The 138,301-nt window shown below is 53.9% G+C and overlaps 5 protein-coding genes across 8 annotated transcripts in view; 1 reads left to right on the top strand and 4 right to left on the bottom strand.

Moving 5' to 3' along the window:
* The first annotated feature begins 28,961 nt into the window (after positions 1–28,961).
* SOX13 (SRY-box transcription factor 13) lies at positions 28,962–75,171 on the top strand. Its single transcript, XM_047076644.1, has 14 exons — positions 28,962–29,382; positions 63,343–63,541; positions 64,679–64,790; positions 64,873–64,959; positions 66,423–66,595; positions 66,980–67,048; positions 67,422–67,536; positions 69,753–69,838; positions 70,058–70,217; positions 70,648–70,757; positions 70,899–70,995; positions 71,306–71,449; positions 72,665–72,881; positions 73,612–75,171. The coding sequence occupies exons 2-14, from the start codon at positions 63,344–63,346 to the stop codon at positions 73,886–73,888; spliced, it is 1,845 nt and encodes a 614-aa protein (XP_046932600.1). The 5' UTR covers positions 28,962–29,382; position 63,343; the 3' UTR covers positions 73,889–75,171.
* A 105-nt stretch (positions 75,172–75,276) lies between these two features.
* Positions 75,277–96,479, bottom strand: ETNK2 (ethanolamine kinase 2). 4 transcript variants are annotated; one of them, XR_006961563.1, is made up of 9 exons: positions 96,019–96,476; positions 94,071–94,330; positions 90,982–91,104; positions 86,095–86,237; positions 85,191–85,274; positions 82,456–82,601; positions 80,932–81,005; positions 79,203–79,380; positions 75,277–77,352 (listed from the first exon to the last, which is right to left on the bottom strand). XR_006961563.1 is itself a non-coding variant. In XM_047076645.1 (8 exons), exons 1-8 carry the CDS (start codon positions 96,274–96,276, stop codon positions 79,308–79,310), a joined length of 1,161 nt encoding a protein of 386 aa, XP_046932601.1. In that variant the 5' UTR covers positions 96,277–96,476; the 3' UTR covers positions 79,070–79,307. The 4 variants fall into 4 exon arrangements, 3 of the variants coding, with proteins under 3 accessions (XP_046932601.1, XP_046932602.1, XP_046932603.1); XM_047076645.1 differs by lacking the exon at positions 75,277–77,352 and having other exon boundaries at positions 79,070–79,380; XM_047076646.1 differs by lacking the exons at positions 75,277–77,352; positions 90,982–91,104 and having other exon boundaries at positions 79,070–79,380; positions 96,019–96,479.
* A 2,215-nt stretch (positions 96,480–98,694) lies between these two features.
* REN (renin) lies at positions 98,695–110,003 on the bottom strand. The gene is made up of 10 exons (XM_047077249.1): positions 109,906–110,003; positions 105,539–105,689; positions 104,883–105,006; positions 104,168–104,286; positions 103,098–103,294; positions 101,378–101,386; positions 100,698–100,817; positions 100,177–100,321; positions 99,806–99,904; positions 98,695–99,022 (listed from the first exon to the last, which is right to left on the bottom strand). The coding sequence occupies exons 1-10, from the start codon at positions 110,001–110,003 to the stop codon at positions 98,861–98,863; spliced, it is 1,224 nt and encodes a 407-aa protein (XP_046933205.1). The 3' UTR covers positions 98,695–98,860.
* Positions 110,004–123,949: 13,946 nt separating this feature from the next.
* KISS1 (KiSS-1 metastasis suppressor) lies at positions 123,950–129,518 on the bottom strand. Its single transcript, XM_047076432.1, has 3 exons — positions 129,440–129,518; positions 126,364–126,502; positions 123,950–124,407 (listed from the first exon to the last, which is right to left on the bottom strand). Exons 2-3 carry the CDS (start codon positions 126,464–126,466, stop codon positions 124,061–124,063), a joined length of 450 nt encoding a protein of 149 aa, XP_046932388.1. The 5' UTR covers positions 126,467–126,502; positions 129,440–129,518; the 3' UTR covers positions 123,950–124,060.
* A 1,205-nt stretch (positions 129,519–130,723) lies between these two features.
* GOLT1A (golgi transport 1A) overlaps positions 130,724–138,301 on the bottom strand; it is a 13,095-nt gene continuing 5,517 nt past the window's right edge. The window contains exons 2-5 of the mRNA XM_047076442.1: positions 135,218–135,309; positions 134,093–134,271; positions 131,600–131,663; positions 130,724–130,974 (exon numbers count right to left, since the gene is read on the bottom strand). Of these exons, the coding sequence (XP_046932398.1) occupies positions 130,936–130,974; positions 131,600–131,663; positions 134,093–134,271; positions 135,218–135,309 (374 nt within the window). The 3' untranslated portion in view covers positions 130,724–130,935. The remainder of the gene's footprint in view (positions 130,975–131,599; positions 131,664–134,092; positions 134,272–135,217; positions 135,310–138,301) is intronic.

Raw genomic sequence — 138,301 nt, 5'->3', positions numbered from 1 at the left:
GCGGCCTGTGGTGCCAAGTGCCTGGTCACCTGGGGTCGGCCTGGTGGTGGCGTGTGTGGCATCCCTTATACCCCAGCTGTGCTCAAATGGAACCTAACATCTCCTTTAAGGAGAGACAGCAAGCATCCCGTTAGTTATACAGTGGCTTACCCCCACCCATTCCAAACTTCTTTTCCGTAGCAGTCTCCACTCTAGAGACTGGAAAAACTAAACCACTCTTTGTCTTCTCTAGCCCTAGGTGATTCTTGACAATGTCCTGGCCGGTTAGACATAAGCAAAACCCTGCTTGGCTTTTAGGAAACCCTTGATTTTTTTTGTTTTTGTTTTTGTTTTTTTTTTAATAAATGGAACAGATGCATCTGGCACCATCCCTTCCCCCTGTTGTCTACCTGGAATGAGGATGAGATGCCTGGAGCTATGGCATCCACAGTGTGACTATGAGTGAAAGGCGAAGAAAAACGTAAGATGTTACTCCCAATATTATGGTGCCCTAAACCAATGCCAGCTACTGACAACCTCCAGACTTCCTGTTATGGAAGGAAAATAAATCCCAATTCATGTAAGCCCTTGTCAGTTGGCTTTTCTGTTTCTTGTCATTGAAAAGCCTTCCTAAGTGATAAACATGCTTATGGATGTTTTCGAAGCAAGGAGGCTTCAAGGAGCCCTTTAGCTTTTCCAGTCAAACGGGAGATACGTCGTCAGGGCCCTCCACTTAGGAAAGGAAATATCCAGAAGGACGTCTCTCCTTCTCCAGCACGACCTAGACCTAGTTCTGTGCACGTGGCCCCATGTGGGCCTCATCTGGCCTCCAAAGGAAGCGCCCTGGATTGTTCGCTCCATTCAGGAAAAACTAGGCCCCTGGGTGGAGTAGCAAAAAAGTAAAAAAGACAGCATTGCTCTGATGGTCCCTCTGCCGCTCTGTTCCCTGAAGATCTTGAAGTGTTCTCCTGGGACACGGGCCAGGTCTTGGGTCTCACTCCCAGGATGATGGTAGGGCCACCGCAGAGGCATGCTTTTTCTGCTGCTCCCCCATCCTTCTTCCCTGGGATCCTGGGAGCTACAAGACCCCGTCCCATGAGGTTTTCCAGACCAACTCTCCTGATTCAGACACGCGGAAAATAAAGAGCAGACCCCAGGGAATAAGCAAAAGGAAACTGGAGACTTTGCTGCGTTGTTATCTCTTTACCACCTTGGGAGGGGATGCTAATCTCCTAGTTAATCCTTGCTAAGTGCTCCTTCTCTCCCTCCTTCAAGGGCTCCTCTGCTTTTCCTCCTTGGCCTGCCCTCCAGACATCCTCCATTCTTCACCTCTTCTTGCTCACATCCTTCATTCATTTCTGTGGCTTCCATATCTCCTGAAACCCTGGTCTCTTTGCTCCTGGGCCCCAGCCTCAAATACGCAGCTAGCCCTTACACATCTGCACCCGGGCTCTATAAACTTAACATGTCCCTAACATAAATCTTTTCCCCCAGTCTGTTCCTACCCCTTCCTATCTTCCATGGCACCATTGCCCCCTCTGTTACCTTCCCATTGCTGCTATAACAAATTACCACAAACCAAGTGGCTTATAACATCACACATGTATTATCTTATACTTCTGGAGACCAGAAATCCAAAATGGCTCTTGCTAGGCTACAACCAAGGTGTTGGCAGGGCTGCATGCCTTCTAGAAGCTCTAGGGAAAAGTCCATGCCCTTGTCTTTTCCAGCCTCCCAAGGCCACCTGCATTCCTTGGCTTATGGCCTCTTGTGGCCAACAGTTATGTCCCTCCAGGCTCTGCAGTGTCCTTCCATTTTCTTCTGGAAAGGTCGTGCCTCCTTCTTTCTTTACCTTTTTAAAATTTTTATTTGTGTATTATGTATGTATGTATGCATTTATGTAATCTCTGCATCCAACGTGGGGCTCAAACCCTCAACCCCAAGATCAAGAGTCACACATTCTACCAACTGAGCCACCCTGGTGACCCCTCCTTCTTTCACTTCTAAGAATCATTATGATTATATTATCCACCTGGATAATCCAAGATTATCTCCCCACCTCAAGGTCCTTACTTTAGTCACATCTGCAAAGTCCCTTTTGCCACATAGGTAATTTAGTCATAGTTTCCAGGGATTAGGACTCGAACATCCTTAGGGGCCATTGTTCTACCTTTCACACCTCCTTTTAATAACAATTGCCGCCATGGGGTACCTGGACAGTGCAGTCAGTTGGGCAGTTGGACATCTGGCTCTTGATTTCGACTCAGGTCGTAATCTCACCGTGAGATTGAGCCCCTTGGTGAGATCGAGCCCCATGTCAGGCTCTGCACTGATGCTTGGAAGTCTATCTTTCTCTTTCTGCTCCTCCACTCCTTGTGCTCTGTGTCTCTCAAAATGAATAAATGAACTGTAAAATAATAATAATAATTGCTACCGTTACTAGCAATTTTGTAGTCTGGGCTCTGGGCTGATTTCTTTTTTCCTAAGTATTTTCATGCACAATCGAGATGATACAAAATGAAAAGAGGCCTTTAGTACTCCCAAAAATCTACTGGCAAGAGAAAACCATTCATCTGCAGACACAGGCTAACTTTCATGAAAAGGGAGGGATGACACAGAGGTCAGAACAAGAGTTCAGAGGGGAGAGCCAAAAGCCATGAAGGATTAGTCCATATGGATTTAGCCCATATGAAATCCAACCAAAGCCTGGTTGGATTTCAGAATTGGTATGGACCACTTTTTCCCTTTTGAACAGGAATGTACATAGCAGCTATCTTATGCCCCTCCTACCTTGTATACAGGGTATGGTGGGAGCAGATAACTCATCTCTTTGTTTAACTGGTCAACAGGAAACTTTCATGGGAACCTGTTTAAGAAACTACACCTGAGGAGTCTTATCTGCACCTGGACTTGATGTAGATGATGAGATAGATACAGCTCGTGCTGGAGTGAGGGGAGACTTTGGGTTTTTGTGGGGAGGGGGGCAGAGGAAGAGTATATTTTGCATGCCAGATGGGTGTGAACATTAAGGGCCAGAGGGCAGAGGCGGCCATCTTCCAAGATGGCCCCCATTGTTCACAAGTCCCAACAATCACAATTTTGCAAAGTCCCTTGCACACTGCACCAGTAGCACATGGCAAAAGTGATGCTACACAACTTCTGAGGTAGCTCATCAAAGACTGTGGCCGTTATTTGGGGTATGTTGTCTCTCTGTTTCTGTCTGACTCCATCTTTCTCTCAGATTACTCACTGTGGGGACAAGCTGTTGTGTTGTGAGTAACCCCATAGGGAAGCCCACCTGGTGAGGAAGAGAGACCCTGAGACAGAAACACCCAACCAAGCTGCCTCCAGAATCCTGAGCCTCAGAAACCTCGTGAGATATATTCATTGTTTTGTGTTACTAACTTTTGGGGTAATTTGTTATGTAGTGACATCTGTTTCAAAGGGCTGGAGAGGTATGCTTTAAGAGGTATGATCTCTTGAAGCAATCCCACTGTTCAAATGTCCTTAAGCAGCTCCGTTGAGTGGGGCCTCTTTGGTAGCTGTTTCCTCTGCCTGGGATGCCTGATTTTCATAGAGCCAACTTTCTTATCCAGCTCTCTCCAGAAAGTTTCTCCTGGCTGCCCAACCCAAAGGAGTGCCCCTATGACTCCTGCAGTAATTCTCTGCTTAGCATTTCTCACTCTGTTTGTTTGGTTTTTGTTATCTGTCTCTCCCACTAGAATAGAAGTTCCATGAGAGAGGGAGCTTGTCTCTTGCTCGGCATCTAAAACAGTGCTTGGCATAAATAAATGAGCCCAAAGAGCTCTCATTTCCTGCCGTCACTTCTCTACAGCTCTCCCTCCTGTCTTACCAAACTACTTGAAGTTTCTTTTCAGTCATCCTATTTCACACATTGTTCTTTTTCCTGGATGCCTTTCCCTTCTTCTGCTTTTGGTGAAAACCCACACATCTTTTAAGGATCCAGAGTTTCTCCCGCCATAACATTTGCCATCCATTGGTGTGACTGATCGTCTAAGTGTCTATGCCCCGCCAGATTCTGGACTCTGGGGGGCCCGGACTGTGCTTCTTCACCATTGCATCTCCAAAGATCTAGCAGAGCGCTGGCCCGGTGGCCCTCAGCGAGATGAGTCACAAGAGAGGGAGGCCCTGTGACAGGTGGCTGGGACTGGCCTGTAGCCACACAGTGTCCTTGTCCCTAGGGCCTTGCTCCCTACTAGCTGAGGAAGGGGTGGGATTCATCCTGTACCCCGTATACATTAGTGTTTGCTCCTAAGTAAAACCCAATGTGTGAATTGATCTTTGAGAGAGCCTGGTGAATTGCGGGCACCTGGAAATAGGCTTGGGATGGAAGGAGGGACCTTAGCTGTCAAACACTTGAACCCCAGAACAAATTTCTGTTCGTCTCAAGGTGGGACACTGGAGCAAATGGGTTCTGTGGGGCTTCCAATGTACCGGGACCTCTGCTCCCCCTCGTTAGTCTGTAATGCACACTAGCAAACTGCATTACTGTCTGCCTTGTTCTCCTACCATATAGCAGCTGGAAGGCCAAGTTGTGGCGGGTTTGGGGGGTGGGATCACATTGTCAACAGGAGGGAATATGTGAATTAGGAGGCAGAAACAAAGGGGAGGAGAAGAGAAAGAAGAGGGGGGCCACTGCTGGCTCGAGACTCTCCTTTGAAACTCCCAACACATCCCCCCCGCCCCGGACGCACAACACCCTCCTACCCCCACCGTAAAAAGCTCTTTCTCAGAACAAAAGCCCTGTCACCGAAAGCACTTATTTAACAACAACAACAGCAAGATACACTAGGTACAAAAACATCTTTCTCAAAAATTTTTCTACTTCAATTCAACAAATATTTATTTTCCTGAAAAAGCAGAGATCTATAAAAAAAATAGAAGCATGTGGATTTGTTGTTTGGTTTTGATTGAAAAGCCTATCGGCGCAACCAGGAGAACAGCATTGCCCCAGTGAGCCAAAGCACAATGGGAAAGCGCTTTTAAAATAGAAAAGAACACTAATATATAAATCCACCAAGGTGATTTTAAAACACAGCAGCACCTCCGTGCTAGAGTGGGGGATGGGTCTCATGCTCACAGGCAGCTTGTCTTCTGTCTTCTCTTCCCAGCGGGCTGCTTGGGCACACAACTTAACCCAGGGTGAGCCTCCGTCATGGCGGTGATAGGATGCGGGGACACATGTAAAACCGTCATTAATAAAGGCATACCCGGGGTACCTGGGTGGCTCAGTCGCTCGAGCTTCCGACTCTTGGCTCTCGGCTCAGGTCTTGATCTCAGGGTTGTGAGTTCAAGCCTCACCCTGGGCTCCACGCTGGCATGAAGCCTACTTAAAAACGAAAACAAAAGGTATACGCCCCCCCTCCCCCAAAAAGGTACACCCAACTAGCAAAAAAAAAACAATGTGAAAATTCATTTAGAAAGCACACGGGAGTCCAAAGAGCCACCTCTGGATAGAAAACGAACACTCACATGCCCCATCTGTAAAATGGTGGCTTCCATTGTCTTCTCAGGAGCTGTGATGCCGAAGGGGCTGGTCAAGAATCCAGGGGCCAACACGGTGGAAGAGAGATGCAGATCCCATCGGTGATGCGTATCATGCGGCACGTAGAGCTGGGCACGTTGTGTCAGCTGGTACCAAGCAGGGTACAGCCGTAATGCCAGGTAGAGCTTTGCCAGGCTGGTGTCAGAGAGAGACAGCTGTACCCCAAGGCTGACAAGTCAGGGCGAGTGGGAGACAAGGGCAGGTGCTTTCTTGGACCCCGCGTCTTTGTGTACTGCAGCGGTGAGTGCGACAACCACGCTGGCTTGGTTAGTGTTGTTCTGAGCCGTTTGAGTCCCTTCAAGGATACTGCCAACCATTCCAGCATTTGCAAATGTGCCATGAACACTGGAGGGGACTCCCGGGTGAGAGGGGTCCTCAGAGGGCGGCTTCCCCGTGTTCCTGCCTCACGGGGCGGAGAATGCCTCTCAGGCTCACTCGGGTTTCCTCCCTGACCTCGGAGCTCTCTGCCTCACTGCCTCCCTTCCTCAGCTTCTGTTCTCCGTCCCCACCCCACGCCCGCCCCACACACCTGCACCCAGGGGGGACCTACCATGCCCTCTGCCCGCTGCCCCATGCCCACAGACACTTCTTTGGTGAAGGCCATTCCCTGGCTTAATTATTGCAGATCTTCTTTGGCTTTTGGGTCTCCCAAAGTCCAAAGACTCTTCAGGTAATTAAACCTGGAGGGACAGGCCGAAAGAGACCCACCCCCCCGGGCCTTTGGAACTGGGCTGGGCGATTAGGTCATAATTGATCTTTATTGTTGCAGCTGAAGATTATTTATCCTGTTGTCGAGGAGTCTTGTCACTGCTGCCCCACCCCAGGCTGGCCGGAGCCGAAGCTGACCCGCCTCAGAGCCCCGGAGCCCTGCCTTCAGCCTCAGCCAGGTGGACCTGGGGACAGTGGCTGGGCTGTTTACTCCCCGTCTCTCTGTGGGGGCCCCCAACCCCACCCCACCACTGACCTTACTGCATTTCTCACCCTCCTTGTCACTGCCACACCTTTTGTCTCTCTGAGCCATCTCAGCCCCTGGGCCTCCGGACTGTGATCAGCCCTCCTGGGGACCAAAGCCCAGGGTCAGAGAGGAGAAGCGCTCAGGCACGTCCCTACAGCAGCCTTTACTCCCAAGTTCTGAGAGCTTTCCCAGGCATGCCCTGGAAAGGAAACCAGGGCGGGAGGAATGAGGTTCCCTAGAAATATATTTAGATTTCCCAGTGGAGGGACGAGTGGGAGGGTGGAAGGCAGGACTGTGAACTACACTGGACATTCCGCTCCACTCTGTCCCCAAGGCACGGAGGCTCCTGCTGGAAAACAAAAAATCCTCCCTGGAAAAGAATGGGAAAAAGAAAATTCTTTTACCCACCAGTAAATCTCCCAGGGCTGTCCTGGGCCATGGAGATTAATTATATCACTATTTGTGATAATAATACATCTTAGAGCATACTCTAAAACACTTTTACTGATTTCATTTTGCTCATCCGCATGACCTCATTTGTCCGGAGCGATGAGGAAGGGCAGAGATGAGCTGTGTCATAAACAAGAGGGCTGGGGACAAGTCAAAGAGTGCCCTGCCTCTCCACCTCAGATCAATTATGCATTTCCTTATGACAATGTGGGGGTCTCCTCTGGGAGGTTGTGACTTTCACTTGCTGGGTTGAAATCCCCTGGTAAGACTTCAGGGTGATGCATCGATACCCCGACAGGGGATTCAAGGTCTCCTACCTCTTTTAAGCGGCAGGCCCCTCCTGGGCTTGCCAGTGTCTTGCTCTAGAGAGCAGTACCCGCTCAGTGTGACCACGGCTACCATTATTCCACGCCCACTGTGTGCCAGGGTGTGTGGCCAGAGTTTACGTGAATTACCCTATTGGATTCCCTCAATAAATCCCAGTGGAAGCCTCTGTGATGACTCTTATCTCTCAGATGAGGTGATAGGATCAGAGAAGAATCTGCCCTAAGGTCACACAGCTAGCGAGAGGCCAGAGCCAAGATTTAGACCCAGGACCTCCCAGACTCTGGAGCAAATGCCTGAACTGAAAGACATCCTATGGCACATCCTGTGGCACAAGACTATTCCCCCCGAGCTAATGTGCCACCTGGTTAGAGTGGAGACATTGAGAAGAGAAACCAAAGGTCAGCAAAGATGAACTCAGCGTCAGAGAACGTGCAGCTGGGGTCCCTCCCAGAGGGCCTACTGATGACGACAGAGTACAGACGAGGAAATGAGGGCCCACAGAGACCCGAGTGATTTGCCCTAGACCAAATGGCAGAGCTAGAACGAGAGCCCGGGTATCCTGGCTTGCAGGTTCCGAGCTGTCCCTTCAGCCCCCACGGGAGCCGTGTCAGAGGCCGTCAGCAGGATCTGTGGTCATCACCCCTCTTCAGCCTGGGAAGAAACTTCTTGGATTAAAAATAAGCCCCCCCAAACACAAGCAAAGAAACAAGCAACTCCTCAAGTAATTGATGAGATCTCTGAGTTATGCTCCTATGAGTATCCTCATAAATGCCTGATACATTCAACTCATGTGGTCCCCTAACCACAGCCCTCCATCCCCACCCCTGCTGTGTTGGAACTAGAGCAAAGAAACACCCAGACTGGCAGCGGGCCTCAGCACCCAAACGGAGCTTTGGTTTGCAATCTCAGTCTGGTACGGAAGAGACGACTGTCCTAGCTGTAGCCCTGGAGTCCAGTGACCTCCATCTCACTGGTCACCCCTGCCCCGCTGCTGCCTGCACTTGCACCGGGGCCATTTTCTTAACTACGCAGGTCTCCAGTCCCTGGGGGTCTGTGTCCGGAGAGCAAAGAAGCCACACCCGCTTGGCGAGACCTGGGTGGGGGTTTTAGCGGGGGCGCCGCAATTCTGAGTGAGCCGTCTGCAGACTCTGCTGGAAAACTAGCTCTCAAGAAAAAAAGGTCCTGATGTGTAGAGACTACTAATTTTTATGGTGTAAAAACTGCTACAGTGGCCGATTGCAAGTTACCAATGGATTTGACATTCCTGAACATTCAGCACCTGGCCTTCATGAACGGGCATGAGCTGGCCCCAGCATACCATTGCCCCTTGCTATGCTGCCCACCTTTGGCTCCCAGATGTCCTTGATGCGGGGGCAGATTTTAGTTCCGTCTCAGTCCCTGGCAGGTGTCTGACAAACAGTCTAGGAAAACCAAATCCCAGACAGTACATCTCCCCAAGCTCCCAGGTTCCAGCCACAGGGGAAAGAAGCAAACAGTGTAAAGCCTTGATGTCTGAAAGGGTTTTTCTTCCAAGAAGTTCAAAGCAGTTGCGGTGTCTGATCTTACCTTATCCTCTCAACACCCTGGGAAAGTGGGGAGATGGCAGGAATGATTTTGGTATCCCTTCCTGAAAGATGGGGACACTGAGGCCCAGAAAGCTTTGACAGCTTGGTCAAGGTCACCAGCAGTTTGGAGCAGAGGCTGGAATGGGAAGCTCCATCCTGCCTTTCGTTCTCAACCTCGTGGCCCCTTCCCCCGCTCTGTTGTCTCCTGACCCCGCAGAGCAGGCAGATGCGGATGGAGAGGCATAAGATCTCGCTGTGGTTTTCCCAGACGGATCCCAGGCCGTACTTCCCAGCTCTCCCAGTCTCAGACCACACACCCTTAGCACCTCCAGGGGAGCTGGCCCGACAGGCTTCCCTTGGGGTTGTGCCAGCTCTGTCTCCGCTCATTAGCAGGTCTGTTTCCAGGTGGATCCACCATGGGGTCATTAAGGCAATAAACAAGTTCCCGATTGTCGGTGGGCTGGACCTGGCACACCCCCCTTCACCCCCCCCCCCCCCCGTTCCTTGCATTGTGTGGAGTTCCAGCGGGCCCACACAACCCCCGAAACAATGCCTCACTTCCTCCCAGGAAGCTGCAGACCCGAGCCAGTCTCCTGGGCTCGCCCACGTGCTCTGGCCAAGCCATTGTGTCCAAGACGGCCGGGTCCAGCCATTCCCATGACCAGGGTAATTACATCCTCTCTGCCGTCCAAAAGTAGGAGGGCAAGGGGTCGGGGGCCAAAGAGCCATAGCTCCCCATGGCTCCCAAACCTCCCAGTCCCTGGCCAGCAGGCCTGTGGTCCCCGATGACCATTTGGATTCCATACCTCAGCCTCTCCCCGGATCAGGGGTACAAAGAAGACCCTGGAAACACATGCAGGCTGGAGCCCTAACCAAGCTTCTCGGCCCTCCCGGCACCCCTTTCTCTCTCTGTTTGGCTAGGATTGTTCCCTGTGTCCCCAAAGTGTTCTTGTATGTATCCCCAGGGAGGGGCTGAGTGGTGGCACAGAATAGGGCCCATCAATAATGTGACCAACAAGGCCATCCGGCTTTGCAGACGTTTGTCTGGTGGAGAGGAACGCTGACCAGCCCAGGGTGTTCTTTCTCAAGGGAGTCTAATGGGTCCTCAGTGGGGCCTATGCCACAGTCACGGCCAATTTGGATTTCTTTCTTTTAAACAGCTCTGTTTAGGAATGATGTCTTAGGGAGAGGAAGGGGAGTTATCGAAACTCGCGGTGGGGACAAGACCAAGAAGCCTAGGTCAGGTCTGTGAAACTTCATGGGCAGCCCGGAGAGCCTGCCCCTGGGGGTCCACGGGAGGAGAAGTGTTGAGGTCGGAAGGCAAAGTTGCCAGAAGCTCTGTGTGTAGTCTCTTGGCCTTGCCAAGACCCAGCAAGAGCCGGTGAGGCTGATGTGTTTAGTTGAGAGCCAACTCTGCATCCGCTGAACGCAGTCTGCGCAGGCTGCTGGGCTTTGGCCCAAAGCCCTTACCTGAGGGAGCATCGACAGCTCATCCTCGCAGCCAGCTGGTAGCAGGTACGGAAGGCTCTGGATTGTGGAGGCTGATGAAGAAAGGTCTTGGCTGGGGGTGGCAGGTGGGAAGGACACGCTGGGAGAGCAGCTTTTCAGAGCGCGGAGCCTCTGCTGTAGGATGGCTTTGGGGTATGTTGGAAATATGTTGGAGGGGTGGGAAGATGGAGACGGAGACTGGCTTCTAACGTGGAACACAGCAATGTTGCCTTTTGGTTTTCTTTTCTTTCTTTCTTTCTTCTTTCTTTCTTTCTCTCTTTCTTTCAAGTTTATTTATTTATTTTGAGAGAGAGAGAGAGAGAATGAGAGAGTGTGAGCGAGGGAGGGGTAGGGACAGAGAGAGGGGGACCGAGAACCCCAAGCAGCCCCCACCCTGTCATTGCAGGGCCCGACACGGGGGCTCGAACTCACGAACTGCGAGATCATGACCTGAGCCGAAATCAAGAGTCAGACGCTTAACCGACTGAGCCACCCCAGTGCCCCATCTTTTTAAATTAACTTCATTGGGATATAACTTACTTAAAATGAAATACAACATTCCTAAGGGTACAGTTCAATAAGGTTTGACAAATATTTAAACCTATGTAATCACCACCACAATCAAGGTAAAGAACAGTTTCACCAGCCCCAGCAAGCTCCCCTGTGCCTCTTTGCAGCCAACCTCCCTCCAGCTACTGCTGTGGTTTCTGTCACTATAGAATAGTTTTGCAAGTTCAAGATTTTCATAGAAACAGAACCATAGAGTTTGGACCCTTTTGTATCAGGCTTCACCCAGTTGTTCCGTGTAGAAGTAGTTTGTTTCCTGTCATTGCTGAGTAGTAGTCTACTCAGCTTTAGCACACTTTGTTGACCCATTCACATATTAATAGACATTCGGGTTATATCCAGTTTGGGACTGTTATGAATACAACTTCTGACGACATTAGTGTAAAAGTCTTTGTGGATATAAATTTTCTTTTCTTTAGCTTTATTTATTTATTTTGAGAGAGAGAGAGAGAGAGCACATGCGGGGGGGGGGGGCAGAGAGAGAGAATCCCAAGCAGGCTCCTCACTGTCAGTGCAGAGCTGGAGGTGGGGCTCGAACCCACGATCTGGGAGATAAGGAGTTGGACGCTTAACTGACTCAGCCATCCAGGCACCCCTTGTGGATATATATTTTCATTTCTCTTGGCTGTTCTATTTAGTAGGGGAATTATTAGGTTATATGTAGGTGTATGTTAACTTTATAAGAAATTGCCAAACTATTTTCCAAAGTGGGTGTAGCCTTTTACACACCCACCAACATTACAGGGGAGTTCTGGTTCCTCTGCACCCTTGCTCACACTTGTATTGTCCATCTTTTTTCCTTTTAGCCATTCCAATAGGAGTGTAGTAACATCTCACTGTGTATTTAATTTGCATTTCGTTGATAACTAATGCTCTTGAATGTGCCTGTTGGCCATTGATATGTTTTCTTGGTGAAGGGATTGTTCACAACCTTTGTCCATTTAAAAAATTGAATTCAGGGGCGCCTGGGTAGCACAGTCGGTTAAGCGTCCGACTTCAGCCAGGTCACGATCTCGCGGTCCGTGAGTTCGAGCCCCGCGTCAGGCTCTGGGCTGATGGCTCGGAGCCTGGAGCCTGTTTCGGATTCTGTGTCTCCCTCTCTCTCTGCCCCTCCCCCATTCATGCTCTGTCTCTCTCTGTCCCAAAAATAAATAAAAACGTTGAAAAATAAATAAATAAATAATTGAATTCAGTTGTTTGTCTTCTTATCACCGAATTGTAAGAATATATACATTATACTTTAATTATATATTCTGGGAGCACCTGGCTGGTTTAGTCTAGAGCGTGCGACTCTTGATCTCAGGGTTGTGGGTTCAAGCCCCACACTGGGTGTGGAGATTACTTAAAAATAAAATATTTTTTAAAAATTATATATTCTTACTATATCTTTATATATTCTGAATACAAGTCTTTTGTAAGATGCATGTTTGTAAATACACAGGTTATGACTGGTGACTTCCTTTTTTTTGTTTTCCAAAAGTGTCCTTTGAAGAGCAGAAGTTTCTAATTTCAGTGGAGTCAATTTTATGGTTTCTTTCCTGGTGTCCTTAGACATCTTTCTTATCCCAAGGTCACAAAGATTTTCTCCTGTGTTTTCTTTTAGAATTTTATCATCTTAGCTGTTCTGTTTAGGTCTATGATCCATTTCTAGTTTATTTGGCATGTGTTGTGAGGTTGGGTCAAGGTATATTTTTTTCCATAAGACTCTACAGTTCTTCCAGCATCATTTGTTCAAAAGATATCCTTTCTTCTTTAAGTTACTGTGGCACGCTTGTCGACAATCAATTGACAAAACACGTGTAGGCCTATTTCTGGACTATTTTGTGTCACGCGTGTATATGTCCGTCCTTATACCGATGCCACACTGACTTGACTACTACAGCTTTATAGTAGGCCTTGAAGAAATAAATGTAAATATAAATAAATATAAATATCAATATATACATATATTTATAGGCCTTGAAGAAATAAAGATAAATAAAATAACGCCTACCTTGCTCCTCTTTTTCAAGATTGCTTTGGCTATTCTAGGGCCTTTGAATTTCTACAGAAATTTTATTTTTTAATTAAAAAATATTAATTTATTTTGAGAGAGAGAGACAGAGAGAGGAGGGGTGGGGCAGAGAGAGAGGGAGAGAGACGGAATCCCAAGTGGGCTCTGTGCTGTTAGCACAGAGCCCCGTGCAGGGCTCGATCTCATGAACCATGAGATCATGACCGGAGCTGAAATCAAGAGTTGGATGCTTAACTGACTCAGCCACCCAGGTGCCCCTCGACATAAATTTTAGAGAAAGCTTGTCAATTTCTGCAAATATTACAAAAAGTTGTCTTATTCTGTTGGGGCTGCTGTCACAGAATTCTAGGCTTACCATTGACTTAAACAACGGAAATGTACTTCTCACACTTCTGGATGCCGGGAAGTCCAAGATCAAGGGACTGGCAGATTCGGTGTCTGGTAAGAGCCTGCTTCCTGGTTCATAGCTGACTGTCTTCTCATTGTGTCCTCACAGGGAAGAAGGTGTAAGGAAATCTCTCTGGGGACCTTTTTTTTTTTTTTTATAAGGGTACTAATCCTATTTGTGAGGGCTCTGTCTCCATGACCTAATCACCCTCCAAAGGCCCCATTTCCTAATATTATCACACTGGGAATAGGGTTTCAGCATATGAACTTGGGGGTAGGAGGGGGGACACAATCTTTCAGTCTATAGCAGTTATTATGATTGGGATTACACTGAATCTATAAATCAATTTTAGGAAACTTAACATTTTAACAATATTGAGTCTTCATATCCATGAACATGGCATATCTCTCCATTCATTTAGGATCTTTAAGTGCTCTGATCAATATGTTATAGTTTTCCATGTAAGTGTCTTACATATCTTTTATTAAATTTATCTCTTAAGTATCTCATATTTGTTGATGCTACTATAAATGACACCTTTTCATTTTCCAATAGTTTGTTCTAAGTATATACAAATACGAGTAATTTTTTTTTTTTGGTATAGTGATCTTGTATTCTGCAGCTTTGCCCAACTGATTTATTAGCTATCATTGGTGTTGTTGTTGTTGTAAATTACCTAGAGCTTTCTGCATTCATATCATTTTAGCCATGAATAAAGACCATTTTATTTCTTCCTTTACTGACTGTAGGCCCTGGATTCGTGGATTATCCCACATTGTATATTAGTGGGTTCTACTTGCAAAAAAATTGTTAAGGCATTGTGTCTATTGTTCAGGAGGGTTATTAATCTGTGGGTTTTTTTCCTTGTAATATCCTTGGCTGTGGCATCTGGGTAACGCTGGACTCATAAAATGAGTTGGGAAATATTCCTCCCTCCTCTGTGTTCTGAAACAATTAATGTATAGTTGGTATTATTTCATCTTTATTTTTTTCCTGAGTTTATGACTTTATTTACTTTTTATGAATATCATTTATTGTCAAGTTGGCTTACATACAACACCTAGTGCTCATCTCAACAAGTACCTTCCTCAATGCCCATCACCCATTTTCCCCTCTCCTTCACCCCTATTATTTCATCTTTAAATTATTGATAGAATTTTGCCAATTTTTTTTTAACTTATGAATTCACATCTTTAATAGATAAAGAGCTATTGAAGTTTTCTATTTTTTCTTGGGCCAGTTTTTCTAACAGGTGGTTTTCAAGTAATTTGTCCATTTCAGGTAGTTGCCAAATTTATTGTATACAATTGTTTATAATACCCCTTTCTTATCTTTTTAATGTCTGTAGGATCTGAAGTGATGCTCCCTCCCTTTCATTCTTGATATTGGTAATTTGTATCTTTACTCTTTGGTTGTTAATCAATGTAGCTAGAGGTTTATCAATTTTATTGATCTTTTTGGAGAACCAGTCTTTGCTTTCATTGATTTTCTTCATTGTTGGTCTGTTTCCTATTTCACTGATTTCTAGTCTTATCTTTATTATTTTCTTCCTAACATTGCCTTTTGAAGGTTATAGAAGGGCATAGGTTCCTACACCCACCTTCAATCATAGATCATGGAGGGTCCGAAGGGAAAAGGGTCTTCGAAGTAATTTTGTCCAACCCTTTCATTTTATAGGCAAACAGAAATCCAAGGGGGACAAGTTTTTCCTCAGGCCACTTAGTTTTCTTTCAAGGCCGGCTCATTTATTAATTTACTTATTCTTTCTTCATTAATATGGTCTTATTCATTCATGTAAGGCATAATCGTTGAACTTACACTATGGGCCAGACATGGTGTTCTGTTCTAAGAAGATGAATAAGTCATAGTCTCTGTCTTCAAAAATCTCCCAGCCTAGTGAGGGAGATAGCAAGTAATCAGACAAGTACAGTGTAGGACCGATACATAACAGAGGTGTTCGTAGGGTGCCATGAATGCACCGAGGAAAGAATGACAAAGTCTAATCACTGGTGTGAAGATGAGGGTGGAGGTTGGTCAGGGCAGAATTGAGAAAAGACTTTGAAAATGGATTGAGCAAGCAAAGTAACTCCTCTTCACTCCAGAAAGAGCTCTGTGAATCTACTAAATATTTGTTTCAATGAAGCAAATAGAGGGACACCTGGGTGGCTCAGTCGGTTAAGCGACCAACTTCGGCTCAGGTCGTGATCTCACGGTTCGTGAGTTCGAGCCCCGCGTCGGGCTCTGTGCTGACAGCTCCGAGCCTGGAGCCTGCTTCGGAGTCTGTGTCTCCCTCTCTCTCTCTCTCTGCCCCTTCCCTGCTCACACTCTGTCTCTGTCTCGCTCTCTCTCTCAAAGAAATAAACATTTAAAAACTAAAATAGGGGCGCCTGGGTGGCGCAGTCGGTTAAGCGTCCGACTTCAGCCAGGTCATGATCTCGCGGTCCGTGAGTTCGAGCCCCGCGTCGGGTTCTGGGCTGATGGCTCAGAGCCTGGAGCCTGTTTCCAATTCTGTGTCTCCCTCTCTCTCTGCCCCTCCCCCGTTCATGCTCTGTCTCTCTCTGTCCCAAAAATAAATAAACGTTGAAAAAAAAATTAAAAAAAAAAAACTAAAATAAATAAAGCAAATAGAAAGCAAGGCAAGTTTCGATGAGAAGCCATCAGTTAATCAATTAGCCAATTTTGTGTCCAGCATCATGCTAAGAGGTTTGGGAGAACACAGATTATGCAGATGATTCAATCCTGTAGTGTTCTCTCAGATTCCCACTCACTAATTTTCTTTTTTGCAGATGGCTGATCCCATCCATAGAAGGTAAATATATGTAGAAGGTGTAGAGTGATCTTACTGATACTGACGTCCTTCTCTATGATCTGCTTACCTATTGCTGCATAACAAATGACCCTGAAACTTAGCAACTTAAAACAATAAGCATTTATCGTCTCACACAGTTTCTGAGGGTCAGGAATCCGGCCGTGGCTTAGCTGAGTGTTTCTGGCTCCAGGTCTGATAGCAGGTCTTTCATGAAAGCGGCTGGGGCTACAGTCTCTAAGGGTTTGACGAGGGCTCGAGGCTCCCTTTCCAAGCTTGTTGGCTGCGGGCAGGAGGCCTCACCATGTGGGCCTTTCCATAGACGCCGCTTGACGTGTGGGTGTCTGCCCCAGGAATGAATAATCCAGATGCCACTCTGCCTTTTATGAGCTGGTCTCCAAATCACACACCTTTGCCTTAGTCTGTCCATTAGAAGTGTCATTGAGTCCAGGGGTACCTGGATGGCTCAGCCAGAAGAGCATAAGACTCTTGATCTTAGGGTTGTAAGTTTGAGCCCCACAGTGGGTGTAGAGATTACTAAAAAATAAACTAAAAAAAAAAAAAAGTGTCACTAAGTCTAGCCCACACTCAGTGAGAGGAAATTACATTAGGGCAAAGACATGGCACACCAAAAAGTGGGGACAATTTGGGGCCATTTTAGAGACTTACTACCACAGATACCCTCATACACTGACTAAAATATTAATCTGGGGGCGCCTGAGTGGCTCAGTCGGTTAAGTGGCCGACTTCGGCTCAGGTCATGATCTCGCGGTCCATGAGTTCGAGCCCCGCGTCGGGCCCTGTGCTGACAGCTCAGAGCCTGGAGCCTGGTTCAGATTCTGTGTCTCCCTCTCTCTGACCCTCCCCCATTCATCCTCTGTCTCTCTCTGTCTCAAAAATAAATAAACGTTAAAAAAATTTTTTTTAAATATTAACAATCTGGAAGCTTAGTGACACTAAGATTGAAATGGCCAAGTCACCTTTGCCTCTCTTTCTTTCTTTCTTTCTTTCTTTCTTTCTAGATTTTATTTTTAAGTAATCTCTACTCCCAACGTGGGGCTCAAACTCACAATCCCAAGATCAAGGGTCACATGCACCACCAACTGAGCCAGCCAGCTGCCCTTACACATGGAACTTTAAAGGGCTTACTTCTTTTTTTTTAAACATAATTTATTGACACATTGGTTTCCATACAACACCCAGGGCTCATCCCAACAAGTTAAAGGGCCTACTGCTCAGAAGTTAAAGTATTTTGTAGAATCTAATCCTCTTTATAGATATTATACTATTACATCCTCAAATAAGATGTAATAGTTTTACTGAGAACTGTATCCAGCCCCATACTGGGAGAAATACCTTAGATACAGGAGGCAATTTCAAGGAATCTTCTAGAAGGATATAATCATTATCCTTTGGCAGTTTAGAATTATGCAGAATTATGACTTTATTTATTCTAGGGACTGATGCAGCAGTTAATAAGACAGAAGGGAGTGGGGATGATATTATGGACTGAATGTATTTCCCCCAAATTCATACGCTGAAGCCCAAGCCGCCAATGTGGTGGTGTTTGGAGATGGGGCCATTGGTAGTGAATTAGATTTAGATGAGATCATGAGGGAGGGGCCCCCATGATGGGATTAGTTCTTATAAGAAGAGGAAGAGAAATGAGAGCTGTCTCCTCACCAAGTGAAGAGACAGGCAGAAGGCGGCCATCTGTAAGATAGGAAGAGACTTGTCATCAGGAACCCAAATAGCTGGCACTTTGATCTTGGAATTCCAGCCTCTAGAGCTGTGAAAAATGAATTTCTGTTATTTAAGACACCTACCCTGTGACATCTTGTCATAGTGGCCTGAACAGACTAATTTAATTTTTTTCTTTTAATTTTTATTTATTTTTGACAGAGAAAAAGACAGAGCATGAGTGGGGGAGGGGCAGAGAGAGAGGGAGACAGAATCTGAAGTAGGCTCCAGGCTCTGCACTGTCAGCACAGAGCCCGATGTGGGGCTCAAACCCACAGACCTCCAGATCATGACCTGAGCTGAAGTCAGACGCTAAGCCGACTGAGCCACCCAGGCGCCCCTTGAACACACTCATTTAAAGGGCGACTGCCACCTGACTGAGTAGAAGCAAGACTGAATTCACAGTGTTAGCATTCTACAGGGTGTTCAGTGGTAGGGAAACCTACAGGCTTTCAAGATGGTGTCGGTCTGCAGAGGGGCAGGGCTGATGGAAGGGAACTCCGACAGCTGAAGAAGTTACTGAAAATGTGACTGGGGAATATGGAAGTAAACATCTAGAGGGCCAACTTGGAGTGCTAAGCCAATAGTAGAATATTTGGAAAGAATCACACTGTTGGAGGAGGGGTAGGATCACTCTGGTCATTGGTGTAGATTGCACTGATGAAGGAGTGTTTTTAAGAAAATATTCTCCCGTTTGCATATAGGTTTTCATGAAAAAGATATTTAAAGTGGGAACAAGTACTAAGACCTAGTTTACTTTTCTGAGACTCAAGAGAACAGAACACAGCAAGGAAGGAGGCTTGTATAGAATCAGAGTCCAGCCACAAAATGCAGAGTCCAGCCACAAAGTGATCGTGCCCACCCTTGTGCACTCTGGTGACAAGGAAGGGCTCTCTCTCTCTTGCCTAAAGGAGTAACCCAGCTGGTATATATCTAATTCTTCTCTAAAAGTTCTCGGAAAGATATGATTCCATGCTTGAGTCAAAATCAGAGAAAGTTTTGGGGGAGACCTACATGCTAAAGAGAGCTGATTCAGCTGCCATAACAAAGGTCAATGTCACCGTGGCTTATACCAGATAGCAATTTATTAGTCTCTCCTGTAATTGTCCAAGAATAGGCAGTACAGAACGGTATAGGGGCTCCGTGGTATTAGAGACCCATGCTCCTTTTTCTTTTTTTTTTTTTAAGTTTATTTACTTATTTTGAAAGAGAGAGAGCACGTGTGAGTGGGGAAAGGGCAGAGAGAATCCCAAGGAGGCTCTGCATTGTCAGCATTATGCGAGGTGGGGGACTCAAACCCACCAACAGTGAGATCATGACCTGAGCTGAAATCAAGAGTTGGCCGCTTAATCGACTGAGCCACCCAGGCACCCCCAAACTCCTTTTTCAATGCCCTTCATTCATCTCATGGCCTTCTAGGCTATCCTACAACTGCAAGAACTCCTGTCCCCATACCCACATCCCAGCCGGCAGAAGGGAGAAAGAGAGAATGGAAATACACTTTATTGTTAAGGATATGACCAGGAAGTTGCATATACCATTCTGCTTAGGTCCTATGAGGCAGAACCAGCATGTTGTAGGTTTCACTTCTGCCTAGGTTCTATTGGGCAGAACCCAGGTGCCTGGCTGTATTTCACGGCAAGGGAGCCTGGGAAATGCAGTCTTTTGACTGGTAGTCATTTTCTCAGCCTAAACTTGTATTATTCTAGAAGGGAAAAACACACTGGGGGAACAACTGGCAGTCTTGGCCATAACAACCTCCTATAATCTTGTCTGCAAGGAAGGCAGGTCAGATCGGGCAGAGCCAGGTAAATATCATATCTTTTTACCAGACTATAAACTGTAAGAGAGCAAGGGCCCTAGCTCTCTTTGCTCTTCACTTGATCCTCATTTCTTAGCCTAATTCCTGGCACAGAGTAGCTTCTCAATACAGACATTAAATAAATGAATGAATGAAAGACAGCTAGACGGAAGAATTCAGAGACCCTTCATTGTGCCTTTCCCCCAGGACTTTTGTTGCATGAATCGAGACCACTTGGTTTCTTGTTAAAATGCAACCTGAGGAGGTCTGTTGAGAGATTTTCACAAAGTGAAATTTCCTACCCACCAGATCCACCCTGACAAGTGGTGTGGTTTCTTTAGACGCTTGCTCTGATGTCTACTGATGGTGAACTTTAGGTGACTGAGTCCACAGAGAGCAGTTTGATGGCGTGTGATAGGAGAAAGCTGGGCTCCTCCATAACTCAAATGTGTTATTATTGTAAGCAAACCTGGTATCTTCCCGAGAGAATTTTATCCCAAGGTCTCCCATGTTACACAGATTGATTCTTAGAGATAGGAGGGGCCCACTTTGGAGCAAATGGGGCATCTGTTGGGAGTTGCTGGGCGGGCTCGAGGAGCCAGAACACCTAGCCTCCTCAGCTTGGGGTCCGGGTTAGCCTGGCAGCTGTCCCCTGAGGGCTGTGTTTCCAGCCTCCGCATTTAATAAGCTGAGAGAATTGAAAACAGTAAAATATGGAAGATAATACACCAGTCAATAAAAAGATAAAGTAAACTAAGAAGAAATAAAAAGATGGTAAAAACGGTAAAAAAAAAAAAAAAAAAAAGGCAGCGGGCAAAGTGATAATATGAACTAAAAATAAACCAAACAAACTAAAAAGAAATGAAAAGATAGAACAAAGACACGATAAGGCAAAGGTTAGAAATAAAAGATGGAGAATAAAAAGATAATACAATAACAATAAATCTAGAAGATAAGATGAGATAAAAGCAACTAGTATGAAATGGCTAGAACAAAGACGAAAAAGAGATTAAAAATGACAGAGATAAGTAAAATCATTAAAACCAGAAAAATAAAAGACTAAAGGGATTAAAACAATAAAATGTGTTAAAGCAATACCAAAAGAAATAAAAAATTTAAAAGACTAGGCTATGGGGGAAGAGAGTAATAGATCAATTTTGTTTCAAATTAAAATAATGCAACCATGCTAGTACAAAAGCCTACCCCCCTTTCACAGACAGACACACTCTGTGAGTCCAGGCAGCCTCAAGGTTGTGCAGACCTCCCAACCTTTAAGCATCCATGTTAATTTGCTACCCTTACAAAGCACCATGGACTGGGGGGCTCGCGCAGCAGAAATGTATCTGCTCACAGTTCTGAAGGCTAGCAGTCTGTGAGGGGTGGTTTCTTCGGAGGGCCACGAGGGAAGGATCTGTCCCAGGCCTCTCTCCGTGGCTTGTAGACGGCCATCTTCTCCCTGCGTGTCTGTGTAGAGATGTCTTCTTATAAGGACACCAGTCCTGTGGATTTACAACCCACCCTAATGACCTCATTTTAACTCAGTTACCTCTGCAAAGACCCTGTCTCCAAGTAGAGTCACCTTCTGAGGTACTGGGGGCTTGGAAAGATGAATTTGGAGACACAGTTCAGCCCATAATAGCATCCATGCAAGGAGTGCCTGACAGGATACCCTCCAGGCAGAGAGCAGGACCTTTGACCTCTTGCTTGGTTTAGGGCCTCTGACAGAACGGATTTTTTTTTCTCCTTGATTTTAGTTTCTGATTAATATTCTTCATTTCACTTGGACCCACAGGGCGATAAGGCTGAGTCCTAGAAAGATAAGGTTCTGGAGTCCATAGCCTATTTTCTCTCATGATGTTAGGGTTGCTGGGAGCAAGAAATATCCTGGCAGGCAGTCTCCTATGGCTAATGGAGAGGCCCATCCATGAGGCGGGACTGGTGCGCCTGGCTTCTCCTGCCAAGAAGCTTCTGCTCTGGCTAGAAGCACTCGCGAGATGGAGGGTGATTTCCAATTCCCCCTAAGCCAACAGCATGATCTCTAGTGGGGTTTTGGAGCTTATATTTCATTGTCTTCTGCCTTTTCCAAACAGGGAAGCCTGGGAGAGCTGGACCCCAGAGCACTTGGGGATGAGTTTTCTATACTTGGTTTCTCTCTTGCTCCGAGGTAGAGTTCAGAACCGTGTGCAGTAGAGAGAAGCCTGAAAAATCCTCCTCTTATCCTGGAGAAGAGAAAACACAGACCCGTGGAACAGGCAAGCCAAAGATCACCTAGTTCAATATCCTCGTTAATAGTTGAGGAAACAGAAATCCAGGAAGGAAAGATTTGCCCCAAAGCATTCTCTCTCTCCCTCTTGCACACGCACACATGCACATTCATGCACACTGGGCAGGCGCACAGAGCCCAGGCCCAGCTTCATGGGTATTCACCCTGTGCAGTTGCATAGGGCCCCGTGCTCAGGAGGGCCCTGCGCTTGATTTAATGCTCTGCTACCACTATCCTGAATTCTTAATAACGTTGCAACAGGGGCGCTACCTAACATTTTGCAGTGGGCCCTGCAAGTCTCGGAGGCAGCCCTACCCCCTGACTCTGATCAGGAAGGAAGCCCCAGCCACTCAAGCTCTTTTTGACCACAGGCTGTCCAAAGCAGAGACTCGCTTACAGTTCTTGGCACAAGATAAGCCCTTCAGAAAAGAAGGAAGGGGAGGATGCCTTTGCTTCAGGCCCAGAGGCGCTCTCTCTAGCCAGAGTGAGTTCTTAGCTAGGGCGTGAACCTTACAGTCACCCACCTTGAATCTCCAGCCTGCAGACTGGGCCTGTCCCAGTCCTCTGTTCTTCAAGATCCCCTGTCTCCCTGGCAGAAACCCAAGGGGGCGGGACAGGGGAGGGATGAAAGGAAAGTGAAAGTATCAGCCTCTCTGGATGGCCTCTCCTCCTCCTCCTCCTCCTCCTTCCTCCCTCCCCCCCCTCCGTTGCCATGGTGACCAGAACAAAGCCTCTCTTTCCCCTCTTTTCTGGATTGTTAATTGTCTTTACTCCATGGTGCCTTTGTTAATTGTTGCCAGTCCCTCCCAGGATGGGGATCTAGGTCTCCTCGAGACAGGAAAGAGGGTTAAAAAAAGTTAGGTGATGGGGGTGGGGCACTATAAACCGGTGGGGGGGGCGGGTGGAGGAGAATGAGGAGGCAACCCCAGGATTTCCTAAATTCCCCCCGGGGCCCTGGGAAGGGAATACCCTCTTCATTTCTTTCCCTCTCTCCCTCAATCAGCTGCCGGTTCAGGTGGGGCCCAAGCCCCGGCCCTGTGGGAAGGAACAGGAGTGAACCAGAGGAGGAGCGAAGACAACAGCCATTGTGCGGTGACCAACTGTGTGTGAGCCTGTGTGGACACCCCCTGCGGGCGGTAGCCCTGCCTTTGCACCCATTCCAAATCCATCAGTAAGACATGGGGCCTGATTTTTGCCCCCAGTATTTAGGACTACTAATAGTTAAATTTACTGGGAGAGAATGTTTGCTAGCTCTGCAGGTGAGAAGTGTTACTTCATCCTTCTTCCCCAAGCTCAATTCCTCATGGTAGCTAAACATGGGAAGAATGGAGTGGAGAAGTTTTGGAGGAGAGAGAGAGAGTATATGTGTGTGTGTGTGTATGTGTGTGTAAAAAGGACTCAAGTCACTGGCATTAGGGGAGCATGCACACTGAGTGAGGTCCCTGTGTGTGTGCACACAAGTGTGTTGGTCAGTCCCCCGTCCTTGGAGACAGTCCTCCATTTGGGGGACAGGGAGCCAACTGTCACATAAGAGGAGAGAGCTGTTTCTAGTCCTAGGGCCTGGGCCAAAATCTAGGCTGTTGAATAATATTCCAGTGCTAATTTATATGGTTCAGATTCTAAGGACCACAAAACCCCATAAGAAGCAAAACAGGATGGTATAGCAGACAAAGCCTGGCTTTGAGAGCCAGAAAACCTGGGTTCAAATGTTGGCCCTTCCCAGTCTTCACTGTGCAGTTCTTGGAAACTTTCCTTCCCATCTTGGGGTGTCATTTTCCTCCTCTGTAGAATGGAACAGTCCCCATCTTCACAGAGCTGTTGATAGCTTAAAGGAGATCATGTGTGTTAAGTGCCAGCCTTGGGCAAGATACCTCTTCTTTCTGTGCACAAAGAGGGGAGATGGAGAAGGTGGTTCTGGAAGGCTGATTCCTTCCAGATTTTATATTTTCAGATTCTGCTAGGAAAATGATTCACATTCTGTGAATCCACCTGTTACCACCTTGATTTGCTTCCATATCCACGTGGGACTCTCGGGGGAAATTCAAGTAGAACTGAGTAGAGCCCCACCCAGCTCAGCCTGAAGGGAATGCCTGACTCTGAAAGATGGCTCCTGGAGCACCCACAAAGGCCATCAGATCTCAGAGCTTCTGCCTGACAAGTCTGGCTATAGGTATCTCCAGAAAAGCACTTCCTCAGGGCGCCTGGGAGGGTCAGTCCATTAAGCGTGAACTTGGTTTTGGCTGAGGTCTTGATCTCGCTGTTCAAGGGTTCAAGCCCTGCAACACTCTGAGTGTGGAGCCTGCTTAGGATTCTCCCTCTCTCTCTCTCTCTCTCTCTCTCCTTCTCTCTCTGTCCCTCCCCCACCTCCAAATGAACTTAATGCTTATTTATTTTTGAGAGAGACAGAGACAGAGCACGAGTGGGGGAGGGGCAGAGAGAGAGGGAGACAACAGAATACGAAGCAGGCTCCGGGCGGCTCAGAGCCATCAGCACAGAGCCCAACGTGGACCCATGAGCTGTGAGATCATGAGCTGAACTGAAGTCGGACGCTTAACCGACTGAGCCACCCAGGCGCCCCAAAATAAATAAACTGGGGGAAAAAAAGAAAAGAAAAGAAAAAAGAAAAGCACTTCCTCCGTAGGATGAAGAGTTGGTGCTCAGACAGGCTTCACTAGGCTGGGCCCACCCTGAGCTGACCCAGCTGACAAGCATCCTCCTCTTCACAGAGAAAATGGAAAATGTTAGGTGCCGCGGCCTGGGGAAAAGCAGGAGAGAGACCTTGAGGCAAAGCGAGACAGGGATTTCGCGGCTCTTTCCTTCTTCCAGCTCCTCAGCTCACTTTCTCTCTGGAGCTTTCTCCCCCTCACCTGTTCCTGTAACACTGAGGAAAGCAATTCACACCATTCCGTGAATTTAATCCCCTTAATCTTTCTCCCATGGGCATTTGCATTGGCCCCTTTGTCTCTAACCTTGGAGGTTAAAGGGAGCAGTGGGGAACCCCGGCACCCCTGGGCTCCACAGCCCCCACCGCAGGCGTCTCAGGAGGGCTTGGCAGCCACATGAAGTGGATTGGAGATCACACTGGCTGCAGCCAAAGTCATTCCTTCAGCAAATATTTTTTTGAGCATCTACAAGGGGCTCTGGAAATTAAATGGAAAATAGAGCAGACGAGGTTCTTCCCTCACAGAGCCCACAGTCTAGAAGGGAAACAGGAAAAAAGAAAACCACACGGAAGCAGAAAACAGATAAATTAAGTACCAAGCGTGGTGAGTGCTATGAAGGAGGCAAATGGGCCGTGAGCAGGAGAATAAAGTGTGGAGGATGATCTTGGCGGGGTGGGAGGAGGTGGGGAAGGGAAGATAAAGAGAGGAACATTTGTGTTGAGACCAGAGGATGAAAGGGAGGTTGCTCTGGGAAGAGCAGTGTTTGGGGAAGTGCTTTCCAGGTAAAGAGATATTTATAGGGCTTGAAGTCTGGGTAAAGGCAGATCTTTCAATATAGAGATCTGATTGGGATTGGGCAAAGTTTGTAAGATAACAGTTCAGGATTGGAGGATACGGCGAGGGGAGGGTCTTGCAAAATAAACAATTGTTTGATAAGCTAGTGGTTTGCCAGGTTAAGCAAACTATTGTCCCGAGAAGGGGGCCGTTTGAGCAGTCTATTGTTCAGATAAATTGATTTTCAGGAAGTTCCTGGAGCAAATAATAAAATTATTTACCAGTCTACGGGCTTATCTTCCTGGGCAAGAAATTTCTGGAACAAATATTAAAGTCATGTCGATGTAAGCAGCCTTCGTGAAATTATGTGACTGCAGGTGGTCTCAGTTCTCCGGAGCAGTGAGGCTTTGGTGGTCTAGCTGAGAGATGAGGACGATCTGGGCCAGGGTGGGGACAGGGAAGACAGAGAAGGGGAGGACTGGGACATATTTGTGGAGACAGATCAACAGCACTCACTAATTTGGGTGGATGGAAAGAAAGAATCAAGGATGACTCCCAGATTTTTGGCTCAAACCTCGGGGTGGTACCATTTCCTGAGATGGGAAAAATTTTACAGGGTATATACATAGGCTTGGGGGTGATGGTTAGAGGTCCACTTTGGAACATGTTAGGGTTAGGATGTCTGTGAGATCCTTGGGTAGAAACGTCAAGTGGGTGGTCAGATACAGGAGTTTGAGGTGCACTAAGGCGTCTTGGAGATTTACATAAAAAATTGGGAGACTCATCAGTACATAGCTGGTATTTAAAGCTATGGAAACATGAAATTTCACCTATGGAGAGAAGGTAGAGAGGAAAATGAGATACAGAAGGGAGTCAATGGGAAACACTGATGCGGAGATGAGGAGGAGGAAGGAATATAGATAAGGGAGGGCGAGAAAGGGCAACCAGTAAGGTCAGAAGAAATTTAGGGGGTGTAGAGTCATGAAGTGAGTGTTTCAAGGAGGGAGTGGTCAGCTAGGTCAAATAGTGTCATTTTGATGGGTGTTCCCAGGAAATGAGGTAGTAATATAGAAAGAGCTAGAATCTTCAAACAACTTCCTCCCATCACTGACTGGCCATGACCTTGAGCTTCATTCTTCTTACCTCTAAAATGATGGGGCACCTGAGTGCCTCAGTCAGTTAAGCACGCAACTCTTGGTTTCCGCTCAGGTCATGATCTCACGGTTCATGAGTTTGAGCCCCGAGTTGGGTTCTTTGCTGACAGCACAGAGTCTGCTTAGGATTCTCTCTCTCTCTTTCTCTCTCTCTCTCTCTTTCTCCCTCAAATAAATAAACTTTAAAAAAAAAGGGGGGGGAATAATGATACCAACCTCATAGAACTGGGATAAGGTACAAATAGATACTGTATATGAAAACAGAATTATATATGTATATTATCTTACTGTGTGTAAGATGTAGTAGGCAGATACTTAAAAATATTTCAGGGGCACCTGGCGGGCTCAGTCAGAAGAGCGTGCAACTCTTGATCTTGGGTCATGAGTTCCAACCCCATGTTGGGTGCAGAGATTACCAAAAACAAAAAAAAAAAAAAAGATTTTTTTTTTTTATTTTTAAAACTTTTTTTAAATTAAAAATTTTTTAAAAGAAAAAAGAAAAAATACACTTCTTTGACAAGTGAAAAAAAGATTTATTGATGTACTAAAAATTAACAGAAAGACAAAAACCAAAAAAAAAGAAATTTCAATTTGGCGGCTGTGATGGGGAAGGGTGGTCGCCAGATACAGTGGATGGGGGCTGTTGGAAAGAGGAGAGCCCATAGCCCATCTCTCTGTCTTCCTCTCTCACTCTGCTGTGGCAAAGGACAGGGGAGGGACCCACAATGAAGGTGCCCGTTGACACGGATAAGGGGCCAGAGGAAAACAACCAGGTATATGGAAAACACAAGCATGCTGGCTGGGAAGAGTAAGGACTGGTGGCACTTGGGTGACTCCTGGTTTCCGAAATGGCTTCATCCAGTCATCCATACTTTGACCTGTTCCACCTCCATCCCCCCACTTCCTTCTTTCCATCCTCCCTATCCCTAGCTTACCTCAGGCCTGTGACTTTTTTACTCTGGTCACTGCCACTGTCTGGTCACCGGCCTCCCTGCCTCCAGCTAGACCGATCTCATTAGAGGCCCTCCTCAGAATCCCTCAGTGACTTCCCATTCCCTTCCATCAACCAATTGATCAACAGCTTTTTATCAAGGTCCGGCTCTTTGCCAAGCCCTCACTAGGCACCAGGGATGTAACAGTGAGCCAGCCAGACATCTCCGCTCTTAGGGAGTTGGCAGTCCGATGGGGGGAGCCACACACATGAACAATGACCACACTATCTACAACCTGGGGTGGGGGGTGGGGCTTCTGGAGCCCATACTTAGATGGGGCACCTGACCCAGATTGGGCTGTCAAGACATCCTTCTGGAAGAATTGATATCTGGGCTGAGACCTAAAAGGTGAATAAAGGGAGTTAGGTAAGGAAGGCTGCGGGAAATGATGAGATCCAAAGCCCTCAGAAGGCCTTATGAACCTGGCTGACCAGCACCTGCTGAAAAGCCACTGGCCAGCACGTTCTCTGCGGTTTCGTGATTGCTACTCCTTTCATCTGCTCTACTTTCTGAGCCCCAGTTCAGAGAACACCTCCCCAAGAAGACTCTGGTGCTTGTCCCCCCCACCTGAGTGCCCTTGGTGGTCCCCAGGCCCCCTGTGCTGGTCTGATCTTGGCCCTCTCCCACTTCTCTGTAATTCCACGTTCACTCATCTGTCTCCTTCACAAAATGGGAATCCAGAAAGGGCAGGGCACCCTCTCATTCATCTGGTGTCCCCAGCACCCTTCTGGGCCAGGCATATTGTAGGTATTTAATAAATACTTTGAATTACTCCTTTATAAATATACTCCTTTATACAAAATATATAAATATAAATACTCCTTTATACAAAACAGCTCAAGGGGGGAAAGAGAGAGAGAGAGAGAGAACTTGTGAGAGTGCCAGATGCCAGGACTAGAGAATGGTCTGAGGCATTAGGAAGCAGTGTAGCCGCAGGTGGGATGAGGGTCCCAAGGGAGGTTCAGAAACAGGGTCTGAAACCCTAAATCCTGGCTGGCCGGAGGGTGAGGGCGGCCGGGAGTTGGATGGACAACTTCTTGGGTCTTGCTCTAAGGAGCGAAGATTCTTAGTCAGCGACCCTCATACCTGAGCAGTGGGAGGGGGCGGAACCCACCTCTTTCTTTTCTCACCCACCCCCGCCGCTCTCCCCTTTCCGACAGAGGTTTCCAGCTGCGGATGCCTGGATGGACCTGGCTGCAGGGAGGAGGAGGGAACTCTCTGTCCCTCCCTCCTTCTCCATCTCCCCACCCTTCCTCCTTCCTCCTCCCCCTGCCCGCTCTCTGTCTCCCTCCCTCTTTCTCCTCTGAGGCTGTGGAGTCGCCTCGCAGCAGCGAGCTGCGAGCGCCCAGCTCCCAGTCCCGGCTTGAACTGAACTGTGCAAGTGGCGGGTCCTGGAACCCCGGCCCGGGAGCGGCGAGCCCAGGTCTGAGCCCGGGCCCAGCGGCCAGCCGCCGAGAGGCCCTGGTTCGGGACCGAGCCCGGGCGCAGAGCGGGAGAGCCGGAGAGCCGGGCGGGCGGGCCGGCGCAGCGTCCCGGCGAGTCAGGGAGCAGGACCGCGGAAGGCAGGGAGACGGCCGCGAGCAGAGGGCAGAGGGCAGAGTGCAGAGAGAGGCCTGGCTCGGCGGAGGGCGCCGCCCGGCCGGAACCGAGCTCTCCGCCCGGGACGGCGGCCCGCGGTGGGGCGCGGACCCAGGGTGGCCACGAGTCCGGAGCGACTCCCCGGCCCACGGCGGGGGGCGTGCCTCCTCCCAGCCCGGCCGCCCCAGCCCCGCGCGCCGGTCAGCTGCGTCGCCGGGGCATGTGAGCGGGAAGCCCAGGCTGCCAGCCGCGAGGACCCGTTCGGAGGAGGAGCAGGAGCGCGGAGCCCCGAGCCCGGCGCCTGGCCGAGTAGTAAGTGCGCCCCCTCCGCGCCCGCAGCACGCCGCTGCGCCCCTCTCCCCAGGCCTCCGAAGTTTGACACTCGCGCCCCCGCGTTTCTGGGCACACGCCGGCTCTCGTCTCTGCGAGTTTCCATCTTTTGCAAAGTTTTTCGAGAAGGAACGGACCCCCACCTACCCCCAACAACGCCGGCCAGTGGCGGCTCCTCTCGAGCAGACCCGGGTCCCTGTGCAGGGGGTGGGGGGGGCAGCCTGGTAAGGCCGTGGGGGGGGGGGCTGTGTGGGAGGGGGACCGTGCGCACCACGCTTAGCCAGCCTTGGGGTGCCCGCCCCCCCCCCCCCACCTCGCCGACCGGCCGGGGGCACGGGCACTGGGGCTTTCTCACCAGCCTGTCTAGGCGCCCAGTTCAAGGATTTCCCAGAGGGAAGCTGAGGCGACCTGTGCGCGCCCCGCGTGGGGCTCGGGTGCGGGCGCCCAGAGGCAGATCCACCCCCGCCCTGGTTGGTGCGGTGCGTGGGGCCGGCCACGCAGTCCTTCCCACCCCTCAGGTTCGCACCCCAGCGGACCCGCCGGGCGCTGCATCCTGTTTGTTTTCTGCTCCGGCCGCTCCTGTTTCACCCCTTCCCACCTCCCACCCTAGCCTCCTTCTTCCCACCCCCCACCTCCCGCCTTTGCTGTCGGAGGTGAATCTCCGCATCCTGATTTCCCCGCAAAACGAATCTTGCCTGGGGGGAGGGAGGCGGGGATGTGGGGAGGGGGCCCGTCGCTCTGTTCCCAGCGGCTCGCCATTGTTTTCCCACCCCGCGCGTTCCGTACGTAAACACACACACACACACACACACACACACACACACACACACACACACACACGTGCGCGCCGGCGGCTGTGACACACGCACACACTAGCGGGCGCGCCCACACACACGTGTGTGTGTGTACGCGCGTGTGCGCGCGCGCCGGCTGCTGCGAGTCCCCGGACGCGCAGGAATTGCCCGCGGGATTTTCCCAGCCGCCCGCCTGGCCTTGCAGGCTGGAGGAGCTCCATGACTTCTGGGGCTGGGGAGGGCGAGAGACGTGGGGGCTGTCGGAGAGTCCCGGGCGGGGCCGCGAGCCGGGCCTGGGCGGGAAGTGAATTTTGAACTTCAGCCCTGGACCTTTCCGGGAGGACCCCGAGCGCACGAGCGGCGGCTCCCGCCCCGGGAGGGCCGACGGCAGCTGCAAGGACTCCAGCGGCGCTCTTGGCTGCCACCTCCGTGACAGGGGCTAGGAGGAAGCCGAGGAGTTTTCCTGGGAAGTTCGCTGTGACTCTGTGGGAATTTCCGGGCAGGGCGCCTCGGCGCTGGCGAAGGGGCCTGGCCAAAGCCAGGGGAGATGCTGCGGTTCTGGGCGGAGTTTCGAGATCCGGGTTTCCAGAGTGCTCCCTTAGGAAGTGGTGCTCCAGATGCTGGGTTGAGCACACTTTGGTTTGAATTCCTCTCCTACGGGCAGCGTGAGCTCAGGCGAGTCCTTTAACTTTTACAGAATTTCCCCTCTGCAGAACGGGCAGAATTATGCACACATCTTTGAAACTGGCCTCCAACAATCAATTAAGCGGTATTGGTTTGGAAGGCATGAACTCCAAAAGGATAGCCCTCCCCCCTCCACGGGGCCACATATAGCTCAGTGGTTGAGTCAGGGGCTCTGGAGTTAGATGCTAGATCTTAGATCCTCCCACTGGCGACTTGATCTTGAGCAATTTAATCTTCCTGCTCTGTGCCTCAGTTTGTTCGTCTGAATCTCCTAGAACAGTACCTGGCAAGTAGTAAGTGCTGGAGAAATGTTAGCTATTGTTGCCATTATTACTTAACTGACCTTGTAAAGAAACCAGAAGGGCGTTTTGAGATTGTGCTCCTGTAGTCAATTATAACAGCTGTCCACTTCTGGAAGGGAAGAAGCCTCCCACTTCTTTACTTCTCTGATTCTTCCTAGTCCTTGTCTAGTTTGGTCTTAAGTCTATTATCATCTCCCCTCATGCCCCCCCCCCCCCAATTATTTCACAGTGTTTATGAAAAGCAGTTTATTCCCTCCTTTTCCTCATTCTTAAAAATTAATCTTGGCCCACCTGCAGTCTTCCCTCCATGGAAATCAGGCCCCAGGAAGGAAGCGGCTCCACAAGGGTGTCCCCTGAGTATCCTGGCTTTGGCTGCTGGCACAGGATTGGATGTGCATTTGTGTCTCAAGCTGGGTGAATTTCTGGAGAGAGGAGCCCAGGTGTCTGGGGCCCCAGGGAGGGGCGGGGGAGGGGCGGGGTGGGAGGGGTAGTCAGGTGGGATTGGGCTAGGCTGTTCCTGGGGGAGCTCTGCTCCCCGGGCAGCCCAGCGTCTGGGTCACCTGCTGCTGGGGCTCACTTGGGAACCTGGAATATCCCAGCTGCCTGGGGGGATCGGAGACGAAGTTTCATCTTCAACTTTGCACTTGCAGTTAGAGTATTTTCTAGCACTTTGGGTTGGTCACAGGCTCCTTGTCTGATTCTGGACTCTGCGAATGCACAGCACCAGTAAGGGATGAGCTGGGTGACGGGAGGGAAGGGCGGGTGGATGCCACCTCGGACAATGGGCTCCTCTTTACTTTCTCTGATACCCTAGCCCCCACCCCGGGCATGGGGGGTGGTGGCCAGGTCGGTGCTTGGAGAGCCTGCTGGTGGGCTGGTTTTCAGTGATGAGAGTCAGTACCTCAGTACCCCCCATTCATTCCTTCAACAGAAATTTGTTGAAAACCTGTGATGTGCCAGGCCCTGTGCTAGGCAGCGTGGCTTTAGGGGTGAACAAGACAGGTAGTGTGCCTGTCCTCACGGAGTCTTCTTTCTGGTGGGAGGAAGCAGGCAATAAATAACTTGAAATAAGTAACCAAGACAACATTAGACCCTATGTGGCTTGGAAGAAATACGACAGGGTCATGTGCTAGAGAATGTCTGCCTGCGAGGAGAAAGGCAAGGGTGGCCCTGGATTGGAAGCCAGTGAAAGCCGCCCTGGGGGGAGGCTGGCTCAGCGGAGCCCTGAGGGATAAGGAGCCAGCGGGCTCAAAGACCTGAAGGAAGGATTCCAGGCTGAGGGAACAGCAAATGAAAAATCCCTGAGGCCAGATCAGGTTTTGCAACAGCAATGTGGCTGGAGGAGGAGAACTCAGAGGAAGAAAAGATCCTGGTCACAGAGGAGCCCGGATTTTATGGCCAGGGCGATGGGAAGACATTGGAGAGTTTTAAGTCGGGGAGTGACACCATCTGATTTATGATTTTAACAGCTTATTGAGTATAACAAGACACAGGTAATCAGAGTTGCCCCAGGGGAGGGAAATGAGGGCCGAGGGGTGGGATGAGATGGAGGAAAGGTGGTGTTTTGGCTCTCGATCCTTTTGTCCTCTCGGGAGTGTAGGACACCGATCAACTATACCATACAAACCAAACCCCAAAAAGCATAGGTAAAAAAGAGTAGCTGATAATTTGGAAGATGTATATCATCAAAAGTGTAAGAAAACCTATATAAAGCTCTGTAGGACAAAACTACTTCTGCGCGGATAATTGTACGTATACACATGCACATCCTGCACACATACATAAAAAGATTCAAAGGCTGCCTCGAGATGTTTACAGAGCTAATTCCAGATGCGGAACAATGGGTGATTTTTATTTCCGTCATCTTCTGTTGATTCTTCCAATCTTCTACAATGGCCATGAATTACTCTTGTAAGTGGGAAAAAATGTAAAAGAGAGAGGTCGCTCCGGCTGCTAATAGAGGATAGTTTGGAGGGGAGCCGGAATGGAAGAGGCTAACTAGGAGGCTGGATCGGAATCGAGGTGGGGGGTGGGGGGGATTGAGGAAGGGTGGGCCAAGGGGAGATGGGTCTGGGGGTGGAGACAGCAGGTCTCACTAACTATTCTTTGCTCTTGCCCAGAGAGGGCATTCTATCCCCCAGCTCAGATGTCATGATCAGGAGTGTTGGGGTCAGTGGCGGTGAAGGGCGATTTCCAATGCTGCCTCGGCTGGAGAAGCGTCTCACATTCCAGCTTCATCCTTACCCCGTCGTTCCTTAGTGGGGAGAGCCCCGTTCTGAACATGCTGCTCCTCTCATCATGGGCAGATTTAGGGCCACGTGATGTACCCGGGAAAGATTTAGAGCTGGGAGAGATGTTCATCACTGCACGCCTCTGAGCCTCCGTTCTCCCGTCTGTGAACTGGGACAATAACAGCAACAGTGCTTACCTCTGACAGCTCGGGAGCTCACCTCTGGTTAAGCCTTCGGTGGCACTGCATGAATGGCATGGGCCTGGGGTGTGCTGTTGCCCGACACACGTTTGCTTGAGAGGCCTGTTCCTCCAGAGGATCTAACATTCCTGCCCTTGAGGAGCTGACATTCTACACGGGTTTACTCCTCTCTGGGGGTGCTTTGAGACCGGCCTTTATTGGGCAGCTCCCTGTAGGTTGCCAGGAAGCCTCTGGGAAAGAGTGGAATTCAAATGCCACCATGCCTGCGCGCCCCTCCCCCCAGCCACATTCAGAGGTAAAGGGGAGCCTTTGAAAAGGGCTCTGTGCTGGGAAGGCCCAGCCAGGCCCACAGTAAGTCGTGCTTTGAATGGGAATTATTTTTGTGCTCAGTGTTTGCTTAAGAGGCCTCGCTCCTGTCCAAACTCGCCGAAGTCCTCACCCTTTGCTAGTCCCCTTTCTGGAACCTGGCTATGTCAGCCAGGAAGGTTGTCACAAGGCCCGTGGAAGATTGCTTTCACCTTTCCTGTCATCTCCCGGTCTCCCTGCTCCCAAGCAGGAAGGCATGCCCTGGATGGGGTCTTTGCTTGGGGTCACCTCCATTTTGGCTGCCTCTTCCTTGGAGTCCCCCTTCCAGCTCCTTGGGAAGCCTCGATTAGGAGATTTGTTACAGGCCAGTTCAGCAAGGCTGCCTCCGACCTCTGCTTGCTTCTCTGGTTCGGGTGACTCTGTTTCTTTGCAAAATTCAGATACTCTTTCTGAGCAGCAGTGACATCGTGGTTTCTTCCTGAGCGTGGGTGCAGTGGAGTAGGGTGTCCATTTGGGCCCGAGTGCCTGTTCTATCTCTTGGACCTAGCCAGAGACCCCTGAGGTCATTCCTGCCCAAGCCTGAGGGTGGTGAAGGCCCTTGGAGCTCCCCTAGGAAAAAGTTATTGTCTACCCTGTGTGGCCCACAGCATAGAACCTCAAGGTTACCACCTGCTACTCCAGACATGTTCTTAGCTCTCCTGCCCCTCTTTTATTTAAGAGGACCCTCTGCTCTTGGGACCTGCCTCATTTAGGCAGAGCCAGGGGCCCTGTGGCCCCTGCCTCCCTTCCCCTCTGACCCACTAGGTGCTGTGGCGGGGGGGGGGATCTAGAAGGACCCAGACGTGGAACACTGACAGTGGTCAGACCTCCAAGAGGCCGTGTGGTGAGGAGGAAGTGTCTGGGGTTCCCCTACCTCCTCCCAAGGTCATCCGCAGGCAAATCCAAGACCTGGGCATGGCCCGGGATGTGCCGCGCGTGTGGCTCAGCATCCCAGCACTAAGTGTGCGCGTGGGAGTGAGCCAGGAGAGCAAGCAGCCGGGGCTGAGAGGTGTGCCCAAAGGTTGCCGTGTCCAGTCAGGAGTGTGTTTTCGGGGGGGAGAGGTGTGAATGGGCTGGTAGAGGAAGAGGTGCGGACAGTGTCTCCGGCTTCCACGTTGTTTCCTAAATAGCATCCTCTACCCAGGCCCTTTCGGTCTCTCTGGGAAGCCTGACACACCCTGTCAAACCTGCGTTCAGTCCCCTGGACACACACAGTCTTCGGACTCCCCCCCCCCCCCCCAGTACTCTAACATTTAAGCATCCCAGAGGATTGTGGCCAGGCTGGGAGTGGGGAGAGGTTTAGTGTTCCCCCCACATTGTCCCCTGTATCTTCTGGGGACATGTTGAAGGTGGGGTTTCAGTGTTTTGGTTTGAGGAGAGAACAAGAAGGGGCCCGCAGACCAGGCAGGAACTCCGGCACCCCCCCCCCCCCCCCCCCCCCGTCTGCTCCCTGCCAGGCCTGGAGCTCCCTGGGGGATCCGCCCCAGAGGAGGCCAGACTGTTCTTCTCCCCTCGGCCTTACCTCCCCCAGTCACCGCCCCCTGCTTGAATCAGAATGGAATGTGCAGCCTGTGGAACAGGATGGGGTGAAAACTAGTTCCCAGAGGGCCTTGGTCCAGGCCTTCTCCCATCCCCCCTCCGAGGGAGCGGGGAACCTTGGGGCTGGGTGCTGCTCCTTGGCACGCTGGAGGCACCCCGCTGCCGATTCGATTCCAGGGGGCTCAGGTCCCGCCATTTGAAGGATCCCCCCAGGGTGGGGAGAGGGCAGGTTGGCCATTCAGAGGGCAGGGGGCTAGCGGGCCAAGGGGGACCCATCCCAGCTCTAGGAGCTAGACCTCTACCCTTTGCTGACTTCTTTTTTTTTTTTTAATTATGGCTCATATTTTTATTCTTATTTCTGTGTTTCTGTAGTTTCCGAAAGTAGTCCCACAACGTGCGTTACCTTTGTAATCAGAGTGAGAAGGATTTAAAATATATCCAGAACCTGCCACACGCTGTAACAGAAAAGTAGTCAGTGTTTCTTCTCTGGAAGACACACGGGTTCCTGGCGGGAGGGGTGATAGTGGGAAGTGGGAAGCAGCCTGAAGACTGGACCGGTGGTACCCTTTCAGGATGACAGGCGAGTGGGCCCATGCACCCCGGCCCATGCCCTCCTGTTGGCCCTGGCACCTGGCAGGAGGCAGCAAAGGGAGTAAATCTTGCCTTAAGCTGCCCTCACACTGACTCAAAAGAGTTAACTCTTGCCTGGCCCGCACAGGCTGAGCCAGGCAGGCCCTGTGCCCTCCTCAGAGGGGAGAAAGACGGGAGTTTTCTGACTGCGGGGTGTGAAGTTCTAGAAACCGCCCCCAGCCCTGTTGAAGGAGCTGAAGTCATTCCTTTATCCTGGTGAGGCTTCGATGCCAGGCCTGTCCCCGGAGGGGTGGGTGCGGTGGGGAAGGAAGGGAGAATAAAAGGTTAGTGGGGAGGGGCTGGAAGGAGGCCTGGGTGCAGGTATGACTGGGTTCTCAGAGGCAGGTGGGGCGAGGGGAGTGGAGAATGAATAGGGAGCTGTTGAAAATAGAGGGAGTGGCCCCTCCAGCCCTTACTGTTTCTGTGGCTGACCTGGCTCCCCCCTTTCCTGGCTGGTTGGCCAGGGCACGCGAGCGTGTGCGTGTATGCGTGCGTGCATAGGCAACCCGGGCAGGGGTGCTGCATTCTAGACCCTGGTAGCCCCTCTGGCCTCTGGGAGACCAGGAAGTGCCTCTGAGAGCCCCAGGGAGACCAGCCTCAAGAAGGAAAGGGGAGAATGGACTGTGAGGCCAAGGAGAGCCAGAGGGAGGCCCTCCTCTTGTCCCTCCTCTGTGACCTTCAGTATTCTCCAGGGCCTCAGGTTCCTGACAAACCCCAAAAGGATTGGGGTTTCAGTCCCATTCTTCCTGGGGAGGGGCAGGGCAGCGGGTAGTGACCCTCCTTCCCTGCTTTCCTCTCTGTAAATTCAGTTGCCTCCTGCTATGTCCTTGTGAGCCTGGAACCGCAGCCATACCCTCTCCCCGGGAGTGGAGGGTGTCTGGGAGTCTGGCCAGGATGAGGGGCTGGAGGAAGAGCAGAGTATGGAGGCAAAGAGTTAGTGGTGGAATCATGGGGACCCCTAGCTGGAGCTGGTGGGGCAGAGAGGGGGAGGCCTCTCTTAGTTGGGGTGAAGGTGCCCTAGCCAGGAAACAGGTCAAAGAACGGAGGAAGGGGATCTGTGTCACATCTTGCCCGGAAAAGAGGTGTGGGTAGCAGGAGAACTTTCTCTTTGGTATCTGAGGACGTCAAGGGATGAGCTTGACCGCCATGTTAAGTTGTGATAAGTGTACAAGTCTGGGTGAATGGGGCTCTGAGGTACATGATGGCCTTACTGGAACTGGGCAGAACGTCGGGGACCCGTGGTTTCCAGGATGTAAGTTCACGTCTCTCCTGGCAGCTCTGCCTGGCCTCAGCTCCATCCTCCTCATCATGACACCCCAAGTTTGGAGGTGATTTGGCTCTTTGGTACCCCTTTCTGGGCACCGATCGACTTGGAGTTTGGGGAACCAGAATTGAGGGGAGGGTCAGTTGTGAGCGGGGGTGTGCGTGGGGGGGGGCGGTTTAGTGAGGGTCTGTGTAGCTACCACCCTCCTCGCAGAGCCCGAGTCCTGTTGGGACCGTTGGCCGTAGAAGCCAGGTGGCCATAGCAGCGAGGCACCTCCTGATTCCCGAGTCAAGGCTGGATGGATGTGGGAGCCCCAGGAGGGAAGGGGCAGGGAAGACTGAAGAGGGGGGCACATACGAGGAGAGGGGAGTTCCTGTCTGGCCCGACAGCAACCTCTACTGGACCCTTTTGCTGGCCTCCGACCCATAGGATCTTCCTTGAGTCCTTGCCCTCCTGTCTCCCTGTCTCATGCTCAAAACTCACCCATCCCTGTCCTTCAATATCTTGTTCTTTGATCTCTGAGGAGATAACTGGCTAAGCGGATTGACCAATCTAAATTCATGGGCTGGTGGGTAATTCTCGAAGCCTTTTAACCGGCCACAGGGCCTTATTAATCCAGGAGGTGACTGTCAGAGAGGGAACTTGGGGTGGAGGTGTAGTGGATGTTCGGGCCTGTGGGGGCCTGCTCCGTTCACGCAGCCACTCAGCGGGTCCGCGGGGAGTGCTTGCCTCACGGCTGTGCCCTACTACGCTGGGGCTAGGAGACCAGCACGGCCCTGTTCTACTTAGTGAGGAAGGGAAAGAGAAGGAAGTCATTGTCAGATACTGACTGACAAAGCGGGGGTCGGGAGGTGCAGGGCGGAGTGCTACAGGGGCACTGCCATCAGAGTTGGGCAATCAGGGAAGGCTCCCCGTAAGAGGAAACCTAGAGACCTGGAGGGTGAGGAGGAGATTGCTTGGCAAGAACAACTCAGAGAGAAGAGAAGGTTGTAAGGACAGATCCCTTCTGGTCAACCAGGGGCCCTACCTGGCACCCCAAGGGCATGGCAGCTGGTCCTGTCCCTTACCAGGGCCCGAGGGGGCATCAGGACTTTGGAGGGAGGAGGAGTGCTAGGCATTTGAAAACAGGGTGGCTAGAGGCTCCTGGAGCCCAGAGGCCTTGTTCTGCTCCGAGTTGTGTGTGTGTGGGGGGGGGGCTGAGTTGTGTGTGGGGGGCTGCCCGTGGTGTGACGCTGCGGGTTTAGGCGGGACTCGGGTGTGTGGCCCAGGCGGCCGGGGACTGGAAGCCAAACTCTCTCCCAGGCCGCTGGGGCGGGAGAGGATTGCTGGGACCAACTGCAAATTAGCCAGGCTGGCGTTAAATGCCTTCGCCGCTTCTCTCCTTCTCTCCCGTCCCTCCCTGCCCTCCTGAAAATCAACAACTGTGTCAACAGCAGGGTGATTGTGCTTGGCCCGCAGCCCCCGGGGCTGCCAGGACCAGGCAGGTGCTGGCAGGGGCTGCCGGAGCCCCACGCTGGGAGCAGGCTGGGCCTGGCTGCCAGGGCTGTGGGATAAACAAGGCCGCACACAGCCCGGCCAGGAGGGAGGGAGGCCACAGGCAGGCAGGAGGGAGAACAGGTGTCTCAGGAGCTCTGCAGACACAAAGGGCCTCTTGTCTCCTCCTCCCTAGCCCCGGGGAGCAGCCCCCCTCCTCGGCTCTCAGGCCCAGCCAGAGACCAGTGGTCAGGTCAGCCAGGGGGTGCTGGCAGCGAGGAAAGGGCAGGTGCTGACCTCCACACTGCCCCTGCAACTTGCTTGTTTTTTCTTGCCGGAGGCAGAGGTAAAACCAGTCCGAACGAGGCGCCAGCCCCATGGGCAGGAGACTTGCCTCTGAACAGATCCGCTGGCCATGAGGCCTCTGTGGGTCTCAGTTTCCCACTGGAAAGACAGCAGGACCCCTCACCCCTGCTGGGACACTCAAGGAAGGAATGGACGGGAGATAGGAAAAGCACCTGGAGGTTTGGGCAAGAAAGCAGCGCTGGATGTCAGAAGGTGGGACCAGAAGTAGGGATATGCGGGGCCGAGGAATTTCAGGTGGGATTCGGAGCCGGGGGTAGCCGGGGTGAGGCAATACCTTCCTCCTTCTCTACCCTTTTATGCCACAAACCTTTACTGAACACCTAGCATGTGCCAGGCACTGCATTGGGGATGGGGAGGCAAGACAGTACCAGCCTGGGCAGGCAGACTCTGGAGCCAGACTGCCTGTGTGGTCTTGGGTAAGTAGCTTAACCTGTCTGAGTCTCAGTTTCCCCATCTGTAACGTGGGAGTGATAATAGGGGCTGCTGTGACTGTTACATGTGAAGAGGTGCTCGGTGTGGTATCTTGAATAGTAAGGGTTGTATTAGAGAAGGCTATTACCGTCCCTGTCCCTGGGGCTCGGAGCTAGCCGGAACCTGAATACATAATTGCAGTCCAGTCAAGGAGTAGAGACCAGGGATCTCAAAAGACTCTGGGATGCCCTGGAGGCGCCATCAACTTTTCTAGGGTTATTAGGGAATGATTTTTTTTTTTAATGTTTATTTATTATTTTTGAGAGAGAGACAGAGTGCGAGTGGAGGAGGGGCAGAGAGAGAGAGGGCGACACAGAATCCGAAGCAGGTTCCAGGCTCTGAGCTGTCAGCACAGCCCCGACGGGGAGCTTGAACTCACGAACTGTGAGATCATGACCTTAGCTGAAGTCGGATGGTTAACCGATTGAGCCACTCAGGCGCCCCGGGAATGATTTTTAATTTTTTAAATTTTTTTTAACTTACATCCAAATTACTTAGCATATAGTGTAACAATGATTTCAGGAGTAGATTCCTCAGTGCTCCTGACCCATTTAGCCCATCGCCCCTCCCACAACCCCCTCCAGCAACCCTCAGTTTGTTCTCCATATTTAAGAGTCTCTTATGTTTTGTCCCCCTCCCTGTTTTTGTATCATTTTTGCTTCCCTTCCCTTATGTTCATCTGTTTTGTCTCTTAAAGTCCTCCTATGAGTGAAGTCATATGATGTTTGTCTTTCTCTGACTGACTAATTTCGCTTAGCATGATACCCTCCAGTTCCATCCACGTCATTGCAAATGGCAAGGTTTCATCCTTTTTGATTGCCGAGTAATACTCCACTGCATATCTATACCACATCTTCTTTATCCGTTCATCCACTGACGGACATTTGGGCTCTTTCCATACTTTGGCTATTGTCGATAGTGCTGCTATAAACATGGGGTGCATGTGTCCCTTTGAAACAGCACACCCGTATCCCTTGGATAAATAACTCAGGAATGGTTTTTAAAGAAAGGGCAGCATTTGAGCTGGGCTTTGAGTGAGGTGTAGGAGTTTTCTGGTCAAGAATGTACGAAGGGCGTTCTAGGCAGGGGCAGAGCCAGAGCCCCGTGGCGTGTGAAAGTACACGCCTGCATTACAGGATGGTGAGGATGACTGGGGTGGGTGGGAGGTGGCCTGGGTCAGACTGATAAAAGGGCCTACATGGCCGGTGAAGTTCAGGCTCATCCCTAGCTTGCTCCAGGGTTGGGTGCCAATTTTGGTCATCATTTTGTACCTTTCTTCTTCCTCCTCTCCACACCGACACATTATGAATAACTCAGTCTCGTTCTGGAATAGTCTTCATTTTAGGAGAAGGATAATTCAATGAAAACACCCTGGAGCTGTATAGTCAGAAACTTCTGGATTTGTAGCTTTTGGATTTTGAGTCTCAATATTGGGCATTTTGCCTAATTTCTTTTTCTTTTTCTTTTTTTTTTTTTTAACATTCATTTTTGAGAGACAGAGGCAGAGCGTGAGTGGTCTGAGGGGCAGAGAGAGGGAGGCACAGAATCCAAAGCAGGCTCCAGGCTCTGAGCTGTTAACACAGAACCAGATGTGGGGCTCGAACCCACAAACTGCGAGATCGTGACCTGAGCCGAAGTCAGACACTTAACTGACTGAGCCACCCAGGTGCCCCTTACCTAGTTTCTTTTAGCTGCGTTTTTCTTATCCATATAATGGGGCCATGGGGTCTCCCCTGTGGCAACTTATTGTGAGGATTCTAGAAAAAGGTGTGCCATGGGCTGATGCACAGCAATTGCACAGTAAAGGGAACTGTCGGGATTATTCTCTGTCTTGTCCATGTCATAAGCCTTTTTGGAACTTGGTTTCTGTTATCTGTCTCATGGAAATGGTGGTCTGTCTTCTTCCCATCATTGTCAAGTTGGAAATGGCCAGGCTGCCCCCTTCCTGGGCAGGTCAGTCGGGCCGGGAGGCCCAGGATCCGAAGGACCAGCGGTGGCCTTCCTGGGGCACCGTCTAGACCTGCCAGGTTGAAGGGGGGACTGGCTGACCCCAGAATTGTGGCCGGTGTGCCCAGCCCAGCTGTCGCTCCCTGCGCATCAGGCACTGGGGCCCCTGTCCTGCCTTTCTTTCCTACGGGAAACCCCTGGGGTGAAACCCTCCAGGAGCCGCTAACGTCTTCCTCGGACTGCTGTGCTGGTGTTTGAGGGTCAGTGGGCAGCTGGGGCCGAGGCCCTGGTCCAGCCTCCGTGCCCTCAGGCTTGTCCCTTCATCTCTTGGGGCCTCACTCTCCCCATCTGCAATTTGGCAAGGATGGTTTTGACCCCTCCTAGGAGAAGACGAGAATGCTGTGATGCTGTGACCGTAGAGTCAGATGAGGGCAATGACGGCCACCCTGGTAATGTTTGCTGCAGTTTCAAATCCAGATGTGGAGTCAGACACTTTGTCACAGTCCGGCATCCTGCCGTCTCCACCGTGTGCCTCTTTCCGGGCGGCTTGTCTTCGGGTGCCTGAGAAACCCTGTGAGTCGGGGAGGGCAGAGGGTATCTGACCCCTCATTTTGTGGATGAGGACTCTGAGATTCAGAGACGGAGACGCCTCCGAGTGGCGGGGCTTCCTAGTCCCATGCCGGCAGGGACAAGGCTGGTCCGTGTGGCATGTCTGACCCCGTGCAGACCAAGTGGAAACCCACTCTGGGATCTGGCCGCAGAACCCTCTGGCCTCCTGCCACTGGTTTTGAGCAATTGGTGATGGGAAGGGTTGAGGCGTTGACAACTGGAGCCCAAGGGGTCTCCTGACAGTCCCATGGAGCCCATCCCGAGACTAGATCGGGAAGGATGTTCACCTTGGCTGAGGCCGCCCTTCTCCCCCTTTCCTCCCTCACCTGCCAGCTTGACTGTGCCCGGTGTGGGCACAGCCCCGTTGTCTCTAAATCCTCTGCACGCCTGTTTTCTCAGGTGGTTGCAAGGGGAGGGGAGGCTAAAGAGAGAAGCCGGGCTGAGGGGCAAAGCTCTGGAATGTCCCGGTGAGGTGGTCAGGTAGCTTTCTAGGTGGCTTGCAGACTGCCTGAGTACGAGCAGGGCAGAGAGAGCAGCAGTGACAAGTGGGTTTGTCCAAGGGCCACGTACGTATTTACACGCAATTTGCACATAACCTATACCCTGAACACAATTTTTATAATCTATCCCTGGGAACATTCAGATTTGTCTTTTACTATGGTTCTTTCCAAAGATGGCGGCTTCTGGCTTTGACTCCTCTCTTTGCCTCCCCAGTCCTGTCCCATTTCCCCCCAGATGGCTCTTGCACAGGGTAGGTGACTGGGAACAGAGTCCGGCTATGGGTGTGAGCCCAAGAGGGCTGGGCCAGCCTCAGCACCACTGTTCTTTAGCACCACCCACACCCCCACTGCTCCCTGGCGGCCACCTGTCATCTGTGAGTGGGGATTGGGGCACCCCCCGCAGCCACCTCTCCTCTGTGAATGGGGATTGGGGTAACATCCTACCTGGTGCACAGTGCTTGGCACTTAGCAGATGCTCAGCGAACCTAAGGATAAAGTGAAGTTAGAGATGCGGGGACACAAGGAAACAAAGACATTCACAGAAGAGCCTCCTCTGGGCCTGGCTTTTGTGCCTGTGAGGGGCAAGGCTGGGGGGGTGGGTGGGGAGACTGATCCCTTGGGAGTCCTGGGGAGGGGAGGAGTTGATTTCCCACTCTGTGGCCAAAGGAGGCATTTCTTTCTCTTCTTGGCCTTGCAGGAAGCAGTGTTGAGGATGAGAGGAGCAGAAAGGAAGGGCCAAGCCTTCTATTATTTTGTTTTTCAGATTGAGAATCTGTTATTAGCAACTTAAGACGCCCAGGTCTCTAGCCAAGCACATTCTGTTCTCCAGTCTTCTTGGGGGAAGACTCTTAGGGGCCACGGCGGGGGCTAAACAGGAAAGGGGAGCAGGTCAGCAATTTATGATGGACTGTGTGGTGTCCTGGCCTGTGCTAGGGAATAACTTCAGCATGGGGCCAACTTGAGCCCAGCCCCGTGTGGGGAGAAGCCCTTCTGGATGGCACAGCATCCCCATGTGATCCCTAATGGCTCTTGTACCTGGGGTGAGTGGGCTTCCCTCCCTCGTGCATGCTCACCGGGCCTTGGGCTCCAGATTTCTCCCTGTGAAGTGGGGTCAGGGCTGTGATGCTTGGAACAGAGCCACCGTAGAGTTTCTCAAGAGAGCAGATCTGGGAAGACACCTACAAGGGAAGAAGAGTGTGTGAGCAGATCCCGGAAGAGGGTGAGCGGGCAAAATGGCCGCCCCTGTGGAAAGAGTGGCGCACAAGAAAAACAACCCCCTTTCTGCAAAAGTGCTGAGCGGATGGAATTGAGCTTGGTGACCACGAGATCGGGCCACAGATAGAGCTCTGTGGGTGCCTGGGCTTTGTGGTGCAGGTTGTTGTGGGGGGTCCTGGAAGATGATGCAGAGGGCAGGAACAGTGCCCGTGGCACCTTCTCCCCCGGGCTGGCCTCCACGACCCCCTGGACTCATCACCGGTCCCTATTCCTGGAAGCAAGTCCCCTTCCTGTGTCCACTCACGTAAGTCGACTTCATTGACTTCTCCTCAGTCTCCTCCCAGCTGGCTTTGACGAGAAATAGCCGCATTGGCCGTTCTTCAAAGGGTCAGCGTCCTCCAGGCATCCCTGGTGCCAAAGGGCAGAGAACCCTGCAGTGGCGGGGGAGCTTCTTAGAGTCAGGGACAGTGGTGCCGGATGCCCTCACCTCTGCCTCATGGCCGGGAGGAGCCCAGGCCGCTTTGGAGAGAGCAAACCACTCAAGTGAGTTACTTGCATCCCAACCGGGTGCTTGGTTGGTGCCCTTGGGTGGTTGGATCAAGGGCAGATTTGCTGGAAGGATCGAAGCTTCTGTGGAACTGTGGAAAGAGCCGGGGCTGAGAATGTGTGCATGGGGGGTGTTGGGGGAAAGGGGTGTTGGGCGGTGAGAGAACGGGCCTGGTTTCTAGCTGTGAGATTTGGACTATTATTATTTTCCTCACGCAGCTGACGGCCACTCGGTCCCCAGATGGGTTACTTGTCCTGTGTTCTCTGAGTTGACATCCTCTTCCTCAGCTAGCTCAAGGCTCTTTCCAGGGGTTCATGAAAGGATGAATTACAAGATCCGATTTCTTGTAGTTACGTTCAGTAAGTGTGTATAGAGCTCGTACTCTGGGTCTGCTACCGGGCTTGGGGTTCATTAGCCACCCCTGGGTCCTGCTAAGATGACTGTTAGTGGGGTACCTCTGTGCCAGAAACTTTAAGGAGCAATGGTGGCTGAGCTACCAGCCCTGAGCCTTGCACAGTAGAAAAAAGGGGCATTAGCTTAGATTGCAGTTAGGAAAAGACCACCAAGGTCAGAGCAGGTCAATGGGGAACCAGAGAATGTTTTCAGAGAACTTTTAGAATGGCTAGCTCATTCATTCAGACTGAAACTTCTCTCATTGTTCTATGAAAAATTCCAACAGAACCCTGTTCTTTTCCTTTCCATTCAAAGACATTTTTGCTGCCTCACATCATGCTGAACCATCTGGTAATCGAGACAACTTTCGCTTCCCTGCCAGGGCTAGTGGGCTCCCAGGGTGTGGGGCTGGCAGTCCTGGAGGAGTGAGGGGGGAGGGATATTGCGTTTCCCTGTCTGCCCGGACCCATGCCGCCCTCGGCTTTGGTCCTGCCAGGGCCCAAGTAAGTACGGATGGCCAACTTTCCTGGGAAAGCCAGCAGGTGCCATTTCTTGACAAATGGGCAAATTTACGTTGTACAGGATTGAGAATTATTAATCTCTAGATGCCTTTTTTTTAAGTGTTTATTTATTTATATTTATTTAGAGAGTGGGGGAGGGACAGAGAGAGAGGGAGAGAGAGAATTCCAAGCAGGCTCCTCGCTGTCAGCCCTGAGCCTGACAGGGGGCTCCATGCCACAAACCGTGAGATCTTGACCTGAGCCACAGTCGAGTTGGCCGCTTAACCGACTGAGCCCCCCAGGCGCCCCCGGGGTATGATGTATTTTTGAACAAATATGATACTCGGGGAATGGATAAGTGTTACCAAGCCCTCATGATGTGAGGGAATCAGGTGAGGTGGGGGGGAGAGGAGACCAGACTGTGCCCACAGGGAGGCTGACATCTGTCCGGGGAGGTGAGGCAGAACCCTAGGCAACAGAGCTACGCCACAGGAGCAACGCGGTTCAGCCGAGTTGGCCGGGGCGCCAGGACTGATGGAGCCCTTTTCCACCTCCACAGCCTTCGGTTGGAAGGCTGGGTGCACGGGGGAGTCAGAAAGACCCAGGTTTGAGGGCTGGCTCTGCTGCTTCAGAGCTGTGTGATTTCCGGTAAGATACTAGAATGTTCTTAGAGCCTGGTTTTCTCACAAAGTGGGAAGAGAATAAAATACCTACTTCACAAGGTGAAAAGGATTCCATGAAGTGATGTACATATTACAGGGCCAGTTTGGTTCTGTACCTGGCTTGGTACAGGGCCAGTTTGGAGAAGGTTCTGGTGAGTGGAAGCTGCTACTCATATGGTAGCCACTGAGGCGGTGCTTGTTGGGGCTTGTGCTGCGGTGGGAGAGGTGCTGCTTTCCCGGCCCGCCTGGATGTGCCGACAGCCCTCCCTCGGGTCTCCCTTGGGTCTTGGCCTCTGGGATCTGGGAAAGGGAGAGGAGCACCTCTCCAGAGGGGCGGGGCGGGGGTGGGGGGGGAGATGGGGTGTTGGCTCTGACACCTCCCTCAGCCTTCCAGAGTTTTCCTTCTTCACATGCCACAGGCAGAGGCGCTCGCCGCAAAGCCCTCAACTGTAAAATGCTGCCGTGTTGGAAGGTTTCAGTTAAAAGGACTGACTACGTGGAAAGTGTTCAGAGCAGCGTCGGGCGGGCGGGAATCTTATCCAGGTGTTTGCTGCGGTTCGTGTTGCTGCGGTCATTCTGTTACCAGCGTGACCCATTCACTCCAAGAAGCAGGGGTGAGAGTGGCTGCCCCAAGTGTTCCAGAAGCTTGGAGCAGGGGCGGGGCGTGGGCCCCCGTGTGCGGACCCCGCCATGCTGGTGCTGGGGAGCAGCCCAGGAAAGCGAATGAACTTGTTTGTCACGCACTTGTGCAGACGGGGCGTTGCCGGGTGTGACAGAAATGACCGTGCGGCCCTGAACATCTTTGTCCTTTGCCCAGTGTCGTCCCTTAAACTGGTCACTAAGGGCGGGGGCGGGGGTAGGATAGATTGTTGTAAAACCTATGAAATTCACATGCAGTTGGGAGTGCTTTGAGGCATGAAACCAGCAAGTTCGCAAAACCCAGCTGCCAGTGAGTTGTAACAATTCATGGTAATAAACAGCCTTTAACCAACCTTTGGACTCCCGGCAGCTCAGGAGCTGTCGGCGAGGACCCGGCAGGAAGTGGAGGCTGCCCCTCGGCACCCAGCCCTCCCGGTGGAGAGGGTTCCTCGGGCTTGGCTGGCCTGTGGGAAGCAGCCTCTTCTCCAGGTCCCTTGTGCTCTGGTTTTGGACTTGGAGTCAAGCAGATCTGAAATAGGATTCTGCCTCCATCCCTTGGCTTCAGGTGCCTCGTCTGTAAAATGGGTCTTGTTGCTGCTGAAAATATCTGTGAAGTGCTCAGCTTGTTGTGATCACTCAGTAGGTGCCGTGGCGATCTTTCTGCCGATTTGGGCGGCAGCCTGAAGGTGGAAACCAGGGGCTTGGTGGCTCGTGTGTTTCCACGGCATCCAAAGACCTTGGAGCCCTTTCCCACTTAAAATTTTATCTCTGGGAGAAGTAATAATTCACTCCCTGTGCAAATGGAAGATCGGAGACCTTAGAGGTCGGGTGATGCCTCCTGGGCCCCACGGTGAATTAAAGGCATCCAGATCCCTTTCCCTTGTATGGAGCTTTATAAAGCATCAAGCATATGAAGTGCTTTGACATTTTTAAAAAAATCACTGTGCTGAGGCTCCTAGCAATCTGGTATTTTGACCCCCAATGTACAGATAAGAAAACTGAGGCTGAGAATTAGGGCTTGCTCAGGACTGCGTACTGAGTTTGTTTCAGAGCTTGGGGCTCAAACTCAGAACTTCTGCTTCAAATCCAGTGCTGTTTCCAGAGCACATTCAGAATTCTTACCCGGGCCTGTGTGGACCCCGTCTGCAATTATTTTTCCCTCCATTCAGGTAGTTCTGTTAGGGTGGATAGTCATGCGCTGGCAGGGAGAGGGTTAAATTCTCTAAGCGCCAGAGCTGGTTTTGAGCTAGGCGCCTGCAGTGACCCCAGCGTTGACCCCCACCTCCACCCCTATCTCCCGGGTCAGGGCAGCAGGCTGTGGGGGAAGGGAAACAGAGTGGCTCTAATGGTCCAGTGGGGGCAGAGGGAGGGCTTGGGGAGGCAGGGGCAGGGAGGAGAAGCTCCTCTCCCACCCTCTTTGGACAAAGATGGACAAAGATGCCAGTGGCCTTTTGGTTTCCATAGAAAGTGCGTAAGGGTCCCTTGTGGTAGACCGCCGTCAGCCTGGCCACAGAGCACAGGCAGCTCTTAGAGATACTGGGACCCTGTGATGTGTTCTTGCTTAAGTGGAAACTGGGGCAACCTTTACGAGTAAAGGCACCGCTGATAGAAAATGGAAATAGCAAATGAATCTTAGGGCTGGATGGGACTTTGGTCCCAGTCTGCCATTCATCGAGGAGGAAAAGGACAATTCGGGTGGCCCTCGGAAGCCAGCATCCGTGGAATGAGTGGATGAGTCCCTGATCATTTCCCTTCTCTCCCAGGTCCGTCTGTCCCATCCCCCACCCCGTCCCCTGCCTCTGTTAGCTCAGACCTTCTGGTTTAGAGCTTCCATTTGGACCACTGTCGCTATGTACTCTCCTCACGGACCTTGAGAGAGGCCCAGAGCAGTAGGATGCCTGGCCCCGGTGTGCACAGCAAGTTGGGGCAGATCTGTTCTGGAAACTAGGTGTCAGCCCAGTGCTTTCCTTGAAACGGCCACCCTAAGAAGGACATCGGAGAAAAGGAGTTCGGGAAGGCCAAGGAACCGACTGTAAGGGAACCTAATCTCTTCTTCTCTCCCCCTCTTCCTGCCCCCAGATCCCTTTCCCTCCCTGCTGAGGAATCCCAAATACACCTGTCTCTGCATGGCAGGTGGAAGCCTTTAATTGTTCCTAGAGGCGAGGGAAGCATGGAGGGGACAGCCTTCTAGCTGGTGGGGCAGGTCTGGCACTGTCTGGCTCTGGCCTTTTCTAGACACTTCAATTAGTGATGTTAATTATGGCTTTGTGAGCATGGGGTTCTCCAAAGGTAGCCAGTCTCCAGCCTGCCGCTCTCCCTGACGCCCGTCTGACATTGGTCCCCAGTCTGTGAGGCCGTGTTTATGCTCTTGCCTCTGCCCATCTGCAAGATTAAAGGTGCCATGAAAGTGTAAATAAATTATTAGCAGCTTCATGGTCTCCGTCTTTTTTTTTTTTTTTTAATGTTTGTTTATTTTTTAGAGAGAGACACACAGAGCACAAGCAGGGGGAGGGGCAGAGAGAGAGGGAGACACAGAATCTGAAGGAGGCTCCAGGCTCTGAGCCGTCAGCACAGAGCCCTACACGGGGCTCAAACTCACAGACTGTGAGATCATCACCTGAGCCCAAGCGGGATGCTCAACCGACTGAGCCAGCCAGGCGCCCCATTATTTTAACCGTTTCTGATTGTACAGTTCGGGGGCAGCGAGTACATTTCACGTTGTGTAGCATCGTCACCAACCATCTCCAGAATTTTGCGTCGTCCTGAACTGAAATTTGTACCCAGTGAACAACTCCCCCTTCCAACCCTCTCCTTGCCCTTGGTAACCTCTATTCTACTTTCCGTCTCTATGAATTTAACTACTCCTACTTCATATAAGCAGAACCAAATATTAGTCCTTTTGTGTCTAGCTTATTTCCCTTAGCATAATGTTTTCAAGGCTCATTCACATTGTAGCGGGTGTCAGAATTACCTTCCTTTTAAGGCTGATAACAGTCTGTTTTATTATATATATATATTATACACACACACACACACACCACATTTCGTCTGTTCATCCTTCCATAGACACTTGGGGTTGTTTTTCCACCTTTTGGATGTTGTGAATAATGCTGTGATGAGTGTGGGTGTACAATATTTCTTCATAGACCCTGCTTTCAAATCTTTTGGGTGTATCTTTTGGGTATATTCCAGAAGTGAAATTGCTGGATGGCTATGGTTACGTTTAATTGGAGGGTGGGGGGGATCTGCCATATTGTTTTCCACAGTGGCCGCACCATTTTACGTCCCCATCAACAACTGCCCACATTCCTGCCAATACTTCTTTTAAAAAAAAACAAACAAAAAAAAAACAATCCATTGGGGCGCCTGGGTGGCTCAGTCAGTTGAGCGGCTGACTCTTGGTTTTGGCTCAAGTCATGATCTCGCAACTTGTGAGTTCGAGCCCCACATCGGGCTCTGCGCTGACAATGCAGAGCCTGCTGGGGATTCCCGTCTCATTCCCTCTCTCTCTCTGGCCCTTCCCTGCTCGCACGCGCTCTCTCTCTGTCTCTCTCAAAAATAAATAAACATTAAAAAAAAATAGAAAAATAATCCATCATAATGGGTGTGAAGTGGTATCTCGTGATAGTTCTCCATCTTTTTGGGGGAAGTCAAGGCCCTGAGAAATGCTGCGGCAGGCCTTCCCCAAAGTCAAAGCTGTCAGACCCTGGGCCTGAGCTTCCGGGCCCCCATCTTTCCACCCTCCATCTTGTACTCCCTTTGCTACTCTGTCCCCAGCCTATCAGGAGGGGGCAGGTGACGTCCTTCCGCTGCCTTGCCCTGCCCGTCCTCAGATTGTCAGGGTGCTCTCCTTCCCATCTGTCACGGGAGCCGAATGGCCGTGACCCACCAGAGGTGTCCAGGGAGTGCGTGACTTTGAGGGTGGAGAGGTTTAAGTAACAGAAAATTTCAAGAGTGGAACCATTTCAACCCTGTGCTTTGGTTAAAAAGAAATTGTGATGCAGCCATAGAGGGGAGGATGTGCAAACATTACAGTCGACTTTGTAAAGAATTAAAAACAATTTTTTTTTCAGTAATTTCTGATGTTTTAGGAACATGAAGACTCCCCCTGATAGACTGTTTTTTATTTTTTAAGTGTATTTATTTTGAGAGAGAGAGAGAGAGAGCGCGTGCGTGCAATTCGGGGAGGGGCAGAGAGAAAGGGAGACAGAGAATCCCAAGCAGGCTCCCCACTGTTCGCGCACAGCCTGATGTGGACTCTTACCCACGAACCACGCGATCATAACCTGAGCCAAAATCTAGAGTTGGATGCTTAACGGACTGAGCCATCCAGGCGCCCCATGACAGACTATTAAGTGAGGGGAAAAGTAGTCTAAAACTTGCTTATGAGCTCAATAGGGGAAAAGAATACTGCATAGAAAAAAAGATTTGATGGAAATCTGCCAAATTCTGTTCAGTGGCCACCTCCAGATTGGTGGGAAATGGGTGACTTTCAAATTTCTCAGTTACCCTAAATTTTGCAGATTTTCTACAATGAGCACATATCCTTTGTATTTAGGAAAAAGGATGATAAGAAAATAAGAATGAGGGCAACCATTCATTAGGCATGTGTGTTGCAAGGGACTATGAAGCAGTCAGTTCTGCGCGATGCCGTTGAGCACGGCATGGGTGGGAAGCTAAGGCAGCAGGTGTGGAGGCGTGGGGACAGGTGGCATGGAAAGAAGGCCAGAAAACAAAGAAGCTGTAACCGGAAGGGAGGTCAGGGGCGAAAGCAGCCCTGTGCCTTCCGGAATGCTGCCTCTCATGCACCCGGAAGATGCCGTGGTAGGGACGCTGGCTTTGGGTCGCTTTATCTCTGCAAGTGGTGCGACTATTCCCAGGACTGTTGAAAGAATTAAAAGAGCTTATCCCTAAACGTGACACTTAGCATATTGTGTGCTCCGTTCCTGGTGTTTGAGAGCTGGGTTCTGATACTTGCCTGCTGGGCTCAAAATCACCTCTAGGCCTCGGTTTCTCCACCTAAGACGGAGGCAATAATACCATCTACTTCTGATTATTATGAAACCTAAATAAATTAATATGTGAAAGGTGCCTGGCACATAGTAAATGCTCAGTTAACGTTAGCTACGATCACAGGGGGTCTTCAGCTGATACACACCAGCGTGTCAACCAGTTGTTTGTGGTCAGCACCTGCCACCTCATCTGATTGTCCCATGAGTCCCATCTAATTGGGCAGTGCCCATCACTAGTCCGTTATTTTGACTGTCCCCCTTACTATCTTATTATTAGCATTGTGAGCTCCAGATATCAGGGTCCTTCCCAGAATCACCTCATCCTACCGCTTTGCCGGTATGACTCTTCCGTTGAAGTGGTCCTGCTTCCGTTTCCAAAGGGTGCTGGTGATGCAGGCAGACTGGGGTGCAGGCGGCTGCACGGGGGGGGGGCGTTTGATGAGCATTTGGGGTGAAATCAGAGATTCCCTATCATGCTGCTCTCCTCCCCTTGCTTCCCTGCCCTTCTGAAAAGGAGCCAAAGCCAAGAAAAAACAGCCACCCATAAATAAAGGAGACCACGAAAATAACAAAAAGAAAGAAGAAATCTTGCTTTTGTGGCAGGCTTGGCTGCCGATGGGGTAGATAATGGGGGAGGAAACACGGCCTTCGCGGAGAAAAAGAACGGAACGCTTTGTTCGCCTGCAGAATGAATGCTGCTTGAGCAAGAGCCGCCGAATTGGGGTTTCCGATGAGTGAGCTTGTCTTGGGGGAGATGGTGGTGATTAGGCTTACACAAGGCACAGGTGGCATCCCACCCAGAAGCCGTGGGATGGGGGAAGGGGAGGCGACGGGGGAAGGGGAGGCGACGGGGGAAGCCGCAGACCTGAGCCGGTGCCTCACGGTGAGGCCAGGGTGCCCAGGTCCAGCCCAGGGGCCCCGCCCCCATGACCTCAGTGCTGCGGGTCACCTGGTTCCTCCACCGTCTGCCCAAGCTGGGGAGCTAGATGCTTGAATTGCTCGGGAAACCCCCAGACCTTCTCTCGCTGTCTTTCTCCGTTCTCTCTTGTGGCTCCTTGCGGGGGAGGTACATCCCAGGGAGGAGAGAATGAGGCCAAAGTGGGTTTGCTGATTACTCGCATGCTGGCCTTCTGGGTTCCAGGCTCTCTTCCTGTCGACACTGCCTGGTGGCCTTCTTTCTTGGTGACTGGCATTTGCCGAATCCTCTCTCTTGCACCAACTACCCGTCCCAGTCACCTGCCCCTGCAGTGAGCGGCTGAGGCAGGAAGAGGGAAGAGAATCAGGTGCTGTTTCCTGAGCCCTCGGGGATCCAATCCCAGGATGCAGTGTGGAGGTGCCCACGTCGAGAGGGGGCTGTGGGCGTAGACATGTGTGGAGGCTGATGTTTGAAGTGACTTTAAGGAGGGTGACTGGAACCTGTGCTGGTTTGGGCTGAGCACTCGGGCTAGCGGAGGTTCCCTGGGGGCACATTCATTCATTCATTCATTCAACCTCAACAAGATGAAGTGCCCGTCTCCTTTGTGCCCAGCATTCTGCTGAGTATTTCTTGTACGCTACTTATTATTTTTTTAAAAAGCTTTAATTTGGGGGCGGCTGGGTGGCTCAGTCGGTTAAGCCTCCAACTTCGGCTCAGGTCTTGATCTCACGGTTCGTGGGTTTGAGCCCCCGAGTCAGGCTCTGTGCTGACAGCTCAGAGCCTGGAGCTTGCTTTGGATTCTCTCTCTCCCTCTTTCTGTCCCTCTTCTGTGCTTCCTCTCTCTCTCTCAAAAATAAATAAACATTAAAAAAAAAAAGTCTATAAAAAAGCATTAATTTTTAGGGGCACCTGGCTGGCTTAGTTGGTTGCTTAAGCGTCTGACTCTTGGTTTCGGCTCAGGTCATGATCTCTTGGTTTGTGAGTTTGAGCCCTGTGTGGGGCTCTTTGCTGACCATGCCGAGCCTGCTTGGGATTCTCTCTCCTTCTGTCTCTCTGCCCCTCCTCTCTCATGCATGCTCTCTTCCCTCTCTTTCTCTCAAAATAAATAAGCTTTAAAAAATTAAAAAAAAATTTTTTTAATGTTTATTTATTTATTTATTTAGAGAGAGAGACAGAGTGTGAGCAGAGGAGGGGCAGAGAGAAAGGAAGACACATAATCTGAAGCAGGCTCCAGGCTCTGAGCTGTCAGCACAGAGCCTGACATGGGGCTCAAACTCACGAACTGCGAGATCGTGACCTGAGCCAAAACCAAGAGACGGACGCTTAACCGCCTGAGTCACCCAGGCGCCCCAGCTTTAAAAAAAAATTTTTTTTTTTAAGATTTAACTTTTAAAGTAATCTCTACACCCAACGTGGGGCGCAAACTTAACGGCTGCGAGATCCAGAGTCGCGTGCTCTTCCGACTGAGCCAGTAGTGATGTTCACTACTCATTAATTCCCCAACAACCGTGAGAGTGGGGTCTCGTTGGCCCCCTTTACCGATGAAGAAACCGAGGTGTAAAGAGGGTAAGTGTCAGGCATTCATTGGGTTCCCACGCAGAACAGTATGGAACTGGTGACCCCCCCCGCCCCCCTCCCCCAGCCACTCATCGGCTCCCTCACCCCCCAACTTCAGATTCTGATGTGGATGCCCGTTGCGGGGGTTCAGCACGGCTGTGTGCAGGTGCCGGGCCTGTCCTGGAAGGCCTCGATGCCACCCACCGGCTGTTGGTCACTAGTCCCAGGAGAGTTGAATGCTTGGCCTACCCATGCCCCTAGGGAGGGGGGCGCGGGGTTTGAACCAACTGCGCGCTGGCCCACGTGGCTTAGACTTGACGCCAAAAGCAAGAGCCAAGGGCTACCCAGCCCACCCTGGCACCGCTGGGAGGAATTGCTGACCAAGCCGACGCTTTGCCCAGCCTGGTGGGTAACCGTGGATATTTCGGGCTGTTCCTACTCGCCCCTGTCCCCTCCTGGGGGTGGCAGGGGACTGCAGGGGTTAACAGAACAACACTTGATCTGCGTGGGCTCCGGAGGAAAGGAGGGAGCTCCTGAGTGCAGCAGAGCTTTTGTGTCATCAGCCGGGGAAGGGAAGGTGCAGTGGCGTGGCCAGATAAGCAGTGGCCCCGACTGCGTGGGGTTTCCTTGGCAAATCCGGGTTCTTTCGGCCTGTCCTCACTCTGTGGCGCCTGGGTGCCTGACTCAGGCCAGGGGAGATTCCGGGGTAGCTGGGGACACTGCCGGAACATTCAGACCGCCCGAGCGTAGTGCGGAGACAGGGCCAAAGGGAGGGAGGCCTGCTGGCAGCAGATAGAGAAGGAAGAGGGTGACGCGCCCCATTGCCCTGTGGGTCTTCTGCGTGTCTGACCACGCGGGGGTGGGGAAGCCTTCCCCAAAGGGTGATGGGGGCGCTCAGGGTGCAAACTTGGGTTTTTTTTTGCTTGGTTGTTTTTTCTTGCTTTTTTGCAAACATCGCATGGGGTCCCCTGAATAATTCTATGAGATAGTTGTTATTCGTTCCATTTGAGAGATGGAGAAACAGAAACTTCCTGTGGTCACACGGCTAGCAGTATGAGGAGGGGCCAGGCTTCAGACACAGGTCTGGTTGGCAACAAAGACCATTTTCTTTTCTTTCTTTTGTTTTTGGTTTTTTGTTTAATGTTTATTTATTTTGAGAGAGAGAGAGAGAGAACGAGCAAGCAGGGGAGGGGCAGAGAGAGAGAGAGAGAGAGAGAGAGAGAATCCCAAGCAGGCTGCCCACTATCAGTGCAGAGCCTGATGTGGGGCTCGAACTCATGAACCATTAGATGAACTCATGAGCCACGGCCTGAGCTGAAATCAAGAGTCGGATGCTTAACTGACTAAGCCACCCAGGCGCCCCAAAGATCATTTTCTTTTTTCTGTGCCAGGACACTTCCCAGCAGTGCTGGAGGGTCACCCCCGTACTCCTGCCTCCCGGAGAGGTGGGGACAGGGGAGCCTGGGGACCTGCCAGGCATGCTGGGGAGGGAAGCCAAGGAGGGAGGGGGGACAGACACTCCTTGCTTTAGGTCTCTTCCTCGTCCCGCTGAACATATGTTCGGTGCCAGGTTCTCTGAGTATATGCTGCCTTCTAATCACAAAGTAGGTATTGGGATCTCCACTTTCACATGAAGAAACTCAGGTCTTGAGAGGTCGAGTCTTTTCTCCAGGTTCTCAAAGCAGCCTTGATTTCTTTTGACTAATTCTTCCTTGGCCGCGACTCAAGTCAAAAACAACTAGAATCCTCTGAGCGTTGAAGACAGTGGCCAGTCTGTCTGTGCTGGACCGGATCCTGTTATCTGGGGTAGAGGGAGAGCGACGGCGTGTTGGCCGATAGGAAAAGATGTCGCTTTGGGCATCACTGAGGCCTGCGTTCAGACACCCGCTCTGCCGGGCCTTGGGGAGGACAGGGAAATGCGCGGTGAGCTCCTCACTCAGTGCCTGCAGCTGGAGTGAGTGCTGTGCCCTTGAATGCTCTTTAGCCTCTCCTTCCTTTGGTTAATGTTCGGGGCTATCCCCAAAGGGAGGCCTTTGCCAAGCCAGTCAGCCCCGGCTGCACCATTTCTGCAGTGTGCCAGCCCGGGGCTGGGCATGGCTGGTGCAGAAGACCGGACACATTCCCCTGTCTGGGACATAGGCCTAGACCTGGTCACCGGGAGGCAAGAGCAGGACTGCAGGGGCCCCCTAGCACTTTCGGTGGGCTGGAGACAGATCCAGTCACAAAGGCAGGAGGGCCCCCAGAGAAGGGACTCCAGGAAACACTGTTTACTTCTCAGTTTTACCCAGGCATGCATCCCACTGGAACCTCACCAGAACTTCCAAGCTGCCCCCCTGCCCCCTCCTGTCTTTTCCTGGACTCTCATCCTGGGCTGGAAAAAGACTCAGGTGCCTCAGAGACCTGGGACAACCAGATGGACCCATGGATGGGACCATCACCGCTATGGTCTCTGCCTGGCTCCTTCAGTCCTCTGTGCCCCGGGTTCAACTCAAACTGGCAGTCATGAAACTCAGGCTGGATCTGGGCTTCTGGGGGAGCCTGCCGGCTCTCATAGGCTGGAGGACAGGAGCTCGGGAACTCAGAAGTTTCCGTCGGTTGGTATCGGCTGCTCTGTCAGGTGAATACCACTTTGGCCTGCCCAGAACAGCCCAGGGACTGGGGGTATTGTCTGTGACCCTCTCCTGAGCTGTGCTAGACCAGAGAGCGGCGCACGCCCTGGACCCGGTACCCCTGGGGCCCGCAGAGGCTGGAGACGGTGAGGGGGCCCTCTCAGGAAAGCTTTTCCCCACCCTTGTAGCCAGCCCAGCTCCCAGCTCTGAGTAAACATCAGAGATAGGATCGGGCGTAGCCAGGAAGGGTGGCAGGGTGCGGCCTGGGAGAAGAATGGCAGGATGTGGCACCGGGGCACCGTTCTGGGCACCCACGCCTCGGGCTATTGTTTAGGGCTGCCTGAGGCTCTCAGCTCTCTGGGGCTTTGAGAGGAAGTGACATTCCCCTGGGACTCAGGCCCTGCCCCACCCCTGCCGAGTGGATCTCTCCCTGGCTGTGCCCCTTGGAGTGGGCTCAGTGAGCTTGGAGTGGGGGGCCTGCAGGCTTGGCGTGTGCCCGCTGGGGAAGTGTAGTCATGGCCCTCCTTGGGGGGTCTGCCTGTCTGCTCCAGGCCGTCTTCCTGTACCCCTGGGTCTGAGTCACCCGTCATGCTCCGATGACTGGATCTCTATCTTTATCTGCATCTAGATATTTTTTGCGGGGAGGGGGCTGTCGTAGAGGGAGGAAGGGCTGAGGGTGCAAACTCCTTTGATTCCAATCCAGCTGGGCCGGTCGTTGGCTGATCCGGGAGAGGAAGCGGCTGGTGATTTGTTTTGGGTAGAAAGGGGCTCGTGCGCGTGCGCCCGTGGGTGGGGGTCGGAGGGCCCAGGAGAGGGTTGGTTGTGGGGAGGAGAAAAGAGAGAGGACCGGCACCTGCAGTCAGCTTTGTCCTATAAGAGCCTTGTTCTGAGCGGCTGGCCCTCTGGAGTGCAGGCGTCTCTCTATGCCTCGTGCAGGGCGCTGGGCTCTGGCCTGGGGCCTCTCTGCCGCCGGCTCACAGACTCAAGGCTCTGGCCCCTCAGGGGTGAGGATGGCCTGAGCCCTCTCCCCCAGAGGCCTTGACCTCTTACAGATACTCAGGTGAGAGAAGGCCCAGGAGGAAGGCTGCAGGGGGCCTGGGGAGTGGATGCCCTAGAAGGGAAGGGTGGGGAGAGCAGGGGTGCTGATCTGTATCCCAGCTGGTTCCGTGTCCCTACACCCTGCCTCTAGCCCAGAAGCGGTACTGCCGAAACAAGCCACGTGAGCTGGGCCTCGGTTTCTCCATGTATAAAATACGAGTAAGGCTGGGCAAGAGGGGGTGGAGACCGGGTTCACAGGAGCACTTCCTGGGTGGGAGGCCGACGGGAGCGTACGTACTGTGGACCTGTGACCTCTGACCGGGACCTGGGGGAGCCCAGCAACTCACAGCTCACAGGAGCTGAGGGTCCTTTGGCTTTTAGACCTCTGGGGAGAGGGGCAGGTGTAGCTGCTGACCTTCAAGCCTCCTGAGAAACCACGTGTGTAATGGAAACGTGGCGCGTGCTTTTTGAAGAAGGGGTAAACAAATCGAAGGGGTTTTCAGTCTGGAAAAGAAGAGACTTAAGACTCCCAATAGGGTCTTTATTTATTTGTTTTTTATCTTGGAGAGTGCGAGCAGGGGAGAGAGAGAGGGAGAGAGAGAGAGAGAATCTCAAGCAGGTTCGACACTCGACGAGGAATCCGATGCAGGGCCCAATCCCACAACTCTGGGACCATGACCTGAGCCAAAATCGAGAGTCTGACGCTCAATCGACTGACCCGCCCAGGCGTCCCCCGATAGGGTCTTTAAATCCAAAAGGGGTGGAACGTGTTTCTTACCTGTCCCAAGGTAAGAGCAAAGGAAAGGGGTTTGCTTTGGTGCCGGGGGGATTTAGTTCGCTAGCCTCTAGGAGCTTAGATGTGAGGGGGAGGCAGCTGAGGCTAGCTGGAGGCTGGGTGATGCGTAGGCAGCTTCTGCCCGATGATGATAACATAGATGGTCTGACTGGTGATGGCTCAGCTTAGGAGTTTTCAACTTTATGAGGGTCAGAAAGCCATACGCATTCAGTAGAAACGATACTTTGAATTTTGATCTTTTCCCAGGCTGGCGATTATGCGCTATGATGCAGAGGCGTGATGCTGGCCAGTGGCAGCTCCCAGGTAGCCACCAGGTACACTTCTAACGATTCTGTGCCTGTTTTTTCCCTTTTGGTGCGGTATTCAGTAAACTACATGAGCTCGTCAACGCTATTCTACAGTAGGCTTTGTGTAGATGATTTTGCCCAACTGTAGGCGAAAGCAGCTGTTCACGTTTAAGGCGGGCTAGGCTAAGCCCAAGATGTTCGGTAGGTTAGGTGGGGTAAATGCATTTTCGACCTAACGATCTTTTCAACTTCCGATGGGTTTGTTGGGACATAACCCCGTCATAAGTGGAGGAAGATTTGTCGTAGCTGTCGCTCATTATGTGTCCAGGTCTGCCTTGTGGCTATTTTGCTGAGCTGTATACTCCGCTCATTGTATGAATATTTGTTGAGCACCTACTATGCTCCAGGCATTGTGCTAGACTCTGGGGCTACAGTGGTGAGCAAAACCAGGTATGTTTCCACAGTGTCCTGGGGTGGGTGGTGTGTGTTCCCAGGCTACTGGGCAGTCTGAAATAAGCATGTAAAGGTATCATTACCAACTGTGATAAGTGTCCTGAAGGCCAAGTTTAGGGTGTCATAAGAATGTAAAACAGGCACATATTATAGAGTCTGGGGAGTTAATGGAAGGCTCATCCCTTCATGCTGGGTTTTCTTCTCATTTTACGGAGGAGGAAATGAATTCAGAGAGGTTAAGTCACTTGCTCAAGATTGCACGGCAATTAATTGGGTAGAGTTGGATTTCAGATTGTACCCAGGTCCGTCTGACCCCAGGTAACTTTTCTCTTAACCACCTGAGTCTAGCCCATCCTGGGCTATAGGACAACCTAATGGATACTCACCCCCATATTTAATCTTCTCAGGCACTTGTGAGCTGGGGATTATTATACCCATTATATGGATGAGGAGACAAGCTCCGAGTTAATGAACGTGCCTAAGGTCACACAAGTCAGCTGGAGGCACAGCAGGAATTTGAACTCGTTGGAGAACCCAAAGGCCTGAGTTTTCCAAACTCTGTACCATTGACCACCTGCTGACCCCCAGGTACCTTTGTTCTACAACAGAGCCTGCAGAGGTGGGGGCACCTGTGCAGGGACCCTCAGCTGCGAAGTGGCAGAGCAGGGACTGACTGCACGTGGACTCCGTACCCTCCACCTGGTTCTCCTTTTGCTCTTTAGTTTATCACCTGCAACGTTTGCTCTGCACTCAGGGAAAAGAGAGCGGGATGGTTTGGGGTTCAGAGCCTGGCACTGACCCTCTTCAGGGGGAGTCTCGTCTCTGTGGGCAGGGAAAGGGGCTGCCCACAGCCCCTTTGAACAGGCCTGTGCTCTGGGAACTTGGGAGGGAGGGAAGGAAGGAAGGAGCTGCCCCAGGACCCTCTCCCCCAGAATGTGAGACCCTGGGAGGAGCCCATCAGGTCTGGGCTGTTGCTTCTCCGGCAACAAACGTTGGTCCAGAGGGACCAACCGAGAGCCAGTGCCCGACGTTGAGGCAGGCGCCTGTGGAAATGGAAGGGCCCTTGTCTGGGCAGCAGGGTCTGGCAGGGCTGTCTGGTGGGCACCACGCCCTGGTGAGCGGCTTGGCTGGTCACCAGGAGTCCTTTTCTTTGCGCGTACCGCGGCTTCGCCAGAGGCCAGGATGAGCCATCGGGAGCCCCAGGAGGAGGCAAGCTCCCCAATATAAAGATCCTCCACAGCCCCCGCTGGAGGTACTCCTCGGGGTTAAGTGTGGGTAAAAAGGCCATCAGCGCTCACAGGGAGATGTCCTCGTGCGGCACTGTCCGCCAGAAACATGGTGTGAGCCTCCTGCCTGACTTGAAATGCTCCAGCATCCACGTTAAGAAGTGTAAAAAGAAGCCAGTGAAAACAGTACTTCTAACTCCGTGCATCCAAAACATTGCAGTGTCAACATATAATCAATAACCGTTTATTAATGAGCTGGGTTGCATTCCGCTTTCCATGCTAACCCTTCGAAAGCGGGGTGTCGTTGACACTCAGCCCGTGCGCATGGGATCTGGCCGCGTTACAGGCTCGGTGGCCGCATGTGGTGAGTGGCTCTGGGAGTGGGCAGGGCAGTCCGAGAGTTAATTAGGACTGTTAATCACCTCCTCTGGCTTCACCTTCCGCCCGAGGTGGGGCGGGGGTGGGGGTGGGGAATGCACGGGGCAGCATCTTGCGGGGGGGCGGGGGGCCTTCCGGCCGCCCGTCTAACCTGCGCCCTGCTGTGCCGCTGGGGTCTCTGGGCTGCAGTGGGAGAAAGGCTTCGAGGTAGGAGCTGGAAGGCCAGGAAGTTGGGACCGAATGGAGGCGAAAACCTCTTAGGACCCGAGTGGGGAGCGTGGAGGCGACCCGGTGGCCCGCCCACGCCCGGCGGAGCGGTGGTGGGTGTGGGACGAGGTGGCGCGGAGCGGCCGGGGATCACAAGCCCACAGGCCCGCATTGTTCGCCTGTCACACTTCCTTTGGCTTTATTGCCTTTGTCCAACACCCTATTGTCTGGTTTCCTTTTGTCCCCCTTTCAGCGCGGCTGCCTTTTATTTTCCAGCCAGCCTGGTTGTTTTCATTTCTTTTGTCTGAAGTTCCTGAGAGGAAGGTTTTATTTTCAGCGGTTTGATTAATTCACAGCTTGAGCCCGGGGTTTGTTTGTTATGTAATTGCTGCCCTCAGCTTCGGGATAATACCCCCACCCCGCCCGCCCCGCCCCCACGGCCCCCCCCCCCCTGCTCGGGGCCTGGCTCGCCGCCCCTCCCTGTGCCCGGATGGGCCGAGCTGCCTGCTTCCTGGACGCTGTCCAGGCCCCTGCGTGGTGAGAGGGGACCTTGGGGCCGGGCCCTGAAAGCCCTCGGGCGAGCTCGGCTTGGGTCGTGTCTTTTCTCCCGGGGTCAGCGTTCTTCGGGTGGGGTCCGCCCCTCCGTCCTCACCCTGCAGTGCCCGGTCCTGGGTCCCTTGCCAGTCCCCAGGGTACCCAGTGGCAGGAGAGTCTGGTCTGGATGGCGTCAAATCAAATACATCTTCACCTGTCATGTGCTTTCGGCTGTTTCATGTAAAATCCTGTCCTGGGCTCTTGGGTCACTCGTTACAAGAAACATTTTGTTGTATGGAGTTGATGGAATATACAATATTATATATTACACCTGCAACTCAGTTTTAGAAGTTTTACGAGATCTGATTTTGGTCTTACACGCCCCCTCCTAAAAATTTTGCACAGGTGTTCGGTTAAAATTTTTATTTGACGATGCTTCTCAAACTAGTGGGTATCAGCGTCACCTGTAGGGTTTGTTAAAAACAGACTCCTCCACCCACAGAGTTTCTGATTTGTGGGTGACCCACGACTAGCTTCCAAACAAGCCCCCAGGCCATGCGTAGCCTGTGGCCCCCTTGTAGGGACTGCATTTCAACTAGGTGGTTTCACAAAGGGGTGCTCCCTAGAGACAAGTAAATTTTAACAATTCGTAGTCCTCATGAATGCCCATTTTGCAGATGAGGAAACAGGTGTGGAGAGGTTCAGTAGTTTACCCAAGGTCACTTAGCCGCCAGTTGAGTAGCCTCTGGGTACCTGGAGCCTCCTGCTGGGTGTCCCCACTGGTCTTGTCACAGTGACTTTAGGGAGCAAGTGAACTGTAGACATCTGCTCCTTTGGCTCTGAGTGTGGAATGACCACCAGCAGTCGCTCCCCAGGATCCTTTGATCCCCCAGGTGTCCAGGCAGTGGTGACAGCAGGGGAGGCGGTGATGGGAGCATAGTCTGCTTACACCAAGAATTGCCAAGGCATAGGCGGCGATGAGAGCAACTCTACAGCCTGTTATTTTCCCACTTTTGGTGGTTACGTGGATATGAAAAACAGTTTGCTCTTGTCTTGCCTCTACTATGCGGGGGGGAAAGAATGTGTGTATATGTAGGATAGTTGATGCTTGGTTCCCCTTTCAGGGGGTATTAGGGAGTGGTAGGGACTAAGGAAAATTGGCTTGTCCTTAGGGAGCCCCTGCTCTTCTGCTACTTAATCCTAGCCAATGATTGTCCCGGACAAATTTCAAGAGAAGTTCAAATCCAGATTTCAGATTTTATGTGATGTCTCATGATTTTTAAGTTTTGGTACCTAATTACACACACACACACACACACACACACACACACACACACACACACAGTTTTGGCTTAATGGGCTCAGAAACCACGAGTTGACCATCTCTGCCCTCTTTAGGTGGACCATTCCACCAACTAGCCCCAACACTGCACCAGGCAGGGACTGCTGAAAGTTGGGCCCAGTTGGCCGTAGACCTTCCTGTTGAAGAAAAAGTGCGGGGCAGAAGCATCTTTTCTAGTTTTTCACTGTGGGTTCCAAAGGGAAGTTTGTGTTTTGCGATGATGGAGCCGCTGTATCCACCACCACCCGTTTCATGCTGTTCCTCCCCCCCCCTCAGGATGTCCATGAGGAGCCCTGGCTCTGCCCAGCTGGCCCTGGATGGCGTTGGCACCATGGTGAACTGCACCGTCAAGTCAGAAGGGAAGAGGGAGCTCTGCCACGAGGCCCTCCAGGCCTCAGCCGCTGCCGCTGAACCCCAGCCGGGAGACCCAGCCCGGGCTCCCCAGGATGGTGCTGACTCCCAAGCTCCAGCCCAGGTGCCCAGCACTTTCCCCGGGGCTCCTGGGTCAGTGTGCCCACTTTGCCTCCGTAGCCCACACACCTCTCCTTGAGGCTGGGCGGGCACCCCCTCCCCTCTCCGGGCAGACAGGAAGCAGAAACCTCTATCTCTGGGTGGGGGAGGCTTGGGTGGGGAGGGACTGCCAAGTTCAGTCACACCACCTGTCTCAGCGGTACATGGGTTCAAATCTTGTGCGTGCTCACCGGATCCTAACTACTCCCCCATGTGTGACCAATCCTTATCTCTGAGGACTAGTGGGGGAGACAGGTAATCCAGCATATGATTTGAGAAAATCAGCCTTATTACCCAAGCCTGAGAGAAGTCGCTCAATTCCTCATCCTCGAAATGGAGGCGTTGTGAGCTACATGGGCAATAAGGATTCTCGGAGTTCTTAAAAATCCCGATTCCGTGCAAGAGATGTAAAAAGGGGGAATATGTAATTAAAAAAAACCAAATGAATGAAAATGAGAATTTTAGGGCTCTGGGGAGGGAACTAGCCTGGAGGGGCTTGGGGAGGGGGGAGGGGTAGTGATAGAGGAAGACTTCCTGGAGGAGTAGGGCCTTGAGTTAGGCCTTAAAGAATGGAGAGGACTCGGGTAAGGAGAGGGGGTGGTGCCCTAAGGAGGGGTGAGGCGGGGGTCCCAGAAGTAACGCACCCAGCTGCAGATGTGGGCGAATGCAAGAGAGTAGTGATTAATAGCTAGCTTGGTACTTGACCCTGAAGCAGCGAACCTCATTCGTGCGCATTAACTTCCTTGACCCCAGCAACAATCCTGATAGGGGAGGTATTAATATCTCCATTTTCAGAAGAGGGAAGTGAGTCAGGTTCAGAGAAGTTCAGAGTCTCATGTGGGATCAAGCGCCTCGTGAGTCACTGAGCCTGGACCGAGATCCGGGTATCTTGTCTTCAAACCTTTTGTTCTTTCGCTAAATGCAGCGAAGACCGAGCAAAGGTAGGGAAGGTGGGGAGGGAGGGCCCTACCTGGGGAGGTGGGGGAGAACGGGTACACATGGATTTCTCAGGGTGCACATCACATCCCTGGGGGCTCAGATCCCCCCCCGCAGTCCGCCCTCTTCTCGTGAGGGTGGCGGTGACATTCCTTGTGTTCTGCAGGACTGCAGCTCCCCGGAGAGCATTGGGTGTCTGGAACCCAAGAGACCGGGAGGTTCTGAGGCTGCTTCTGGAAGCCAGGAGAAGCTGGACTTCAACCAAAATTTAAAAGAAGGTAAGATGTCTGCCCTGGCTGGAGGCGGGCCTGGGGCGGGAGGTGTTAGGAGTGCTACTCCTCACCCCCTGGTGTCTTCTAGTCGTGCCAGCCATCGAGAAGCTGCTGTCCAGTGACTGGAAGGAGAGGTTTCTGGGAAGGAGCTCTGTGGAAACCAAAGATGTGAAAGGTGAAGGCCTGTGTGGGCAGGCGGGGGAGGAGGTCTGACCCCCTTTCCCTTCTCCCAGCCTGGCCGTGCGGTCTGGGCCTGTAGGGTGGTTTTGGAAGCTCTTGGTCCCCTCATACCTGCCCTGTGCCCCTCGGGCTCCTGCCCGGCCGCGGGGTCCAGCACCTTCCCTCACCTGGGGACTGAGCATTTGGTCTGACTCATTCCCGTGCAAGAGAGGCCTGGTAGGAATCCCATCCTGTGAGTATGGATCTGGGCTCTTACCGGGGACCCTTGTGACCTCAGGCACGTCCCTGCCAATTCCCAGGTCTAACTGTATAGAATGAGCTGGATGTTCCCTTTTACTGCCGAAAATTGATTCTAGGCCACCGGGACTTCGCTGTATGAATTCAAGGGCGCCTGTTTGGTTTGTGAGCGTGGCTGTTTTTCCGGTGTGGTCGCTCTCCCCCGACAGGGGAGAGCCTTTCAGACCAAACCAGTGCCCGGGCTCCACCCCACCTGCTGAGTGAGAACCCCAGGGGCTGCAGGCCTGGGCATGTGTATTTTTCAAAGGCTCCCTGAGTGATTCCGAGGCGAATGGTCTGCAGCCTGGCACAGCTGTGCCCGACGCGAGCTGAGGTGGAGGGCAGGGGAGCACTGGCACTCGCGGGTGGACGGCCACCTGCCAGATTCTGGACTCCGCTTTACGTTCATTATTATCTTCTTAACCCTGATAGCACCCCTGGGAAGTGGCCATTCTTGTGCTCGTTTATAGATTGAAAAAACAACAACAACAACGAAGTGCAGAGAAGTTGTTTATTTGTCCAACAACTCCCAGACAGGATAGATTGAAATAAGGATTTGGGGGCGCCTGGGTGGCTCGGTCGGTTGAGCGTCCGACTTCGGCTCAGGTCATGATCTCACAGTTTGTGGGTTCAAGCTCCGCGTCAGGCTCTGTGCTGACCGCTCAGAGCCTGGAGCCTGCTTCCGATTCTGTGTCTCCTCTCTCTCTGCCCCTAACCCACTCGCATTCTGTCTCTGTCTCTCTCGAAAATAAACATTAAAAAAAAAAAAAGAATCTGAACCCAGATCTGTCTTGCTCCAAGGCCTGAGCATGTCCCACTGGGCCCCTCCTGTGGGTTAGTTCTCCACGCCGACGCTGTGCCCCTGGGCACTTGAGGACATCCAAGAAGTGATCCGGGACAGAGATTCCCCCCCCACCCGCCCCCCTACTTCACCCTGCCGCCCCCACCAGCGTTTCCAGGGGCTGGAAGCAGCGGTGGATGGTGGGGAACTTCTAGGGTAGCTGCTTATCAGACAGCAAGCCAGCCGCCCCTCTGGGGCAAGGATCAGTCTCCATCATCTGTCGCTCAGCCCCTAACAGGGGCCTGGGAAATAGCAATTGCCCAATAAGTGTCAGATGGGTGCATAGGTGGACAGATGGACAGACGGACATTCTCACTGGTGGCCGTTTCACTCTGGCTCAGGGACCCAGGAGAGCCTGGCAGAGAAAGAGCTCCAGCTCCTGGTCATGATCCACCAGCTGTCTACCCTGAGGGACCAGCTCCTGACGGCCCATTCAGAGCAGAAGAACATGGCTGCCATGCTGTTCGAGAAGCAGCAGCAGCAGATGGAGCTGGCCCGGCAGCAGCAGGAGCAGGTGCGCCTGGCTTAGTGTCTTTCTTGCTAGGGGAGGGGGTCTGTCAAGGCCTAGAGGGGAACATGCTAGGGGCAGGTCGCGGAGGGGCCGGCGGCCAGGGCCGTAGTAGTCCCGCTTCCGGCGGTTCATAAGCCTCGGTGGGGGCCTGGGAGTGGAAGGGGCCCGCGGGGCCCTGAGTCTGAGCGGCTGGCTACTTCCTGCCCAACCTCCACCCTTGGGCTCTGGGGGAAGAGAACCTGCTCCTAAGGTAGACTGTCCTGCTGCCTGCCCCGCCCAGTGTGCGGTTTGTCCTGGTGTGGACGTCATGGAAGGCCGGGTGCGGCTGGCTCCGGGACAGGGCTGACGTCCCTAATGTCCGTGCCCGCTGCTCTTTCCTGCCACCAGATCGCCAAGCAGCAGCAGCAGCTGATTCAGCAACAACATAAGATCAACCTCCTCCAGCAACAGATCCAGGTAAAAAGGGGGGGAGGGCCAGAGGCTGAGGGGGTGACAACAGCCTGGAGATGCCTGCCAGGGACAGGGAGTGACGGCGGGGGGAAGTGGGGGGGATTAAGCAGAATCAGACATGGCCCTAAGGAGGGGGCTCATTTCTGCTCGAGCCTGGAACCTCAGTTGTCTTCTCCTGCTTTAAGGGAGGGGCCAGAGTATCTCCTTCCCTATCTGGGGTGGAGGGCAGGTGGAAGGAGGTGATGTGGGGTCAAACGGAGCCTTTTGAAGACTCGCCCTGCACCGGTCGCTGTACCTCTCGCGTCTGGGTTCATCCTCTGTGTTCTGGGCTGAGCTGTTTGGGCCCCCAGGGACTCACACAGGGTTTCTTTGCCCTCAGCAGGTCAACATGCCTTACGTCATGATCCCGGCCTTCCCCCCAAGTCACCAACCTCTACCTGTCACCCCCGATTCCCAGCTGGCCTTGCCCATACAGCCCATCCCCTGCAAACCAGGTGAGTGAAGGCGGGGGTTGAGCCATTAGCTGAGGCTGTCTTGAGGTCAGGGAAGGAGCTCAGGACCACTCTCGTGCGTTACTTTGCAATGTGGCCTTTCTGGGCCAGTGGAAGCTGAATCCCTTCTTCCTGAACCTCGCTGGGCGAATCGAAAAAGAAATTGCACTTGAAAATGATGAAGCGCTTCCCAGATATAAGCGGATGTAGCCCATCTAGTGTCCCCGGCTCTGGTGCGTTTCCTGGACCGGGGTATTAATCTCTTGAACACTATTTCCCGCCACTGAAATCCAGCGAACACAGACTGGGCACCAGCCACACGTCCGATGCCCTGTCGTTGGCAGGTGGCTATGGGGGTGATAAGAATGGAGTTGGAGCTCAAGGAGTTTTTACAGTCTGGGGAGGGAGAAAGGATATCGGTAAGCAGGGAGTCTGGGAAGGCTTTCTGTAGAGGAGGTGCCTGATTGGGTCCCCTAGAGGTGGACTGGGGGGGTGAAGCCGGGACCTGAGGCCTGGAGCCTGAGGTCGGCAGCTGCAGCTGCGGGGGTTGGAGTGGAGGGGAGCGTGTGACAGGGTGATGGGACAGGCTGGCAGGAGCAGTTGGGGCCGAGCCTGGCGTTTGGAATTTATTTTGTAGAATGCAGACATGCTTGAGTGCTTGGGCTGAGGTGTCTTGTCACGCTGACTGGGGGCGACAGGGAGTTGGAGCCTGGGCCGGTAGGGGGCCGCTGAGGTGGTGGGACAGAGGCAGAGATGGAATCCGTTGACCACGATCACGGACACCTTGTTGAAAGGTCACGGGACAGGGCGGGGAGGTTGCCCGCAGTTGCCCCAGGAGTGGGGACAGCTTTGAGGCCGAGCCCATCCGGTCTACCCTCCCTGTTCCGTGTGCGAGAGGAGGCAGGTGAATTCCTGTCATGGGCCACAGGTCATGGGTTAGCACCACTGGCTGTGCTCCCACCTTGCTCTCCACTAGACACTCTAGGGTGGGGGTGGGGGAGGGGGAACACAAAGGACTGAAAAAGTCAGGCCCCAACTTCAAGGAAGTTGCCACTTGGGGAGGGGGGAGCACGCCAGCAGCACAAATTCAAGGGGAACAGAGCCGCAGGAGTGAGGAGGGCAGGGCCTGGGGGTTGTGACGTGTGACGGTGCCTCCGACTCCCTGCTTTCTGGACAAGGAAGGCGGGAAATGCGCCGTGGACGACTTGAACTGGCCAGCCTGCCACCTGCCTTGCTGGCTCCAGAGTCCCCGTTAAGCAGAGGGCCACAGGCTTCCAGATGCCCCTTCCCCAAGCCGAGTGAATAATGCCTCCCTCGCTCACAAGCCCTGGATGGTGCCACATTGCCTACGGCACGGAGCCTGCAAATGCCAGGCTCGGCCATCATGGGCCCGTCTCCTTTCCCACTTCTTGGCTCTCACACACCCACTTCTCCCCCTCTGCCTGCCTGTCTGCCTGCAGCCACCAGCCCCCCTCTTGCTGGCCCCCCGCCCCCTAAGAAGCCTGCTCCAGCCATCCCAGCCGGAACAAAGTTCTCTGGCATGCTACCCCTGCAGCCCTTGACGCCACCAGCCACGTGGTTAGCGATCGGTGTATACGGCTTCGGTGTATCGGTGTATACGGCTCTCTCTCCACCTGTCTGCCCCTTGGTGCTGGGCTGGGTTGGGTTGAGGACGAGCGTGGTAGGCCAGGTAGAACGGAGAGGGTGCCGTGTCAGGGGGAAAGGATGGGCTGGGTTCAAATGTCAGGGCTCCCGCTTCTGAGCCGTGTGGGCAACCCACATAACGTCTCCTGGTCTCCGTGTCTTATCCGTAAAATGGGGTGATGTCCTGAGCGCCGGTTCTACGCCACACATTAGGGATTATTGTGAGCTCGTGCCCGAGCGGGATCACACCTGGGGAGCTGCCTTTGTACCCTGCACGTAGTAGGTATGAAACACAAGCGTCCGTAGAACGAGCCGGTGTGTACCTGCCCTCGGGTCACCGTTGGGTTGGGAAGGGCAAGAAAAGGGTGGAGATACCGATCAGTGTGCAGGGCAGGTGGGGGGGGGATGAGGGCATAGGAGGCCTCCAGCAGCACTCGGGGGCTGGGGAAGGCCTGGGCTGGAAGCTGGGCCAGCTTCAGGCCTCTGCCCGCCTGCTGCTGCTGGGACCTCGTCAAGCAGGGCGTCTGCTGTTCTGTGCTCATCCAGGACTTTTCTCCTTGCCGCCTTTTCCGTAGCGGAGTACCCCCTGCAGTTGCTACACAGCCCCCCCGCCCCGGTGGTGAAGAGGCCCGGGGCCGTGGCTGCCCATCACCCCCTGCAGGTACCGCCCAGCACCCCGGCCCTCGGCTGCTTCCCTTGCCTGTGACCCGGGGGGGGGGGGCAGTGGCCGTGCTCCCCTTCACCTGTTCCCGCTGTCTCTTCCTTTCCTGCCGCGCCCTTGTCTGTTCCGGGTAGGTTTGTCTTTCTGTCTGTGGCCACGTGTCCCCTCTTGCGCCTCCGTGGGGGGTGTCTCAGCCTCTGGTCTCTGGGTCTCCCGCAGGAGCCCTCCCAGCCCCTGAACCTCACAGCCAAGCCCAAGGCCCCCGAGCTGCCCAATGCTTCCAGCTCCCCCAGCCTGAAGATGAACTGTGGACCCCGCCCCCCCAGCCATGGGGCCCCCACACGGGACCTACAGTCCAGCCCGCCCAGTCTGCCATTGGGTAAGCTTTCTGCCGGGAGTGCGTGATACGACCTTGGGCGTGTCCTTCCCTTCTGCGGGTTACGGTTTCTGTAAAACAAGGGGTGAGACCTGCTGTCTTTGGCCTCTTTTAGTTTCTCCACTGTCTCAGAAGATCCCCTGCTTCCTCTTCCCGACCCCACATCTGGCTGGGCACCCCCACCTCAGGGCTCCAGGCCACCGAGTTGCACAATTTCAGGGAGTGCGATTCTCTGTTCTAGTGTCCTGGCCCAGTGCACCACAGTCAGTGTAACAGCGCCCCCTTGGGCATGTGCAGGGCAGCTGTCCGGGAGGGGCAACAGGCAGCACCAACCCCGTGAATAACTCGCAGGAGTGACCTGGTGTGAACCCGACTGACCCCCTCGGCTCCCCCGCCCCCCCTTTCTCCTCCTCCCCCCCCCCCTTTCCCATAGGCTTCCTTGGTGAAGGGGACGCTGTCACCAAAGCCATTCAGGATGCTCGACAGCTGCTGCATGGCCACAGTGGGACCTTAGAGAGCTCCCCCAGTACCCCCTTCCGCAAGGTATGGGGGGCCTCCCTGCACTGGGGCAGGGCGCAGGGAAGGTTGGGGGCTGGGGTTGAAGACTCAGTCTGAGTCTACTGGAGGGATGGCTGTGGGGTGATGCAGAGGGGCCGATGTACAGATTTCGTCTGTCAACCCCAGGACCTCATCAGCCTGGACACGTCCCCGGCTAAGGAGCGGCTGGAGGAGAGTTGTGTGCACCCCCTCGAAGAAGCCATGTTGGGCTGCGACATGGATGGTGAGGGCCCAGGGCGTCGGGCTGATGGGCGGGAGGGCCCACGTCTGCTTCCTACAGGGGCCAGGGTGGGTCAGGTTGTGTCTCTCCCCAGTGCCTTTTCTCCCATAGTCTGTCTCTGAGGTCCCCTCCCGTGTCTGTCCCTTGTCAGTCTCTGGGTCCCTGGCTGGACCTCTGCTGAGGTCTTGCTTCCGGTGTCCCTGGCTGCGTGGGAGCCTCCCCGTCACCCCCTAGTGGTCAAGTAAGGGAGGTCTCTGCCAGCCCTACCCCAGAGGGGCTGCGCTGCCTGGCTGACTCCACCCCTGTCCCCCAGGCTCCCGCCACTTTCCCGAGTCCCGGAACAGCAGCCACATCAAGAGGCCCATGAATGCCTTCATGGTGTGGGCCAAAGATGAGCGAAGGAAGATCCTCCAAGCCTTCCCGGACATGCACAACTCCAGCATCAGCAAGATCCTTGGTAAGGGCCAGTGGGTAGGGGCTCTCGGGGCTCCAGGGGCCATGCCAGCAAGACCTGGTGGCAGGAGCCAGCTGGGTTTACCTGGGGCTTGCTGGGCGACCGTCCCCGTCACGCTGAGCTCCAGAGGAGTCTGGTGGGGTGTGGGGGTCAGGCAGGAGGACGTGGGGCAGCTGGGTCCTGGGGTGTCGTACCATTGTAGGGTTGTTCTGCACCCCAAGAACTGAGGAGTGTGGTACGTGTGTATATATTCTTTAGCCCCTGATCTCTCCCTAAGCTGTTCTGTTTGCCTGGACCTTTGGAGCTCTGGTTCTGGCAGGAAACAGGGAAGATTGGTGTTCTTGGGCTGTCCCTAGAAAGGTGTTTTGTTTTGTTTTTTTAATATTGTATATTTAATCTGTACATCCAACATGGGGCTTGAACTCCTGACCCCAAGATCAAGAGTTGGATTCTCCTAAAAAAAAAAAAAAAAAAAAAAAAAAAAAAAAAAAGTTGGATGCTGTTCTCCCTAAGCCAGTCAAGTGTCCTAGTAGAAAGTTTTTTAATTTTTTAAAAATGTTTATTTTCGAGAGAGAGCACAAATGGGGGAGGGGCAGAGAGGGAGGGAGAGAGGGAGACACAGAATCTGAAACGGGCTCCAGGCTCTGAGCTGTCAGCAGAGAGCCCGACGCGGGGCTCGAACCCATGAAGCATGAGATCATGCCCTGAGCTGAAGTTGCTTAAGGGACTGAGCCACCCAGGTGCCCCTAGTAGAAAGATTTTTTTTCAAAAATTCTGTGTCCTGATTGGAAGCCAAGGAGGCAGGTGGGGTGGGACTAGAAGGTGGCAGTTGTTTTCAAGACTGAGGCTCTTCTGTCTCTTGTGAACCAAGAGTTCACAAGGTAGTTTGTCCTCAGCAGGGGGCCTGGGGTTGGCTGCTCTTCTGTTCATGCAAATCACGCAGACCAGAGGCCTCCCAGAAGTTGCTGGGTAGTTTGGCATGTGGTTACTCCGTATATGGACACCCATATACATGCCAGCTTCATTCATTCATTTGCTCAACTGGACATCCGAGGGGCACCCATGTTGGGCCGGGTCCTTGCTAAATGCTTGCACATCTATCACCCAGTCGACCCATCTGGGGACCAAAATCTTGGGGCATGCAGGGGGCTGGGGGTGGTCAGCCAAGCCCAGCACTGACCGCCTACCCCCCCTCCTACCCCTTGGGGGCCGGGCCAGGCTCCCGCTGGAAGTCCATGAGCAACCAGGAGAAGCAGCCCTACTACGAGGAGCAGGCGAGGCTGAGCCGGCAGCACCTGGAAAAGTACCCGGACTATAAGTACAAGCCTCGGCCCAAGCGCACCTGCATCGTGGAGGGCAAGCGGCTGCGGGTGGGCGAATACAAAGCCCTGATGAGGACCCGGCGCCAGGACGCCCGCCAGAGCTACGTGACCCCGTGAGTAGGCCCTCCGTAGGCGGCTGACACCCTGTGCGTGTGCCCGTGCCCCTGCTGCTCTTGTGAGTGGCCACTAGTGTGTGGCGTGCATGCCTTTGAGTGTGACTCCAGCGGTGCTGTCTGTCGGCTTGGAGCATCGATGTGTGTGGGCGTTATCTGTGTCTGCCTGGGCCTGCGTGTGTGGCCGCAGGGGTGGCCCGGTGGCTCAGGGTATAGGATTGTAACTGACTGTGGGAGACTGGCCACGTGTACCTGGAGAAGCGTGCCTGTGAATCACAAACTCAATAAAAAAAAAACCTCAAGGATACTAAGAATGAAGGTGCTTATTATACAGAGGATTCCCGACTTGACAAAAGCAAGCACCTGCATGGATTCTTTTAAACGGGGCTCCTCCCCCCGCCCCCGCCCCCGCCCCCGCCCCCGCCCCCGCCCCCGCCCCGGGGCATTGAAATATAGAACCTCCGAAAACTGGATTCACACAGGAACCTCCAGGAATAGCTGTTGAACACGCTCAGGTTCCCGGGCCTGCATGTGTAAGCATGTGTCCGCTGTTGCGGACAATGAACTTGGCCGTCAGCAAGCAAGCCAGGTGGCTGTGTGCGTGTCTCAGAGCCGTAAGGGTCTTGGGGGGGGGGGGGAGGGCATGCCCTGAAGCAGGCTGGAGGGGAGCTGGATCGGGGGCGCAAAGTGGGGGTCCATCTGCCCGCGTGCTGCTTCTCTGCCCCCGCAGCCCCCAGGCCGGCCAGCTGCAGATGAGCTCCTCCGATGTCCTGTACCCTCGGGTGGCAGGCGTGCCCCTGGCTCAACCCCTGGTGGAGCACTATGTGCCCCGGAGCCTGGACCCCAACATGCCTGTCATCGTCAACACTTGCAGCCTCAGGGAGGAGGGTGAGGCCGCGGAAGACAGGCACTCGGTGGCTGACGGCGAGATGTACCGGTACAGCGAGGACGAGGACTCGGAGGGCGAGGAGAAGAGCGACGGGGAGCTGGTGGTGCTTACAGACTGATCCCGGCCCCAAGCCGATGGGCACAGCCAGCCGGCCTGGACTACGTTGGTACTTGGACATGCCCGGGAGACGGGCACAGCTGTGCACGTGTAGATAGCCTCCTGAGGGGAGATGCCCCACCACCTCCCCTGTGGCCGCACCCGAGGAGCTGCTGGCCGAGGTGGGCAGGACCTGTAGAGTGGCGATGGGCCGAGCGCCGTGGCCCTTGGGGCTCGTGGCCAGCGGACACTGTGTGACCCTCCCTTCCTGCAGGTCTATCACCCCAGGGCTATGGCAGCTCCAGACCTGTCCCCCTGGGGCCACGCGCTTGGTTTCCATTCTTGTCCTGGCTGGACCAGCCCCTGTAGGACCAACCCCCTCCCTCCCACGCCCCTCCTCACGCGCCCCACCCCCCCTCGCCACCAGATCGCTCCTCTATCATAGGATCACTTTGTGCAGAAAGGTCTGGCTGTCCCTCGCTGTCTTTATATCTCCTGCCCAGCCTGTTGTGCCTCTGGCTGCTGGAAGTGTGTGTGCGTGTGTATATGTAGGTGTGTGCACATGCTCGTGTGTGTATTTCCATCCGCTCATTCATTGCACAAGGTATTTATTGAGTGCCTGCTGTGTGCCAGGCACCGTTGCTGAGTTCCTGTGGGTGTCTCTCTCGATGCCACCTCTTGCTTCTCTGGGGGCCTCTTCCTGTGCTTCATTGTCCCCAAATTGCTACCTCTTTGTCAGTCTGGGTGTCTCAGGTTCTGTGTGTCCTTGTGTTCCTGTCCTTGTTTCTCTGCAGGGCTGTTCTTCTGTCTCTGTCCCTTTCTTGGCCTCGGCCTCTGCCCCTTTTGACATCGCTGGTCAGCCCCTGGGCCCACCAGCCGCCCTGACCTCTCCTGACCGTCCCTTCACTCCCTCCCCGACTCTGCCCTAGGGTTGGTTCCCACAGAGCCATTTTTAGCTCCGAGCAATGTGGGAATGGGTTCAGCCTTCAAGGGCCTCTGTCTTGGTGCCCCAGGCCCTGGTCCCAACCTGAGTGCCAGGAGTTGGGGACAGGAGGATTGATGGAGAGTAGGGCTCCCCCCCGTGGCAGCTGGTGAGTAGGGAGTGGGAGGGGGGCTCCTCCTCCTTGGAAGGGGTCAGCGAGGGGAAGACTGCCTCTCCACCAGCCTTCTCCTCTCCCCTACTAACACTGGGGACCTCGCCTCCGCTCCTCCTGCTCACTTGGGACAGGTCATTTCCCTAAGAAAATCACATCCCGCTGGCACCTGACTCCAAAGATCCAGAACAGCCCTTGGGATCAGGGTGGGAAGGGAACCCCAAATCCCACAGGGGCAGATGTGGATTCTGGGCCTGCCCCCCATCTTCTCCCTGCCCCCCCTTCCCTCCAGCCCAACTTCTCTCCAGGCTGTCTCTTTTTTTATGACTGTAAACATAGATAGTGCTTTATTTTGTTAATAAGATAATGATGAGTAACTTAACCAGCACATTTCTCCTGTTTACACTTGGGGGATTTTTTTGTTTTCTGTTGGCATAATAAAGACAGACCATTTCAGAATCTGGCCCTTGTGCGGGGGAGGGAGGGAGGCTGGCCCAGGTCCAGAATTTCTACGTGTGCCGCCAGCCCAGCCACCACTGCCCCCTTGTGGCGACACTGGGGAGCTTCGGGCCTGGGACCTGGGAGGCCAGGGAAGACCAGACCAAGCCTCTGGAGTGACTGCCACCACCCACAGAGCCTGCACTGCGAAGACACTGCCCCTGCCTCAAGGAGGTAAGCCAGACCCTCCACAGATTGCCCACCCAGATCCTAAAAAAGGCAGTAGCGAGAGCACTGTAGGGAGTCAGGGAAATTTGGGTTCTCTCTAGAAGTAGCCACGTGGCCTTGGCAGAGGGTCCAGTGTCCCCTCTGGGCTTCATCATGCTCATCTGAAAACATCGAGGCTAAGCTTTACCCATAATTCTTGTCCCCTTGTGGAGAAGGAGCCCTTTGAAAATCTCATGAAAGCCGTGGGCCCTCATCCTGGGCTCGGGCCATCCACATGAGCCTTCTCCCATGTAGGAGGCCCCCAGGATACTGATTAATGAAGCAAGGGAGCTAGTGATGTGCTTCAGGGCTCTGCGACCTCAGGTTTTGAAGGAGGATTTCAAACATGTATCTAAGAGGACAGTCCATTGGACTTCAAAGGGCTGATAACCAACTTTCAAAGTGCATATTGATAATGATTGATAGGGTCAAAAATTAATCCCCTTAAGGTGGAATGGAGCAGCAAAGCTGAAGGGCAAAGGGCAATTCCAATGGAAGTTAGATTTGGGTTGGATTAAGAGAGGTTGTGTGTTCACAACCAGGGAGGTGGTAGAAGTTAGATGTGGTTGATTCTGTCAAGGAATGAAGTCCTGGCCTTTTGATCTAGGGAGGGTCCTGGCTACTGGCCTTTGCTGGTTTTTCCCAGCCTACCTTCCCGGAGCTTTGGGTCTCCTCTCCTTGTCCTCACAACCCCCTGTCCTCTCCAGCCTCGCTGGCCACCCAGGGAAAGACACAGATGGTCCTCCGGAAGAGGAGCGTGGCTGACTGTGGCGCCTGCCCTCTAGCGGTCAGGGGGGAGAATTGCTCATCATCTTAACTTCCTCTGTCCTGGCCTCCCACCCTCCGGTCCACACCACCCCACACACTGTGTTCCTAACCAAATCAGGGCAGTCTGTCAGGACACTCCCAGCCTGGCTCCCCCTCACACCCTGCCTGCCAGTCCTGAGTTCGTCTCCCTTCCCTCTTCCCAAGTCCTCTGTGGCCTTAGGGGAGACTGAGGCCAATACTGTCCTCCTCCTATAGGATCCCTTATCCTGCCCTCCTTTCCAGCTGCTGGATTCACATGCCCCACATCCTCTTAGGATGGACAGAGTCCTCCACGAAGACCTCTGGTTGGAGCCCTGTCTCCCCGAGAGGCACCACAGGGTCAGGTAGGCAGGGAGGCCGGGAACAGAAGATGCTGGTCAGGACCAGGGAGGCTGGGGCGTGAGCCTCTGCTCTGTCTCCTACAAAGGCCGAGGGTCCGAGCTCCTGCTAGACCCTAAGGAAGGTCTGAGGGAGTGGAGCCCTGCCCTCCCCCCGGCGTTGCCACAGCCTGGCCCTTGGAACCAGGGGGCAGGGGTGCTGGTTAGTCCGGGGTGGCAGTGAAAGGACAGGACTCCAGGCTTTGAGGGGGAGGGGTGTCCTGAGCTCCCCCCTCCCCCCACCTGCCCACTCCCCTGGATAACTGGAGCAATGAGGATGTTTTCTCCAAGGCAGTGAGATGGTACCTGCCAGCTTAAGTCCTTTGGTGCAGCTGGTGGCCAGGGCTGTAGGGGCACAGGATGGTACCCGGGGGGCCCTGTCCCAGCCAGCTCCTGCTCACCACTGCAAACCGTCTCCAACGCTGTGACATCAAGGCCCCAGGAGGCTGGGAACGAAGCTGCCTTCACAGTGGTTATTTCTGCCCTCAGCTCCAGAGGTGGCTCTGAGAGGAACAAGGAGGGTGGGCACTGCCATTTAGTTCACGAGAAGGCCCCGTGCATGAGCACCTGACCCCGCGGTACCCCTCAGGGGCCCTACCTGCCCAGCCCTGGCACGGTCCCCAGGCCGGGGCACATCCTTCCCCGCGTCCTCCGTGACTACCCTTCCTGGGCTTGGGACGGCTGTGCCTGGGGGCCCGGCCCTACTGGATCACCGTGACCTTGAAGGCCCCAGCTGCTGGGGCCAGCTCCGCTCCAGCGGTTGCCATGGCATCCGGTACTTTTGTCGGCAAAAGCCAAACAGCCAGAGTCTACCTGGCAGGCGGCCACTGCTGTTGCCACTCTTAAGGGCACTGGGTACCTTCTGGGGGGCCGCGGAAGGAGTGCAGCCCTAGCAACCTGGGCTGCTCAGAGGGGGCAGCCCCGCTCACCTCGGAGCTTCTCTCCCGCCCCTCCGGCCTTGTGAGAAAGCGACACCTCGGGTCCAGAAATCATCCTTGCGGGCTAGCCAGCAGGACAGCACCCTTCCCCCTCAACAGCTAGGAGCCAGTGGTGGCCCGGGAGGGAGTCTCGAGTGCTCCCCCTTCAGGGTCTCACTGCTCCCCCCCCCCCCCCCCCCCCCCGCCAGGAAGCCACAGCCTAGCTCCCTGGTAGCGGCACCCTCCTGGGGTCAACTTCTAGCCAGACGGTCAAAGGCAGAAGAGCAGGGAAACCAGCAGGCCAGGCCTCGGCGAGCCAGGCGCACGGAGACCGGGGTGGAAAGACCATGAAGAAGCAGGTTGCAGCACCCCCCGACCCCCACTGCGGGAGAACTAGTCATACCCGATACATCAGATCCTCCCCATAGGCACTCAGACACCAGAGTGGTCCAGAAATGGCCATTTTAATGCAGAAAACCATGAGAATTTACAAATGAGTCACTTTTTGGGCCAGAGCCAGGAGGCCGTGAGGGCAGAGAGGAGGTGGCGGCCGTTGAGAAGCTGGGGCCATGAGCTCAGCACCTTCACAACCCCTCCGACCCCTGCCCCTTAGCGCCCACTAATTTCCTAGCGGGAAGACCTTGGGTCAGCTTTAGGACAGAAGGTAGACAAATCTTGGAAATGAGGGCCTGGAGGGCACAAGGCAGGAGTCTGCTGGCTGCTGTTGGCCACCCCCCCCCCCCCCGTTGCTACACCCCCTGGGGCCAAACACGAAGCAAAGCCGGGCTGTGGAGCCCCAGGACATCACCCCTCCCTTGCCTTCCCTCCTGGTGGGTGGCAGAGGGACCGAACACAAGCAACGGAGCAAAAACGGTGAGGGAGGGGAGCACGGGTCCTGGGGCTGAGGTCTGGGAAGGGGCTGTTTGACTGGATCTGGCTTGGAGAAAGGGAGGGATCTCAGATGAGGCGGCTTGGGGGGGGAGCCGTCAAACCCAGTTCTAGACCATCCCCCCAAGCTATGTACATCCATCTGTCAGAGATGGCATGATGCTGGTTTGGGTTCAGCACCTCCCACGTGGGGCATGCAGGGGGAGATGGGCTGGAGGCTCAGGGCACTGGAGGTAGAAAGGAGCCCTCCCACCTTCCCCTTTCCCCTAAGCCAGGAAGGTCAAAGACACATCTAAGGCAGCCCAGATTCCAGCATGGCCCGAGGCCGTGAATACTGGGCTTCCCAAGGGGTGGTTGTGGTCCAGGCCCCCCGCCGACTACAGGCACTTCCCCAATCCCCCCACCCCCCCACCCCACCACCCCCCAATCTGGCAAGGTGAAGGGGACCCCCCCAGAGCCGGGGCGTCTCAGCCCCTCCCAACAAAAGAATGTGGTCTCCAGCAGCTTCCACTGGGGGCAGGGGCGGAGCCTTCGCCCTGGACACCCACCTGTCCCCTCTCCCACCTTGTCCGAGGGCGCGGACCCCAGAGCAGAAGTGAACCCTGGAGCACAGGTCCTGCCAGGCATGGGTAGGGGAGAGATGGGGAAGCTGGTCACTTTGGCATCTCCAAGGCTGACACCTGGGGCTTCACCTTGAAGTACTGGTGGAATCGGATCACTGCGTACCTGCCAGGAGACCAGAGGGAGCCTGGAGTGAGAAGAAAAGCCACTGGGCCCCACTGGGGGCGCTCACACCACAAGGAAGTCTCACCAGCTCAACCCCAGGGCAGACGGATGTTTTGGTTTTTTTTACTTCAACTATTTTATTTTTCTTCTTAGATCAGACTGGAGCCGCTCTTCCCCAATTTTTTTTTTTTTAAGAGTTCAGCAGTGTTAAGTACATTTATATTGTTATGCAACAGATCTCTGGGACTTTCTCGTTTTGCAAAACTGAAATGCTGTACCCATGAAGCAGCAACTTCCCATATCCCCCTCCTCCCAGCCCCTGGCAACCACCCCTCCACTCTGTTTCTTTTTTAAATTTCAAGCAAACTCCGCCACACAGGTGGGGCTCAAACACACAACGCTGAGATCAAGAGTCACAGGCTCTAGTGACTGAGCACCCCTAATTTATTATTAACTAATTTAGTTATTTCATGAAAGTGGAATCCTACGGTATCGATCTTTTGGGGACTGGCTTGTTTCCCTTTGAGGACATGGTACTAAGGTCATACGTTGTAGCACGTGACATGATTTCCTGTCTTTAGAAGGCTGAGCAATATTCCATCGTCGGTGCATACCACATTTTGTTTATCTACTCAGGCATCCACGGCTGCCTCCTGGCTGTTGTGAATAATGCTATCAACATGGGCGTGCAGGTATCTCTTTGACACCCTGCTTTCCATTCTGGCCACGTACCCAGCGGTGAGAACGCTGGATTGCACAGGAACTCTATTTTTAACGTTTTAAGGAAGCACAGCATGGTTTTCTCCAGCAGCTGCAGTTCCCCCCAGAAGGGCCCAAGGGTTCCAATTTTCTGCGTTCTCACCAACACTGGTTTTCTGTTTGATAGCAGCTGTCCTGACGGGCGTGAGGTGACAGCTCACGGTGGCTGTGCTTTGCATTTCTCTAATTGTTGTGAACACTGTGAAGCCAGGTGGGGGGAGGAAAGGGCAAGAAGACTGGGCCAGAATGGAGGACAAAAAGGACTCCTGGTCCTTAGGGACATCTGTTACCTTACACGGTGGAGCCAGCGGTCAAGATCCAAGTATGGTTTCAGTACAGACCCTACTACATCACGGAAGGAGGTCCGACAGCCCACACAGTAAGCGCTAAACCCTGAGTGACCTCACTGAGCCACCTCCACTCTCTGGAACTCTGTCCCCTCCGTTACGGAACGGACAGTTCCATTCAGCACCAGGCCCCGTGGCTACGAGCGCTGGCAGGAGAGCAGGGGCAGTAGAAGAGGTCGTAGGATGTAGTAGGAAAAGCAGTCTCCCACCAGGCATGAGGGGAGGGTTCGAGAACTTCCACTTTCAGAGTGGTACTCTCGGCTCACGTGTGACCTCACCGTGGTGACCTCACCGGCTACGGGCTGGCTGGAATGGGAGCAAGTTAGCAGACCAGAGGACGGGACTTTGGATGCTCTCTCTGGCCTGTTCTCTGCCCCCATGCCCTCGGCTCAAGCTTTTCCTTTCCCCCCACTCTCTGCCGCCCCAACTTGGCCCCTACACTCACCTGAGGAAATCAAAGTCGATGGTGGAGAACTGGTTCTGGATGAGGGCCCAGAGTGCCCAGAAGAAGTGAGACGCCTGGAAACAGACCAGAGTCAGTCAGCAGGGCAATCACCCACTGCTGTAACGGACCCCACGCAGCTAGAGGAAAGTCACTCTGGAAGACACGGAAGTAGGCTGCTGGCGGAGACACGATGGGGTCTCCCCATCACAAGTCAGGGGAAAATCTTGGAGGTCAGGTCACTGGACAGCATTTGGGGGCTTCGCACCCTTGGGAAAAAGGTGGAGTCGATTCTACTGCCCCAGGAAGGGGTCGGCAGGGTGGTGCTTCCAGGGCCCTCCCTTGTCCCCCAGCCTGGACGACGCCATCCCTGGCTTCTCCCCTGCCCGGGGGAGTCTCCTGGGGTCTTCAAGGCCAAGGTATCCAGGATGAAATGAACCCCTGCACCAGATCACAGGCCCAGTCCCGTGATCATCAGGAAAGACCCCCTTAACTGTCCTTCACCCCTTTCCCTCTTCTGTCAGGAGGTGGGTTGGGTTGGAAAAGGAGTGATGTGTGAGCAAGAAGTCCTGTGTCTGGGCTTTGACTAAGCATTCAACTGCTCTCCTCAGGGCCAGAAGCACCCTCAGGGCCAGGCCACAGCAGTGACATTACTATCCCAGGCCAGGGCCCCCTACCCCCACCCCATGTCCTCTGGGGTTGGCTATATAGCCCCTCCCTCCGCTTTGCAGGACCTTCCATGGGTACAGACCAATTAACAAGTACAAATGATTACTAAAAAATGGTAGCAAGAGAAAGGCATAAGTGGAAGAGTTCAGAGGAAGAACCTGATGGAGAATCAGTTTTGTGCCAACGAGGGAAACAGGAGGCAATCCAAAATGACAGGTAAGATTCTACTTAAGCTCCACTGAGGTATTAGGAAACCCGGAGCAGTGGGCTTGTCTTCTTGCTTATGCAATGGCTGGCATTACTAAGCCTAGCTGGCAATCCCCTGGACACACGCCACGAGGACCTGGTACCCTGGATAAATGCCACTCAACATCAGCTCAGTACCGTGTGAGCAGGAAGAGCCTGACGGGAGAGGCTTACACAGAGTTCTGAGTCAGCAGAGGTAGTGAACAAGGAGGATTAGAACTGACATTCCTTATCTTCTCCAAAGGCAAAGAAAAAAAAAAAAAAAACAAAACAAAAAAAACCACAAGCATTTAACTGCAGCATGAAAGGCTAGAGAGAACTACTTCTCCAAAAGAGAGAACTGCTGAAATAGGAAGCTGGGATCTTTCTTGGAAGTCTTTCCTTAGGAAGAGGAGAAAGACCTGATGGGGTAGGGGAAAGCAGGGGACAGGGCATCTCGGTAAGATGGGGATGCCCAAGAGGGCGTCTAGGTGGGGTGCGGGATCATATGCTGGGGCCCCAGGACCTCACACCTAACCCCAGGCTCTGCTTCCTCCGCCACAGGCTGTGACAGGGTGGGAACCGCGGGTGGGCCCCTCCCTCCCCTGCCCTCTTCCGGGCTCAGGCACTCACCAGGGCAAACTTGTTGACTTGCACATAGAGCCTCTCCACCTCCCTGGGGGTCACGGCCATCCCCTTTTGAGCCTGTAGGTAGTAGCTCAGCCACTGCAGCTGGGTGTCCCGCCCAGGGTACCGGCAGTAATCGACCTCATTCACACCTGATGGGGAAGGGGCCGCAGGCGGTTGCTGGGGGATGGGCCCACCTGGGGGGTCCTCCAGCTCAGATGTTCCCTGCTCCCCTCAGCACCTCCGTGTGCTTTGCCCCCGAGGGGCTGTGCCCAGGAAGACAGCCTCTCGACCACCGAACTTGGCTAATGGGTGCAGCTTTCCGTGGGCTGGAGGAAAGCACAGAGACACCGTCTTGGGTGGGCCGGGGAACCCCCCCCCATCCCCACCCCCACCCAAGACAGCATCACTGTACCCGGTGCCCTTTACAGAACTAGGGCCCACAGGAGGTGCTCGGTCACAGCACCGCGTCTGCATCCTCATCTTCGGTCTGTTGCTAACTAACCTTGCACGAGACCTCCCCTCCCACTGGCCTAGGCCCCTTCCTTTTGGGCGTCTCAGACGCTGCTTCCTACACCAGTGCTGAGCTGGCCACCTAAAAACATCACCTAGAGAGCTTGGTAGAAACAGATTCCCAGGCATCTCTACCCCCGCCCCCCCCCCCCCAATTCTCCAGAGGATTCGGAAATGCACCCGGACTTGGAACCAGATGGCTTCGATTCCTTCCGGTCCTGCCCTTCCTTGAGTCCTCAAGCTGCCAGCCCGATCTGCACCAGCCATGTCCTGGGCACGGTGGCAGAGGCCTTGGCTTCAGAGCTGGGACAGAAAGCGGCGGTTCGTTTAAGACAGGACCAGGACCCGGCCGCCTTCCCCATGGTCTCTTCCTCCCTCTCCTTTCCTTCTTGTCTTTCCCAAGCTTCTCTCCTATTCCTGAAGAAACACAGTCTCTGGGGCCCCAAGAGTATGGCTGGAAAAGAAGCTCCTTGCGCGGTTGTAGAAACTAAGGCCCAGAGAGAAGAAACCTGCGCCGGGTCACAGAGCCAGTTAGAGGTGAATTCAGGGTTGCAACTCTTCTCTCCTACTTTCAGTACTGGGTCTCCCTGCTCCCAAGAGCCCAGGAGCTCCCCGCCTGGCTCCCAGTCTCCTTCCCCGCCCTCCTCCTTCCCCCATGCTAGGATCTGCCTCCTTCATTCTCAACTTGGGAGCAGGATGCAATCTGTCCCCTTGGAGAAATTCCAGCTGGACTTTGCTCTGTGTGGTGGGTGAGGAGGGCTTAAAATGCTTAAGAGATCGCCCTTCTGGAAAGGCCAGTGGGTCTGGCAGCCGAACACTCACAGGCCCAGGGCCCTGCCGGTGCCAGCCTCTGCTCTGTGCCACACCCCACAGCGTAGCTGCTCTGCCCAGCTGAGGCCCCCTGGTCCCTTGGGTTTCCAGATGCAGCTGGTGGCCACCCCAGGGAGTCACAGCCTCAGGTGCAATCAGAGCTTGACAGACCTGGTCACCTGAGGTTATGGAAGGGACACGGTTGGCCAGGATTGGGCCCGGGAGTGGCTGAGGCTGGGCCAGGTGGCAGCTTTACAGCTGGCCTGGGTGTGCCTCACCTGTCCTAAGCCACAGGGGCTGAGCACACCATGCATCCCACACTGTCAGCCTGGTGATGTCCCTCCAGCCCCAGGGCCCAAGCTCCATCCACGAGTTGCCTCTTTAGCCCCAAACGGTTTAACAATTAAGCCCTCAAGCTGGCAAAACCTACCCCGCTCCCTTTACACAAATGATGCGATTGTACACACTGTGCCTTTACTGAACAATCGGCCACCCCTACGAAACACCCCCCGCCCCCGTCCTCCATTCCTGCGCCGGTCTCCCTTCGCCGCCGGAAGGCCTCCCTGCCTGACATCAGCAGCCGATGCCAATATGGTGCTTAGCATGTGCTACTCTCGTGTGTGTATCTCACACTGATGCTACAAAGCAGGCACTAATAACAGCTCCACCTTACAGAGGCACAGAGAAGGTAAGTAACCTGCCCAAGGACCACACAGCGGGCAAGCAACAAAGCTAGGATTTGAACTTGGACAGTCAAGTGGCAGAGTGTATACTTTTAACTAGTTCCACCTAGATTATTCTCATCAGGCCACTAGCTCATTCTGCTCCTTATCCACAAGCAGGATCCTTATTCACAATTGTGCAACAGGAAGCTTGGGCAGGAAGGCAAGCAGAGACTATGGTTGTCCTGTGCTGGCCCAGCTGGCATGGATGGGCTGTGTCTGCCCAGAGGAAGGAGTTGTTTTTGTGGGTTTTTTTAAGATTAAAAAAAATTTTTTTAAGTAATCCTCTACACCCGATGTGGGGCTCAAACTCACAACCCCGAAATCCAGAGCCACGCGCTCCACTGACTGAGCCAGCAACGTGCCCCGGGGTTTTTTTCTAACTCACACGCCAAGCCGAGTATCCTCAGGGATCCCACAGAGGGCACATTTTCCTGATTTGTACCAAACTGCCATATGGGCTGGCAGGGGTCTGCTCTGTGTATGTGGGTCCGGCCCCCACCATGAGATCCGGAGCTCCCTCCAGGCAGGCTGTGCCTCCCCCAGACGAGTTGTGAGATTTGGGAGGACAGGGGCTGTTAAGCCTCCACCCAGCAAGTACACAACCCCCCCTCTCATGCTCACCCTGGACCTGGCCTTCCTTCATAAGGAAGGCAACTTGGACAAAGACCAAATGGTAATTAATACCCTTCTTACCTGCAAACTCATTGAAATGGTTGCCAATGTCAAAAGCTTGGTAGTTGTAGCCGGCGTATTCATAGTCAATGAACCGTACATGGCCTACAAGGTAGAAGAGAGGCGATAAAAGTTGGTCCCAGGAGACAGGGAAACAGGGCCAGGGCACGTTTCCACGGGCCTCTGGAATGCACCCACTGACTCTCGCTGGCCTCTGCAGCAACCCGGCCTAACACACCCTCCTCGGCGGTAATCTTCTAAGCTGTTTCTTTGTCCATCTGCCCTCCCCCTACCTCTGGCTGTCCCTCTCACACAGGGGGACCCTCACGCTCTGCTCATCTAAAGGCATCTGTCCTCAGCATGGCTAAGGGCCAGAAATAAAGGTAAGTACTTCCTAGGGGTGGAGCTCTCATTAGGAACACAGGAAAGTTCTGGCTCCATGAAGGTTTGGGCCATCCAAGAGGTCCTTGGAACCCCAAAATGTGGTCAGAAGGAATAGCTCAGGTGTCCTAACACTGAGGACCTCTGCAAACCAGGATTTTGAGTTCTTTTTTGGCAGAGGTTTCTAAGGGGAAATTTGTTTTCCTTTTTTTTTTAAATATTTATTTTTGAGGGAGAAAGAGCATGAGTGGGGGAGGGGCAGAGAGAGGCGGGGACAGAGGATCCCAAGTGGGCTCTTCGCTAACAGCAGAGAGCCCGACGCGGGGCTCAAACCCACGAACCACAAGACAATGACCTGAGCCGAAGTCAGATGCCTAACCAACAGAGCCATCCAGGCGCCCCCTTTTCTTAGATCACCTTGAGATCTAAACTAGAAGGTCTCCTTTTGCTCGTCCAAGTGCCAGTCTGAGGAACAGAACCTCGAAGGCGGCTGATCGATCAGCCTGAGCCCTGCTGCTGTCCAAACAGACCCGGAGAACTGTACCTTTGGTGCTGTCATAGATGATGTTCTTGCAGAGCAGGTCATTGTGACAAAACACCACAGGGGAATCCAACTGGGACAGGTGCTCCTTCAGCCAGGCCAGCTCCCGTTCCAACACCTCCACCTTGGGGACATCTGCAGAAAGGCTGGGCAGTGGTAAGAAAGGTGGCCGGTGAGGGGAGGGCTGATAGGAGACAGGTAGGTACTTGGCCTCAAGAGCCCTGAGCTCTGGCCTTATCACTACCATTTACCGCAGAGGGGCCCTGGACAAATGGCTCACCCTTCAGACCCTCACTTTTGTCATCTGTAAAATGGCACTAGGGCTTCCTGATCTCCTGACTTCCTGTAGTTACCCTAAGAAGCTTATTAAAACATGGGCATAAGAACATTTCGCAAAGCATAGAAGTGCCTGAGCCCACGGCATCCCTGCTACTTTGTGGAAGGGATAGGAAGGTAAGGAAGGAGGCAGAGAGAGAGGACAGGAGGGGAGAATGAGCGTCCGCATTCAATGATTCCAGACCAAGACAACAAGGGCAGAGGGGAGAGCTGCAAACAGGCCTGTCTTAGCGTGCTAGAAGATTCCTAGAGGAAGGTGTAGCTCCCTAAAACTAGACGGTCTGTGGAGGCGTCACAGGGCCCTGTGGAGAGGCTGGCCCACTGGCATTCGAGGCGGCAGAGGTATGCCCTGGTATGTCCCCCTCCCTCTCCAGCGGCTGGTGTCACAGGGGGAAAGGACCAGAGAGCTCATAAAGCCTAGCTACTCAGCTCAGAGAGAGACCACTCAGGCCCACTTAAGAAAGCAAACGAACTGCGTCTTGGGCTCACTCCTATAAGACCAAGGGAACATTAGGGCCTTTCAACCCAGCACTCGCTCTGTAGCTCCCCAGCGACTCGTCCCTTCCGCCTGGAAGTACGAGCGTGTGCTTCCTCGACCCAGGCCAGACTGTGCGTTCGTGGGCAACTTGAGGGCGGGAACAGAGATGATGGAGGTCACCCCTCCTCTGTGCCCTGCCCCGACCCGCAGCACATGACGCACCACTGCGGAAGGAAACACGCGTGGAGAAGTGAACGAATGGGTCCATCAGGGCTGGTAACAGAGGCCATGCCCTCACTGGTGAGGGCCCACCGTGCTGGGATGCTCTGAACTTTGGTCCCCAGGAAGCACACAGGTCTGTGCACACTGAAAAACCAAATAGTTAGCACAGCCCTTGAAACCCCAGAACCACCAGTGGGTGGAAGAGAGGAGGCTGGGGTTTTATCTCCTGTTCTATCTCCATGTATCTCCTGTTTGCTTTCTTATCCAGAGCGGCCAGAGTATGTGCAGGAGGAGGAGAATGGGATACGTCCTCCTGATCCTCCCAAAGGAGGCCCCGTCACTCCCTCACCCGGTCCAGAGGCTGAAACATGGCAAAGAGCGTTTAGCAGGCATCCCCCTGTCCCCATGGAGAAGGACAAATGGCAGGCTTCAAGAAGGTCAAAACTAAAGAGGATCTTAGGCCTCTAGGCCAACTCTATGGGGAAACTGAGGCTCATGGAAAGACAGAGGCTCTCCAGCTTCCAGAAGTCTCTTGCACAGCTGAACCCTCTTCCTCCTCACCTAAGAGAGGCAACCCCCAGCCTATCCATGGATCCAAAGTCAAGTCGAACCTCCAAACCGTGAGGGCCTCGGTGCCCCTGTCAGAGGCTCTGCAAAGGCCCGGCAAAGGCCAGGAGAATCTGTTAATGGGGGGTGATCTGGGGGAGGCCTTCCTTTATCCTCACTGGAGTTTATCTGTGTTGACTGGTCTGCATAAGATGCGTTTCAATCTTGGCTCTCCTTAAGGAGATACCTTTTAAGATTTTTTTCCCTTGGTCCAAGACCATCTAAAGATAAGAATTAGGAGGCTTTCTTTGGTTGGCCAGGTCTCAGCCTGAAAAACATCTCTGACATCTAAGATACCTGCTGCCCAGGCTCTGACCTCTGCCTGACCCCCACCTTACCCACCCCAAGGCCACGCAGATGGTTACTGTGGGAACAATCCAGGCCTCCTATCTCCCTGGGCAGCCTCCCTTGGCCACCCCGCTTCCCTCCCCTGAGAACTTGAAACTCCCCCAGCTTTGCTACCTTCAGCCCGGACACCACTAGACTCTTTCAAGGCTGTGTGGTTGGCAGAACAGTAACGACCAGCGCATCACAGAAACCATCACACCTCAGGCAGACTGTCCCCTAGAGGCAGCAGGAGGGGGACGCAGGGGCTGCAGGGCCCCCAGGGAAGCCTGGGGGTTCCTCCTGATGAAAAAACTGCTCCCTGCCAAGTGTCCTCAGCTTTCAGGGGGGGGAAACGTACCCACAGTAGGCTATATGCTGGAGCTTCCTGGCCCATCACCTTTGCCCTGATAGCACTCAGCCCATCCAAATCTCCTCCTGATGCCCCCAAAGCAATGATTGCCACCCCCATTGTCCCAGCCACCCCAGACACCTCTATGCCCAACCAAATACCAAGGCTATCAAATCTATTCCAAGTCTCTGACTCACCCCCCATTTCCATCCCCCCCTCCCCCCCATGAAGCTGCCCCAGGGCAATGTTCCTAAAACTGTGGTTCCTTGATCCCCCCCCCCCAGAATCACCCGAGGAACCTGGCAAAGGCAGAATTCTAGGGTCTAACACAAGACCTCCCAGTCAATCACCAAGGTCAGCCAGGGCCGGGAACCTGCGTTTAGCAAGCACCCAGGGGAATGCTATGCTCAAACGTGGGGAGCCCTAGTTCCAGATCTTGCCCATTCAGTTTCAACACTCCCCGAGCTGGCCGCCCCCCTCAAGTCCCTATCCCTGCTTCCCCAAATCCCACCTGATGCTGTCCTTTACAACGCAGGAGGGCTTTCTTCCTAAACCACAGTCGTGGTCCCTGGCTCAATGACTTCCCGCTGCTAAATGAAATCCTGGCTCCTGAACCTGGCATGGAAGGGCCCTTCCAGACTAGCTCCAACCCACCTCTGCAGCCCCACCTCCCGTAGCCCTTCCCGATCCCTCCTGAAGGCCTGCTCCAACCACCCTCAGCCACTCGTCACCCATGAGCCAAGCATATTTCTCCATCTCCTCCAGCCCGAGTGGCCTCCCTTCCCAGCTCTGCCCGCTACCTCTGCCGAGAAAACTTGCCCCGGTTCTCCCACCCCCGCACGCATTATACACCCGGCCTTCTTTGGTAGCTATGCACAGGCAGGTCCTATGTACCCTTGCTCCTTCCTAAGGTTCCTAAGCTCCTTGAGGGCAGGGCCAATGTCACAGCCATGGTTTTCGTTGTTTTAAAATCCCCGTCAACGTTTGGGAAATGCAGGACTAAACCTGGGTTATTACCCTGTGACTGGAGCTCAAGAGCTCTGTCTTGTCCAGGTCACTGCTCAGTACTACCCGTGTGGGATAGGTCAGGCAGTTTAGGGCAGGCACCGTCCCCAAAAGAGGCTCTGAGAAGTTAAACAACTTGATTTGCCCGAGGTCAAAGGTACGACAAGAGCAAAGGTAGTTGGTCAGTTCTTCTCCAGGGACCACCCTGCTCCCAACAAGGTCACCCCTGAAGGTTACACGGTGACAGTACAGTCAAAGGAAGCTGAGGTGGCAAGGGTCATGCCCGAGCACCCAACCTGGACTCTAGCCCTTGAGCTGCCACTGACCTTGGACAAGCCCCATCCCCTTCTCCAGACCTCAGTTTTTCCATCTGTCAGATGAAAGTGGTGGGTTACGTGATCAGAGGGTCCTGTTGACTTAGACACCCCAGGATCCTGCTCTCCATGTGCTGTTTCAGTCCTGAGGGGGTAGGCGACTCTTGTCCCAGAGATAACATTTGGCATAGAAGGTCTGAACGTGGGCCATCCTGAACAAATAGTCCTAAAGCAGTGCTTGATAATCATTAAATGGGAGGATCCAGATAAAATCGTGCGTGTGTGTGTGTGTGTGTGTGTGTGTGTGTGTGTGTGACACATGATCGGGATCGAGTTAATTATTGTCTTGTCATCTTAGAGGAGGGAAGGAGATACCTTCCCCCCAAACCTCTTCTGTACCCTACTCCCATGAACCTCTGGAACAAGGGTGATGTTCAACCCAGCAGGGAACATGGAGGGATCAGAGACTCACTACTGCCTTTTCCTGGAGGGGGCAGGGGGGACACTCTTCTCTCCAACTCCCCATGCCTACTCCAGCACTCGAGGGTATGTTGGGGAGCCAGGTACCTGGAGGCTAAAAGGACTCCCAAGTTGCTGGCCAGAGAGCCTCCCTTGCTGTCTGGGAACCCTGTCTTAGCTGGGGAAAGGCAATGTTGGCGATGAGTGGAGCACCCCTTCCTTGGAAAGAGCAGGGAGGACACTACAAGCTGTCAGTTTGAATAAGGTGGGAAGCAGGGTCCCCAGAGGCACATGGGGACAAGAGACATCCAGGCAAGTAGCAGGAGTCTTGATGTCCCAAGGGCTTGTCAACTGATGAGCTGAGTTCTTCTGACTGATCATGAACTCAGCCTCACCCCGTTCTCAGAGGCTGGGTTCTCCCTACTGGTTGCTCAGGAGTCTGCTTAGGTAGAAAGGGCCCTGGGCTGGGAAACAGAACCCTGCCTGGGACGAGCCTGACACTGGGTAAAGCTCTGAGCCTCAGTTTCCTTTTAAGTAAAGGGGAAGACAGTCCCTAACCCCGGTCTCTACCGCAACCCAAAGACTCAAGGAAAAATGAACACTTAGGTGTAAAACTGGGGATCTGAGTTCCTGAGATCCGGTCAGTCGGCTCAGCTCTGCTTGGAGACAGAGCAGTCAGGACTGAAGCCCCTCAACCTCCTGGTGGGGGTCAGATGGAGCCTAAAGAACGGAGGCGGGATTGCATTAAGGCGGCAGAGACAGAAGCAGCCTCGAACCCTCCCAGCTCTTTGTACCTGGGGTTGATCTCGTTCTTCACAAGGGTGAAATAATTGTGCATCTTGTGCCAGAGGGTGGGCTTGGGCAGGCTGCCGTTGGCGTGGATGGTGTGAATCTTTGCCATTTCTAAGGCGATTAGCCTGCAGCAGAAAACAGGAGGGGTACAGTATCAACATGGGGCAAGCCCATCCCAGCTCAGCCCCTCCTGACCAGAAAGGGGGCCTCCAGGGTCCGTGGTGGGGCTAGCCAGAGGGCCGAGTATGGAACTATCACAGATCCTTTAGGGGCTTTTGCTCCCGCAGAAGGCAAGTCTGGGCAGAAGGCATGAAAAGGAGATAAGGCCTTTGGCCCGGCAGCACCCTTTCCAGAACCAGAGCTGGGGCTGCCTCAGGGAGCAGGAAGGCAAAACAGTGGGCCATTGGCCACAGGTCAATGATCCTGTCCACCCCCCCCAGGGTCACGTACCCACAGCAACCCCTGGGGACAGAGGGGTCACCTGGGGATGGGGGGAGTGGCCCTCCTCCCTCCTTGGACTCTGATCCATGCCCTGGGTGGGGGGAGGTGAATGCAGGGCACCGAGGGATCAGGGGGTGGTGATGCCAGGCAGGGAAGAAATGGCTGCCTCTTATCAGCCTGGCCAAGGTGGGGAGGGGAGCAGGCCGGCCCAGGGCAGCCCCTTCCTCTGCGGCAGGGAGTTGATGCTGGCGGCCGGGTGCCAAGGACGCAAAACAAACCAGCGTTCTATTTTCAAGTTCTCCTGTGGACATTATCCAAGGTCCCGGGAAAGAAGGAGGGGGCGGTGGGGAAGGCTGCTGGGAGAGGGTGGGGGTGGATGGAAGACTGACCGGTCAGAGAGGGAGGGCCTTGATAAGGACCCCAGCGTCTGAGGCCCTGCATCCCAGCTGGGCTCCCCCAGTCCTCTGCCAGCTCTCCCTTCTGGAGCCCCACCCCCCACCCGGCTGCCAAGCCTCCAACATTCAAGCTTCCTTCGCCTCTGCCTGTTGCTCGAATAATAATCACTGGGAAAGACAACAAAGGCATTGGCTGTTTGAAACCTTGTTACTGAGCTATTCCAGGGACACCCCTCCCCTTGCCAGGTCCTGGGAAGGGGCAGGCCATCACCCAACAGGATAACAGGGCAGTCTAGGGGCTCCTCCGGAAGCCCCCAAGGCTCCCACCTCCTAAAGGGTGGAGGGGGCAGGGGGCGTGGCAGCCATCGGGTGGGTGAGAGATGAAGGCTGTGCTTTCAGAGGCTAGAGGCCCTGGGGCAGGAGGGAGCCGGCCAGGGTTTAGGCAAGGCAGGGAAACAGACCTGAGACCCTAGCCTTCCCTTCCCAAAGGAAGATTCCGACTAGAGCCTGAACAGAGCCTTTCCTTGAATATCAATAGGGCTGTTGTCTGGAGAAGCAATGAGAGTAACCTCAACACTCAGCATTTTTATGCTGCAAAGCCCCAGCAGGCAGAGGTTAGGAGGTGGGGGTTCAGGAGAACATGGGGAAGTGGCTCCCAAAGGCCTTTCCCTCTTTGCCTCTTCCTCAGATACCCACCTTCACTCTAGAAAGATTGGAAAATCATCAAGGAAGAGCCTACCTCCTGCACCTATCCCAATTTCTGGCTCTCTCCCAAATGTAAGATTGTTACCGAACCTAAATCCATTTTCAATCTTCCTTACAGTGATCTTTGTCTCCACGAGAGAATGAGTCACGGCACCAGATTCACAGAGGTGGCCCGAGACTGGGAGTGATCTGGTGAGGACACAAGACTGAAGGAGAGCTGGGAGGATAGGGTGGGAGAAGCCAGGCCAGGATTCCCCAGGCCCTCACCCTGCTCTGACCTCCTATCTTCAGGCTGGGTGCTCAGCCGGAGCCTGAGAAGACCACTGTGCAGGTCTGTATGTCCCCCTACCTACAGACAGACAGACACGTACACATATAGATAAAACATACACCGGGATGTAAAGATCCCAGGGCCTGACCAGCCCCAGAGGCAGTGAGCACTGGAAGGGAAGGCATCTCAGAGTCCCTTCTAAGTCCCTTGAGGGCCTGCCAGGGGGGTTCTCCGCAAATAGGGCCAGGTGCGCTTACTTGGGGTTAACTGGGTAACAGGTGAGGAAGCACAGAAACTTCTTGGTCTAGTCCCTAGGTGGGTTTTTATTGTTTCCCCCTTGGTATTTGGAAGGCTCCTTCCCTTTGGGTGGGACGGGACTAATCTCAGAGATCCCAGGCAGACCTCTGTGATGTGCTGCTGTCCCCAGTATCAGGAGTCAACCTCACCCTGCCTGGGACCTTGCCGTAGTCTGAGCACTCTGCACGCGGGTGTGGCACAGGGGGGAGGAAAGTGGATACTGCCTCACATCCCTGCTCAGAATGGTTAGAGGAGAGAAAAGGCACTATGGGCTCCTCCTTGGTTCTCTCCCCTTCCAGACCCTACAGAGGCATCCACGGGCCTTGAAGGTTAAGTCCATTTCCTGGGTCCTACACATCCAGGCATTTAATGGGAGAGGCTCCCAGGGGGTCAAGGGTTCTTGTGAGCCTCTGTAAGGAAACCTCGGCAGCTTCCCAAACCTGCGTTCCCGCTCTGTCAGGGAACCCGGTAGAAGCTCAGACTAGGGGAGGGATGGTGTCTCTCTGGGCTGCTAAACCAGGCTCACCCTGGATACGGCCCATTCTCCTAGCATGCCTGAGCCCCTGGCAGGAGGGGAGGGGCAGGAAACCCTGGGCGCTCTGGGGATTTGGCTCAGATTTCATTTCCAAGGCTCCAAGATGTTTCCAGGTCAGACGTGGGGTGGGCAGAGAGCTGAGGCATGAGGTCAGGAAGCAGAGCCCTGCTGCGCTTAGGGAACCAGGTCCTTTGGTCCCAGGTTCACCGAATTCTCACTTGCCGCCCCCAAGAAGCAGTCACCCGCGAAAATCCATGCAAAGCTACCGCCCCTCTCTGCAGAGCAATGCACAAAAACGCGCACACATTTTGCAGTTTCAGGAAGTTCACAGACCTTATGACTCAATCGCGGACTCCCCTCCACACCAAGGAAGCTGGCCAAGGATTTCAAAGCCCAAGGCGCGAGGAATAGTAGAAATGAAGGGTACCCGGGGGGCAACCTTCTCACCTGAAGAGCCGAGGCTCCCGGATGTGCTCGGGCCCCAGGGCCATGCCCCGCATGTACTCGTAGCACAGCCCGTTCTGGAAGGTGCAGTAGAGCTTGGGGGCGCAGCCATGTGCTCGCAGCAGCTGGAAGTTCCTGACCTCATTCTCCCGGTCCACCAGCAGCTCCGTCCGCTCCCCGTACACCCGGACCAGCACACAGTCCCCCATGTCCTCCTCCACGTAGCAGGCCACCAGCTTGTTGGTGATGCCATCGGTGAAGCGCTAGCAGGGGGAGAGGGGAGCGCAAGGGTGCATGGGGCAGGGTCTCTGCGCTTGCCCCAAGGCTCCCCAGCCCAGGTGCTCATTTGAATGATGTGAATGCCGAGCACAGCTGCACAGAAGCCCCCATCCTTCAGCCCTCTCACTTAAGCAAGAGCTCAGCATTGTTCCTTCTGTTCCTGATGCTTTACTCTGTCCTCGGTGCTTGGGGTACACTTAGGAGTTCGAGCACAAAACCAAAAAACAAAACCCAGGCCGCCTCACTTCTCCTGGGTCTGCCTCTAGTGGATGGGATTTGGCAGTGGAGGAACTCCCACACTCCTTGGTGGGTAGAAGCCCCCTCCCGCTATTTACTCCCCCATCCCTGAAAGAAACCTCTGTGGACCAGAATGTGGCCAGGGAGGGTCGGGAGCTGCCCGGGATGAGTACATTCCGACCCGGCTGCCTCTCTCCCGGGCGGAGGGCTGTCTGCTGCTCTCACCCCATCCAGCAGCGGAGGCACGGGAGGTACTGAAGTTGGCACCCACACCCACCCCAGGGCTTTGGTGGTCAGAGCTCCTTGGGGCCTCTGAGCTCCAAACCAGGAGAGACGGTAGGCCGTGGGCTGGGGAGAACAGACTCTCGGGGTAGGGTGACAAGAAGGAATGAACCATGGAATTTATGGGGCTTTAGAGGACACGTGAACCAATTCTAGGTGGGGAAAGTGAGGCGCAGGGAGAAGAGGGACTGGCTGGTAGCCTGTTCAATCTGTGCTGGAATTCACCTGGGACGTACCTGGTGGCTTGTGGGTCTTACAACCCAAGTGGGCCTTTTATTTTGAAAATGCTACCCACCCATCCCTTCCCCCAAGAGGTGTCAGCCTCTGCAGCTGGTCTGGGATCCTGGCCTTTCCCCATCCGGAAGACCTGCCCCTCCAGCACTGGCTGCAGGTGCCCCGCTCAGGACGCCTTCCTCCCTCCACAGGCGGCTCCCAGAGGGCCTGAGGGAGGGTGGGCAGGTGAAGACTCTTCAGAGGATGCAGATCAGCTAGGGAGTCTGCCTGAGGCTCCTCAGTGGGAGGCTCTGCCCACATCTGTGTCCCTGAGAATGTGCCCAGCTGGGGGTGGGGAGGCGCCCTGTGTGGGGGTGCTGAGCCGGAGCCTGGGGCGCTGGGGGCTCCGGGCTAGCCGGATTCTGCACGGTGGCTCCAGGGACCGGCAGGAACCGCTCAGAACCTGGAGACTTTGCTCCCACCGCCGGGTGGAGAAGGGGCAGGGATGTGTGTGTGTGTGGGGTGGGGGTGTGGGGGGATGTGGGGGGGGGGTGTCCCTTAAAAGTTCCTGCCTCCTCAGGTTTCAGTGCCGGCCGCGCGCGCTCCTCTGGGCAGCGAGGGGCACCCGCGCGCGGCGACAGGGGGTGGGGCCCTCGCGCGCAGCACGCTGACGGTGGGCAGGTGGACCTCCGGCAGCCCGCGAGCCCCGGGAGGAGGGGTGGGGGGGGGTGTGTGTGTGCGTGGGGACCGAGGGAGGTGGGAGCCTGGCTCTGCTTAGGGACCAGAACAGACGGAGCAAAATACATGCCCGGACCACCATTGCAACCCTGCCCTGCGCAGCAGCCGCGCGCCCCTGGAAGCGCCACCCGGAAGGATGCACGGACAGACGTCCACGCATCCCCGACAGGGCCCCAGCCCGGCCCCGCGCCCGCTCGGCTACCTTAGTCCGAACTTGCTCGGGCTTCCAATGTGGCCGCAGCTCCTGGATGAGGCGCAGGGCGCCCGGGAGGATGTCGTCCTGGTCCACGGATATGCCGAAGCAAGGGACGGCGGCGGCCCTCGGGGCGCCCGGCGGCTCCCGGCAGCCCGCGCCGGCCGCCGCCTTCTCCTCCATGCCCCATGAGCACTGCGGGCACGGCGCCTGCCGCCTCAGGTAAAAGGGCGAGCACGGCAGAGGAGCCGAAGGGGGCACAGCCATTCCCAGCAGCCCCACCCCCTCGGAGCCGCCGCGCGAGCGCTAGCCCCTGCGGGGGGGCCCGGCGCGGCGGTGGGAGTGGTAGAGGAGGGGCCAAGGGAAGTCCATGACTCAGGAGCCCGCTGCCCGCTCGGATCTGCGCCCGAAGCCGACCCGGGAACGCCGGGGCCCGCCGCGATTGTGACATCATCACGGGCGGCGGGCCGCGCGGGGCGGGGGCCCGGGAACGCCCCCCGCCCCGCCCCCGCCCCGGCCCGCGGGCCGCCGCGGACTCCGCGGCCGCCGCTACCTGGGGCGCGGGGCGGGGGGTGACGCCCTCGGGGAGGTCGTGACGCAGGAGGCGGGGCCTGGCTCGCCCCGCCCCGCCCGCCCCACCTCCCCTCCACCCGGGTCCCGGGCCCCGCCGCCGCCGCCGGGGGGTCGCTCTCCGGCCTCTGAGCCGGCGGGGTGGCCGGCCTCCTTCCTCCCGGCTCGGCGGGGGCCGCTCCCCCTGGGCAGCCTGGGGCAGGGCCTGGGAAGGCCTCTTCCTGCGCCCCTACTCCAGCCTGGAGGATGGAGATCCGGCTGCCGCCAAGAGGTCGGCTTGGACTCGCCCACTTGTGCCCTAGGTCCCTGTCCGCGGTCCCTGAAAAAGGAGTCCCCTGCTGCATCTCAAAGGCCCTTCCCTGCAGGAAGCCCCCCCCAGGCAAATCCTCCCCCCCCCCACGCATATACTCGAGGGAGAGGTGATGCATGCGGAGGGTGGGCGTGCCAATGGGAACCTCACTCATCTTCAGCCCAGGGGGGAGAACTCTCCTTGCCCCATCCAGGAAAGTGCCTACAGAGAGGGGGCCATTTTCCATTTCCCCAAGTTGTCCCTTCGGCCTCTTCAGAAACGTCTCAACCGCAAGGCCCCTATCATTATTGCTGTCCAGAATCCAGCTCTGCCCAGCCGAACTTCCAGACAGTGGAACCGTTCTGTATCCGTGCCGCCCAGTGCAGTGGCCACTAGCTACATGTGACCGTCCAGCACTTGAAATATGGCTAGTGTGACACTTAATTTTAACTTTAATGTAAATAGCTATATGTGGCTGTCATATTGGCCAGGCACAATGGGGAGATGACGGGGAGGCATGCCTCTTTAAGGTCATGGATCCCCAGGATGTCCAGTTGGAAAGGGCACTGACTCCAACTCCGCCTTTTTGCAGTAAGGAAATAAAGCTAGGCAGGCAAGAGAATTCAGAGAATGGGGGTGGGGGGGCCCAAGGCTCAGATCCAGGATTCCGAACACAGGCTCATGCTCTTGGCTTTGCACAGGGACATTGCAGACAGCTCCTGCCTTTGGGAATCTGCCCTGGAGGGGCCCTAGGTTCCCACACAAGGTCAAGAGGTTGCAATTCTAGAGGTATGACATTTGCCGGGGCCTGGCTGGGCCCTTCAGTGCTTCACGTTTTTTGGTCAAAAGAGGGGTGAACAGCTGCCATGAAGAGGGACAGCATCCGTGGCCTCAGGTCGATGTTCTCATTCCCCAACCTGGGAGCCCAAGGAGCAAGGGTGGGAGAAGACTTCAGCCTGTTGAGTCCCATGTCTGTGAGAGGGGTGGACGGTGTGTGGGCTGTGTGCTTGTGCACGTGGCCCCTTGCCAGGGTGTCTCCCGCTTTGTACCTGTGGAAGTACACCTGCATGAGATAAGGTGGAAAGCCCCCAGAATCTGACTTATATGGGCTGGGTTCTAATCTTAACTTTTCACATTCCAACGAGCCATCTTGGACAAATGCCTTCCATTCTCTGAGCGTCAGGTTCCCCACATGTACAAAGGGAATATCGGGGTGCCTGGGTGGCTCAGTGGGTTAAGCGTTCCACTTTGCCTTGGTTCGTGATCTCATGGTTCACGGGTTCGAGTCCCACGTTGGGCTCTGTGCTGACAGCTCAGAACCTGGAGCCTGCTTCGGATTCTGTGTCTCCCTCTCTCTCTCTGCCCCGCCTCCCCCCATCAAATAAATAAAGCATTTCAAAAAATTTAAAATGGGAATGTCAGATCTCTGGCGTTCTATAGTTCCAGGTGATGGTGTCTTAGACTACATGCATAAACGGTGACATCGTCGGGGGTTAGGGGGTTTGCAGTGCATGAGAGGCTCGAGTCTGGCTTCTACCAGCTTGGAGCATCTTTCTGGCCCATAATCTACCAGCATGGCATTAGCCCTGGTCCTGCAGGGGCCGGAGGGAGCAAACGACTGTGTGCGAATAACTCCACCTGAGCGGGGATGAATGGCATCGGCCCTGCACGCAGGAGCCTGTGCGTGCAGGTGAGTGCGTAGTCTGTCTTTTGGTGTCACATTCCTGTCTGCACATGATACACGGCTGCGCCTCTCATTTCAGACCCCAGTGAATCCAGGTGCAACGAGGTTGTGAACATGAAGTCTTTATTCTTCTGTTTGTTCTCAAAGCAGGGAAGAGCTGATGCTGGAGGCAGGGTGAGCGTCTGGGAGGAGCTCTACACCCCACGCCCCTGCGTGAGAGCACAGGCACAGGCAGGGGAGTGTCCAAGAGAGTGCTCTAGCTCCAGGCTAGGGCTGAAGGCAGGGTCCAACCGGGGCAGCAGAGGGCCTCAGCGGGCCAAGGCAAAGCCAATGCGGTTGTTATGGCGATCAAACTCCGTGTAGAATTTGCGGATGAAGCTGGCGCCCAGGACCCAGACAGGCCCAGTGGGCGGTGGGACATCCAGACCATGGAGGGCCAGAGTGCACAGGCCATCGTTACCGTAGGGATCCTGGCAGGAAGCAAGAGGGTTTTCCCTACTGCCTGGCACATTACCATTCTCCTCCCTTGGCCTTGCCTGACCCCAGCAGCCATCCTCAGTGACAACCCCCTCCGTCCCCCATGCATCCTGGGCCTCCATTGGCCTTTCACCCCACCATACATCCTCCTGGATGCAGGTACTTAGCTAGACACCGGGCAAACCATACACTGTGAGACCTTCAAGAGCTTACAGCCCGGCAGAACTTCTGGTCCTAGGCAAGTTACTGTGTTTAACTGCCCTAAATCTGTTGAGTATAAGAAGGGCATAAGAGCATAGGAGCACACCATTACTGGGGGCATTTGCTGACAGGATGGAGACAAGGGGATGAGCACAGTGATTCCCAAACCTGGCTGCCTATTGGAATCACCGGGGAGTTTGGAAAACACGGACCCCAGGTGCCCCTAGAGGTTCTGATTTAATAGGTAGGGGATGTGGCTTGTTACTGGGATTTTTAAGGTTTCCAGCTGACTCAGTGGGTGGGGGGGGGGCATTAAGGAGGCCGCTTTTCTGGATGAGCACTGGATGTCATATGTAAGAGGTGAATCTCTGACGCCAAGACTACACTGTATGTTAACTAACTTGAATTTCAATAAAAATAGTTAAAAAAAAAAAAAGCTTCCAGGTGACTCTAATATGTAGCTAAGCTTGAGAAGCACCGACTGAGCATGGGATCTATGCATAAAGACTTGTCCCTTTTAGAGGGCCCCTGCCCACCCGTCCTCCCTGTGGTCGAGGGGCCGCCTGGAGCCTCACCTTTAACACATAGTCCGAGCTGGTGAGCGTGTAGGCTCTGCCTCCAAGGTGGAAGGAGATGTCCGGGAGTGTGGGCACCTGCTTGCAGTTCACGACGTACTGAGGGGAAGGTAAAGGGAGCCCTGTGAGTGTGGGAAGCCCCCGGGGCAGACACAGCCCTGTGCCTGTGGCTGGGCTCCTCTGCTGGAGAGGGCTGCGCACATGGCCCGCCCTCTCCCTAGGGGACACCAAGTCACACGTGGCAAGAGAGGAGAGGAGGGCAAGGCCCGAAGCGGCCCCCTTTGGGACCTGATGCTCCCAGCGGTAATTTGGGGGGGCCTGATCAGGCGATGCTCCCGCAGCCTCCGGTGTCCCCGCTTCCCCCAGCTTACTTCGTTTGTGCTCAGCTCCTTGGCCCCCAAGGTCTCCATGAGCAGCCTCAGGGAGCTGGTGGGACCCGAGATGTAGGATGCGCCAGTATCCACCACGACCATGCAGCCCTCCTCACAGACCAAGGTGGCCGACCTCACCGACACCCTGAGGGAGGCCAGAGAGTCAGACAGACGGAAGGCTGATGGGACACCACCAGGCCGCCAAGCTTCCCTGAGCGAGGCAGGTGACAGGAGGCCCGTGCTGGTGGTCCCAGTGATGCCCTGGAGGAGGAAACGTGCCGGTCCCCTCCCTCAGCACGTGGCCTGGTGACCGCCACCTCCTCTCCGTAGTCCCTCCCCCCTCTGTTTTTCATATCTCCACGTTCCCCATCCCTGGACAGAGCACTCAGCAAACGTTGGCTGGGCCTTAAGAAGTGACTGCATTAGGAGAGAGGACAAGATGGAGACAGTACCCCATCCCACTCCCACCCTCCCCCGGCAGCAGCATTTTGGGAGAGCAGGGCGGGTTGAGGGTTCCTGACCCTTTCATTTTGATCTGCCAGGAGCCAGTCTTGCTGACGCTCACGTAGTGGAAGTTCCCTTGGTAATACTGGGGGTCGCTGCCTCCCAACACAACCTCTCCTCCGAGCAAGTGGGAATTCCTAAAGGAAAGATCAGAGCTCTTGAAGATCTGTGACCTCTGAGCCCCAGCACCCCAGCAACAAGGGATGTTGGGCACGGATACAGGGGTTGGGGGGCAGAGGAAGGCGGAAAGGATAGCAAGGCTGGGAAGCTGCAGAAACACATCTCCACCGTTCTCGCCCCTCCCCAAGCCCAACCAGAGGTGGTTCCAGAATAGTCCAGCTGCATCCGATAAAACATCCCCAGCAAGGTCACGGCAAAGGAAAGGGCGCAAGGACAGTGAGTCGAGAGCAAGATGAGAATCCCCACCCCCCCCCTCCCAACTTGGGTTTGAGTTGCTGCAGGTTGAACAGGTGTGTGGGTGGGGTGGTCTCCGGGACCTGCTGGGTGCGGGTGGGCAAGGGGCAGGAGGCAAGCTGGAAGGAGGGGTGGAAAACTTAGGCATCTGGCAGAGCCTGGGCCTGCGGAGGTGAGTTTGGGCTGGTGGGTTGGTGGCGTATGTGAATCTGGACGGGGTGTTCAGGAGGGTCAGGGCCATGTGAGGCGAGGCGGAGTGGTGGGGTGGGTTTCAGCTCCTTACTTGGAATTTCTGCAGAGAAAGAGAGAGCAGAAATGAGGTCTCTGTTGCAGGTGGGCCTCGCCAGCCTGTTGTTGGCCAGGGTGGGTGTTATGCCCTCTTTTTTACCCTTTAGGTGCTGGACTCACCAAGAGGTGAAGTCACTTGCCGGAAGTCCCCCGGGTGGTGTGTGGGGCGATTGGTGCCCAGTCCAAAGCGGATTCCCTTGCTTTCCTCTCCTCCCAGCGCACAACGCCTCCCACCGCGCGGGGCCTCCCCTCGGGCTGGTTTCCAGGGTGCACACGTGGGCTGGGTTTCCCAGCATACGTGTGCAGGCGGTTTAGGTGTGCACGCGTTATGCGGGCCGGTGCAATGCATTGCCCTCTTACACATTCAGTACGTATGCGCGTGTGCTATAGCACCTGCCCCCGCTGCCCCTCTGCCAACATTTCAAGATCCCCTGCCTGTTCCTTCCTTCTTGCCCCAGGGTCAAGGAAGAGGCAGGCCCTCTTAACAAGGCCCGCCTTCTTCCTGTTTGCTGGATTCTTCTCCCTCCTGCGGCTGCTAGGTTCCTGTGCCCTCAGTTAGCTCCTCCGTTTTCCAGTTTCAATCTCTCTCTCTCTTTCCATTGGCTTCCTCCTCCACCTGCAAGCATGCTCGTGCCTCCTCTAGCATTTTAAAACACCCACCCTTCTTGTCTCCGCTTCCCTCTGCATCTCAGCCTGCACCCCTCCTGATGCTCCCCTGTCTAATCTCTCAGGGCACTCTACACCTGCCCTTTGCTTCCTGACGCCCACATCTACCTCTCGACTGGTCACCATTTGGCCGTGCTCCAGCTCAACAACAGCTCTTCCCGAGGACGCTGCCCCAGAGCCAGCCAGTGGCCTCTGCTCAATGCCTCCCGTTTTCTTTTTCTTCCTTCCTTCTTCTCCATTTTACCTGTGCAATTTCTTCCGACCTTGACCCTCCCCTCCACCCTCACCTCCCTCGCCTCCAGCTCTTCCGGTCTTCCCAAACCCACAGCTTGGAGCAGATCACAACCCTGCAGCGAGAGCTCACAATGGCTTCCCCCAGGCTGGCCCAACCACGCACAAGCTCAGCCTAGAGTTGAAAGGCACCCATGGGCTTCAAGCCCCAGGCCCCCTGTCCTGTTGCTTGTCATGTTGTAATGTTTCCCGTCTTCCTTCCTGACTGTAGGCTCTGTGAGGGCAGGGACTCTTTTTGGACGCTGTGTTCACGGCTGCACCCCAGAACCTCCCACAGTGCTTGGCACATAAGCACGCCATATTTGTTGATTCAATGAGTGAGCAAATAAATGAAGGGATTAATGAATAAAGCCAGCTTTCTGTGTGGTCCGTCACAGGGAGGGTCCCAGGTCCCAATAATGCTTTATTTTCCATCACCCCTACCCTGCATTTTCCTCTTGTTCTAGAGAGTGCTGACAGGACTTGCTGCAATGATGGAAATGTTCTGTTATCTTCTATCCAATATGTAGCCATAGTCATTGTGGCTGCGGAGCACTGGACATGGGGCTAGTGTGACTAAAGACTTAAATTTTATTAAATTTTAATTAATTTCAATTTAAGTGGTGACTTCCATATTGGCTGGTGGAGCTCGACATACGGCTTGAATACCACCTAATCATGAACCCAGAAACAGCCCGGTCCCAACTCCCCTCTTGCTCTCCCAGCTCTCCTGATACCCTCCGCCACCCCTGCCTCAGCCCCTGAAGCCCCAGCCTCACCTGCTGTAGTAGACAGAGAAGACATCCTCCTTTAGCACCCCTTGGGAGAGGATGTGGTCAAAGACAGGGGTAACCCCGCCAACAGCCTGTGCAGGGAAGCCCATGCCCAGAATCCCATCAAACTTGGCCAGCATGAAGGGTATCAGGGGCAGCTCTGTGACCTCTCCAAACGTCTGTGTCACTGTGATTCCGCCCACCTGTGGGAGGAAGGACCGGAGGAGACCAAGCCTACTGCCTCCCCCGCTGGCCAGGGGGGAGTCAAGGACCCACATCCCCTAGGGTAGAGAAACTGGGGATAAGACCATTTTATCAACCCTCCACACAAATCCTCTCTTCTAATACACATGCAGGCTGTGGAGTTGCCCAGGACCTGGAAAGGGGTACTGACAATCAGTAACCACCAAGGTGCCAGGAGCTCTCACACCCTCTCCCCAGGGGCCCAGCTTCCACACTGGCAGGACTGGGTCTCAGTTCCTCACCCCCACTATGGGTAAGGATTTCTCCAGCCCAGCCAGACCTTCTCCCCTGGTTTCCCAGACAACGGGCCTCTCATGTTCCATGTGTACCCTTCCCATAGCTTAGAGCAGGGGCTGGAGTAACTCCCAGAATGGGAAGGGTCCGAGGCAAGCCAAATGGAAAAGAAAACCAAGCCCTGACCTTAATCCTAAACTCTAACCTCAACTAGGATCTTAGAACCTATGCCTGACCCCCAGACTAACTCTGGCCATAATGAAACCAGCACTGCTGAACCCTGACACCGACTCTGATTTCAGTCTGGGGTCTTGTGAAGGGCCCAGTCGGAGCTGGGTGACCTCAGGCTCCGGCTAAGCTCTCACGTGAGTTACACGTAAAAGCTTCCATAAATCACCCAGTGTGGACCCAGGAGCTCAGGCTTGCTCTGTCTCAGGCCCTGCTTCTTTGCAGCAAGGCAGGGTGTTCCTCAATTGCCCAGGCTCTAAGGTGGACTGAACTGTACCCCCCGCCCCCCTCCAAGTATGGGCCCTCCAGTGGCAGGGGAGGTCTGGGACCAGAAGGGCAGAGGTCAGATGACCTGGGGCACTCCCACTTACAGTCACCTCGTCCTGGCTCAGGAAACCTTTGACCTTCCCAGATCCGTAGTGGATGGTGAATGCCGTCCCATTCTCCATGTAGCTGGAGGATTCCGAAGAGTCGTAGAGGCTGTGAATCTCTGGCAGAGGGATATAGGCTCAGGTCTGTTCAAGAGAGGCCCGGCAGGGGGGCTGGGAGGCAGGTGCCTGTGGGCGTGGCCCCCTGTGGTTGAGGACTTCTGTGAAGGGGCGGGGAGGCCCTGAGGTGGGAGGCTTGAAAACGTGTTTCATCAATCAAGGAGTGTGTTTCTTGGGCCCCTGTCACGTGCCCAGATCTCTGAGAATTTTGTCTCCAATCAAGCATTCCACAGTGATTCTGAGGCTGGGATGAGGAGAAGATTCTGGTTCCAGTAAGCTCTTGAGAAGAGGGTGTTGACTAAGGAAGGGCGTGGAAGACCCTGAGAGCCTGGGGTGGGTCTGAGGATTTGGCCCCAATCTCAGGAAAGGGGAGAAGTGGACTTCTGGGTGAGCTGGGGCCTTCTAATGCCGCCATTTTACCTTGGCGGCCGTATCGGGAAAATGGGGGACATTGTCATCTGTCCTCTCGGGGGCAACAGGAGCAGAAGCAGGGAGGAAATAGCTCAATTGGTAGCAGAGGGTGTGAGGCAGCCCTGGCCAAGTGTGGCAGGGGGCTCGGGGAGAGGTCCTGTAGGCGTGTGGAGAGGGGGGTGCTCACCACATGCTGTGTAGAGAGGGCTGCACTTGGTGGAGGGCACCCAGAGGTTGGCTGAGCCTGTGTCGAAGATGACTTTGAAGGTCTGGGGTGGGGTGCCAATGCCGATCTCGCCATAGTACTGGGTCTGTGGGGGTGAAAGGAAAGAGGCAGCTGGAGGCACGGGGAAGCTTGGGGCTTTGCTGGATGCCCCGTTGGGCACCTGGGGTGAGATTAGGTAGATCAGACAACCGTCCCGGGTTTCCATTTTCCAGCAGGGCCCGGGTGGGACCCTTAGCACTGTCTTAGGACTTCCCTGGAAGTGAAACAAGAGGGCAAAAGAAGAATACTGAAAATGAAGATGATGCCCCACCCCTCGAAGGGCTGCTAACGCAATAAGCAGGCACGCCGTGCAGAGCCCAGTCACAGAAACCCGCATCTGAGGTCACATACCCACCCTGCCCACCTTGAAACCCAGAGCCTGGATTCCTGAGTTCCAAACCTAACTCTGCCTCTGGGCTCCTTTCTGCCCTCTGTGGCTCAACCTTTCTAGCTCTGAAATGGGAGTTTTATAGGGCACTTTGTGCATCTCAGCAACTCAGTCATAGGCAGCATGGAAAGAGCAAAGAGAGCCTTGGGCCCCAGAAAGAGAAAGGAGACGGAAAAGCAGGGGCGCTCACATCCAGGTAGTTGGTGAGGACCACAGGGGACGTGCTGTTGCCAAAGGAGAATCTCTTGGTGAACTGGCTCCACTCAGCACCAAGCCTGGCTACGTCCACGCCTCGCTCCTTCAGGCTTTCCCGGATCGAAGGCATTTTCTTGAGGAAGATCCTGACCCGGGGTGAGGGAAGAAAAAAACAGAAGAGCTCTGTACTCCCTCATAACAGTGGTACACAGTCCTGAAGCTTCTGGTACAATTCTCCCTAATCTAGCCTAGACACCTGAGAATCACTCTTGTGCCCTAAGGCCTCTCAAGGAGAATTCGCAGGCCTCGTTGAGTCAGCTGCACTGGCATTAAATAATCCTTAACACACTTCCTTCTGTTGTCTAGTTCTGATCCCCATCACTACGAGGCCATTCGTTCATTCCTTCCTTCCTTTCATAATTACAGGTCGAACACCTACTCTGTGCCTGCACTCCAGTGGATACTAGAGATAGAAAGATAAAGATCATCAGTGGGGTGCCTGGGTGGCTCAGTTGGTTAAGCTTCTGACACCTGATTTCAGCTCAGGTCACCAACCACGAGATAGAGCCCTGCATGGGGCTCTTCATGGACAGTGTGGAGCCTGCTTGGGATTCTCTCCCTCCCTCTCTCTTTGCCCCTCCCCCCCCCAAGTAAATAAACTTAAAAAAAAAAAAAATCACTGCCTTCAAGGAGCTCCGGCAGGCAAGGAGACAGAGGAGGAAACGCAACTGCGACATCCCCTCTAAGATGAAGGCTGGGACGCTCCCCTCAAGGCTGGACAGGACCGGGCAGTGCCGTGTGAGGCCTGTAGGTGGCAGCAGGCGCCCACAGCAGCCTGCCGGGGCTCCAGGATGCCAGGCCAGGGTAGACACCCAGCCAGGGCTGTGGGCTGGAACCTTGGGACTGAATGGGTGGGGTGGGGAGAGCAACCGGCATGTCCGGACTAACTGTGCCCCCCTGCCTGTGGAAAGATGTGATTTCTTGAGCCTGAGTCCCAGTCCTTCAGCTCCTTTCCCTGACACCCGCCTATCAGCTTTGGGAGGCAGAATTAAAGACCCTGGGGCTGGGTGGGGGCCGGTAAAACATACGGAGGGGCCTCCTGGTCAGTTTCAAACACTATACACCCTCCACATAGCCTTCGAGCATAGGCCAGCCATCCTTATCCTCACGTAATGATGAGGAAAGCAGACAGGGCACGTTGGGTGGCTCAGTCGGTTAAGTATCCGACTTCGGTTTAGGCCATGATCTCAGGGTTCACAAGTTCGAGCCTTGCGTCGGGCTCTGTGCCGACAGCCCAGAGCCTGGAGCCTGCTTTGGATTCTGTGTCTCCCTCTCTCTCTGCCCCTCCCCCCTCATGCTCTGTCTCTGTCTCTGAAAAATAAACATTTGAAAAAATTTCGATGAGGAAGCAGAGGCTCACAGGGTTGTGGATGGAGCAGGGACTCAAAGCGGCGTCTTTGGACTTGTTTCCCAGAGAGTGTCCCCAGGGCTCCCATGGGAAGCCTCTTTGCAGAAGCTTGAGGGGAGATGTCCCTAGCTGTTGGCCAGGGGGTTCTGGGATTGCAGCCCAGTTTATGGAGAACCCGTCTTCTTTTCTAGCTGCTGGTCTCCCTGTACCGCCCTTCCCTCCTCGCACCCGGCACTCTCGGACCCCCTTATGCAAATGCAGCTTTCCTGCCAGCTAGCCTCACATCAACAGAAATGACTCGTCATAGTTGTGTCACAGTTTGCTGTTCACAAAGTCGTTTCACAATTATGATCTTATTCTCAGCCATCCCCTGGGGTGGGTGAGGTTATTATTCCCATGTTTACAGATGGGAAAATGGAAGGGCAGAGAAGGCTTGATCCCGAACAGGGTGCACTTTCTACTATTTACTCTGAACAGCCTCTGCCCTGGACCCTAACATGTCCCATTCTCCTTTCAGAAGGTCCCTTCCTCGCCCCCAGCTCTCCATTCTTCTAAGCCCAGCATGCATCCCACCTCCAGGAAGCTTGCCCCAGGAACTCCAGTTCACACTGGCCCCACCTCTGCTTGGGCTCCGGCTCCGGCTCCATTTTTCCTCGGGTGCTCGCAGCCTGCACTGCACAGCCTAATGCCCCTGGAGGTGGTGCCGTCTGGTGGTGAGGACACAGCAGTCGTGGGCACATGTTTAAACCCTTTCTTACTGTGTGATTCGGATCAACTTAACCCAACCTCTCCGGGCCTTTCGTGAGCCCCCATCAACTCCTTTGTAAAAATGGACTAAACAGTAGTACCTGCCTCAGAGAATCACTGTGCAGATTAAACAAGCTGCCCACTGCTCAATAAATGTGAAGACTGTGCAGAAGGCAATGAAAGCACCTTGAGAATGGGGCCCTGTGTTCAGATCTCCCAAAGTGCCTTGCGTGACACTGTGCAAATAGCAGGTGGAAAAATTTTGCGTTTCAAAAGCCTCTTTCTCCACTCCTGGCCCAATCCGGTTCTTCTTCTCTTTTTATTTATTTGATTTATTTTTTGAGCATGAGCATAAGCGGGGGAGGGGCAGCGGGAGAGGGAGAATCCCCAGCAGGCTCCGCACTGTCCGCACAGAGCCCAACATAGGCCTTGAACTCACTGACCATGAGACCATGAACTGAGCCGAAATCAAGAGTCAGACACTTAACTGACTGAGCCACCCAGGTGCCCCTCTTCCTGGCTTTTTAAAGAGAACAGGGAGAATGTTTTTACCTCAATTCCACATTTACTCTGGGGGTGGGGGCTGCCTGCAGGCACTCCGTCTCTCACCCCGCACCCCTACCCTAGCAGTTACTCTCTGGGAGCCTGGAAGCAGGTGAAAAGGCTTTGGAAACAAAAGGCCCAGTGTGTGTTGAGGCTCAGCCTCTTACACGTGACCTCCCTGAGCCTCTGTGTCCTCACCTGTAAAATGGGACTGCTGGGTTGTCAGGAGGAGAATTTGAGAGGAGATATGTGGAAAGATCCTGTGAAATCCTCGACATTTTACAGGCTTAGCAACCAGGACTGTGAAAACCTGCCCTCTTAGGGGCACCCAGCTGCCTCCGTCGGTGGAGCGTGTGACTCTTGATCTTGGGGTTGTGAGTTCGAGCCCCATGCTGGATGTAGAGATGACTTAAAAATAAAATCTTTAGGGGCGCAGTCGGTTAAGATTCAGCTCAGGTCATGATCTCGCGGTTCGTGAGTTCGAGCCTCGCATCAGGCTCTGTGCTGACAGCTCAGAGCCTGGAGCCTGCTTCGGATTCTAGGTCTCTCTCAGAAATAAATAAACATTAAAAAATTAAAATAAAGTAAGATCTTTAAAAAGCAACAAAATCCTGCTCTTACCTTGAGGTCTTCTGTTTCCACCACCTGCCCTCCCCACACTGAAACCCTTTCTCTTGGAGACCCTCCCTCCTGCCTCTCCCCTTCTTCAGCCTTTTTTTTTACGTGTATATTTTTTAAACATTTATTCACTTTTTGAGAGACAGAGAGCGAGTGGGGAGGGGGCAGATAGAGAGGTAGGCACAGAATCCAAGGTGGGCTCCAGGCTCTGGACTGTCAGCACAGAGCCCGACGCGGGGCTCGAACTCACGAACCCGTGAGCTCTTGACCTGAGCTGAAGTTGGGCACTTAACCGACTGAGCCGGCCAGGGACCAGGGCCCCCCTTCAGCCTTAGTGAACTCAGGGAACTTAATGAGCCCAGTTCCCACAGGGCCTGGCACCGGGTGTGGGCGTTACTAGGCCTCCCTCCTCCTTCCTTCAGGCCACGCCTTAAGCCTTTCTTTCAACAGTTTGTAACAACCCACCCTGTGGGACTAGTAACAGCTGGGTTTTTACAGCCTTCGGGCATCAGGCTGAGGGCTTTCCATATCTCTCATTCAATCTTCAAAGCAGACCTGTGAAGCAGGTGCTGCTATTATCCCTGCTTTAAAAATGGTAAACTGAGACCTGGAGAGGTTAAGTAACTTGCCCATGCTTTCCCAGCTAGTTAGTTCCTCTAGTGGAGTGGGATTTAAGCCAAGACAATTCAACTCTAGAGGCTTGTATTTAACCACTAAATTGTTCTTCCTTGGTAGGCTTAACCATACCACCCCTTCTTAACAATTAGACTGTGACCTCCTTGAGAACAAGGGGCAGGTCTGAATCATCTGAGTGCCTCACCTGGCGATCTGTGCAGGAAGCAAGGGCTCTGGGCAGGGATCAAATGATGTGGCCTTCGGGCCACTAGGGTAGTGTGACACTATCGGCCCTGTGACATCGGCCGAGCCACCTCTCTGAATGGGCCCGCGCCTCCCTGGTCATGAGGACTGGATGACATCCCATATCAGAAAGCCAGGGGTGTTAGGAAGGTGGGAACCCCCGCGCCCCGCCCCCCAGCCTGAGTTACCGTCTGAAGGCGCCAGAGTCTGCGGGGAGACCGAAGGTGCAGGAGCCACAGAGCACCAGCAGGAGGCCCCAGCGAGGCATTCTGCTCCCTTGGTCCATGCTTCGCCCGGGTGCTCGGCTCTCTTGGGAATCTGCAGAAGCCTTGTGGCTTCCCAGAGCCCTTCTCCTTTTATGCGCTCCACACTTGGGACGGTTGAGATTTAGCTCTGCCCTGATTTATTATCCGGGGGCACATGGAGGGCGGCCAGTAATAAATCCCCCCGATGGGACGGAGCTAGATGGGTGAAGGGTGACCAGGTTTCGACGCAGAGCTCAGGAGCCAGGGAAAAGGAGGGCTGTGGGAAAGCAATCCTGTGCCCAGTGACGCCAGCAGCCCCATCTCGGCCTGGCCCTGCGACCCCCGCCGGGGCAGAGGCTGATGGGAAACATCAGTGTTCCAGAACACGGTCAGGGCTGAGACCGGCACAGAAAGTAGGTTTCCAACCTCCCCCGCCAGACTCCACCCTCCGTACCCTTCAAGTGCCATCCTCTAGGTTAACCTCGGCTGTGTTCCTGACCGGCTTCTTCCACTTTGTGTCTCAGTTCCCTTCTGGAACACGGGTGACTCCTCCTGGCTTGTTTGTGACAGAGCCAGACCCAGAGGCCTCCGTGCCGCCTCCCTCCAAGCCTCTGTTAGCAGCAGCTGTGGAGGGGGAGAATACCACTGCCCGGCAGGGGGAGAAGCGCCTTGTATGGGCTTCTGGACGCAGGAATCTGGGGAAGGGGTGTGTGTCTACCCTCAGCTCGCCTCGTGTGGGTGGGAGCCCTCAGGAGTGAGGGGGAGCTGGTCTTCCAACTCCTCCTTCCCTTCCCACGGGGCCCTGAGTCCCTTCTGGGCCCGTCTCTGCCACCTTCCCTTTTCCTTGTAGTTTACAAACAACCTGGGGCAGCTCTCCATACACACACCTGACTCCTAAGTCCCAGGAGGGGTGCTATTTATTCAGGCGAGGATGCCCTCTCCTGGCTTTTCCCTGCTCATGCCTCGGGGCGCATTTCAAATATCACCACCTGCTCCACGAAGCAGGTCCTGATTCAGCCCGGAACTGCCTGCCTTCTGCTGTGGGCTCCCAAGGCGCCACACGAGCCCTTCCAGGAGAGCACGGACCTCAGCTGTCCCGTATCAGAGTGACCTCGCAGACCTGCCTCTGCCTGTTGCCCAAAGTGGTGCTTCGCACTTATCAGCCGAAGGAACTAGGGAACTAGCTGGGGGCTAGTTGTCTGGGACCCCTGGGTTCCGGTCTTGATTCAACCACGAACTTGCTAAGTGACGTTGGACCCCTCCACCTCTCTGGGGCTCAGTCTCTAAATCTGTAGCATGAAACAGATATTGGGTGGGCCCTAGGGTGCTAGTGTTCTGTCCTTTGCTCTGCAACCAGCTGCGAGCAGCAAGGACTTAGAGAAGCTAAAATCTCTTGCTGACGTGTTGCCTAATGAGTATGCTTGGACCTCTGGGATTATGACACCCTTACCACACGACAGGAGGATTTGGCATTTCCTGGTGTAAACTCTCATTGGAGAATTTTTCAGGCACTGTGGTTGGCAGTGAACAAAGTATCTGAGGGCAAGCGGAACACTTAAAGAAAATTTCTTTCATGTTTATTTATTTTTGAGAGAGACAGAGGGCGAGTGGGGGAGGGGCAGAGAGAGAGGAGACAAGAATCTGAAGCAGCTCCGAGCTGTCAGCACAGAGCCCGACGCAGGGCTCGAACTCACGAACCGTGAGATCATGACCTGAGCTGAAGTCGGATGCTTAACCACCCAGGTGCCCCCGGGGGAAAACTTTTTAGAACCCCTCAGAGTGGGGGGGGGGTCTGTCTTGGCAAATTGGAGGAGGATTTATGAAGCATTCCAATAGACCTTGGTTCTCTTCATTCATTAGACAGTATTCATCGAGCATTTATTAGTTGCCAGACATTTTTCTAGATGCCGAGATTAACAAAGGTGACAAAAAATAAATACCATTTCTGCTCCTGTGGATCCTACAGTCTGTAGGAGAAATAGGTTATCATCACAACGTAGATGTCAAATAACAATGATGACGAGCACAGTCAGGGAACTCCAGGAAGGCATCGCCAAAGAAATGACACTGGAGTTGTGACCTGAAGGCGACATGGGCAGGCAACGAATAGCTGAAGAGGAAAAGAAATAGAGTCCCGATGGGAGCAGCATGTGCAAAGGCCCTGTGGAGAGAGGAAGCATGATGAGAACAAGGGCCAAAAGAAGCCAGTGTGGCTAGACAGAGACCAGAGGAAGTGGGGTGAGAGAGGAGATTGGGAAGCGGAGATGATAAGAGCTAACGCCAAGTGTCACTCTAGGTGCTTAATGCATGTGACCCTCAAAACAACTGCATGGAGTGGTACTATTTTATTCCACTTTACAGATGAGGAAGCTGAGATATGGGAGGATTCAGAAAGCAGCGTGCCTAGGATCACACCTACGGTAACGGGTGGAGTCAGCCTATAAGCTAAGGCAGTATGTCCCAGAACTCTACGTGACTTGAGCGTCCAACCGTGAAAGTTCTTGAACGCCACACTGTGTTTACCTTAAGAGCACAACGGGTAAACAGGTTAAGACGGGAACGATGATGTAATTGAATGCGTTTTGCAAAGACATCGCGGCTACGGTGTGGCTCAGCAAGGACTTCGGAATGGTCCGGAATCATGTGGCACGTGCCAGTTAGGAAGCCAGGGCGCCGGAACCAGCTTGGACTAGGGGAGGTGGGCGTGGTGGAGACAGAAAAGATTGGATGGAATTGAGAAAAACTTAGGAAATAAAATTAGGTCATGGGTGAGATATGGGGAGTGAAGGAGAGGGAGGTTTCTGGATGCCTGGTGATACTAAGTGGAAGAGAATCAGGATTCCAGAGGGGAAAGAGGTCTGGGGAGACCATGAGTTTGAGGACCTGTTGAGTGTGGGGTTGCTTTGCGGAGATAGGGGCAGGGAATAAAAAAAAAAAAAAAGAAAGAAATATCCCAGGTGTGACATTAAGTGGCAGGTGCACATGTGGACCTGGGTGAAAGATTTATGTGTTATTTGCCATTGGTCATGAATGTCACAGATATGAATACAATTAGCCGAGGGGAGGGGGGGAAAGAGCAAGGAAGCCCTGGACTCCGGCTTCCGTGGCCCAGCAGTGGAGAAACGGCCTGTCTAACAGACCACAAAGAAGAGGACAGAGAGGAAGGGGGAAACCGTCCGGTGTCCCTGAAGCCCAAGGAGAAGGGAGGTTACGCAGCGAGAGTGAGCAGTGGGAGGGGCTGCTTGGAGGTCAGGCAAGACGTGGGTTACAAGGCAGACATGTGGCCATCGGTGCTGTTAGTGGGAGCTGTTTGGGTGATGCGGACGGACGGGAATCCAGACAGGGAATGTGGAAGAATGACAGGAAGAAGGGAGATGAAGGCGGTGTAGCCCAGACAGCCTTTCTGAGAAGCCAGGGATAACGGAGGAGGAGGTGATGGCTGGAGGCGAGTGAGGACAAAGTGAAGGGTTTTCCCTCTCCTCTCCCTGCCTGCCCCTCTCCCTCCTTCCTCTAATGGTGGGAGGGAAGAGAATATATTTAAAGGCCTGGAAAGGACTCGGGGGAGAGGAGGGATAATCATGGCAGTAAGATCCCGAGCAGGTGGGAGTCAGGAAGGCAGGGCCCACGCACGGCCACCAGGTGCTGGCGGCTGAGGACCTTTCTGTCCGGTGACTGTCCTCTTCTCAGACAAGTGGGGAGCAGGGACCACTGCTGAGAGCTGGGGATGGGGGCGGGGTTCGGAGGGATGCGGAGAAATAGAGAAGGTGTGCAATGGTTATGGAAAGATGAAAGAAGCTGGCCAGGGAAACTCAGGGGTTTTCTGGGAGGAATTAAACATTTAATGGCTGGAGATCACACCATCGTTGTCGAAAGCCAGTCTGCCCTGTTCTCTGCCTCCCCGCCACCACCACAGTGCTTGGCTGCTTGGGTGGGGACAGCACGGCAGTGTGTGGCTGGCTTGATCCAGGGCTGGGGTGGTGCCTCACGTGTTGATCGAAGAGGAGAGCCAAAGGGATTTCGGGGCCCAGCAAAGATGTTATTGAATGATAGACTGTGTTCTAGAAGGTGGATGTGGGAAAGAAGTCAGGACAGGACAGGGCGGACGAACAGGAAGGAAGCGGAGGACCGTGGGCCCAGAAAGGGCTGTGGGGGCGAGGCCACTGCATGGAGGGCGCTCGAGGAGCGGAGAGGCCAGGCTGCTGGCCGGGTCACCGTCTGCGTGGATGGTGATGTCATCCAGAAAGACTGCAGAGGGCATGGGGTGGGGGAAGGCTGTAAGCCAGGAGCCAAAGTCTTTGGTAAACAAGGAGGCGGGACCTGCACGTCCAGTGGTGACAAGGGTTGAGTGAGTGGGACGGGAGGGTCCCAGGCCGAAGGCAGGCGCCTGGAGGGAGAAGTGTCTTCTCCCAATGTCCACGGCAGCCCTGGGAAGCGAGTGGACCAGTGTCCCTCTAACACAGGAGGAAATCAAGACCCGGGAGGGTACACAACGGGTCCTAATTCATAGCTGGGGTGAGGCAGAGTGGGGCCCTGTGTCTCCCCTGCACCATATCCTGTGATACACGGGGGTCCGCCCAGCCACCAAGGGGTGGGGTGTGCTGTCCCGGAATCTCACTTCTCCCTGCCTCTCCCCTGCCTGAGACCCTGACAAGCTTGTGACCTGTCCTGGCCATTGCAGGTGACTGACCACCGCCTCCCTCCCCACTCTCCAAACCCCAGAGCAGGAGCAAGGGAGAAAGCAAGTGGGGAGATGGGGTCAGCCTTGCGGCGGCCTGTGAACGCAGGGAACAGCAGCACCCTTTACTGAGCACCTACCCTGCGCCCTGAAGGACTGTATTCTCTCGCAGCCTCGGGAAGCACGTGCCCTTGCACCCACTGTTCAGATGAGGAAGCGGGGGCTTCAGGGAGCTTGGGGAAGGATGAGCTGAGAGCCGAGTGCTCTGCCTGTGACTCCCGGCCCCTCTGTGTGGCCGTGGGTGTCAGACGTGACCGGCAGAGCCATGGGATTCAAAAGAGGGGGTGCTGAGCTATGGCTGCGCGGTCAGGGGCACGGCCACCCCACAGCGCTTTAGGGGAGGGAGCTCTTTGAAGCCCAGCGGACCCCCTTCACGGAGCACCCGGGGCCTCAAGTATACTCTAGGTTGACCAGAATCTTCTGTGGCAAAGGCAGGGGCAGGGGCAGGGCTTCCAGCCCACAGGTCTGGGTGCCCTGTGGCCCTGGGCACTTTCCGACCCAGTACCCTCCCTGCCCACATCCCTGTCTCCTGTCTCCTGCCTGCCACAGCACTTCCCGTGGCCCCAGACAGTGGGGCACAGGAGCGAATACTGAGTGTGAATAACCTCAGCAGGAGAGAGACTCCTGAGGGCATGAGGCCCCCGTGGTGAAATTGTGGTCCAGGAGGCCCAGGAGAGGCGAGGGTGACGGAGCCCAGAAATAGTAGCCTCCCTGGTTTCTCCTGGTTACTGCAGCTCAAAGGCTGGGAGAAGGGTGGCTGTCCCTTGCCCTTTTCGCGGCTCCCCTCAGTCCCCCTTCTTAACTCCTAGGCCCGAGAGCCTGAGACCAGAGACCAGGCAGGACGGTTGATGGTCTGGAGTCGGAATGAGCAAAGATCCTGAAAGCAAGACCTGAAGGTTCCTGGAGGGCTCTCTGCACGCAGAGGCTGAGCCAGGAGAGAAGCGCCAGGAGGCCACGAGGCCCTTGAAGGATTTTCTGAGGGAAGCAGAGCCAGACCTGACTGTGCGGCCCCACAGTGCAGAACCGAGGCCCCGGGGGTGAGAGGCAGGGAGAAAGAATCGGGCTCAGTTCCGTTCCAAGGAAGAAAGGTCTAGCAGTTGGCGTTGCCCAAGAGTGAGCGCCCTGCCGGGAGGTATGCGTCACCCCTGGGACGGTCAGCACTGGTTTTCTAGGATTCCATGTGTCCCCACTCCCTGCCAGGTGGCCCGACCTGTTACTGGACCACATCCACTGTTGTGGGGAAAATGCAGACGGAGGCGGAATCACCACTAGGGTCTGTCCTCTCTGACCTGGGGCTGTGTGCAGGGCCCGGGGCTGTGGGATGGAAAGGAGAGTGGGTAGGACCCTTATCGGCCTATCTCCCAAGCCCCCGTCAGCCCAGGGTCCACTGTTTCTCACAGAGGCTCCCCAGGATCGTACGTCTAGGGCCCAGGCTGCGTCACCTGGAGGTCAAGGGTCATGGAGCTGGCAGAGGCCCAGGGGAAGGGTCGTGTTGCACCTGCCCTTTCCCAATGGGGCAGACCCCGGACGTGAGAACCAGTCAGGGGAAGCATAAATCCAGCCGGAGCCTGGCCCTCTGGTCAGATCCCACGGCCGGGTGTGTGCGGTGGGGTCGGGTCTTCCGGAGGCCGGTATCTCTCAGGAGACAAAGGGTGCCCAGGGTTTCTCTAAAAATGGTCTCAAATCCCACTTTGCTCCATGACAGTGATCCCAAGGAGATTCGGGTGGTGTGGCCAAGGCTGGGAGTGCCCAGTGGAGGTCGAGGATGAAGGCAGACAAGGCTGGTGGTTCGGAGAGCCTGGTTTCTGCTGCTTTGAGCCAAGCATGGATTTATTCCCGGCCATGGTTAGTTTAGTGGGAAAGTCTTGCCACGCCCACTGGTATGGAGGGAGAAACTGACCTCGTTGAGCCTTCGAGTTGGGGAGATTGGCATCGGGCTGGTCCCGCTTCTGTCCATAAAGAGCAAACACTGACGCAGGAGAAAAGATGAAAAAAAAAATGGACATTGTCTTTCTTCCATCTGACCTCCTGCCCACATCATGCTGAACTCCCCAATCCCGGAGGGCCCCAGCTGGCTCCTCGGAGGAATTTTTCAATCAGATGGAGGCCCTGAGCCCAGCAGAGATGAGCAGCTGGGGCCTTGAGAGGGAAAGAAAGACCCAGAATGGAGTTTAATAACCAGCCTGGGCTGCCATGTGTGTGGGTGGGTCGTCCAGGAGCAATTAGTTGGAGAGCTCTGGGGGAGGCACCAGGGCTGGGACCAGAACCTTGGAGCTGCGGGGCCAGGGTGGAGAGAACCAAGTGCCCTAACCTGTTTGTTCTGGGGACCTTGGAGGAACAGGAATTCAGCCACAGGGTTGGGGTGATCCCACCCTGAGGCCTGCTCAAGAGATGACCCAGGAAAATGGAAGGCAGATCACACAGGTCTTGGGAGCTACGGGGGCCTGAGGGGGAAGCGAGGATTGGCGGGGGCAGGGGCTCGCGGGAGACCCCCGGTCAGAGGGGGTGTTCCTGAGATGAGATGCACCCAGCGTAGTGGGACCAGACACCGAACGCTGAGGCACGAAAGCTAGAAACATAATCAACTGCTTTCCCCCAAACGGCACATTATCCGAAAAACCTTAAACTAGAAGATCCCTTTGCCGGAGGAGGGTACGATGGTGAAGCAGCTCAGTGGAGTGTGCGTGGCGAGGGTGGTGGTGATGCAGGGGGTGGTTCTGACGGGCAGGGAGGTATCGCCAGCAGGGGTAGAGCTGGGGTGGGGCAGGGCTCTTAGAGAAAGTGTATCCCAAGAACACATTTCCTAGAAAATGGACCTCTTCCTTTCTTCTTCTTTCCCTCCGTCCCTCCCTCCCTCTTGTTTTTCCTTCCTGCCTTCCTCCCATCTGGTATTTTTTTTTAAAGTAGGCTCTATGCCCAGCGTGGGGCTTGAATTCACAACCCGGAGATCAAGAATCACATGCTCTCCGGACGGAGCCAGCCATCTATTATTTTTTATCAGAAAAATAAACACTCTAGTTAAAAAAAAAAAAACACAATAGGACTAAGGGGCTGGTAATGAAACCTAGCAGTCTCCAGTCCTGAGCCCCCAGCCCCCAGTCCCCCCACCCCCTATCCTGCGGCACAGAGGCAACGCCTTTGACTCCCGGTCGTTTAGACTCTTCTCGAGGTTATGCTTATCTTTCCATTTCTTGATTTTCAATTTCATACATTATGTATTGATCTTCTCTCACGGCAGATGAAGATTTCTCCGTCTTATACTCCAACCCTCCGATTTTGGCAAAATCAAAAGTCAGTGTTTACATGATTATAATTAAAGTATGGTTCACAGTGTATAATGCTTACAGTTCCGTAATTTTTCTTTGCTTTTCATTAAGTTCATCACTGCCCACCCCCTCACCTTTTCCCCACTCCTTGTTTTCCTAGGAATTCTGCCCCGATCCCCCAAACCCCCATCTCCACCTGGTGCCATGTTCAGGTACGGTTCAGTGGGATTTTCTCCCGGGAGCTCCGTGCTCCTAGGCTGGCCACATGCTGTTGGCTGAGGACCTCCTTGCTGCTCCCAGCTGTGGCTTTCTGTGTCCAGGCTCCGGGGGGTGCCTCTTTCTCACTCTGTACTTTTGTTGAAGCAGAGCATGTGCTCCCAGAGTTTGCTGAGAAAGGGTGCTTGACAAGCAAACCCTTCCAGCCCTGGCATGGCTACAAATGTTTCCATTCCACTCTTACTCTTTATAGTTTGGGTGTGAATAGAATTCTAGGCTGAAATTCTAGGCTGAAATTTATTTTCCTTCTGAAGTTGGAAGTTGTTTTTCTGATTTTAACAAGTCTGGTGCCACCGAGTCGGGACTCTCCTGTGGCTTTCTCTCTGCGGGCTTTTGCCACCTTTTCCTTTGTCCCTGGCCTGGGTCTCTTCCGTTCATGTACTGAGCACTCAGAGGATGCCCTCGATCTGGAAAATTCGTGTCCTTCCATTCTGGAAAATTGTCCTGCATTGATTCCTTGGTCATTTCTTCCCTCCTATGTTCTCTTTTCTCTTCTGGATCTCCTATTAATAGCATATTGCAGCTTCTGTTTGTTTTCTAAATATTGTATACTTTTTTTTTTAATTAACAAGCACCCAACTATTAACTTCTTTTTTTAAAAATTTTTTAATGTTTTTTATTTATTTTTGAGAGAGAGAGAGAGAAAGAGAGAGCACAAGCTGGGGAGGGGCAGAGAGAGAGGGAGACACAGAATCCAAAGACAGGCTCCACGCTCTGAGCTGTCAGCACAGAGCCCGACATGGGGCTCAAACTCACGAACCGTGAGGTCATGACTTGAACCGAAGTCAGACGCTTAACTGACTGAGCCACCCAGGTGCCCCATAAGTGTTGTAAACTTTTAAGTAATCTCTATACCCAGCATGGGCTCAAACTCACAACCCCAAGATCAAGAGTCACATGTTTTACCGACAGAGCCAGCCAGGCGCCCTTCTCCTGAGTTCTTTTTCTTCTACCTTCTAGGAGATGTCCTTAACTCTAGGTTCCAACTCTTCAATTTCTCTACAATTTTTTTCTCCTGTATATATATTTTTTACTTCCAAGAGCCTTTTCGGATTCTTTGATTATTATTCCTTTGTTTAGTGCCTCTACTACTTGCTTTATGGATGCGGAATTTTCTCTTATGCCCCCTGAGGGTATTAATTACAGACCAGGTTTTTTATTTTTTTTTTTATTTTTTTATTTAAAAAAAAAATTTTTTTTCAACGTTTATTTATTTTTGGGACAGAGAGAGACAGAGCATGAACGGGGGAGGGGCAGAGAGAGAGGGAGACACAGAATCGGAAACAGGCTCCAGGCTCCGAGCCATCAGCCCAGAGCCCGACGCGGGGCTCGAACTCACGGACCGTGAGATCGTGACCTGGCTGAAGTCGGACGCTTAACCGACTGCGCCACCCAGGCGCCCCAGACCAGGTTTTTTAAAAAATGATGTCTGTTTTCTTTGTGCTTGTTTGGTTTGGTCTGCATCCAGACTGGAGGTTTTCTTCAAAACCCCTAGAACGCTTTGGCTCTTGGTTCATGGTTGAGGGAGAGAGACAGGTGGAGTGGCCTAGAGATTCAGTGTGCATAGCAGGGCTCGTGCTGGCCCACCCTTTCTAGATGGAAGTTCTGAGCTGGCTTCTCCCTGGGGCACTCCTGTAGACCGAATGCTTGTGTCCTTTCAAAACCATATGTTGAAATCCTAACCCCCAAAGTGATGGTGTTTGGAGGTGGGGCCTTTGGGAGGTGATTAGGAGATGGGGGTAGAGTCCTCATGAGTGGGATTAGTCCCCCAAGGAAAGAGACGAGAGAGAGAGAGAGAGAGAGAGAGAGAGAGACCCCTCCTCCTACCCACCACGTGTGGATACAGCGAAAAGATAGCCTTCAGGAACCAGGAAGTGGGCCCTCACCAAGCAGGGAATCTGGGGCCCTTTGATCTTGGACCTTCAGCCTCTAGCACTGTGAAGAACAAGTCTCTGTTGTTTATAAGCCACCAGCCTGTGGTATTTTGTCATAGCAACCCGGATGGACTAAGGCACCTCCGATGTCAGTATCTAAGGTCCTTTTTTTTTTTAAGTTTATTTATTTTGAGAGAGAAAGGTGGGGGGGCGGGTAAGCGCAGAGAGAAAGGGGGAGAGAGAATCCTAAGCAGGCTCCGTAATCACAGTGAAGCTTGACTCAGGGCTTGAGCTCACGGGGCTCCAACTCACAAACTGTGAGATCCTGACCTGAGCCGAAATCAGGAGTCAGAGGCTTACCCAGCTGAGCCACCCAGGCGCCCCTCTGAGGTCTTTCTCTGGGACCTTCTCTCTTGGACCTTGCCTGGCTGTGTCACCTGGGGAGACGGGATGCAAAAAGTTTGACTTTTCCACGTACAGATTTCCAGCCAGTCCCCGCTGTTTGCAGTCCAGGATTCACCCCAGCGACCTCCCGGTCCTGAGACTGGGTCCTGGGGTGCATCAGTAAACCCCTTGGCTGGCTTTGAGGTTGTATCTTCTCTCATTCTGCCAAGCCCTCTAATTTCCATCTTCAAAATCTGGTTGTCATTTCTCATCTGCTGTCCCTTCTCTTTGTCCTTGAGAATTCACGCTCCTCTGTTCCTTTGGTGTCTTTTAAGGGGCTTCGGAAGTGAGCAGACATCAATGTGTCAAAAGTGGTACTTTTTTTTAGCATTTTGTGACGGTAATACATCGAAGGGACAGTTGTTGAGACTCTATTGGACAACTTTAGAGGAAACAGAAACAAAATGTGAGAAGGGGATGAAGGTGTGGCTGCGTGTCCTGTCCCCCTTCCCCCTCCCTGGGCTCCCTACTCTGAGCCAAGCGTGGAAACGTGCTGGGCTCTGATGTCTTTAAAATGGAAGATGGCACTGAAGGTAAGGAAAGGCGTTTTGCTGGCTCTCCCTGGACTTGACCCCCTTCACTCCCGGTGACTCCCAGTGAGTCTGAACTGGGGAGGCTGCTTCCCGAGAGAAGGAGAATGACAGGGGAAAAATTCAGATGCCTGGCCCTTGACAGGAAGTTGAAGGGGAGGAGGCCTGCTCTGGGCCTCGGTGACTTCACCTGTGTTGTTATGAAAGCAGTCTGGAGAGGAATCGGGATAGAGTTACACCGGCTGCCTGCCGGACCTACTTCCCAGGACAAATCTTTCAGGAAAAGGGTTGGCCTGACACACAGTGGGGGGCCAGAGAGAAAGGAAAGCCTATGGTGTCTGCAGTTAGCAGGTGGGGGTCTGCCTCTTGGCTCTGTAAGTTTCTTGCTGTGTGACCTTGGGCACACCACTTCCCCTCTCCCAGCCTCAGCTTTCTCTTTTGTACCAATATGGGATAATATTGCCCACCTCCTGCAGGTGTTGTGAGGACGAAATGGGGCAGCTTAGCTCACTGCAGGTACTCAAACATTTCTTGTTAGTGTATTAAGTGTAATACCAGAGGCAGAAATGTCCCTGCCCTCCTATTCCTTTCCACAGCAGGTGTGAGACCAGCTTCCGGCTATGCTAACAGACTTCCCAAAGGAGCTGGGACTTGGGAAGAGACCCTCCCCCTTTCCCTTCCTCCAGTGAGGGATGCCCAGGCCTTCCTGGTTATTCAGATCCCAGGGAGGAATGGATTTGAGTGTGCCGGGGCAGCCTCACTTCCACGTCTTTGGGGCCTGGTGCCCTAGCTATCACCCAGAAAGTCTAGAGGGGCAGATGGGAGCCCCTGGGGCCAGGAATGTTTATAGCCCCTCACAGCCTCCAACCTGCCCTGAACACTCCCTCCAATCTGGGGAGCAGGTTCAGAGTCAGGCTGGGAGCCTCACGAAACCAAAGAGATCCCTTTGTCCCAAGACACGGGGCCAAGAACTGTAAATCCCAAAGTCTTTCAGGCAGAAGCATGGGACCCAGCTCCCCTCCTGCTGCCTGCTGAAGGAGGGCCTCTAAATCACCCAGGACAGACATCCTCAAGGACACGTGGGTAGCAGTGGGGGCTGAGAAAGCCTGCAATCTAGTTAGAGGGGCCCATACCACACACAGGGTCACACAGACACATGTGTATGAACATGCACACAGTTGTTCATATTTAGTCCTCTTACACAACACCCTCTCCCACACAGGCCTGCTTCTTATGGGTGAGATCCGTGCCCCTGAAGCAGCACACGTGCACACATACAACGCGTGTGCTCCTAGCTCCTGTCTGCCTAAACTCAAGGCTTAAGGAAGGGTTTGGGGGCAGCACAGCGAATTTTGTAAAAACTGGGCTGCCTAAGAGCACATTCCAGAGGCCCTTCACACTCTTCCCACCCACGGTCTTCATCAGAGAAAGGAACGGCCCAGAGAGTAGGAAAACTCACTTAGCAGATAGGTGTTGAGTTTATGACTCCTTTCCCAGAGGTACAGAGACACAGCCTAGGCTGTTTTGGGGGAGAAGTCCCTTCCAAATATCAACAGCATCCCCCTGTCATGCCGTGCTATGACAGGAGCTCACAGCAGTAGCGATAATTTGAAAGATCCTGGAAGATGGTTTCAGGGTAGAGATGGGGGTGGGGCAGGTCGTCGTGTTCCCATGGCAGCCTGTCTCATTGCCATGGCAACACGTTCGCCCTCCATTCAGTGGAGTCCTCGTTTCTGTAATGGGTGGAACGCTGTGGCGCTTCTCAGGATGGTGGTGGCCCCGTAGTCCTTCTGGGAAAGAGCATTTCCATCCTAGGCCAGGCAGGGTAGGAGCCTACAGAGGCCGACGGAAAGGGCTGGCTTTTCTTGCCGGCAGAAGGGTGTGGATTTCCTGTCAGTTTCCCTACTGACAAGCCTCTACTTCTTACTACAGAAACCAACTCCCCAGCTGTTGGGGGTCCTCCAAGAAGGTCCCCATAGGGCAGACTGACCTTTCTCGATGTCCACCAGGGCTGACTCAGTTGGAAACCCTTCCCGGCATGAAGTGGGGGCCAGGTGCTGTCTGGAGACTGATTAGGCTCACCATTCATTGGCTGCAGGCCTTCAGTGAGTTATGTATCTTTCTGAACCTCAGGGTTCTCACCTGAAAGTGGGGATACTGCATGCCCAGTGCCCTCGGTGGTTACAAGGATGCAGAAAAGTGATACAGGTAGAGAACTGGGCACATCCAGGGCTTTCCCTGGGGGAGGGGGAGGGGTGGCCCAGGCCACTCTTGCATGCAGACTTCAGTGCCTTGAGGCTGAGCGCCCCAGCAGAGGTCTGGGGGGGGGGGGGTTGCTGGAGTGATCTTTAAGCTTCAGTGGAAAGGGTAGTGGTTGGCATCATTTTCCAGATCAAGCTGTCCAACTGGCTGTAAACTTCCCTGGGAAAGGAGGAGGTGCTTCAGCCGTCTTCCCCTGGCCTAGATCAGTGCTACTCAAAGTGTGGGCCATGGCTCGTGCCCCTCTGCGAAATGTTGTCACCTGCAGGCAATGAGCTAAGTCTAGGAATTAAGAGGACAGCTGCAGCAATTTTAATAGAAATTTGATGTTGCCGAAACACTGAAGCAGCAACCAGTTCGGTTTCTCTTTATTTTTAAAATTTAAAAATTTTTCAGTGATTCATCGCGTGTGTGTGTGTGTTTTAAGTAGTGATCTGCCCCAGACTGGGGAAAAACAATCTGGTTCTGCATATCTCTAGTTTGAAAAGCACTGAGCTTGATAAGACTAAAGTCATCTTAAAACCAGTAAAAATCCAATTGAGGAGCGAGGGAAAACTAATCGGCGCTGCTTGCAAAAATTAGCCACAAATCACACTCAGGATGTTTGGGCAACATTTCCTTTATTGTTTCAGGACAGAAGCCCCAGTCCCCCTCCCACTGCCCTACCCTCCACCCCCCACCCCCAGCTCAGACGCCTAGTCTGGAGTTTGAAATTCATGCCCCGGCCCTCATCCCGCACCTGGCGCTCAGCCAAGCGCAGCGCCCCCCGCGGACGCTTCCGGGAGGCGCGGTCTGCCGCTTCCCGTAGCGCAGGCCGAAGGAGTTCCAGTTGTAGGCGGACAGGTCCTTCTCCCGCTGAACCAGCACCGCGCCCCGCGGGGCGGGGATCAGGCGGCTGCGGGGGGCGCACAGGCCTGGCCGCTGGGGCCCCGCGGCACTCTCGGGAGGAGGGCACAGCGAGGCCCCCCGCGCGTTGGGTTGGGCCCCGGCGGTCTTGCTCTCCGCGCATCGCGGGCTCTGCTCCCACGGGGCCAGGAGGGCCTGGGATCCGAGCCGCTGGCCTAGGGCAGAACCACAGGGAGAGGTTGAGGTGAGGCCAGGAGAGAAGGCTTTGGAACACCTGCTCCCACCCCTAGCCTGTGCTTCCCTCTCGTAGTTCCTGGTCCCTTTTGTTCCTGGACCTCTAGGAAGCCCAGAGCCCAATGCAGACCATCTTAGCCCCCCAGGGGGTTAGGTCACTGGCTCCTCTTTCAACATAGCTTTGGTTTCAAATGGTTGCCAGAATGATCTTAAATGTCTTTTGTATTAAATCACTTCCTTTTCGGAAGCAAACAGGGTAGAGCTTGGCAATAAGCCTGCAGTATTTGTTGGACACTCAAGTTGGGCATTTCTTGGCTCACTGCCTGGCCCTCTGTCCTGTCTCTGTCTCAGGCTCCCCCACTGGACTGAGCTCCTTGGGGCGGGTGGGAGCCGTGTTCATTCAGTTGTCTGAGTGCTTGAAACAGCGATCTGCGCCTGCACGTAGTAGGGCTTCAAATGCTTGTTAAATATATAAGAGCAAATGAAGTCTGTAGTTAACAAAAACAAGGGTAGAGCTAAGACCACTGTGCCCCACACCTCTCCCCCAGTTAGTGTGACCCCCTAATAAGCTGCATAAGGGCTCAGTGAAGAATGAGAAATTATCTGGGTCACCTTCACCTGCTCACCCCTGCCTCCCCAGATATAATCTCTTTCCTTCACACTGAGGGCTAACAAGGCTAATTAGGAAGGCACTTCACATGCAAGGCTTGTTAAATTCACTGTAATTTTTGGCAGTAAAATAGTGCAACTAGCTCTGAGTAGACAGGAACCCCAGCCAATTGTGGCACGAGATTAGTGGAAATGAGGCCTGGTGTGTGAGTGGGTGTGTTGGGGGGGGGTAGTTGGCTTTGAGCCCTGCTCCTCAATGCCTTGGCATACTTTGGAGGAGAGGAGTGTGGGCGTGGTTCAGAGTTAATGCTAATCTTCCTAGAAGGCCCCTCCCGCCTTGCTTAGGGCCTGGCTGAGGCAGGGAGGGATGATGGCTTTCTTCCCAGTGACACCCATCATCCCTGCAGTAGGATTACTGCTCAGGCTACTGTGTGTGGCCTCACTTAGAGCCACTTGCCAAAAAGAGTCAACAGGTCAATGTCCCTGGGGGGAAAGCAGTGAGGTTATTCTCTGGGGGAGCCTCCCTCACCCAGAAAGAACACGTGGATCCCAGGAGAGAAGACACTGTTGGCCAAGGGCACCCGGGCCATCTTCTCTTTGCTCTGGGATATCTTATGGGCGCAGTGATATCACACGTGTACAGGGGACGCTCCAAGTTCCATGGCTAGAGAACTACCGCAGGCCGGAGAGGCCAAGCCGCATCTCATGTGCCCAGGAAACTGACCACCAAGCAGTGTTAAACCCACAACTCCTGTTCCGGGGACTAGCTTGTGCCGCTCAGAGGCACGCTCTTGGCAGTTTCTGCACCTGCAGGGCTGTTGCAGCATTTGATTGACTTCTGGGGTTTTCTTTGCCTCTTTGGGCCTCCGTTTCTCCAGCTAATCAGTTGCACAGTGAACTCATAAGGTTGACAGATATTAACAACCTGTCCTTTTGCTTAGGTCTTTTTTTCCCCCCCAAATTCCCCATACAGGGTCTGAGATCACTGATCAGAAAAGCTTGCATAGTACATTCCTTCCCAATGGATCTGCTCAGACAGGTGGTTGGCATAGAGCAGAGAACACACGTGAGGAGGAGCTCAGTGGTTGACCGGGGTCAGCCTCGGATGCCCATAACAGCAGTAAGACATCCCTTGCTTGCAAGATTGATGCGGCCCCTAAATGAATGGCATGTACTAGTCTTAGGTTCTCATTAGAGGCAGCGTTTAAGTCACATTGATAGACTAGCTTTAATCTGAGAACCATGGTAACTCTTATTTTACGACAACTCATGTGCACCCCCCACCCCGTCCCCGCCCTGCCCCGCCCTTCTTCCCAGACCACGCATACCTGTAGATAGAGGATTCTCCACGGGTGCCACCTTTTCAAATGTCTCTCTGAAGGAGGTGGCACAGAGGAAAAGCATCAGCTGCCAAGAAACCAGCGAGTTCATCCTGGTGAGAAGACAGGACCTGACAGTGCCCTGAGGCTGAGATAGAAGGAAGGAGGGGAGACTAGGTCAGGCGCAGGGCATGGGCAGGGTGCTGCCCAGTGTGAAGAGGAAAGCCCTGGAGGCGGGGGGGGGGGGGGAGGGCGTGTGTGGCACCCAGGAGGGAGGGGTGAAGCGAAGCAGGGCAAGGAGTTTCACTGAGTGGAGGGCACTGAGGTCCAGACATCCTCTGGAGCCTGGGAGCTCCCCGCTGGGTTCTGCAGAAACCCTCCACTTCCTGGGCCCAACTCTCCCGTTAGACTGCAACTTCCCAAACCTGGCCCAGTTCCCTCCTGCTGCAGCAGAGACTTTCTTCTTTTCCTTTTCCAAGAAGAAAAGTAAGAAAGAGGCAATCATCTCATTATCTCTCATAACCCTTCGCAGACCTGAGGACTGTCATTAAATTGTCTTATTGCCTGTAATACAGGGAAGAGAAAAAACTTTCCCTGATGTATCAGGTCAGTGCCACCTTTTTCTAGTCTTTGTGGGCTCCAAGAGGATATGCACTCAATTGACCTCGTGGTTTCGGCTGCTGGGGTGGGGGCTGCGTACCCTGACCCACACTTCACCCCCTTTGCCTTTACCCTCTCAGCCTCCCACCCCCACCCCAGCTCTTGCAGCCCCCAAGTTGAATTTCTGTTTGAAAAAGTCATGGTGGGGGGAGGGGCGCCTGGGTGGCTCAGTTGATTAAACATCCAACTCTTGGTTTCAGCTCAAGTCATGATCTTATGGTTTGTGAGATTGAGCCCTGCATTGATGCAGCTTGGAGCCTGCTTGGGATTCTGTCTCCCTATCTCTCTGCCCCTCCCCTGCTTGTGCTCTCTTTCTCAAAATAAATACTCATTAAAAAAAAAAAAAAGTCATCAGCACTTTGGTATTGTCCAACAAGCATGATTAAAGACAAACTAATGGGGAGGCAGGTCAAAGGGATGGACAAAAAGTGTGTCCACTGGAGCCAACGTGGTTCAGGGGGGCAAGTGGGAGGGGCAGGGCTATCACTGGCGCCCATCAGCTGCTAAAGAATGGTTGCTTAGCATCGTCTACCCCTTTGTTCTTGCCCCCACCCCCACCCCCCACCCTGCAGCCTCCAGGATCTGGACACGGGGCAGATAGGAAGACTCCTGAAATGGGATCAAGAACGCTCAAACCTGAGGCGCCTGGGTGGCTCAGTTGAGTGTCCAATTTCGGCTCAGGTCATGATCTCGCAGTTCATGAATTTGAGCCCTACCTCAGGCTCTGTGCTGACAGCTCAGAGCCTGGAGCCTGCTTCCGATTCTGTGTCTCCCTGTCTCTCTGCCCCTTCCCCGCTCATGCTCTGTCTCTTTCAAAAATAAATAAACATTAAAAGAAAACACATTCAAACCTGGCTCCAGCTCTGCCCCCCTCCCTGTGGGATGTAAGTCACCCCCATTTCAGGACCATTTTGCCTCTCTGTGAAGTAAGAGCATTGCATCAGACACCAACTATCCCCTCAGATAGTCGCTTTTCCTTGCAGACTTTGATGCTGTGACACTCTGAAATCCAGACAAGTTTTCTGCACCTGCTTTAAGCCCTGGGTGGGTATGGAGGAGAGGCAGGATCAGTTCATTAGAGCAGCGTCAACCATTTCTTTTGTGGCTTCAGACCATGGATGCACACAGCCCAGGTTAGCTCAGAGATCATTCCTGAACTAGGTGCTGTGCTAGGTGCTAGGGGTGCACACGTGTGCTAAGACACAGGGTGCTTGTTCCCAGCTCCTCCCCCAAGAACCTAGCTCAAGAAGTTGAGTCGTCTTAGCTGACCACTTCAAAATAACACCAGCAATGACAGGCTGGCGGCATGTGGGTACCCAGGGAGCTGTGGGGGCTTATCCTGGATGGGGGGCAGGCGGGTTTGCCACAGGGGGTGGCACCACGGCTGTTTCTGAGCACTGGTCAGCTGCGTGAATACAGAATTAAGAAAGGCATTTCCATCAGGGGGCGCTGGAGCTGGCCAGCAGGGGCCGGGCGTGGAGGGGACCACAGGTCCTCGACAGAGTTTCCCTGGAGAGACAGACTGTCTGTGGTGAGGCTGGAGAAGGGGCACAGGGCGGGGGCCTTCATCCCAGTGTAGGCTGAGCCCGAGGGGGGAATGCGTGTGTGTCGCATTTCAGATGCAGCATTCCGGCTGCTATGCGCAGGCAGTGTGGTGAGTGGGGAAGGTGAGGGGTGGGCAGGCGTATGGTTAGAAGGCTAGTGTACCTTCTTCCAAGCTCCTGGCACCCCGTAGCGCCTCCTCCCCATTATAGATACCACCGTGGCAGGTGAGCATGCCCACGTACCCCCCCCCCCCCCCCCCCGCCAGCAGAGGGGCATTGAACATAGTAGAGTTGAATTGTTTGGAAAAGAACCATCAGCTTTCACAGGGCCTGGAGAGGTTGACCTGCTGTAGGCAATTTCTGTGCCCCCACCACAGGCTATGTACCTAATCAGTAAAAGATTCCAGGTGTGGTAGGAAAGCTTTTGAAGTGAGGTGGCTTCCTTCCTGGGGTGACCCCCGGTTCTTGGTGCAGGTGGCTAGCAGGGTGCAAAGGGGCTCTTGGGTTAGGTTTGTACTTGCCATCCAGAAGTTGGGAGAGCTGCTCGGAGGAGACCTGTGGAGCCCACGAGCCCTGAGGGCTTCCCTAGATCCCTCCAAAAGCTCCCGTGGCCTCTCATCCCAGCCAGAACTCACTCACTGTTCCTATTCCTTCCACTGTAAGGGATCCCCAAGGTCCTGGTTTCATAAATTTGAGTCAGGGTATTCACTGACTAATCCCAGAATAATCTGGCCAACCTGATAATCAGGAAAGATCAGCAGCCCCTTTGCCTGTCTGGGCTACAACTGTCGTTCTTGGAACTAAATTCCTGCTCCCACCTCTGGAGCCTCCCTGGGGCTGGGCAGACCCCTCTCCATGTGTGGATGCCCCCGGGCACCTACCTTGGCTCTGTCCGGCCGTGGGTCTCCAGGTGCTTCTTGGGTTGATGAACACGCACAGAGAGGGGAGCTGGGCTCCAGGGCTCACCCTCATCAGTGCCCTGATCGCGTCCCTTTTATAAAGCCTGGGGTGACGTCTCGTCTCCAGGCATAGGCCCACCTCTGCCTCCTCCCCGCCCTCAGACCCCTCAGAGAGCACAGCGTTTGCTGTCTCCCACTGCCTGGCTCTCAGCACTGAAAGCAGCCTCTTTGTCCCCCTCCAGAAGCCCTCCAAGGCTGGCTTTCTGATTCCCACTCTTCCTTCCATCCTCCTCACCCCCTACACCCCAGACCCACTCAGCTGGAGACCCATTATGCCCCAAATGACATGGAAATGGACTATGTGAGGGGGAGGGGGGGACCCTGCCCTCTAGACAGGAAGTACAAGCACACCCAGTGTGAAGGAGCAGGAGAAAGGGGGCGGAAGAGAGAAAATCTAGAAGGTGAGCATACCTGGGAAGTGCCAAGGGAATCCAGACAGGTGATTTGCAGGTACAGCATCTGAAGATGCTGCTCGTGGGCTCCCCTCTACACCTCACCATCCCATGGCTTTGTAATCACCGTGTTTGGAGGCAGCGACAGGGCTCCCCTTTGCACCCTGAGCATCTACTCCAGTGCTCGGTGTAGACACAGGGGGCCCTCATGGATATTTACTAGATGTATGCATTTACATCTATGTAGATGCATTTACATCTACATCTATGTATGCAAATGCATCTATGTATTTACTAGATGTATGCATTGCAAGGGACTCTGGTCTCCATCCTGGGCCTGCAAGAACGCTCTTTACCCTTGGCCGAGGGGCTCCCCAGGACAGAGAACATCCCTTCTATCAGGCTTGGGCTCTCTGAAGGCAGGGGCTATGTCTCTGCCCTCAGACGAGAAGCTCTCTGAGCCCAGGAGCTACCTGGAGGGTGTGCCATGCAGGCAGCCGCCTAATTAATGGTTGAGTAGCATTTCCCACCAGCACTGGAATCACTGGTCTAATGAGTGAGATAATATGTCTGTAGACCCCTGTTAGCAGTAGGCATTAGGCACAAGGATAAAAATGATAGGCTACGAGAGCAGGCCCGCCCCTCGCCCAGTGGAATGCTGTATGTGTCGGCCTGCCCTGAGTCAGGGACTGGACTTGACAGGCTAGAGACAGTGACTCTGAGTCTCAGACACACTCACAGCCTGGGGATTTAATCTTCGCTCTCCTCCCATAAATACAGGGCAGGATGTAATACCAGCCCCAGTCTGATCGCGGTGGGGCCCCGGATCTCTGTCCGCAGCCATGTCAACAGCCTTTTGAGTTGACTTGGAATCTGAGGTCAGTCATTCAACTCTGTTCTTCCTTCTGGACTTGGAGAGGGCTGGGGATGATGGGGAGATGAGTCACTGCAGGGTGGAGGCAGCCCCCACTTCCTTTCCAGCCCCCTCAACCAATGATCCAAGTTCAAGGAGATCGTCTCTGCTGTTCAGACCATTGAGCTGGTGCCTTGAAGCCTCCGGAACAGCTGTGGGAGCCAAGAATCATTACTTCAGACAAAGAGTGAGCAGCACACTCTATATCTAGGTTATTGTGGAGCGGGCCTTGAGAGCTGGGCCTTGAGTACAGATCGGGAGAGGGGGCCACGGGGATGAGCCAGCTGGCTGTAGGGCCTCCCTAAGCTTCTCAGCTCCTATTCTGTCAGAAAATATGCTTTAGAGAAAGGGAGGGGCAGGGGCTGGGGACCGCTGCCCCCTGCGTGCCTCCAGGAGAGGACAGGATCGGCCACCAGCTTCTGTTGTCACTGGCTGTCACACACGCTCTCCATGCCTGGGGCCCAGACTCAGCCAGCTCCCCAGAAATCTCTGGCACTTTCTGGCTGGGTCACCTAGACTCTGAATCTGTTTCTTTCGCTCTAATAAGGAGCTATGAATAGCCACTTGCCTCAATACCTACGCCTTAGGCACAATGCTCCCGGGTGCCCTCTCCTCATCTGCTCTTGTCAAATGGAGAAGGTGTGGGGATGGGGAGAGGAGTTGAGGGGAAAGGGGCTTGAGGGGAGACGGGAAGGCTCCATTGCACTGGGGCAGCAGTCTCACCAGGGCCCCTCACCCCAAGGCATCATCACCAAGCCGCATGCATAATCTACTTACCGCACTCAGGAAGGGGATGTCAGAGGCATTGCCCAGGAAGCCAAAGACGACAGGAAAAAAGCCCCTAGGAGCAGAGGTGGGGGGGAGGGGTCAGCGATGGCTTGGGGCGAGATCCACCCAAAGGCTCCAGCTTTGGTTCCCCAGAAAGCGGGCCCTTGGGCACTGGGGGCAGGCTTGGTTCTGCACCCCCTGGGTTTGGGGAGGCAACCATGCGAAGTGGTTAAGAATAAAGGGGCTGCGGGGCGCCTGGGTGGCTCAGTCGGTTAAGCATCCGACTTCAGCTCAGGTCACGATCTCACGGTCCGTGGGTTCGAGCCCCGCGTCGGGCTCTGGGCTGATGATGGCCCAGAGCCTGGAGCCTGCTTCCCGATTCTGTGTCTCCCTCTCTCTCTGCCCCTCCCCCGTTCATGCTCTGTCTCTCTCTGTCTCAAAAATAAAACATTAAAAAAAAAAAAAAAGAATAAAGGGGCTGGGGTCAGGCTCCTTGGGTTCAAATCTGGGCTCTGCCACTTGCTCGTGCTGTATAAACTTGGGGCAAAATTCCTCAACTTCTCTGAATCTCAGTTCCCAGCTGTAAATGAGGTTAATAATAGTATCTACACCATAGGGCCTTCCGCAAAGAAACGTTCAAGAAGTGTTTGTTTGGGGGCACCTGGGTGGCTCGGTTGTTTAAGCATCCGGTGCGGGTCGCGATCTCACGGTCGGTGACTTTGAGCCCCGTGTTGGGCTCTGCGCTGAGAAAGCGCGAAGCCTGCTTGGGATTCTCTCCCTCCCATTAAAAAATTTTTTTAAGAAAAGAAGCGTTTGTATCATTGTTACTGTCTTCTCCTCCCTGGACTGGGTGGGTGCTGCCTGCTTCAGATTTCCTGGGCCCCCACATGGGTAGCTGCTGGCGGCCGTGCTCATGGGTGTTTTCCCTGGTGCCTCGGCGTGGTGCCCACGCGTGGAGCCACCCTTTGCCCTTGGCTTCCCCACTCTTGTCAAACACACCCTGGCAAGGTCTGGCTGGGCACATGTGCACCATCGTTCAAAGGGCTCGGAAACACTGAGGTTGGCGTGGGGGGGAGCCCTGTGTGTGTGGAGAGGCGAGGGGGTTAGACATTTGAATGTTGGCTGAGCTATTTCCTCTCCCGGGGCCTCATTTCCCCGAGGCTCACTGACATCTCTGACGTCCCTTAGAGCTCTGATTTTGGTTTTCTCGCCCCCTCCAATGCTGTTGCAAGGGGTCTTTGTCAAGGTTTACGTTTGGTTGGAGCTACTGAATCTGCAGTGGCCCCACTCACCCTTCTAATCCCTCAATAAATGGTCACTGTCGTCAGAATTTGTCTTCTTGACTAGGTTGCGAGGTCCTCGGGAAGTTTCTCCCTGTTGAGCGCCACATCCCCCCACCTAGCTCTGTATTTGGCACGCAGTAGGTACTTTTTGTGTTTTTGACTATTTGAATAAGTGGCTGTGTGAATAGTGACATGTCTGGATGTTAAACAAGTGGATGGCAGAGCGCGTGTGAGAAAATTTAGTTTCTCGAAGCCACATTATATGATGTCTAGGAGGTCTGGGGCATTCAGGCTAATCAAAGTGTTTTTAAGGCTGCACTGGGCAAACGGAGGGCTTTATGAGAAGTCGGGGTCCTGGCCCCGGCTCCTTCCGGTGAGTGCATAAGCCATGCTTCTTCCAGCCCGTCTTCTCCATCCCACCACTGTCCTCCAGTGTCCCAGAGACAATAGGCATCCTCCCTCTCTAGCCCCACCTTCCCGACATCCTTTCCTTTCTTCTCCTTAAGCACCCCCCAGTCTCCTCTTAAAGCTTGCCTGTCCCCACGGCCTGTCTCAGGACAGGCCCTCCCTGCCCTGGACACCTCCCTGGCCTTGGCAGTGGCCACACATCTTCGCTGACTTCCACCCCACCTTTCAGCAGGCCAGGCTGACACTGGACAGGCCGAAGGACATGAGGCCAGCAGCCAGGGATGCCTGGATCAAGTCCAGATCCTCTGCATACTTTGTGTGAGACCTCCGGCGGGTGGGGGGAGGGGGGGCAGCCTCTCAGATCTGGTTTCCTCATCTGCAGAGAGCAGTCCTGCAGTGGGTTGTAAAGACGATAAAGTGAGGTGACGCCTGTGAACGTGCTAGGGGCATATGAGGGGCCAGGCGAATGCTAGTTCACTGCCCCTCCTCCCTGCTGGATTCTTCAAGTTGAAGGCAGGCCCCGTGTCTCCTCCTTAAGGGCAGGCCTAGGGCCGGGCACACAGCAGGTGCTCAGTGTTTGCAGGTGGATGGGCCAATCCCTCCAATTTGTCCTTCGTCCTACTGTCGGAGGGAACTTCCAAGTGTCTGCCTGATGCCCATCTGCTTTTCAGTCCTTCTGTGGCTCCCATCCGCGGGATAGCATCCCTGTGTCTGCATACCCTGTCGGTCGTGCTGGCCAAACCTGGCGGGGTGATCTCAGCTGCTCAGAGGCCCTGGTGGGCTCATCCAGGGGAAAGAGACCCGCACTCACTTGAAGAGGCTAAGGAATCCATAGGTTTCCAGGAACATGCCCAGGAGGGGCCAGCGCAGGAGCACAATGGCCACACCCCCCAGGAAGAAGCTGGTCCCTTTGAGCTTGTGCCTCTGGAAGAAGAAGGAAAAGGTCTTCCTCAGGCCGATGATGAGCAAGAGGCCAGTCAGGAATAGCAGCTGCGGGGGAGGGAGGGAGAGAAGCATGAGAACCAACACACCAGCACCCCCCCGCCCTCCACCAACGGGGAGTCAGGGGCCAGGCCTAGGGCAGGACTTGCTGCCTCTTCAGGAAGAGTTCTGTTAGGAGCAGAACCGCCCCGAGACAGGAGGATGGACAAGGAGGACTTTGAAGGTCTCCATCCGTTCACCCAATTCAACCCAACTTCTTGGCTCCCAATCACTTTTTCATATATGACTTTATTTCTTGTCACACCAATACTTCCCGGGGAAGACGGCATAGACAGAGTCTCTCCATTTGACGGAGGTGAACACTGAGGCAGCCATACCTAGCCATAGCCAGCCATCAGGGCTCCACTGTCTGGCCCCGTCACTATCTTCAGCTTGGCTCCTAATGGTCCCTTAGGAGTGCCCAGGTGTCCATCAGATTTAACTCTCTGGCTTTCTTCCAGCATGTTCCATGCCTTTCCTCCCCTTCCTCATACCTTTTCTCTTGCTGTTCCTTCTGCCTCCACACCCATTGCCTTTCCAAATTCCTTTTCGTCCCTCTCCAGCTGGATAGGCTTTCTTCCTCCAGACATCTTGTTCTAGATTAAGTGTACTTATCTTATTGCGACTTTATGGCTGCCCCTGCCTTCCTTCCCAGTCACGGACATTCACGTTATGTCCCTATCCCTAGACAGGGGCGTTCCACTGGCAGGGACAGCAGCCCATTCATCTTGGTACCTGCAGGGCCTCACCCAGAGCTTTGGCATGAGAATCCACGTCCTCAGATTCTCCGCGCCCAGCAGGCCTCGCTGCCCACCCCCGGCCACCCTCACCGGCCCAGGCTTGATGGTGCAGACCCCTGGATGGGCACAATCTGAATGAACTTGGGGCCCATCTTCCTGGCAATTGAGACCTCAGGTAGGTTGGTGGCAGAGGGTACACAGGCTTGGGGACTCACGTTTCCGAAGGCCAGGAGCACCGAATCAAAGTACAGGAGTATTCCAAAGAGGATGAAGAAGATTCCGAAGCCGGTGGTGCCCACACCAATTTCTGCAATGGGCAAGGAGGATGGGGTGGGATGGGCTCTGGGGAGCAGGTTGGGATGCTGTTAGTTTCCCCCACTGCTACTGGACAGTTGCCCTCTGGACGGTGGGGGATGGGACGGCTCCATTTCCACCCAGGAATCTCAGCTTCCGTGCTCACGGGGAATGATGGGACGGGAAGGGAAAGGAAGGGCAGGCACGGGTTTATGTTTTGCCCCGGCACGCTCCTGATCCGTTCCGTGCGCTGTGGCATTCTGTCCTCACCATGGGTCTGTGAGGCGGCTAGTGCTACCCTCTCTGCCTTTTGTATTTTCAGCTTCCCCTTGTTTACAAATGCTACATTGTCTACACGATGGTCAGGGTTGGGTCCCTCCGGTCCTGTCCTCCTGCAGCCGGGAGCTGCTGATGCCCAACGCACACCCAGGCAGAAGGGCACCACTGACCACTCACCACCACCAGCCCCGAAAAGCTTAGAACCGCCCGGCTGTCCTGCTCGATTTCTCAAGAGGCCTGCCCTCCTGGATTATTCTTCACACTGTCCGCTTCCTCCTCTAACTGCCCCATCCGCAGCTTTCCAGTGGCGACCTCTCATACTTAATTGGAAAAATAGAAGAATGTGCTCAGTGCTCACCTGGGAGTCTGCAACCTGGCCAACACCTGCTGCCCCACTCTGCACCCTCCCTCCTGCCACAGCACCTTGGGTGGCCCACCACACGCCCCTCAGCTTCCTCTAGCGTCAGTCCCGCGACTGGGCAGTTCTGTGCCAGGTTCTGGACCCACGCCGCCAGCACCCCACCCCGGTTTGTAGTGTGTGTTTTTGCTTCGTGTCCCAGGGCAACCTCTGAAGCTGCAGGCGTTTGCTGAGGGCCAGTGAGCACAGCACAGAAGGGCAGGATATTAAGGAGCCCCTTGTTTGGTCAAGGGGCTACATCTCTGACATTTTGATATATCTTCCAGATCGCTCCCCTCAGGAGGAGTTGTCACAAGAGCAGGATATGAAGTTCCCCTTTTCCCGAAACCCTCTCCAGCCCACAGAATTGTTCATTTTACTTATCTCTGCCACTCTGAGAGTCCACCAGTGACCATTCACTGCGCGGCTTCATTTCTAAATGGAATTAAACTGTCATTTTCAATGGTGATGAAATACACATACAATTCAGCATCTTCGCCATTTCTACGCACACGCCCAGGGGCGTGAAGTACCTTCACAGTGTTCTGCGATGGTCACCGCCAGCCACCTCCCGGGCTTTCCATCTGTCACAACTGAAACTCTGTCCCCATTGAACACTAACTCCCCGTTCTCCAGTCTCTCTCAGCCCCCGGCAACCTCCACTCTATTTTCTGGTTCTGGGAGTCTAACTAGGTGGCCTATATGGGAAGTCATACAGGGTTTTCACATGACTGGCTTATTTCACTTGGCATAATGGCCTCAAGGTTCATTCAGGCTGCAGCCCTCGTCGAATGTCCCTCTTGTTTAAGGCTGAGTGATAGTTCATTGTATGGATGTAAAACAGGTTGTTTATCTACTCATCTATGGGTGGAACTTGGGTGGTTTCCACCTTTTGGCTACTGGGAATAATGGTGGTGTGACCATGGGTGAACAAAGATCTCTTCGAGACTCTGCCTCCATTTCTTCTGGGGTATATACCCAGCAGTGGGTTTATAGATGATGCTAGATGATAGGGTAGTTCTGTTTGTAAGGTTTTGAGGGAGCGCCACACTGTTTTCCACAGCAGCTGCACTTGACATTCCCAGTACGAGGGTCCAAGGGTTCCAATTTCTATGCATCCTCACCAACACTTGTTATTTTCTGTTTTGTTTTGTTTTGTTTGTCTTCTTTTTGATAACATCCATCTTAATGAGTGGGAGGTGGTATCTCGTTGTGGTTTGGTTGGCATTTTCCTGATGATCGGTGATCGTGAACATCTTTTCTTTTTTAAACGAATTAATTTTTGAGAGGCAGAGAGAGAGAGAGAGAGAGAGAGAGAATGATCAAGAGCGGGGTAGAGTGAGAGGGAGAGAGAATCCCAAGCAGGTTCTGTGCTGTCAGCGCGGAGCCTGGCACGGGGCTCAAACTCACCAACCGTGAGATCATGACCTGAGCTGGAATCAAGAGTCAGACGTCTAACCGACCGAGCTGCCCAGGCACCCTTTGAACATCTTTTCATGTGCTTGTTGGCCGTTTGTAGATCTTCTTTACAGAAATGTCCATTCAAGTCCTTTGCCCATTTTAACAGGTTGGAGTTGTTGTTGTTGTTGAGTTGTAGGAGTTCTTTATATATGCTGGATATTAACCCCTCATCAGACATATGGTTTGTAAATATTTCTCCCATAGGAGAAATCACTCTGTTGATTGTGTCCTTTGATGCAGGGAAGTTTTCAATCTTGATACACTCCAATTTAACTACTTTTTCCTTCGTTGCCTATATTTTTGGTATTATATCCAAGAAATCATTGTCAATTTCAGTGCCGTGAAGCATTTCTCCTAAGTTTTCTTTAAGAGCTTTATAGTTTTAGCCCTTACTTTGAGTTAAGATAAACTTTGAGTTAATTCTTGCAGATGGTATAAAGTACAGGTTCAACTTCATTCTTTTGCACATGGATGTCCAGTTTGCCCAACATCGTTTGTTGAAAAGACTGTCATTTCCTCACTGAATGGTCTTGTCACCCTTGCTGAAAATCACTTGACCTCTGTACCTGGGTTTACTTCTGGGCTTTCTGTTCTATCCCTTTGGTTTATGTGTCCGTTTCTATGCTAGTCCCACACTGTTCTGATCACTGTAGTTTTCTTAAAAGTTTTGAAACCAGGAAGTGTCAGACCTCCAATTCTGTTCTTTTTTAAGATTGCTTTCGCTCTTTGAGATCCCTGAAGGTTCCATATGCATTTTAGGATGGATTTTTCTGTTTCCACAAGAAACGCCATTGGGATTTTGATAGAGATCACACTGAATCTGTAGATTGCTTTGGGGAGTATTGACATCTTAACAATATTAAATCCT

Source organism: Lynx rufus, unplaced genomic scaffold (genome assembly GCF_022079265.1).
Source record: "Lynx rufus isolate CCGP_SWC_20201006 ecotype Redwood Valley unplaced genomic scaffold, mLynRuf1.p SCAF_15, whole genome shotgun sequence".
NCBI classification, from domain to species: Eukaryota; Metazoa; Chordata; class Mammalia; order Carnivora; family Felidae; genus Lynx; species Lynx rufus.
The sequence above is the reverse complement of the archived record's forward strand: the minus strand, read 5'-3'. Positions and strand labels throughout refer to the sequence as shown.

Coding starts and splice junctions, on each gene's coding strand:
- SOX13 (XM_047076644.1), top strand. CDS start 63,344: ATGTCCATGAGGAGCCCTGGCTCTGCCCAGCTGGCCCTGGATGGCGTT. Junction 63,542..64,678: donor ACTCCCAAGCTCCAGCCCAG/GTGCCCAGCACT, acceptor TGTGTTCTGCAG/GACTGCAGCTCCCCGGAGAG. Junction 70,758..70,898: donor CCAGTACCCCCTTCCGCAAG/GTATGGGGGGCC, acceptor TGTCAACCCCAG/GACCTCATCAGCCTGGACAC.
- ETNK2 (XM_047076645.1), bottom strand. CDS start 96,276: ATGGCTGTGCCCCCTTCGGCTCCTCTGCCGTGCTCGCCCTTTTACCTG. Junction 94,331..96,018: donor CCGAGCAAGTTCGGACTAAG/GTAGCCGAGCGG, acceptor TCCCCCTGCTAG/CGCTTCACCGATGGCATCAC. Junction 79,381..80,931: donor ATCGACTTTGATTTCCTCAG/GTGAGTGTAGGG, acceptor GTCTCCTGGCAG/GTACGCAGTGATCCGATTCC.
- REN (XM_047077249.1), bottom strand. CDS start 110,003: ATGGACCAAGGGAGCAGAATGCCTCGCTGGGGCCTCCTGCTGGTGCTC. Junction 105,690..109,905: donor GACTCTGGCGCCTTCAGACG/GTAACTCAGGCT, acceptor ACCCCGGGTCAG/GATCTTCCTCAAGAAAATGC. Junction 99,905..100,176: donor AGGAGCTGAGCACAAACGAA/GTAAGCTGGGGG, acceptor CCTTCCCCTCAG/TACGTCGTGAACTGCAAGCA.
- KISS1 (XM_047076432.1), bottom strand. CDS start 126,466: ATGAACTCGCTGGTTTCTTGGCAGCTGATGCTTTTCCTCTGTGCCACC. Junction 124,408..126,363: donor GGAGAATCCTCTATCTACAG/GTATGCGTGGTC, acceptor GTTCTGCCCTAG/GCCAGCGGCTCGGATCCCAG.